This window comes from Triturus cristatus, chromosome 1_1, assembly GCF_964204655.1.
Source record: "Triturus cristatus chromosome 1_1, aTriCri1.1, whole genome shotgun sequence".
NCBI classification, from domain to species: Eukaryota; Metazoa; Chordata; class Amphibia; order Caudata; family Salamandridae; genus Triturus; species Triturus cristatus.
The window spans coordinates 200,406,479-200,550,657 of record NC_140579.1 but is presented as its reverse complement, the minus strand read 5'-3'; positions in this window follow the sequence as shown (position 1 = coordinate 200,550,657).

Below are 144,179 nucleotides of genomic sequence, written 5' to 3'. Positions count from 1 at the left end.
CTTACTCTCACTGACTGACTCACTCTCACTGACTGACTCACTCACTCTCACTGACTGACTCACTCACTCTCACTGACTGACTCACTCACTCTCACTGACTTAGACTCACTATCACTGACTGACACTCACTCTCACTGACTGACACTCACTCTCACTGACTGACTCACTCACTCTCACTGACTGACTCACTCTCACTGACTGACTCACTCACTCTCATTGACTCACTCACTCTCACTGACTGACTCACTCACTCTCACTGACTGAGACTCACTCTCACTGACTGACACTCACTCTCACTGACTGACACTCACTCTCACTGACTGACTCACGCACTCTCACTGACTGACTCAGTCTCCCTGACTGACTCGCTCACTCTCACTGACTGACTCACTCTCACTGACTCACTCTCTCTCTCACTGACTCACTCACTCTCACTTACTGACTCACTCTCACTGACTGACTCACTCTCACTGATTGACTCACTCTCACTGACTGACTCACTCACTCTCACTGACTGACTCACTCACTCTCACTGACTGACTCACTCTCACTGACTGACTCTCTCTCTCTCACTGACTGACTCACTCACACTCACTGACTGACTCACTAACTCTCACTGACTGACTCACTCACTCTCACTGACTCACTCACTCTCACTGACTCACTCACTCTCAATGATTTACTCACTCTCACTGACTCACTCACTCACTCTCACTGACTCACTCACTCACTCTCACTGACTCACTCACTCTCACTGACTCACTCACTCTAACTGACTCACTGACTCTCACTGACTCAGTGACTCTCACTCACTGACTGACTCACTCTCACTGACTGACTCACTCTCACTGACTGGCTCACTCTCACTGACTGAGTCACTGCATGACTCACTGGCTGACTCACTGGCTGACTCACTCACTCTCACTGACTGACTCACTCACTCTCACTGACTGACTCACTTACTCTCACTGACTGACTCACTCTCACTGACTGACTCACTCACTCTCACTGACTGACTCACTCACTCTCACTGACTGACTCACTCACTCTCACTGACTGAGACTCACTCTCACTGACTGAAACTCACTCTCACTGACTGAGTCACTCTCACTGACTCACTCTCTCTCTCACTGACTCACTCACTCTCACTGACTGACTCACTCTCACTGACTCACTCACTCTAACTGACTGACTCACTCTCACTGATTGACTCACTCACTCTCACTGACTGACTCACTCACTCTCACTGACTGACTCACTCTCACTGACTGACTCTCTCTCTCTCTCTCACTGACTGACTCACTCACACTCACTGACTCACTCACTCTCACTGACTCACTCACTCTCAATGACTCATTCACTCTCACTGACTAACTCACTCACTCTCACTGACTCACTCACTCTCACTGACTCACTCACTCTCACTGACTCACTCACTCTCACTGACTGACTCACTCTCACTGACTGACTCACTCTCACTGACTGGTTCACTCTCACTGACTGACTCACTGGCTGACTCACTCACTCTCACTGACTGACTTACTCACTCTCACTGACTGACTCACTCACTCTCACTGACTGACTCACTCACTCTCACTGACTGACTCACTTACTCTCACTGACTGACTCACTCTCACTGACTGACTCACTCACTCTCACTGACTGACTCACTCACTCTCACTGACTGACTCACTCACTCTCACTGACTGAGACTCACTCTCACTGACTGACACTCACTCTCACTGACTGACACTCACTCTCACTGACTGACACTCACTCTCACTGACTGACTCACTCACTCTCACTGACTGACTCACTCTCACTGACTGACTCACTCACTCTCATTGACTCACTCACTCTCACTGACTGACTCACTCACTCTCACTGACTGAGACTCACTCTCACTGACTGACACTCACTCTCACTGACTGACACTCACTCTCACTGACTGACACTCACTCTCACTGACTGACTCACGCACTCTCACTGACTGACTCAGTCTCCCTGACTGACTCACTCACTCTCACTGACTCACTCACTCTCACTGACTGACTCATTCACTCTCACTGACTGACTTGCTCACTCTCACTGACTGACTCACTCTCACTGACTCACTCTCTCTCTCACTGACTGACTCACTCTCACTGACTGACTCACTCTCACTGACTGACTCACTCTCACTGACTGACTCACTCACTCTCACTGACTGACTCACTCACTCTCACTGACTGATTCACTCACTCTCACTGACTGACTCACTCACTCTCACTGACTGAGACTCACTCTCACTGACTGACACTCACTCTCACTGACTGACACTCACTCTCACTGACTGACTCACTCACTCTCACTAACTGACTCACTCTCACTGACTGACTCACTCACTCTCACTGACTCACTCACTCTCACTGACTGACTCACTCACTCTCACTGACTGAGACTCACTCTCACTGACTGACACTCACTCTCACTGACTGACACACTCACTCTCACTGACTCACTCACTCTCACTGACTCACTCACTCTCAATGATTTACTCACTCTCACTGACTCACTGACTCTCACTCACTGACTGACTCACTCTCACTGACTGACTCACTCTCACTGACTGGCTCACTCTCACTGACTGAGTCACTGCATGACTCACTGGCTGACTCACTGGCTGACTCACTCACTCTCACTGACTCACTCACTCTCACTGACTGACTCACTCACTCTCACTGACTGACTCGCTCACTCTCACTGACTGACTCACTCTCACTGACTCACTCTCTCTCACTGACTCACTCACTCTCACTGACTGACTCACTCTCACTGACTGACTCACTCTCACTGATTGACTCACTCTCACTGACTGACTCACTCACTCTCACTGACTGACTCACTCACTCTCACTGACTGACTCACTCTCACTGACTGACTCTCTCTCTCTCTCACTGACTGACTCACTCACACTCACTGACTGACTCACTCACTCTCACTGACTGACTCACTCACTCTCACTGACTCACTCACTCCCACTGACTCACTCACTCTCAATGATTTACTCACTCTCACTGACTCACTCACTCACTCTCACTGACTCACTCACTCTCACTGACTCACTCACTCTCACTGACTCACTCACTCTAACTGACTCACTGACTCTCACTGACTCACTGACTCTCACTCACTGACTGACTCACTCTCACTGACTGACTCACTCTCACTGACTGGCTCACTCTCACTGACTGAGTCACTGCATGACTCACTGGCTGACTCACTGGCTGACTCACTCACTCTCACTGACTGACTCACTCACTCTCACTGACTGACTCACTTACTCTCACTGACTGACTCACTCACTCTCACTGACTGAGACTCACTCTCACTGACTGACACTCACTCTCACTGACTGACACTCACTCTCACTGACTCACTCACTCTCACTGACTCACTCACTCTAACTGACTCACTGACTCTCACTGACTCACTGACTCTCACTCACTGACTGACTCACTCTCACTGACTGACTCACTCTCACTGACTGGCTCACTCTCACTGACTGAGTCACTGCATGACTCACTGGCTGACTCACTGGCTGACTCACTCACTCTCACTGACTGACTCACTCACTCTCACTGACTGACTCACTTACTCTCACTGACTGACTCACTCACTCTCACTGACTGAGACTCACTCTCACTGACTGACACTCACTCTCACTGACTGACACTCACTCTCACTGACTGACTCACTCACTCTCACTAACTGACTCACTCTCACTGACTGACTCACTCACTCTCACTGACTCACTCCCTCTCACTGACTGACTCACTCACTCTCACTGACTGAGACTCACTCTCACTGACTGACACTCACTCTCACTGACTGACACACTCACTCTCACTGACTCACTCACTCTCACTGACTCACTCACTCTCAATGATTTACTCACTCTCACTGACTCACTGACTCTCACTCACTGACTGACTCACTCTCACTGACTGACTCACTCTCACTGACTGGCTCACTCTCACTGACTGAGTCACTGCATGACTCACTGGCTGACTCACTGGCTGACTCACTCACTCTCACTGACTCACTCACTCTCACTGACTGACTCACTCACTCTCACTGACTGACTCGCTCACTCTCACTGACTGACTCACTCTCACTGACTCACTCTCTCTCACTGACTCACTCACTCTCACTGACTGACTCACTCTCACTGACTGACTCACTCTCACTGATTGACTCACTCTCACTGACTGACTCACTCACTCTCACTGACTGACTCACTCACTCTCACTGACTGACTCACTCTCACTGACTGACTCTCTCTCTCTCTCACTGACTGACTCACTCACACTCACTGACTGACTCACTCACTCTCACTGACTGACTCACTCACTCTCACTGACTCACTCACTCCCACTGACTCACTCACTCTCAATGATTTACTCACTCTCACTGACTCACTCACTCACTCTCACTGACTCACTCACTCTCACTGACTCACTCACTCTCACTGACTCACTCACTCTAACTGACTCACTGACTCTCACTGACTCACTGACTCTCACTCACTGACTGACTCACTCTCACTGACTGACTCACTCTCACTGACTGGCTCACTCTCACTGACTGAGTCACTGCATGACTCACTGGCTGACTCACTGGCTGACTCACTCACTCTCACTGACTGACTCACTCACTCTCACTGACTGACTCACTTACTCTCACTGACTGACTCACTCACTCTCACTGACTGAGACTCACTCTCACTGACTGACACTCACTCTCACTGACTGACACTCACTCTCACTGACTGACACTCACTCTCACTGACTGACTCACGCACTCTCACTGACTGACTCAGTCTCCCTGACTGACTCACTCACTCTCACTGACTCACTCACTCTCACTGACTGACTCACTCACTCTCACTGACTGACTCGCTCACTCTCACTGACTGACTCACTCTCACTGACTCACTCTCTCTCACTGACTCACTCACTCTCACTGACTGACTCACTCTCACTGACTGACTCACTCTCACTGATTGACTCACTCTCACTGACTGACTCACTCACTCTCACTGACCGACTCACTCACTCTCACTGACTGACTCACTCTCACTGACTGACTCTCTCTCTCTCTCACTGACTGACTCACTCACACTCACTGACTGACTCACTAACTCTCACTGACTGACTCACTCACTCTCACTGACTCACTCACTCTCACTGACTCACTCACTCTCAATGATTTACTCACTCTCACTGACTCACTCACTCACTCTCACTGACTCACTCACTCACTCTCACTGACTCACTCACTCTCACTGACTCACTCACTCTAACTGACTCACTGACTCTCACTGACTCAGTGACTCTCACTCACTGACTGACTCACTCTCACTGACTGACTCACTCTCACTGACTGGCTCACTCTCACTGACTGAGTCACTGCATGACTCACTGGCTGACTCACTGGCTGACTCACTCACTCTCACTGACTGACTCACTCACTCTCACTGACTGACTCACTCACTCTCACTGACTGACTCACTTACTCTCACTGACTGACTCACTCTCACTGACTGACTCACTCACTCTCACTGACTGACTCACTCACTCTCACTGACTGACTCACTCACTCTCACTGACTGAGACTCACTCTCACTGACTGAAACTCACTCTCACTGACTGAGTCACTCTCACTGACTCACTCTCTCTCTCACTGACTCACTCACTCTCACTGACTGACTCACTCTCACTGACTCACTCACTCTAACTGACTGACTCACTCTCACTGATTGACTCACTCACTCTCACTGACTGACTCACTCACTCTCACTGACTGACTCACTCTCACTGACTGACTCTCTCTCTCTCTCTCTCTCTCACTGACTGACTCACTCACACTCACTGACTGACTCACTCTCACTGACTGACTCACTCACTCTCACTGACTCACTCACTCTCACTGACTCACTCACTCTCAATGACTCATTCACTCTCACTGACTCACTCACTCACTCTCACTGACTCACTCACTCACTCTCACTGACTCACTCACTCTCACTGACTCACTTACTCTCACTGACTCACTGACTCTCACTGACTCACTGAATCTCACTGACTGACTCACTCTCACTGACTGACTCACTCTCACTGACTGGTTCACTCTCACTGACTGAGTCACTGGCTGACTCACTGGCTGACTCACTGGCTGACTCACTCACTCTCACTGACTGACTTACTCACTCTCACTGACTGACTCACTCACTCTCACTGACTGACTCACTCACTCTCACTGACTGACTCACTTACTCTCACTGACTGACTCACTCTCACTGACTGACTCACTCACTCTCACTGACTGACTCACTCACTCTCACTGACTGACTCACTCACTCTCACTGACTTAGACTCACTATCACTGACTGACACTCACTCTCACTGACTGACACTCACTCTCACTGACTGACTCACTCACTCTCACTGACTGACTCACTCTCACTGACTGACTCACTCACTCTCATTGACTCACTCACTCTCACTGACTGACTCACTCACTCTCACTGACTGAGACTCACTCTCACTGACTGACACTCACTCTCACTGACTGACACTCACTCTCACTGACTGACTCACGCACTCTCACTGACTGACTCAGTCTCCCTGACTGACTCGCTCACTCTCACTGACTGACTCACTCTCACTGACTCACTCTCTCTCTCACTGACTCACTCACTCTCACTTACTGACTCACTCTCACTGACTGACTCACTCTCACTGATTGACTCACTCTCACTGACTGACTCACTCACTCTCACTGACTGACTCACTCTCACTGACTGACTCTCTCTCTCTCACTGACTGACTCACTCACACTCACTGACTGACTCACTAACTCTCACTGACTGACTCACTCACTCTCACTGACTCACTCACTCTCACTGACTCACTCACTCTCAATGATTTACTCACTCTCACTGACTCACTCACTCACTCTCACTGACTCACTCACTCACTCTCACTGACTCACTCACTCTCACTGACTCACTCACTCTAACTGACTCACTGACTCTCACTGACTCAGTGACTCTCACTCACTGACTGACTCACTCTCACTGACTGACTCACTCTCACTGACTGACTCACTCTCACTGACTCACTCTCTCTCTCACTGACTCACTCACTCTCACTTACTGACTCACTCTCACTGACTGACTCACTCTCACTGATTGACTCACTCTCACTGACTGACTCACTCACTCTCACTGACTGACTCACTCTCACTGACTGACTCTCTCTCTCTCACTGACTGACTCACTCACACTCACTGACTGACTCACTAACTCTCACTGACTGACTCACTCACTCTCACTGACTCACTCACTCTCACTGACTCACTCACTCTCAATGATTTACTCACTCTCACTGACTCACTCACTCACTCTCACTGACTCACTCACTCACTCTCACTGACTCACTCACTCTCACTGACTCACTCACTCTAACTGACTCACTGACTCTCACTGACTCAGTGACTCTCACTCACTGACTGACTCACTCTCACTGACTGACTCACTCTCACTGACTGGCTCACTCTCACTGACTGAGTCACTGCATGACTCACTGGCTGACTCACTGGCTGACTCACTCACTCTCACTGACTGACTCACTCACTCTCACTGACTGACTCACTTACTCTCACTGACTGACTCACTCTCACTGACTGACTCACTCACTCTCACTGACTGACTCACTCACTCTCACTGACTGACTCACTCACTCTCACTGACTGAGACTCACTCTCACTGACTGAAACTCACTCTCACTGACTGAGTCACTCTCACTGACTCACTCTCTCTCTCACTGACTCACTCACTCTCACTGACTGACTCACTCTCACTGACTCACTCACTCTAACTGACTGACTCACTCTCACTGATTGACTCACTCACTCTCACTGACTGACTCACTCACTCTCACTGACTGACTCACTCTCACTGACTGACTCTCTCTCTCTCTCTCACTGACTGACTCACTCACACTCACTGACTCACTCACTCTCACTGACTCACTCACTCTCAATGACTCATTCACTCTCACTGACTAACTCACTCACTCTCACTGACTCACTCACTCTCACTGACTCACTCACTCTCACTGACTCACTCACTCTCACTGACTCACTCACTCTCACTGACTCACTCACTCTCACTGACTGACTCACTCTCACTGACTGGTTCACTCTCACTGACTGACTCACTGGCTGACTCACTCACTCTCACTGACTGACTTACTCACTCTCACTGACTGACTCACTCACTCTCACTGACTGACTCACTCACTCTCACTGACTGACTCACTTACTCTCACTGACTGACTCACTCTCACTGACTGACTCACTCACTCTCACTGACTGACTCACTCACTCTCACTGACTGACTCACTCACTCTCACTGACTGAGACTCACTCTCACTGACTGACACTCACTCTCACTGACTGACACTCACTCTCACTGACTGACACTCACTCTCACTGACTGACTCACTCACTCTCACTGACTGACTCACTCTCACTGACTGACTCACTCACTCTCATTGACTCACTCACTCTCACTGACTGACTCACTCACTCTCACTGACTGAGACTCACTCTCACTGACTGACACTCACTCTCACTGACTGACTCTCACTCTCACTGACTAACACTCACTCTCACTGACTGACTCACGCACTCTCACTGACTGACTCAGTCTCCCTGACTGACTCACTCACTCTCACTGACTCACTCACTCTCACTGACTGACTCATTCACTCTCACTGACTGACTTGCTCACTCTCACTGACTGACTCACTCTCACTGACTCACTCTCTCTCTCACTGACTGACTCACTCTCACTGACTGACTCACTCTCACTGACTGACTCACTCTCACTGACTGACTCACTCACTCTCACTGACTGACTCACTCACTCTCACTGACTGATTCACTCACTCTCACTGACTGACTCACTCACTCTCACTGACTGAGACTCACTCTCACTGACTGACACTCACTCTCACTGACTGACACTCACTCTCACTGACTGACTCACTCACTCTCACTAATTGACTCACTCTCACTGACTGACTCACTCACTCTCACTGACTGAGACGCACTCTCACTGACTGACACTCACTCTCACTGACTGACACACTCACTCTCACTGACTCACTCACTCTCACTGACTCACTCACTCTCAATGATTTACTCACTCTCACTGACTCACTGACTCTCACTCACTGACTGACTCACTCTCACTGACTGAGTCACTCTCACTGACTGGCTCACTCTCACTGACTGAGTCACTGCATGACTCACTGGCTGACTCACTGGCTGACTCACTCACTCTCACTGACTCACTCACTCTCACTGACTGACTCACTCACTCTCACTGACTGACTCGCTCACTCTCACTGACTGACTCACTCTCACTGACTCACTCTCTCTCACTGACTCACTCACTCTCACTGACTGACTCACTCTCACTGACTGACTCACTCTCACTGATTGACTCACTCTCACTGACTGACTCACTCACTCTCACTGACTGACTCACTCACTCTCACTGACTGACTCACTCTCACTGACTGACTCTCTCTCTCTCTCACTGACTGACTCACTCACACTCACTGACTGACTCACTCACTCTCACTGACTGACTCACTCACTCTCACTGACTCACTCACTCCCACTGACTCACTCACTCTCAATGATTTACTCACTCTCACTGACTCACTCACTCACTCTCACTGACTCACTCACTCTCACTGACTCACTCACTCTCACTGACTCACTCACTCTAACTGACTCACTGACTCTCACTGACTCACTGACTCTCACTCACTGACTGACTCACTCTCACTGACTGACTCACTCTCACTGACTGGCTCACTCTCACTGACTGAGTCACTGCATGACTCACTGGCTGACTCACTGGCTGACTCACTCACTCTCACTGACTGACTCACTCACTCTCACTGACTGACTCACTTACTCTCACTGACTGACTCACTCACTCTCACTGACTGAGACTCACTCTCACTGACTGACACTCACTCTCACTGACTGACACTCACTCTCACTGACTGACACTCACTCTCACTGACTGACTCACGCACTCTCACTGACTGACTCAGTCTCCCTGACTGACTCACTCACTCTCACTGACTCACTCACTCTCACTGACTGACTCACTCACTCTCACTGACTGACTCGCTCACTCTCACTGACTGACTCACTCTCACTGACTCACTCTCTCTCACTGACTCACTCACTCTCACTGACTGACTCACTCTCACTGACTGACTCACTCTCACTGATTGACTCACTCTCACTGACTGACTCACTCACTCTCACTGACCGACTCACTCACTCTCACTGACTGACTCACTCTCACTGACTGACTCTCTCTCTCTCTCACTGACTGACTCACTCACACTCACTGACTGACTCACTAACTCTCACTGACTGACTCACTCACTCTCACTGACTCACTCACTCTCACTGACTCACTCACTCTCAATGATTTACTCACTCTCACTGACTCACTCACTCACTCTCACTGACTCACTCACTCACTCTCACTGACTCACTCACTCTCACTGACTCACTCACTCTAACTGACTCACTGACTCTCACTGACTCAGTGACTCTCACTCACTGACTGACTCACTCTCACTGACTGACTCACTCTCACTGACTGGCTCACTCTCACTGACTGAGTCACTGCATGACTCACTGGCTGACTCACTGGCTGACTCACTCACTCTCACTGACTGACTCACTCACTCTCACTGACTGACTCACTCACTCTCACTGACTGACTCACTTACTCTCACTGACTGACTCACTCTCACTGACTGACTCACTCACTCTCACTGACTGACTCACTCACTCTCACTGACTGACTCACTCACTCTCACTGACTGAGACTCACTCTCACTGACTGAAACTCACTCTCACTGACTGAGTCACTCTCACTGACTCACTCTCTCTCTCACTGACTCACTCACTCTCACTGACTGACTCACTCTCACTGACTCACTCACTCTAACTGACTGACTCACTCTCACTGATTGACTCACTCACTCTCACTGACTGACTCACTCACTCTCACTGACTGACTCACTCTCACTGACTGACTCTCTCTCTCTCTCTCTCTCTCACTGACTGACTCACTCACACTCACTGACTGACTCACTCTCACTGACTGACTCACTCACTCTCACTGACTCACTCACTCTCACTGACTCACTCACTCTCAATGACTCATTCACTCTCACTGACTCACTCACTCACTCTCACTGACTCACTCACTCACTCTCACTGACTCACTCACTCTCACTGACTCACTCACTCTCACTGACTCACTGACTCTCACTGACTCACTGAATCTCACTGACTGACTCACTCTCACTGACTGACTCACTCTCACTGACTGGTTCACTCTCACTGACTGAGTCACTGGCTGACTCACTGGCTGACTCACTGGCTGACTCACTCACTCTCACTGACTGACTTACTCACTCTCACTGACTGACTCACTCACTCTCACTGACTGACTCACTCACTCTCACTGACTGACTCACTTACTCTCACTGACTGACTCACTCTCACTGACTGACTCACTCACTCTCACTGACTGACTCACTCACTCTCACTGACTGACTCACTCACTCTCACTGACTTAGACTCACTATCACTGACTGACACTCACTCTCACTGACTGACACTCACTCTCACTGACTGACTCACTCACTCTCACTGACTGACTCACTCTCACTGACTGACTCACTCACTCTCATTGACTCACTCACTCTCACTGACTGACTCACTCACTCTCACTGACTGAGACTCACTCTCACTGACTGACACTCACTCTCACTGACTGACACTCACTCTCACTGACTGACTCACGCACTCTCACTGACTGACTCAGTCTCCCTGACTGACTCGCTCACTCTCACTGACTGACTCACTCTCACTGACTCACTCTCTCTCTCACTGACTCACTCACTCTCACTTACTGACTCACTCTCACTGACTGACTCACTCTCACTGATTGACTCACTCTCACTGACTGACTCACTCACTCTCACTGACTGACTCACTCTCACTGACTGACTCTCTCTCTCTCACTGACTGACTCACTCACACTCACTGACTGACTCACTAACTCTCACTGACTGACTCACTCACTCTCACTGACTCACTCACTCTCACTGACTCACTCACTCTCAATGATTTACTCACTCTCACTGACTCACTCACTCACTCTCACTGACTCACTCACTCACTCTCACTGACTCACTCACTCTCACTGACTCACTCACTCTAACTGACTCACTGACTCTCACTGACTCAGTGACTCTCACTCACTGACTGACTCACTCTCACTGACTGACTCACTCTCACTGACTGACTCACTCTCACTGACTCACTCTCTCTCTCACTGACTCACTCACTCTCACTTACTGACTCACTCTCACTGACTGACTCACTCTCACTGATTGACTCACTCTCACTGACTGACTCACTCACTCTCACTGACTGACTCACTCTCACTGACTGACTCTCTCTCTCTCACTGACTGACTCACTCACACTCACTGACTGACTCACTAACTCTCACTGACTGACTCACTCACTCTCACTGACTCACTCACTCTCACTGACTCACTCACTCTCAATGATTTACTCACTCTCACTGACTCACTCACTCACTCTCACTGACTCACTCACTCACTCTCACTGACTCACTCACTCTCACTGACTCACTCACTCTAACTGACTCACTGACTCTCACTGACTCAGTGACTCTCACTCACTGACTGACTCACTCTCACTGACTGACTCACTCTCACTGACTGGCTCACTCTCACTGACTGAGTCACTGCATGACTCACTGGCTGACTCACTGGCTGACTCACTCACTCTCACTGACTGACTCACTCACTCTCACTGACTGACTCACTTACTCTCACTGACTGACTCACTCTCACTGACTGACTCACTCACTCTCACTGACTGACTCACTCACTCTCACTGACTGACTCACTCACTCTCACTGACTGAGACTCACTCTCACTGACTGAAACTCACTCTCACTGACTGAGTCACTCTCACTGACTCACTCTCTCTCTCACTGACTCACTCACTCTCACTGACTGACTCACTCTCACTGACTCACTCACTCTAACTGACTGACTCACTCTCACTGATTGACTCACTCACTCTCACTGACTGACTCACTCACTCTCACTGACTGACTCACTCTCACTGACTGACTCTCTCTCTCTCTCTCACTGACTGACTCACTCACACTCACTGACTCACTCACTCTCACTGACTCACTCACTCTCAATGACTCATTCACTCTCACTGACTAACTCACTCACTCTCACTGACTCACTCACTCTCACTGACTCACTCACTCTCACTGACTCACTCACTCTCACTGACTCACTCACTCTCACTGACTGACTCACTCTCACTGACTGACTCACTCTCACTGACTGGTTCACTCTCACTGACTGACTCACTGGCTGACTCACTCACTCTCACTGACTGACTTACTCACTCTCACTGACTGACTCACTCACTCTCACTGACTGACTCACTCACTCTCACTGACTGACTCACTTACTCTCACTGACTGACTCACTCTCACTGACTGACTCACTCACTCTCACTGACTGAGACTCACTCTCACTGACTGACACTCACTCTCACTGACTGACACTCACTCTCACTGACTGACACTCACTCTCACTGACTGACTCACTCACTCTCACTGACTGACTCACTCTCACTGACTGACTCACTCACTCTCATTGACTCACTCACTCTCACTGACTGACTCACTCACTCTCACTGACTGAGACTCACTCTCACTGACTGACACTCACTCTCACTGACTGACACTCACTCTCACTGACTAACACTCACTCTCACTGACTGACTCACGCACTCTCACTGACTGACTCAGTCTCCCTGACTGACTCACTCACTCTCACTGACTCACTCACTCTCACTGACTGACTCATTCACTCTCACTGACTGACTTGCTCACTCTCACTGACTGACTCACTCTCACTGACTCACTCTCTCTCTCACTGACTGACTCACTCTCACTGACTGACTCACTCTCACTGACTGACTCACTCTCACTGACTGACTCACTCACTCTCACTGACTGACTCACTCACTCTCACTGACTGATTCACTCACTCTCACTGACTGACTCACTCACTCTCACTGACTGAGACTCACTCTCACTGACTGACACTCACTCTCACTGACTGACACTCACTCTCACTGACTGACTCACTCACTCTCACTAATTGACTCACTCTCACTGACTGACTCACTCACTCTCACTGACTGAGACTCACTCTCACTGACTGACACTCACTCTCACTGACTGACACACTCACTCTCACTGACTCACTCACTCTCACTGACTCACTCACTCTCAATGATTTACTCACTCTCACTGACTCACTGACTCTCACTCACTGACTGACTCACTCTCACTGACTGAGTCACTCTCACTGACTGGCTCACTCTCACTGACTGAGTCACTGCATGACTCACTGGCTGACTCACTGGCTGACTCACTCACTCTCACTGACTCACTCACTCTCACTGACTGACTCACTCACTCTCACTGACTGACTCGCTCACTCTCACTGACTGACTCACTCTCACTGACTCACTCTCTCTCACTGACTCACTCACTCTCACTGACTGACTCACTCTCACTGACTGACTCACTCTCACTGATTGACTCACTCTCACTGACTGACTCACTCACTCTCACTGACTGACTCACTCACTCTCACTGACTGACTCACTCTCACTGACTGACTCTCTCTCTCTCTCACTGACTGACTCACTCACACTCACTGACTGACTCACTCACTCTCACTGACTGACTCACTCACTCTCACTGACTCACTCACTCCCACTGACTCACTCACTCTCAATGATTTACTCACTCTCACTGACTCACTCACTCACTCTCACTGACTCACTCACTCTCACTGACTCACTCACTCTCACTGACTCACTCACTCTAACTGACTCACTGACTCTCACTGACTCACTGACTCTCACTCACTGACTGACTCACTCTCACTGACTGACTCACTCTCACTGACTGGCTCACTCTCACTGACTGAGTCACTGCATGACTCACTGGCTGACTCACTGGCTGACTCACTCACTCTCACTGACTGACTCACTCACTCTCACTGACTGACTCACTTACTCTCACTGACTGACTCACTCACTCTCACTGACTGAGACTCACTCTCACTGACTGACACTCACTCTCACTGACTGACACTCACTCTCACTGACTGACACTCACTCTCACTGACTGACTCACGCACTCTCACTGACTGACTCAGTCTCCCTGACTGACTCACTCACTCTCACTGACTCACTCACTCTCACTGACTGACTCACTCACTCTCACTGACTGACTCGCTCACTCTCACTGACTGACTCACTCTCACTGACTCACTCTCTCTCACTGACTCACTCACTCTCACTGACTGACTCACTCTCACTGACTGACTCACTCTCACTGATTGACTCACTCTCACTGACTGACTCACTCACTCTCACTGACCGACTCACTCACTCTCACTGACTGACTCACTCTCACTGACTGACTCTCTCTCTCTCTCACTGACTGACTCACTCACACTCACTGACTGACTCACTAACTCTCACTGACTGACTCACTCACTCTCACTGACTCACTCACTCTCACTGACTCACTCACTCTCAATGATTTACTCACTCTCACTGACTCACTCACTCACTCTCACTGACTCACTCACTCACTCTCACTGACTCACTCACTCTCACTGACTCACTCACTCTAACTGACTCACTGACTCTCACTGACTCAGTGACTCTCACTCACTGACTGACTCACTCTCACTGACTGACTCACTCTCACTGACTGGCTCACTCTCACTGACTGAGTCACTGCATGACTCACTGGCTGACTCACTGGCTGACTCACTCACTCTCACTGACTGACTCACTCACTCTCACTGACTGACTCACTCACTCTCACTGACTGACTCACTTACTCTCACTGACTGACTCACTCTCACTGACTGACTCACTCACTCTCACTGACTGACTCACTCACTCTCACTGACTGACTCACTCACTCTCACTGACTGAGACTCACTCTCACTGACTGAAACTCACTCTCACTGACTGAGTCACTCTCACTGACTCACTCTCTCTCTCACTGACTCACTCACTCTCACTGACTGACTCACTCTCACTGACTCACTCACTCTAACTGACTGACTCACTCTCACTGATTGACTCACTCACTCTCACTGACTGACTCACTCACTCTCACTGACTGACTCACTCTCACTGACTGACTCTCTCTCTCTCTCTCTCTCTCTCTCACTGACTGACTCACTCACACTCACTGACTGACTCACTCTCACTGACTGACTCACTCACTCTCACTGACTCACTCACTCTCACTGACTCACTCACTCTCAATGACTCATTCACTCTCACTGACTCACTCACTCACTCTCACTGACTCACTCACTCACTCTCACTGACTCACTCACTCTCACTGACTCACTCACTCTCACTGACTCACTCACTCTCACTGACTCACTGACTCTCACTGACTGACTCACTCTCACTGACTGACTCACTCTCACTGACTGGTTCACTCTCACTGACTGAGTCACTGGCTGACTCACTGGCTGACTCACTGGCTGACTCACTCACTCTCACTGACTGACTTACTCACTCTCACTGACTGACTCACTCACTCTCACTGACTGACTCACTCACTCTCACTGACTGACTCACTTACTCTCACTGACTGAGTCACTCTCACTGACTGACTCACTCACTCTCACTGACTGACTCACTCACTCTCACTGACTGACTCACTCACTCTCACTGACTTAGACTCACTATCACTGACTGACACTCACTCTCACTGACTGACACTCACTCTCACTGACTGACTCACTCACTCTCACTGACTGACTCACTCTCACTGACTGACTCACTCACTCTCATTGACTCACTCACTCTCACTGACTGACTCACTCACTCTCACTGACTGAGACTCACTCTCACTGACTGACACTCACTCTCACTGACTGACACTCACTCTCACTGACTGACTCACGCACTCTCACTGACTGACTCAGTCTCCCTGACTGACTCGCTCACTCTCACTGACTGACTCACTCTCACTGACTCACTCTCTCTCTCACTGACTCACTCACTCTCACTTACTGACTCACTCTCACTGACTGACTCACTCTCACTGATTGACTCACTCTCACTGACTGACTCACTCACTCTCACTGACTGACTCACTCACTCTCACTGACTGACTCACTCTCACTGACTGACTCTCTCTCTCTCACTGACTGACTCACTCACACTCACTGACTGACTCACTAACTCTCACTGACTGACTCACTCACTCTCACTGACTCACTCACTCTCACTGACTCACTCACTCTCAATGATTTACTCACTCTCACTGACTCACTCACTCACTCTCACTGACTCACTCACTCACTCTCACTGACTCACTCTCACTGACTCACTCACTCACTCTCACTGACTCACTCACTCACTCTCACTGACTGACTCACTCTCACTGACTGGCTCACTCTCACTGACTGAGTCACTGCATGACTCACTGGCTGACTCACTGGCTGACTCACTCACTCTCACTGACTGACTCACTCACTCTCACTGACTGACTCACTTACTCTCACTGACTGACTCACTCTCACTGACTGACTCACTCACTCTCACTGACTGACTCACTCACTCTCACTGACTGACTCACTCACTCTCACTGACTGAGACTCACTCTCACTGACTGAAACTCACTCTCACTGACTGAGTCACTCTCACTGACTCACTCTCTCTCTCACTGACTCACTCACTCTCACTGACTGACTCACTCTCACTGACTCACTCACTCTAACTGACTGACTCACTCTCACTGATTGACTCACTCACTCTCACTGACTGACTCACTCACTCTCACTGACTGACTCACTCTCACTGACTGACTCTCTCTCTCTCTCTCACTGACTGACTGACTCACACTCACTGACTCACTCACTCTCACTGACTCACTCACTCTCAATGACTCATTCACTCTGACTGACTAACTCACTCACTCTCACTGACTCACTCACTCTCACTGACTCACTCACTCTCACTGACTCACTCACTCTCACTGACTCACTCACTCTCACTGACTGACTCACTCTCACTGACTGACTCACTCTCACTGACTGGTTCACTCTCACTGACTGACTCACTGGCTGACTCACTCACTCTCACTGACTGACTTACTCACTCTCACTGACTGACTCACTCACTCTCACTGACTGACTCACTCACTCTCACTGACTGACTCACTTACTCTCACTGACTGACTCACTCTCACTGACTGACTCACTCACTCTCACTGACTGACTCACTCACTCTCACTGACTGACTCACTCACTCTCACTGACTGAGACTCACTCTCACTGACTGACACTCACTCTCACTGACTGACACTCACTCTCACTGACTGACACTCACTCTCACTGACTGACTCACTCACTCTCACTGACTGACTCACTCTCACTGACTGACTCACTCACTCTCATTGACTCACTCACTCACTCTCACTGACTGACTCACTCACTCTCACTGACTGAGACTCACTCTCACTGACTGACACTCACTCTCACTGACTGACACTCACTCTCACTGACTGACACTCACTCTCACTGACTGACTCACGCACTCTCACTGACTGACTCAGTCTCCCTGACTGACTCACTCACTCTCACTGACTCACTCACTCTCACTGACTGACTCATTCACTCTCACTGACTGACTTGCTCACTCTCACTGACTGACTCACTCTCACTGACTCACTCTCTCTCTCACTGACTGACTCACTCTCACTGACTGACTCACTCTCACTGACTGACTCACTCTCACTGACTGACTCACTCACTCTCACTGACTGACTCACTCACTCTCACTGACTGATTCACTCACTCTCACTGACTGACTCACTCACTCTCACTGACTGAGACTCACTCTCACTGACTGACACTCACTCTCACTGACTGACACTCACTCTCACTGACTGACTCACTCACTCTCACTAACTGACTCACTCTCACTGACTGACTCACTCACTCTCACTGACTCACTCACTCTCACTGACTGACTCACTCACTCTCACTGACTGAGACTCACTCTCACTGACTGACACTCACTCTCACTGACTGACACACTCACTCTCACTGACTCACTCACTCTCACTGACTCACTCACTCTCAATGATTTACTCACTCTCACTGACTCACTGACTCTCACTCACTGACTGACTCACTCTCACTGACTGACTCACTCTCACTGACTGGCTCACTCTCACTGACTGAGTCACTGCATGACTCACTGGCTGACTCACTGGCTGACTCACTCACTCTCACTGACTCACTCACTCTCACTGACTGACTCACTCACTCTCACTGACTGACTCGCTCACTCTCACTGACTGACTCACTCTCACTGACTCACTCTCTCTCACTGACTCACTCACTCTCACTGACTGACTCACTCTCACTGACTGACTCACTCTCACTGATTGACTCACTCTCACTGACTGACTCACTCACTCTCACTGACTGACTCACTCACTCTCACTGACTGACTCACTCTCACTGACTGACTCTCTCTCTCTCTCACTGACTGACTCACTCACACTCACTGACTGACTCACTCACTCTCACTGACTGACTCACTCACTCTCACTGACTCACTCACTCCCACTGACTCACTCACTCTCAATGATTTACTCACTCTCACTGACTCACTCACTCACTCTCACTGACTCACTCACTCTCACTGACTCACTCACTCTCACTGACTCACTCACTCTAACTGACTCACTGACTCTCACTGACTCACTGACTCTCACTCACTGACTGACTCACTCTCACTGACTGACTCACTCTCACTGACTGGCTCACTCTCACTGACTGAGTCACTGCATGACTCACTGGCTGACTCACTGGCTGACTCACTCACTCTCACTGACTGACTCACTCACTCTCACTGACTGACTCACTTACTCTCACTGACTGACTCACTCACTCTCACTGACTGAGACTCACTCTCACTGACTGACACTCACTCTCACTGACTGACACTCACTCTCACTGACTGACACTCACTCTCACTGACTGACTCACGCACTCTCACTGACTGACTCAGTCTCCCTGACTGACTCACTCACTCTCACTGACTCACTCACTCTCACTGACTGACTCACTCACTCTCACTGACTGACTCGCTCACTCTCACTGACTGACTCACTCTCACTGACTCACTCTCTCTCACTGACTCACTCACTCTCACTGACTGACTCACTCTCACTGACTGACTCACTCTCACTGATTGACTCACTCTCACTGACTGACTCACTCACTCTCACTGACCGACTCACTCACTCTCACTGACTGACTCACTCTCACTGACTGACTCTCTCTCTCTCTCACTGACTGACTCACTCACACTCACTGACTGACTCACTAACTCTCACTGACTGACTCACTCACTCTCACTGACTCACTCACTCTCACTGACTCACTCACTCTCAATGATTTACTCACTCTCACTGACTCACTCACTCACTCTCACTGACTCACTCACTCACTCTCACTGACTCACTCACTCTCACTGACTCACTCACTCTAACTGACTCACTGACTCTCACTGACTCAGTGACTCTCACTCACTGACTGACTCACTCTCACTGACTGACTCACTCTCACTGACTGGCTCACTCTCACTGACTGAGTCACTGCATGACTCACTGGCTGACTCACTGGCTGACTCACTCACTCTCACTGACTGACTCACTCACTCTCACTGACTGACTCACTCACTCTCACTGACTGACTCACTTACTCTCACTGACTGACTCACTCTCACTGACTGACTCACTCACTCTCACTGACTGACTCACTCACTCTCACTGACTGACTCACTCACTCTCACTGACTGAGACTCACTCTCACTGACTGAAACTCACTCTCACTGACTGAGTCACTCTCACTGACTCACTCTCTCTCTCACTGACTCACTCACTCTCACTGACTGACTCACTCTCACTGACTCACTCACTCTAACTGACTGACTCACTCTCACTGATTGACTCACTCACTCTCACTGACTGACTCACTCACTCTCACTGACTGACTCACTCTCACTGACTGACTCTCTCTCTCTCTCTCTCTCTCACTGACTGACTCACTCACACTCACTGACTGACTCACTCTCACTGACTGACTCACTCACTCTCACTGACTCACTCACTCTCACTGACTCACTCACTCTCAATGACTCATTCACTCTCACTGACTCACTCACTCACTCTCACTGACTCACTCACTCACTCTCACTGACTCACTCACTCTCACTGACTCACTCACTCTCACTGACTCACTGACTCTCACTGACTCACTGAATCTCACTGACTGACTCACTCTCACTGACTGACTCACTCTCACTGACTGGTTCACTCTCACTGACTGAGTCACTGGCTGACTCACTGGCTGACTCACTGGCTGACTCACTCACTCTCACTGACTGACTTACTCACTCTCACTGACTGACTCACTCACTCTCACTGACTGACTCACTCACTCTCACTGACTGACTCACTTACTCTCACTGACTGACTCACTCTCACTGACTGACTCACTCACTCTCACTGACTGACTCACTCACTCTCACTGACTGACTCACTCACTCTCACTGACTTAGACTCACTATCACTGACTGACACTCACTCTCACTGACTGACACTCACTCTCACTGACTGACTCACTCACTCTCACTGACTGACTCACTCTCACTGACTGACTCACTCACTCTCATTGACTCACTCACTCTCACTGACTGACTCACTCACTCTCACTGACTGAGACTCACTCTCACTGACTGACACTCACTCTCACTGACTGACACTCACTCTCACTGACTGACTCACGCACTCTCACTGACTGACTCAGTCTCCCTGACTGACTCGCTCACTCTCACTGACTGACTCACTCTCACTGACTCACTCTCTCTCTCACTGACTCACTCACTCTCACTTACTGACTCACTCTCACTGACTGACTCACTCTCACTGATTGACTCACTCTCACTGACTGACTCACTCACTCTCACTGACTGACTCACTCACTCTCACTGACTGACTCACTCTCACTGACTGACTCTCTCTCTCTCACTGACTGACTCACTCACACTCACTGACTGACTCACTAACTCTCACTGACTGACTCACTCACTCTCACTGACTCACTCACTCTCACTGACTCACTCACTCTCAATGATTTACTCACTCTCACTGACTCACTCACTCACTCTCACTGACTCACTCACTCACTCTCACTGACTCACTCACTCTCACTGACTCACTCACTCTAACTGACTCACTGACTCTCACTGACTCAGTGACTCTCACTCACTGACTGACTCACTCTCACTGACTGACTCACTCTCACTGACTGGCTCACTCTCACTGACTGAGTCACTGCATGACTCACTGGCTGACTCACTGGCTGACTCACTCACTCTCACTGACTGACTCACTCACTCTCACTGACTGACTCACTTACTCTCACTGACTGACTCACTCTCACTGACTGACTCACTCACTCTCACTGACTGACTCACTCACTCTCACTGACTGACTCACTCACTCTCACTGACTGAGACTCACTCTCACTGACTGAAACTCACTCTCACTGACTGAGTCACTCTCACTGACTCACTCTCTCTCTCACTGACTCACTCACTCTCACTGACTGACTCACTCTCACTGACTCACTCACTCTAACTGACTGACTCACTCTCACTGATTGACTCACTCACTCTCACTGACTGACTCACTCACTCTCACTGACTGACTCACTCTCACTGACTGACTCTCTCTCTCTCTCTCACTGACTGACTCACTCACACTCACTGACTCACTCACTCTCACTGACTCACTCACTCTCAATGACTCATTCACTCTCACTGACTAACTCACTCACTCTCACTGACTCACTCACTCTCACTGACTCACTCACTCTCACTGACTCACTCACTCTCACTGACTCACTCACTCTCACTGACTGACTCACTCTCACTGACTGACTCACTCTCACTGACTGGTTCACTCTCACTGACTGACTCACTGGCTGACTCACTCACTCTCACTGACTGACTTACTCACTCTCACTGACTGACTCACTCACTCTCACTGACTGACTCACTCACTCTCACTGACTGACTCACTCTCACTGACTGACTCACTCTCACTGACTGACTCACTCACTCTCACTGACTGACTCACTCACTCTCACTGACTGACTCACTCACTCTCACTGACTGAGACTCACTCTCACTGACTGACACTCACTCTCACTGACTGACACTCACTCTCACTGACTGACACTCACTCTCACTGACTGACTCACTCACTCTCACTGACTGACTCACTCTCACTGACTGACTCACTCACTCTCATTGACTCACTCACTCTCACTGACTGACTCACTCACTCTCACTGACTGACACTCACTCTCACTGACTGACACTCACTCTCACTGACTAACACTCACTCTCACTGACTGACTCACGCACTCTCACTGACTGACTCAGTCTCCCTGACTGACTCACTCACTCTCACTGACTCACTCACTCTCACTGACTGACTCATTCACTCTCACTGACTGACTTGCTCACTCTCACTGACTGACTCACTCTCACTGACTCACTCTCTCTCTCACTGACTGACTCACTCTCACTGACTGACTCACTCTCACTGACTGACTCACTCTCACTGACTGACTCACTCACTCTCACTGACTGACTCACTCACTCTCACTGACTGATTCACTCACTCTCACTGACTGACTCACTCACTCTCACTGACTGAGACTCACTCTCACTGACTGACACTCACTCTCACTGACTGACACTCACTCTCACTGACTGACTCACTCACTCTCACTAATTGACTCACTCTCACTGACTGACTCACTCACTCTCACTGACTGAGACTCACTCTCACTGACTGACACTCACTCTCACTGACTGACACACTCACTCTCACTGACTCACTCACTCTCACTGACTCACTCACTCTCAATGATTTACTCACTCTCACTGACTCACTGACTCTCACTCACTGACTGACTCACTCTCACTGACTGAGTCACTCTCACTGACTGGCTCACTCTCACTGACTGAGTCACTGCATGACTCACTGGCTGACTCACTGGCTGACTCACTCACTCTCACTGACTCACTCACTCTCACTGACTGACTCACTCACTCTCACTGACTGACTCGCTCACTCTCACTGACTGACTCACTCTCACTGACTCACTCTCTCTCACTGACTCACTCACTCTCACTGACTGACTCACTCTCACTGACTGACTCACTCTCACTGATTGACTCACTCTCACTGACTGACTCACTCACTCTCACTGACTGACTCACTCACTCTCACTGACTGACTCACTCTCACTGACTGACTCTCTCTCTCTCTCACTGACTGACTCACTCACACTCACTGACTGACTCACTCACTCTCACTGACTGACTCACTCACTCTCACTGACTCACTCACTCCCACTGACTCACTCACTCTCAATGATTTACTCACTCTCACTGACTCACTCACTCACTCTCACTGACTCACTCACTCTCACTGACTCACTCACTCTCACTGACTCACTCACTCTAACTGACTCACTGACTCTCACTGACTCACTGACTCTCACTCACTGACTGACTCACTCTCACTGACTGACTCACTCTCACTGACTGGCTCACTCTCACTGACTGAGTCACTGCATGACTCACTGGCTGACTCACTGGCTGACTCACTCACTCTCACTGACTGGCTCACTCACTCTCACTGACTGACTCACTTACTCTCACTGACTGACTCACTCACTCTCACTGACTGAGACTCACTCTCACTGACTGACACTCACTCTCACTGACTGACACTCACTCTCACTGACTGACACTCACTCTCACTGACTGACTCACGCACTCTCACTGACTGACTCAGTCTCCCTGACTGACTCACTCACTCTCACTGACTCACTCACTCTCACTGACTGACTCACTCACTCTCACTGACTGACTCGCTCACTCTCACTGACTGACTCACTCTCACTGACTCACTCTCTCTCACTGACTCACTCACTCTCACTGACTGACTCACTCTCACTGACTGACTCACTCTCACTGATTGACTCACTCTCACTGACTGACTCACTCACTCTCACTGACCGACTCACTCACTCTCACTGACTGACTCACTCTCACTGACTGACTCTCTCTCTCTCTCACTGACTGACTCACTCACACTCACTGACTGACTCACTAACTCTCACTGACTGACTCACTCACTCTCACTGACTCACTCACTCTCACTGACTCACTCACTCTCAATGATTTACTCACTCTCACTGACTCACTCACTCACTCTCACTGACTCACTCACTCACTCTCACTGACTCACTCACTCTCACTGACTCACTCACTCTAACTGACTCACTGACTCTCACTGACTCAGTGACTCTCACTCACTGACTGACTCACTCTCACTGACTGACTCACTCTCACTGACTGGCTCACTCTCACTGACTGAGTCACTGCATGACTCACTGGCTGACTCACTGGCTGACTCACTCACTCTCACTGACTGACTCACTCACTCTCACTGACTGACTCACTCACTCTCACTGACTGACTCACTTACTCTCACTGACTGACTCACTCTCACTGACTGACTCACTCACTCTCACTGACTGACTCACTCACTCTCACTGACTGACTCACTCACTCTCACTGACTGAGACTCACTCTCACTGACTGAAACTCACTCTCACTGACTGAGTCACTCTCACTGACTCACTCTCTCTCTCACTGACTCACTCACTCTCACTGACTGACTCACTCTCACTGACTCACTCACTCTAACTGACTGACTCACTCTCACTGATTGACTCACTCACTCTCACTGACTGACTCACTCACTCTCACTGACTGACTCACTCTCACTGACTGACTCTCTCTCTCTCACTGACTGACTCACTCACACTCACTGACTGACTCACTCTCACTGACTGACTCACTCACTCTCACTGACTCACTCACTCTCACTGACTCACTCACTCTCAATGACTCATTCACTCTCACTGACTCACTCACTCACTCTCACTGACTCACTCACTCACTCTCACTGACTCACTCACTCTCACTGACTCACTCACTCTCACTGACTCACTGACTCTCACTGACTCACTGACTCTCACTGACTGACTCACTCTCACTGACTGACTCACTCTCACTGACTGGTTCACTCTCACTGACTGAGTCACTGGCTGACTCACTGGCTGACTCACTGGCTGACTCACTCACTCTCACTGACTGACTTACTCACTCTCACTGACTGACTCACTCACTCTCACTGACTGACTCACTCACTCTCACTGACTGACTCACTTACTCTCACTGACTGACTCACTCTCACTGACTGACTCACTCACTCTCACTGACTGACTCACTCACTCTCACTGACTGACTCACTCACTCTCACTGACTTAGACTCACTATCACTGACTGACACTCACTCTCACTGACTGACACTCACTCTCACTGACTGACTCACTCACTCTCACTGACTGACTCACTCTCACTGACTGACTCACTCACTCTCATTGACTCACTCACTCTCACTGACTGACTCACTCACTCTCACTGACTGAGACTCACTCTCACTGACTGACACTCACTCTCACTGACTGACACTCACTCTCACTGACTGACTCACGCACTCTCACTGACTGACTCAGTCTCCCTGACTGACTCGCTCACTCTCACTGACTGACTCACTCTCACTGACTCACTCTCTCTCTCACTGACTCACTCACTCTCACTTACTGACTCACTCTCACTGACTGACTCACTCTCACTGATTGACTCACTCTCACTGACTGACTCACTCACTCTCACTGACTGACTCACTCACTCTCACTGACTGACTCACTCTCACTGACTGACTCTCTCTCTCTCACTGACTGACTCACTCACACTCACTGACTGACTCACTAACTCTCACTGACTGACTCACTCACTCTCACTGACTCACTCACTCTCACTGACTCACTCACTCTCAATGATTTACTCACTCTCACTGACTCACTCACTCACTCTCACTGACTCACTCACTCACTCTCACTGACTCACTCACTCTCACTGACTCACTCACTCACTCTCACTGACTCACTCACTCACTCTCACTGACTGACTCACTCTCACTGACTGGCTCACTCTCACTGACTGAGTCACTGCATGACTCACTGGCTGACTCACTGGCTGACTCACTCACTCTCACTGACTGACTCACTCACTCTCACTGACTGACTCACTTACTCTCACTGACTGACTCACTCTCACTGACTGACTCACTCACTCTCACTGACTGACTCACTCACTCTCACTGACTGACTCACTCACTCTCACTGACTGAGACTCACTCTCACTGACTGAAACTCACTCTCACTGACTGAGTCACTCTCACTGACTCACTCTCTCTCTCACTGACTCACTCACTCTCACTGACTGACTCACTCTCACTGACTCACTCACTCTAACTGACTGACTCACTCTCACTGATTGACTCACTCACTCTCACTGACTGACTCACTCACTCTCACTGACTGACTCACTCTCACTGACTGACTCTCTCTCTCTCTCTCACTGACTGACTGACTCACACTCACTGACTCACTCACTCTCACTGACTCACTCACTCTCAATGACTCATTCACTCTGACTGACTAACTCACTCACTCTCACTGACTCACTCACTCTCACTGACTCACTCACTCTCACTGACTCACTCACTCTCACTGACTCACTCACTCTCACTGACTGACTCACTCTCACTGACTGACTCACTCTCACTGACTGGTTCACTCTCACTGACTGACTCACTGGCTGACTCACTCACTCTCACTGACTGACTTACTCACTCTCACTGACTGACTCACTCACTCTCACTGACTGACTCACTCACTCTCACTGACTGACTCACTTACTCTCACTGACTGACTCACTCTCACTGACTGACTCACTCACTCTCACTGACTGACTCACTCACTCTCACTGACTGACTCACTCACTCTCACTGACTGAGACTCACTCTCACTGACTGAGACTCACTCTCACTGACTGACACTCACTCTCACTGACTGACACTCACTCTCACTGACTGACACTCACTCTCACTGACTGACTCACTCACTCTCACTGACTGACTCACTCTCACTGACTGACTCACTCACTCTCATTGACTCACTCACTCTCACTGACTGACTCACTCACTCTCACTGACTGAGACTCACTCTCACTGACTGACACTCACTCTCACTGACTGACACTCACTCTCACTGACTGACACTCACTCTCACTGACTGACTCACGCACTCTCACTGACTGACTCAGTCTCCCTGACTGACTCACTCACTCTCACTGACTCACTCACTCTCACTGACTGACTCATTCACTCTCACTGACTGACTTGCTCACTCTCACTGACTGACTCACTCTCACTGACTCACTCTCTCTCTCACTGACTGACTCACTCTCACTGACTGACTCACTCTCACTGACTGACTCACTCTCACTGACTGACTCACTCAATCTCACTGACTGACTCACTCACTCTCACTGACTGATTCACTCACTCTCACTGACTGACTCACTCACTCTCACTGACTGAGACTCACTCTCACTGACTGACACTCACTCTCACTGACTGACACTCACTCTCACTGACTGACTCACTCACTCTCACTAACTGACTCACTCTCACTGACTGACTCACTCTCACTGACTCACTCACTCTCACTGACTGACTCACTCACTCTCACTGACTGAGACTCACTCTCACTGACTGACACTCACTCTCACTGACTGACACACTCACTCTCACTGACTCACTCACTCTCACTGACTCACTCACTCTCAATGATTTACTCACTCTCACTGACTCACTGACTCTCACTCACTGACTGACTCACTCTCACTGACTGACTCACTCTCACTGACTGGCTCACTCTCACTGACTGAGTCACTGCATGACTCACTGGCTGACTCACTGGCTGACTCACTCACTCTCACTGACTAACTCACTCACTCTCACTGACTGACTCACTTACTCTCACTGACTGACTCACTCACTCTCACTGACTGAGACTCACTCTCACTGACTGACACTCACTCTCACTGACTGACACTCACTCTCACTGACTGACACTCACTCTCACTGACTGACTCACGCACTCTCACTGACTGACTCAGTCTCCCTGACTGACTCACTCACTCTCACTGACTCACTCACTCTCACTGACTGACTCACTCACTCTCACTGACTGACTCGCTCACTCTCACTGACTGACTCACTCTCACTGACTCACTCTCTCTCACTGACTCACTCACTCTCACTGACTGACTCACTCTCACTGACTCACTCACTCTCACTGATTGACTCACTCTCACTGACTGACTCACTCACTCTCACTGACTGACTCACTCACTCTCACTGACTGACTCACTCTCACTGACTGACTCTCTCTCTCTCTCACTGACTGACTCACTCACACTCACTGACTGACTCACTCACTCTCACTGACTCACTCACTCACTCTCACTGACTCACTCACTCTCACTGACTCACTCACTCTCAATGATTTACTCACTCTCACTGACTCACTCACTCACTCTCACTGACTCACTCACTCTCACTGACTCACTCACTCTCACTGACTGACTCACGCACTCTCACTGACTGACTCAGTCTCCCTGACTGACTCGCTCACTCTCACTGACTGACTCACTCTCACTGACTCACTCTCTCTCTCACTGACTCACTCACTCTCACTTACTGACTCACTCTCACTGACTGACTCACTCTCACTGATTGACTCACTCTCACTGACTGACTCACTCACTCTCACTGACTGACTCACTCACTCTCACTGACTGACTCACTCTCACTGACTGACTCTCTCTCTCTCTCACTGACTGACTCACTCACACTCACTGACTGACTCACTAACTCTCACTGACTGACTCACTCACTCTCACTGACTCACTCACTCTCACTGACTCACTCACTCTCAATGATTTACTCACTCTCACTGACTCACTCACTCACTCTCACTGACTCACTCACTCACTCTCACTGACTCACTCACTCTCACTGACTCACTCACTCTAACTGACTCACTGACTCTCACTGACTCAGTGACTCTCACTCACTGACTGACTCACTCTCACTGACTGACTCACTCTCACTGACTGGCTCACTCTCACTGACTGAGTCACTGCATGACTCACTGGCTGACTCACTGGCTGACTCACTCACTCTCACTTACTGACTCACTCACTCTCACTGACTGACTCACTTACTCTCACTGACTGACTCACTCTCACTGACTGACTCACTCACTCTCACTGACTGACTCACTCACTCTCACTGACTGACTCACTCACTCTCACTGACTGAGACTCACTTTCACTGACTGAAACTCACTCTCACTGACTGAGTCACTCTCACTGACTCACTCTCTCTCTCACTGACTCACTCACTCTCACTGACTGACTCACTCTCACTGACTCACTCACTCTAACTGACTGACTCACTCTCACTGATTGACTCACTCACTCTCACTGACTGACTCACTCACTCTCACTGACTGACTCACTCTCACTGACTGACTCTCTCTCTCTCTCTCACTGACTGACTCACTCACACTCACTGACTGACTCACTCTCACTGACTGACTCACTCACTCTCACTGACTCACTCACTCTCACTGACTCACTCACTCTCAATGACTCATTCACTCTCACTGACTCACTCACTCACTCTCACTGACTCACTCACTCTCACTGACTCACTCACTCTCACTGACTCACTCACTCTCACTGACTCACTCACTCTCACTGACTGACTCACTCTCACTGACTGACTCACTCTCACTGACTGGTTCACTCTCACTGACTGACTCACTGGCTGACTCACTCACTCTCACTGACTGACTTACTCACTCTCACTGACTGACTCACTCACTCTCACTGACTGACTCACTCACTCTCACTGACTGGCTCACTCACTCTCACTGACTGACTCACTCACTCTCACTGACTGAGACTCACTCTCACTGACTGACACTCACTCTCACTGACTGACACTCACTCTCACTGACTGACACTCACTCTCACTGACTGACTCACTCACTCTCACTGACTGACTCACTCTCACTGACTGACTCACTCACTCTCATTGACTCACTCACTCTCACTGACTGACTCACTCACTCTCACTGACTGAGACTCACTCTCACTGACTGACACTCACTCTCACTGACTGACACTCACTCTCACTGACTGACACTCACTCTCACTGACTGACTCACGCACTCTCACTGACTGACTCAGTCTCCCTGACTGACTCACTCACTCTCACTGACTCACTCACTCTCACTGACTGACTCATTCACTCTCACTGACTGACTTGCTCACTCTCACTGACTGACTCACTCTCACTGATTTACTCTCTCTCTCACTGACTGACTCACTCTCACTGACTGACTCACTCTCACTGACTGACTCACTCTCACTGACTGACTCACTCACTCTCACTGACTGACTCACTCACTCTCACTGACTGACTCACTCACTCTCACTGACTGACTCACTCACTCTCACTGTCTGAGACTCACTCTCACTGACTGACACTCACTCTCACTGACTGACACTCACTCTCACTGACTGACTCACTCACTCTCACTAACTGACTCACTCTCACTGACTGACTCACTCACTCTCACTGACTCACTCACTCTCACTGACTGACTCACTCACTCTCACTGACTGAGACTCACTCTCACTGACTGAGACTCACTCTCACTGACTGACACACTCACTCTCACTGACTCACTCACTCTCACTGACTCACTCACTCTCAATGATTTACTCACTCTCACTGACTCACTCACTCACTCTCACTGACTCACTCACTCTCACTGACTCACTCACTCTCACTGACTCACTCACTCTAACTGACTCACTGACTCTCACTGACTCAGTGACTCTCACTCACTGACTGACTCACTCTCACTGACTGACTCACTCTCACTGACTGGCTCACTCTCACTGACTGAGTCATTGCATGACTCACTGGCTGGCTCACTGGCTGACTCACTGACTCTCACTGACTGACTCACTCACTCTCACTGACTGACTCACTCACTCTCACTGACTGACTCACTTACTCTCACTGACTGACTCACTCTCACTGACTGACTCACTCACTCTCACTGACTGACTCACTCTCACTGACTCACTCTCTCTCTCACTGACTCACTCACTCTCACTGACTCACTCACTCTCACTGACTGACTCACTCTCACTGACTGACTCACTCACTCTCACTGACTGACTCACTCCCTCTCACTGACTGACTCACTCTCACTGACTGACTCACTCTCACTGAATGGCTCACTCTCACTGACTGAGTCACTGCATGACTCACTGGCTGACTCACTGGCTGACTCACTCACTCTCACTGACTGACTCACTCACTCTCACTGACTGACTCACTTACTCTCACTGACTGACTCCCTCACTCTCACTCTCACTGACTCACTCTCACTGACTCACTTTAATTGACTCACTCTCACTGACTCACTCACTCTCACTGACTCACTCACTCACTGACTCACTCTCACTGACTCACTCTCACTGACTGACTGACTCACTCTCACTGATTGACTGACTCACTCTCACTGACTCACTCACTCTCAATGACTCACTCACTCTCATTGACTGACTCACTCACTCTCACTGACTCACTCACTCACTCTCACTGACTCACTCACTCTCACTGACTCACTGACTGTCACTGACTCACTGACTGACTCACTCTCACTGACTGACTCACTCTCACTGACTCACTCTCACTGACTGACTCACTCACTCTCACTGACTGACTCACTCTCACTGACTGACTCTCTCTCTCTCACTGACTGACTCACTCACTCTCACTGACTGACTCACTCACTCTCACTGACTGACTCACTCACTCTCACTGACTGAGACTCACTCTCACTGACTGACACTAACTCTCAATGACTGACACTCACTCTCACTGACTGACACTCACTCTCACTGACTGACTCACGCACTCTCACTGACTGACTCAGTCTCCCTGACTGACTCACTCACTCTCACTGACTCACTCACTCTCACTGACTGACTCACTCACTCTCACTGACTGACTCGCTCACTCTCACTGACTGACTCACTCTCACTGACTCACTCTCTCTCACTGACTCACTCACTCTAACTGACTGACTCACTCTCACTGACTGACTCACTCACTCTCACTGACTGACTCACTCACTCTCACTGACTGACTCACTCTCACTGACTGACTCTCTCTCTCTCTCACTGACTGACTCACTCACACTCACTGACTGACTCACTCACTCTCACTGACTGACTCACTCACTCTCACTGACTCACTCACTCTCACTGACTCACTCACTCTCAATGATTTACTCACTCTCACTGACTCACTCACTCACTCTCACTGACTCACTCACTCTCACTGACTCACTCACTCTCACTGACTCACTCACTCTAACTGACTCACTGACTCTCACTGACTCACTGACTCTCACTCACTGACTGACTCACTCTCACTGACTGACTCACTCTCACTGACTGGCTCACTCTCACTGACTGAGTCACTGCATGACTCACTGGCTGACTCACTGGCTGACTCACTCACTCTCACTGACTGACTCACTCACTCTCACTGACTGACTCACTTACTCTCACTGACTGACTCACTCACTCTCACTGACTGAGACTCACTCTCACTGACTGACACTCACTCTCACTGACTGACACTCACTCTCACTGACTGACACTCACTCTCACTGACTGACTCACGCACTCTCACTGACTGACTCAGTCTCCCTGACTGACTCACTCACTCTCACTGACTCACTCACTCTCACTGACTGACTCACTCACTCTCACTGACTGACTCGCTCACTCTCACTGACTGACTCACTCTCACTGACTCACTCTCTCTCACTGACTCACTCACTCTCACTGACTGACTCACTCTCACTGACTGACTCACTCTCACTGATTGACTCACTCTCACTGACTGACTCACTCACTCTCACTGACCGACTCACTCACTCTCACTGACTGACTCACTCTCACTGACTGACTCTCTCTCTCTCTCACTGACTGACTCACTCACACTCACTGACTGACTCACTAACTCTCACTGACTGACTCACTCACTCTCACTGACTCACTCACTCTCACTGACTCACTCACTCTCAATGATTTACTCACTCTCACTGACTCACTCACTCACTCTCACTGACTCACTCACTCACTCTCACTGACTCACTCACTCTCACTGACTCACTCACTCTAACTGACTCACTGACTCTCACTGACTCAGTGACTCTCACTCACTGACTGACTCACTCTCACTGACTGACTCACTCTCACTGACTGGCTCACTCTCACTGACTGAGTCACTGCATGACTCACTGGCTGACTCACTGGCTGACTCACTCACTCTCACTGACTGACTCACTCACTCTCACTGACTGACTCACTCACTCTCACTGACTGACTCACTTACTCTCACTGACTGACTCACTCTCACTGACTGACTCACTCACTCTCACTGACTGACTCACTCACTCTCACTGACTGACTCACTCACTCTCACTGACTGAGACTCACTCTCACTGACTGAAACTCACTCTCACTGACTGAGTCACTCTCACTGACTCACTCTCTCTCTCACTGACTCACTCACTCTCACTGACTGACTCACTCTCACTGACTCACTCACTCTAACTGACTGACTCACTCTCACTGATTGACTCACTCACTCTCACTGACTGACTCACTCACTCTCACTGACTGACTCACTCTCACTGACTGACTCTCTCTCTCTCTCTCTCTCTCTCTCTCACTGACTGACTCACTCACACTCACTGACTGACTCACTCTCACTGACTGACTCACTCACTCTCACTGACTCACTCACTCTCACTGACTCACTCACTCTCAATGACTCATTCACTCTCACTGACTCACTCACTCACTCTCACTGACTCACTCACTCACTCTCACTGACTCACTCACTCTCACTGACTCACTCACTCTCACTGACTCACTGACTCTCACTGACTCACTGACTCTCACTGACTGACTCACTCTCACTGACTCACTCACTCTCACTGACTGGTTCACTCTCACTGACTGAGTCACTGGCTGACTCACTGGCTGACTCACTGGCTGACTCACTCACTCTCACTGACTGACTTACTCACTCTCACTGACTGACTCACTCACTCTCACTGACTGACTCACTCACTCTCACTGACTGACTCACTTACTCTCACTGACTGACTCACTCTCACTGACTGACTCACTCACTCTCACTGACTGACTCACTCACTCTCACTGACTGACTCACTCACTCTCACTGACTTAGACTCACTATCACTGACTGACACTCACTCTCACTGACTGACACTCACTCTCACTGACTGACTCACTCACTCTCACTGACTGACTCACTCTCACTGACTGACTCACTCACTCTCATTGACTCACTCACTCTCACTGACTGACTCACTCACTCTCACTGACTGAGACTCACTCTCACTGACTGACACTCACTCTCACTGACTGACACTCACTCTCACTGACTGACTCACGCACTCTCACTGACTGACTCAGTCTCCCTGACTGACTCGCTCACTCTCACTGACTGACTCACTCTCACTGACTCACTCTCTCTCTCACTGACTCACTCACTCTCACTTACTGACTCACTCTCACTGACTGACTCACTCTCACTGATTGACTCACTCTCACTGACTGACTCACTCACTCTCACTGACTGACTCACTCACTCTCACTGACTGACTCACTCTCACTGACTGACTCTCTCTCTCTCACTGACTGACTCACTCACACTCACTGACTGACTCACTAACTCTCACTGACTGACTCACTCACTCTCACTGACTCACTCACTCTCACTGACTCACTCACTCTCAATGATTTACTCACTCTCACTGACTCACTCACTCACTCTCACTGACTCACTCACTCACTCTCACTGACTCACTCACTCTCACTGACTCACTCACTCACTCTCACTGACTCACTCACTCACTCTCACTGACTGACTCACTCTCACTGACTGGCTCACTCTCACTGACTGAGTCACTGCATGACTCACTGGCTGACTCACTGGCTGACTCACTCACTCTCACTGACTGACTCACTCACTCTCACTGACTGACTCACTTACTCTCACTGACTGACTCACTCTCACTGACTGACTCACTCACTCTCACTGACTGACTCACTCACTCTCACTGACTGACTCACTCACTCTCACTGACTGAGACTCACTCTCACTGACTGAAACTCACTCTCACTGACTGAGTCACTCTCACTGACTCACTCTCTCTCTCACTGACTCACTCACTCTCACTGACTGACTCACTCTCACTGACTCACTCACTCTAACTGACTGACTCACTCTCACTGATTGACTCACTCACTCTCACTGACTGACTCACTCACTCTCACTGACTGACTCACTCTCACTGACTGACTCTCTCTCTCTCTCTCACTGACTGACTGACTCACACTCACTGACTCACTCACTCTCACTGACTCACTCACTCTCAATGACTCATTCACTCTGACTGACTAACTCACTCACTCTCACTGACTCACTCACTCTCACTGACTCACTCACTCTCACTGACTCACTCACTCTCACTGACTCACTCACTCTCACTGACTGACTCACTCTCACTGACTGACTCACTCTCACTGACTGGTTCACTCTCACTGACTGACTCACTGGCTGACTCACTCACTCTCACTGACTGACTTACTCACTCTCACTGACTGACTCACTCACTCTCACTGACTGACTCACTCACTCTCACTGACTGACTCACTTACTCTCACTGACTGACTCACTCTCACTGACTGACTCACTCACTCTCACTGACTGACTCACTCACTCTCACTGACTGACTCACTCACTCTCACTGACTGAGACTCACTCTCACTGACTGACACTCACTCTCACTGACTGACACTCACTCTCACTGACTGACACTCACTCTCACTGACTGACTCACTCACTCTCACTGACTGACTCACTCTCACTGACTGACTCACTCACTCTCATTGACTCACTCACTCTCACTGACTGACTCACTCACTCTCACTGACTGAGACTCACTCTCACTGACTGACACTCACTCTCACTGACTGACACTCACTCTCACTGACTGACACTCACTCTCACTGACTGACTCACGCACTCTCACTGACTGACTCAGTCTCCCTGACTGACTCACTCACTCTCACTGACTCACTCACTCTCACTGACTGACTCATTCACTCTCACTGACTGACTTGCTCACTCTCACTGACTGACTCACTCTCACTGACTCACTCTCTCTCTCACTGACTGACTCACTCTCACTGACTGACTCACTCTCACTGACTGACTCACTCTCACTGACTGACTCACTCACTCTCACTGACTGACTCACTCACTCTCACTGACTGATTCACTCACTCTCACTGACTGACTCACTCACTCTCACTGACTGAGACTCACTCTCACTGACTGAGACTCACTCTCACTGACTGACACTCACTCTCACTGACTGACTCACTCACTCTCACTAACTGACTCACTCTCACTGACTGACTCACTCACTCTCACTGACTCACTCACTCTCACTGACTGACTCACTCACTCTCACTGACTGAGACTCACTCTCACTGACTGACACTCACTCTCACTGACTGACACACTCACTCTCACTGACTCACTCACTCTCACTGACTCACTCACTCTCAATGATTTACTCACTCTCACTGACTCACTGACTCTCACTCACTGACTGACTCACTCTCACTGACTGACTCACTCTCACTGACTGGCTCACTCTCACTGACTGAGTCACTGCATGACTCACTGGCTGACTCACTGGCTGACTCACTCACTCTCACTGACTAACTCACTCACTCTCACTGACTGACTCACTTACTCTCACTGACTGACTCACTCACTCTCACTGACTGAGACTCACTCTCACTGACTGACACTCACTCTCACTGACTGACACTCACTCTCACTGACTGACACTCACTCTCACTGACTGACTCACGCACTCTCACTGACTGACTCAGTCTCCCTGACTGACTCACTCACTCTCACTGACTCACTCACTCTCACTGACTGACTCACTCACTCTCACTGACTGACTCGCTCACTCTCACTGACTGACTCACTCTCACTGACTCACTCTCTCTCACTGACTCACTCACTCTCACTGACTGACTCACTCTCACTGACTCACTCACTCTCACTGATTGACTCACTCTCACTGACTGACTCACTCACTCTCACTGACTGACTCACTCACTCTCACTGACTGACTCACTCTCACTGACTGACTCTCTCTCTCTCTCACTGACTGACTCACTCACACTCACTGACTGACTCACTCACTCTCACTGACTCACTCACTCACTCTCACTGACTCACTCACTCTCACTGACTCACTCACTCTCAATGATTTACTCACTCTCACTGACTCACTCACTCACTCTCACTGACTCACTCACTCTCACTGACTCACTCACTCTCACTGACTGACTCACGCACTCTCACTGACTGACTCAGTCTCCCTGACTGACTCGCTCACTCTCACTGACTGACTCACTCTCACTGACTCACTCTCTCTCTCACTGACTCACTCACTCTCACTTACTGACTCACTCTCACTGACTGACTCACTCTCACTGATTGACTCACTCTCACTGACTGACTCACTCACTCTCACTGACTGACTCACTCACTCTCACTGACTGACTCACTCTCACTGACTGACTCTCTCTCTCTCTCACTGACTGACTCACTCACACTCACTGACTGACTCACTAACTCTCACTGACTGACTCACTCACTCTCACTGACTCACTCACTCTCACTGACTCACTCACTCTCAATGATTTACTCACTCTCACTGACTCACTCACTCACTCTCACTGACTCACTCACTCACTCTCACTGACTCACTCACTCTCACTGACTCACTCACTCTAACTGACTCACTGACTCTCACTGACTCAGTGACTCTCACTCACTGACTGACTCACTCTCACTGACTGACTCACTCTCACTGACTGGCTCACTCTCACTGACTGAGTCACTGCATGACTCACTGGCTGACTCACTGGCTGACTCACTCACTCTCACTTACTGACTCACTCACTCTCACTGACTGACTCACTTACTCTCACTGACTGACTCACTCTCACTGACTGACTCACTCACTCTCACTGACTGACTCACTCACTCTCACTGACTGACTCACTCACTCTCACTGACTGAGACTCACTTTCACTGACTGAAACTCACTCTCACTGACTGAGTCACTCTCACTGACTCACTCTCTCTCTCACTGACTCACTCACTCTCACTGACTGACTCACTCTCACTGACTCACTCACTCTAACTGACTGACTCACTCTCACTGATTGACTCACTCACTCTCACTGACTGACTCACTCACTCTCACTGACTGACTCACTCTCACTGACTGACTCTCTCTCTCTCTCTCACTGACTGACTCACTCACACTCACTGACTGACTCACTCTCACTGACTGACTCACTCACTCTCACTGACTCACTCACTCTCACTGACTCACTCACTCTCAATGACTCATTCACTCTCACTGACTCACTCACTCACTCTCACTGACTCACTCACTCTCACTGACTCACTCACTCTCACTGACTCACTCACTCTCACTGACTCACTCACTCTCACTGACTGACTCACTCTCACTGACTGACTCACTCTCACTGACTGGTTCACTCTCACTGACTGACTCACTGGCTGACTCACTCACTCTCACTGACTGACTTACTCACTCTCACTGACTGACTCACTCACTCTCACTGACTGACTCACTCACTCTCACTGACTGGCTCACTCACTCTCACTGACTGACTCACTTACTCTCACTGACTGAGACTCACTCTCACTGACTGACACTCACTCTCACTGACTGACACTCACTCTCACTGACTGACACTCACTCTCACTGACTGACTCACTCACTCTCACTGACTGACTCACTCTCACTGACTGACTCACTCACTCTCATTGACTCACTCACTCTCACTGACTGACTCACTCACTCTCACTGACTGAGACTCACTCTCACTGACTGACACTCACTCTCACTGACTGACACTCACTCTCACTGACTGACACTCACTCTCACTGACTGACTCACGCACTCTCACTGACTGACTCAGTCTCCCTGACTGACTCACTCACTCTCACTGACTCACTCACTCTCACTGACTGACTCATTCACTCTCACTGACTGACTTGCTCACTCTCACTGACTGACTCACTCTCACTGATTTACTCTCTCTCTCACTGACTGACTCACTCTCACTGACTGACTCACTCTCACTGACTGACTCACTCTCACTGACTGACTCACTCACTCTCACTGACTGACTCACTCACTCTCACTGACTGACTCACTCACTCTCACTGACTGACTCACTCACTCTCACTGTCTGAGACTCACTCTCACTGACTGACACTCACTCTCACTGACTGACACTCACTCTCACTGACTGACTCACTCACTCTCACTAACTGACTCACTCTCACTGACTGACTCACTCACTCTCACTGACTCACTCACTCTCACTGACTGACTCACTCACTCTCACTGACTGAGACTCACTCTCACTGACTGACACTCACTCTCACTGACTGACACACTCACTCTCACTGACTCACTCACTCTCACTGACTCACTCACTCTCAATGATTTACTCACTCTCACTGACTCACTCACTCACTCTCACTGACTCACTCACTCTCACTGACTCACTCACTCTCACTGACTCACTCACTCTAACTGACTCACTGACTCTCACTGACTCAGTGACTCTCACTCACTGACTGACTCACTCTCACTGACTGACTCACTCTCACTGACTGGCTCACTCTCACTGACTGAGTCATTGCATGACTCACTGGCTGGCTCACTGGCTGACTCACTGACTCTCACTGACTGACTCACTCACTCTCACTGACTGACTCACTCACTCTCACTGACTGACTCACTTACTCTCACTGACTGACTCACTCTCACTGACTGACTCACTCACTCTCACTGACTGACTCACTCTCACTGACTCACTCTCTCTCTCACTGACTCACTCACTCTCACTGACTCACTCACTCTCACTGACTGACTCACTCTCACTGACTGACTCACTCACTCTCACTGACTGACTCACTCCCTCTCACTGACTGACTCACTCTCACTGACTGACTCACTCTCACTGAATGGCTCACTCTCACTGACTGAGTCACTGCATGACTCACTGGCTGACTCACTGGCTGACTCACTCACTCTCACTGACTGACTCACTCACTCTCACTGACTGACTCACTTACTCTCACTGACTGACTCCCTCACTCTCACTCTCACTGACTCACTCTCACTGACTCACTTTATTTGACTCACTCTCACTGACTCACTCACTCTCACTGACTCACTCACTCACTGACTCACTCTCACTGACTCACTCTCACTGACTGACTGACTCACTCTCACTGATTGACTGACTCACTCTCACTGACTCACTCACTCTCAATGACTCACTCACTCTCATTGACTGACTCACTCACTCTCACTGACTCACTCACTCACTCTCACTGACTCACTCACTCTCACTGACTCACTGACTGTCACTGACTCACTGACTGACTCACTCTCACTGACTGACTCACTCTCACTGACTCACTCTCACTGACTGACTCACTCACTCTCACTGACTGACTCACTCTCACTGACTGACTCTCTCTCTCTCACTGACTGACTCACTCACTCTCACTGACTGACTCACTCACTCTCACTGACTGACTCACTCACTCTCACTGACTGAGACTCACTCTCACTGACTGACACTAACTCTCACTGACTGACACTCACTCTCACTGACTGACACTCACTCTCACTGACTGACTCACGCACTCTCACTGACTGACTCAGTCTCCCTGACTGACTCACTCACTCTCACTGACTCACTCACTCTCACTGACTGACTCACTCACTCTCACTGACTGACTCGCTCACTCTCACTGACTGACTCACTCTCACTGACTCACTCTCTCTCACTGACTCACTCACTCTAACTGACTGACTCACTCTCACTGACTGACTCACTCACTCTCACTGACTGACTCACTCACTCTCACTGACTGACTCACTCTCACTGACTGACTCTCTCTCTCTCTCACTGACTGACTCACTCACACTCACTGACTGACTCACTCACTCTCACTGACTGACTCACTCACTCTCACTGACTCACTCACTCTCACTGACTCACTCACTCTCAATGATTTACTCACTCTCACTGACTCACTCACTCACTCTCACTGACTCACTCACTCTCACTGACTCACTCACTCTCACTGACTCACTCACTCTAACTGACTCACTGACTCTCACTGACTCACTGACTCTCACTCACTGACTGACTCACTCTCACTGACTGACTCACTCTCACTGACTGGCTCACTCTCACTGACTGAGTCACTGCATGACTCACTGGCTGACTCACTGGCTGACTCACTCACTCTCACTGACTGACTCACTCACTCTCACTGACTGACTCACTTACTCTCACTGACTGACTCACTCACTCTCACTGACTGAGACTCACTCTCACTGACTGACACTCACTCTCACTGACTGACACTCACTCTCACTGACTGACACTCACTCTCACTGACTGACTCACGCACTCTCACTGACTGACTCAGTCTCCCTGACTGACTCACTCACTCTCACTGACTCACTCACTCTCACTGACTGACTCACTCACTCTCACTGACTGACTCGCTCACTCTCACTGACTGACTCACTCTCACTGACTCACTCTCTCTCACTGACTCACTCACTCTCACTGACTGACTCACTCTCACTGACTGACTCACTCTCACTGATTGACTCACTCTCACTGACTGACTCACTCACTCTCACTGACTGACTCACTCACTCTCACTGACTGACTCACTCTCACTGACTGACTCTCTCTCTCTCTCACTGACTGACTCACTCACACTCACTGACTGACTCACTAACTCTCACTGACTGACTCACTCACTCTCACTGACTCACTCACTCTCACTGACTCACTCACTCTCAATGATTTACTCACTCTCACTGACTCACTCACTCACTCTCACTGACTCACTCACTCACTCTCACTGACTCACTCACTCTCACTGACTCACTCACTCTAACTGACTCACTGACTCTCACTGACTCAGTGACTCTCACTCACTGACTGACTCACTCTCACTGACTGACTCACTCTCACTGACTGGCTCACTCTCACTGACTGAGTCACTGCATGACTCACTGGCTGACTCACTGGCTGACTCACTCACTCTCACTGACTGACTCACTCACTCTCACTGACTGACTCACTCACTCTCACTGACTGACTCACTTACTCTCACTGACTGACTCACTCTCACTGACTGACTCACTCACTCTCACTGACTGACTCACTCACTCTCACTGACTGACTCACTCACTCTCACTGACTGAGACTCACTCTCACTGACTGAAACTCACTCTCACTGACTGAGTCACTCTCACTGACTCACTCTCTCTCTCACTGACTCACTCACTCTCACTGACTGACTCACTCTCACTGACTCACTCACTCTAACTGACTGACTCACTCTCACTGATTGACTCACTCACTCTCACTGACTGACTCACTCACTCTCACTGACTGACTCACTCTCACTGACTGACTCTCTCTCTCTCTCTCTCTCACTGACTGACTCACTCACACTCACTGACTGACTCACTCTCACTGACTCACTCACTCACTCTCACTGACTCACTCACTCTCACTGACTCACTCACTCTCAATGACTCATTCACTCTCACTGACTCACTCACTCACTCTCACTGACTCACTGACTCACTCTCACTGACTCACTGACTCTCACTGACTCACTCACTCTCACTGACTCACTGACTCTCACTGACTCACTGACTCTCACTGACTGACTCACTCTCACTGACTGACTCACTCTCACTGACTGGTTCACTCTCACTGACTGAGTCACTGGCTGACTCACTGGCTGACTCACTGGCTGACTCACTCACTATCACTGACTGACTTACTCACTCTCACTGACTGACTCACTCACTCTCACTGACTGACTCACTCACTCTCACTGACTGACTCACTTACTCTCACTGACTGACTCACTCTCACTGACTGACTCACTCACTCTCACTGACTGACTCACTCACTCTCACTGACTGACTCACTCACTCTCACTGACTGAGACTCACTCTCACTGACTGACACTCACTCTCACTGACTGACACTCACTCTCACTGACTGACTCACTCACTCTCACTGACTGACTCACTCTCACTGACTGACTCACTCTCATTGACTCACTCACTCTCACTGACTGACTCACTCACTCTCACTGACTGAGACTCACTCTCACTGACTGACACTCACTCTCACTGACTGACACTCACTCTCACTGACTGACACTCACTCTCACTGACTGACTCACGCACTCTCACTGACTGACTCAGTCTCCCTGACTGACTCGCTCACTCTCACTGACTGACTCACTCTCACTGACTCACTCTCTCTCTCACTGACTCACTCACTCTCACTTACTGACTCACTCTCACTGACTGACTCACTCTCACTGATTGACTCACTCTCACTGACTGACTCACTCACTCTCACTGACTGACTCACTCACTCTCACTGACTGACTCACTCTCACTGACTGACTCTCTCTCTCTCTCACTGACTGACTCACTCACACTCACTGACTGACTCACTAACTCTCACTGACTGACTCACTCACTCTCACTGACTCACTCACTCTCACTGACTCACTCACTCTCAATGATTTACTCACTCTCACTGACTCACTCACTCACTCTCACTGACTCACTCACTCACTCTCACTGACTCACTCACTCTCACTGACTCACTCACTCTAACTGACTCACTGACTCTCACTGACTCAGTGACTCTCACTCACTGACTGACTCACTCTCACTGACTGACTCACTCTCACTGACTGGCTCACTCTCACTGACTGAGTCACTGCATGACTCACTGGCTGACTCACTGGCTGACTCACTCACTCTCACTGACTGACTCACTCACTCTCACTGACTGACTCACTTACTCTCACTGACTGACTCACTCTCACTGACTGACTCACTCACTCTCACTGACTGAGACTCACTCTCACTGACTGAAACTCACTCTCACTGACTGAGTCACTCTCACTGACTCACTCTCTCTCTCACTGACTCCCTCACTCTCACTGACTGACTCACTCTCACTGACTCACTCACTCTAACTGACTGACTCACTCTCACTGATTGACTCACTCACTCTCACTGACTGACTCACTCACTCTCACTGACTGACTCACTCTCACTGACTGACTCTCTCTCTCTCTCTCACTGACTGACTCACTCACACTCACTGACTGACTCACTCTCACTGACTGACTCACTCACTCTCACTGACTCACTCACTCTCACTGACTCACTCACTCTCAATGACTCATTCACTCTCACTGACTCACTCACTCACTCTCACTGACTCACTCACTCTCACTGACTCACTCACTCTCACTGACTCACTCACTCTCACTGACTCACTCACTCTCACTGACTGACTCACTCTCACTGACTGACTCACTCTCACTGACTGGTTCACTCTCACTGACTGACTCACTGGCTGACTCACTCACTCTCACTGACTGACTTACTCACTCTCACTGACTGACTCACTCACTCTCACTGACTGACTCACTCACTCTCACTGACTGACTCACTTACTCTCACTGACTGACTCACTCTCACTGACTGACTCACTCACTCTCACTGACTGACTCACTCACTCTCACTGACTGACTCACTCACTCTCACTGACTGAGACTCACTCTCACTGACTGACACTCACTCTCACTGACTGACACTCACTCTCACTGACTGACACTCACTCTCACTGACTGACTCACTCACTCTCACTGACTGACTCACTCTCACTGACTGACTCACTCACTCTCATTGACTCACTCACTCTCACTGACTGACTCACTCACTCTCACGGACTGAGACTCACTCTCACTGACTGACACTCACTCTCACTGACTGACACTCACTCTCACTGACTGACACTCACTCTCACTGACTGACTCACACACTCTCACTGACTGACTCAGTCTCCCTGACTGACTCACTCACTCTCACTGACGCACTCACTCTCACTGACTGACTCATTCACTCTCACTGACTGACTTGCTCACTCTCACTGACTGACTCACTCTCACTGACTCATTCTCTCTCTCACTGACTGACTCACTCTCACTGACTGACTCACTCACACTGACTGACTCAATCTCACTGACTGACTCACTCACTCTCACTGACTGACTCACTCACTCTCACTGACTGACTCACTCACTCTCACTGACTGACTCACTCACTCTCACTGATTGAGACTCACTCTCACTGACTGACACTCACTCTCACTGACTGACACTCACTCTCACTGACTGACTCACTCACTCTCACTAACTGACTCACTCTCACTGACTGACTCACTCACTCTCACTGACTCACTCACTCTCACTGACTCACTCACTCTCACTGACTGACTCACTCACTCTCACTGACTGAGACTCACTCTCACTGACTGACACTCACTCTCACTGACTGACACACTCACTCTCACTGACTCACTCACTCTCACTGACTCACTCACTCTCAATGATTTACTCACTCTCACTGACTCACTCACTCACTCTCACTGACTCACTCACTCTCACTGACTCACTCACTCTCACTGACTCACTCACTCTAACTGACTCACTGACTCTCACTGACTCACTGACTCTCACTCACTGACTGACTCACTCTCACTGACTGACTCACTCTCACTGACTGGCTCACTCTCACTGACTGAGTCACTGCATGACTCACTGGCTGACTCACTGGCTGACTCACTCACTCTCACTGACTGACTCACTCACTCTCACTGACTGACTCACTTACTCTCACTGACTGACTCCCTCACTCTCACTCTCACTGACTCACTCTCACTGACTCACTTTAATTGACTCACTCTCACTGACTCACTCACTCTCACTGACTCACTCACTCACTGACTCACTCTCACTGACTCACTCTCACTGACTGACTCACTCACTCTCACTGATTGACTGACTCACTCTCACTGACTCACTCACTCTCAATGACTCACTCACTCTCACTGACTGACTCACTCACTCTCACTGACTCACTCACTCACTCTCACTGACTCACTCACTCTCACTGACTCACTGACTGTCACTGACTCACTGACTCACTCACTCTCACTGACTGACTCACTCTCACTGACTCACTCTCACTGACTGACTCACTCACTCTCACTGACTCACTCACTCTCACTGACTGACTCACTCACTCTCACTCTCACTGACTCACTCTCACTGACTCACTTTAATTGACTCACTCTCACTGACTCACTCTCACTCACTCACTCACTCACTGACTCACTCTCACTGACTGACTGACTCACTCTCACTGACTGACTGACTCACTCTCACTGACTCGCTTGCTCACTCTCACTGACTGACTCTCACTGACTGACTCACTCTCACTGACACTCACCCACTCTCACACACTGACTGACTCACTCTCACTGACTGACTCCCTCTCACTGACTCACTCTCACTGACTCACTCTCACTGACTGACTCACTCTCACTGACTGACTCACTCTCACTGACTGGCTCACTCTCACTGACTGAGTCACTGACTGACCCACTGGCTGACTCACTGGCTGACTCACTCACTCTCACTGACTGACTCACTCACTCTTACTGACTGACTCACTCACTCTCACTGACTGACTCACTTACTCTCAGACTGACTGACTCACTCTCACTGACTGACTCACTCACTCTCACTGACTGACTCACTCACTCTCACTGACTGACTCACTCACTCTCACTGACTGAGACTCACTCTCACTGACTGACACTAACTCTCACTGACTGACACTCACTCTCACTGACTGACACTCACTCTCACTGACTGACTCACGTACTCTCACTGACTGACTCAGTCTCCCTGACTGACTCACTCACTCTCACTGACTCACTCACTCTCACTGACTGACTCACTCACTCTCACTGACTGACTTGCTCATTCTCACTGACTGACTCACTCTCACTGACTCACTCTCTCTCTCACTGACTCACTCACTCTCACTGACTGACTCACTCTCACTGACTGACTCACTCTCACTGATTGACTCACTCTCACTCACTGACTCACTCACTCTCACTCACTGACTCACTCACTCACTGACTCACTCTCACTGACTCACTCTCACTGACTGACTGACTCACTCTCACTGACTCACTCACTCTCAATGACTCACTCACTCTCACTGACTGACTCACTCACTCTCACTGACTCACTCACTCACTCTCACTGACTCACTCACTCTCACTGACTCACTGACTGTCACTGACTCACTGACTGACTCACTCTCACTGACTGACTCACTCTCACTGACTCACTCTCACTGACTGACTGACTCACTCTCACTGACTCACTCACTCTCACTGACTGACTCACTCACTCTCACTCTCACTGACTCACTCTCACTGACTCACTTTAATTGACTCACTCTCACTGACTCAGTCTCACTGACTCACTCACTCACTGACTCACTCTCACTGACTCACTCTCACTGACTGACTGACTCACTCTCACTGACTCGCTTGCTCACTCTCACTGACTTACTCTCACTGACTGACTCACTCTCACTGACACTCACCCACTCTCACACACTGACTGACTCACTCTCACTGACTGACTCCCTCTCACTGACTCACTCTCACTGACTGACTCACTCTCACTGACTGACTCACTCTCACTGACTGGCTCACTCTCACTGACTGAGTCACTGACTGACCCACTGGCTGACTCACTGGCTAACTCACTCACTCTCACTGACTGACTCACTCACTCTTACTGACTGACTCACTCACTCTCACTGACTCACTCACTTACTCTTAGACTGACTGACTCACTCTCACTGACTGACTCACTCACTCTCACTGACTGACTCACTCACTCTCACTGACTGACTCACTCACTCTCACTGACTGAGACTCACTCTCACTGACTGACACTAACTCTCACTGACTGACACTCACTCTCACTGACTGACACTCACTCTCACTGACTGACTCACGTACTCTCACTGACTGACTCAGTCTCCCTGACTGACTCACTCACTCTCACTGACTGAGACTCACTCTCACTGACTGAAACTCACTCTCACTGACTGAGTCACTCTCACTGACTCACTCTCTCTCTCACTGACTCACCCACTCTCACTGACTGACTCACTCTCACTGACTCACTCACTCTAACTGACTGACTCACTCTCACTGATTGACTCACTCACTCTCACTGACTGACTCACTCACTCTCACTGACTGACTCACTCTCACTGACTGACTCTCTCTCTCTCTCTCTCACTGACTGACTCACTCACACTCACTGACTGACTCACTCTCACTGACTGACTCACTCACTCTCACTGACTCACTCACTCTCACTGACTCACTCACTCTCAATGACTCATTCACTCTCACTGACTCACTCACTCACTCTCACTGACTCACTCACTCATTCTCACTGACTCACTCACTCTCACTGACTCACTCTCACTGACTCACTGACTCTCACTGACTCACTGACTCTCACTGACTGACTCACTCTCACTGACTGACTCACTCTCACTGACTGGTTCACTCTCACTGACTGAGTCACTGGCTGACTCACTGGCTGACTCACTGGCTGACTCACTCACTCTCACTGACTGACTTACTCACTCTCACTGACTGACTCACTCACTCTCACTGACTGACTCACTCACTCTCACTGACTCACTCACTCTCACTGACTCACTAACTCTCAATGATTTACTCACACTCACTGACTCACTCACTCACTCTCACTGACTCACTCACTCTCACTGACTCACTGACTCTCACTGACTCACTGACTCTCACTCACTGACTGACTCACTCTCACTGACTGACTCACTCTCACTGACTGGCTCACTCTCACTGACTGAGTCACTGCATGACTCACTGGCTGACTCACTGGCTGACTCACTCACTCTCACTGACTGACTCACTCACTCTCACTGACTGACTCACTTACTCTCACTGACTGACTCACTCACTCTCACTGACTGAGACTCACTCTCACTGACTGACACTCACTCTCACTGACTGACACTCACTCTCACTGACTGACACTCACTCTCACTGACTGACTCACGCACTCTCACTGACTGACTCAGTCTCCCTGACTGACTCACTCACTCTCACTGACTCACTCACTCTCACTGACTGACTCATTCACTCTCACTGACTGACTCGCTCACTCTCACTGACTGACTCACTCTCACTGACTCACTCTCTCTCTCACTGACTCACTCACTCTCACTGACTGACTCACTCTCACTGACTGACTCACTCTCACTGATTGACTCACTCTCACTGACTGACTCACTCACTCTCACTGACTGACTCACTCACTCTCACTGACTGACTCACTCTCACTGACTGACTCTCACTCTCTCACTGACTGACTCACTCACACTCACTGACTGACTCACTCACTCTCACTGACTGACTCACTCTCACTGACTCACTCACTCTCAATGATTTACTCACTCTCACTGACTCACTCACTCACTCTCACTGACTCACTCACTCACTCTCACTGACTCACTCACTCTCACTGACTCACTCACTCTAACTGACTCACTGACTCTCACTGACTCAGTGACTCTCACTCACTGACTGACTCACTCTCACTGACTGACTCACTCTCACTGACTGGCTCACTCTCAGTGACTGAGTCACTGACTGACCCACTGGCTGACTCACTGGCTGACTCCCTCACTCTCACTGATTGACTCACTCACTCTCACTGACTGACTCACTCACTCTCACTGACTGACTCACTCACTCTCACTGACTGAGACTCACTCTCACTGACTGACACTAACTCTCACTGACTGACACTCACTCTCACTGACTGACACTCACTCTCACTGACTGACTCACGTACTCTCACTGACTGACTCAGTCTCCCTGACTGACTCACTCACTCTCACTGACTCACTCACTCTCACTGACTGACTCACTCACTCTCACTGACTGACTCGCTCACTCTCACTGACTGACTCACTCTCACTGACTCACTCTCTCTCTCACTGACTCACTCACTCTCACTGACTCACTCACTCTCACTGACTGACTCACTCTCACTGATTGACTCATTCTAACTGACTGACTCACTCACTCTCACTCACTGACTCACTCACTCACTCTCACTGACTGACTCACTCTCACTGACTGACTCTCTCTCTTACTGACTGACTCACTCACACTCACTGACTGACTCACTCACTCTCACTGACTGACTCACTCACTCTCACTGACTCACTCACTCTCATTGACTCACTCACTCTCAATGATTTACTCACTCTCACTGACTCACTCACTCACTCTCACTGTCTCACTCACTCTCACTGACTCACTCACTCTCACTGACTCACTCACTCTAACTGACTCACTGACTCTCACTGACTCACTGACTCTCACTCACTGACTGACTCACTCTCACTGACTGACTCACTCTCACTGACTGGCTCACTCTCACTGACTGAGTCACTGCATGACTCACTGGCTGACTCACTGGCTGACTCACTCACTCTCACTGACTGACTCACTCACTCACTCTCACTGACTCACTCACTCTCACTGACTCACTCACTCTCACTGACTCACTCACTCTAACTGACTCACTGACTCTCACTGACTCACTGACTCTCACTCACTGACTGACTCACTCTCACTAACTGACTCACTCTCACTGACTGGCTCACTCTCACTGACTGAGTCACTGCATGACTCACTGGCTGACTCACTGGCTGACTCACTCACTCTCACTGACTGACTCACTCACTCTCACTGACTGACTCACTTACTCTCACTGACTGACTCACTCACTCTCACTGACTGAGACTCACTCTCACTGACTGACACTCACTCTCACTGACTGACACTCACTCTCACTGACTGACACTCACTCTCACTGACTGACTCACGCACTCTCACTGACTGACTCAGTCTCCCTGACTGACTCACTCACTCTCACTGACTGACTCGCTCACTCTCACTGACTCACTCACTCTCACTGACTGACTCACTCACTCTCACTGACTGACTCACTCTCACTGACTGACTCACTCACTCTCACTGACTGACTCACTCACTCTCACTGACTGACTCACTCACTCTCACTGACTGAGACTCACTCTCACTGACTGAAACTCACTCTCACTGACTGAGTCACTCTCACTGACTCACTCTCTCTCTCACTGACTCACTCACTCTCACTGACTGACTCACTCTCACTGACTCACTCACTCTCACTGACTGACTCACTCTCACTGATTGACTCACTCACTCTCACTGACTGACTCACTCACTCTCACTGACTGACTCGCTCTCTCTCTCTCACTGACTGACTCACTCACACTCACTGACTGACTCACTCTCACTGACTGACTCACTCACTCTCACTGACTCACTCACTCTCACTGACTCACTCACTCTCAATGACTCACTCTCACTGACTGACACTCACTCTCACTGACTGACACTCACTCTCACTGACTGACTCACTCACTCTCACTGACTGACTCACTCTCACTGACTGACTCACTCACTCTCATTGACTCACTCACTCTCACTGACTGACTCACTCACTCTCACTGACTGAGACTCACTCTCACTGACTGACACTCACTCTCACTGACTGACACTCACTCTCACTGACTGACTCATGCACTCTTACTGACTGACTCAGTCTCCCTGACTGACTCACTCACTCTCACTGACTCACTCACTCTCACTGACTGACTCATTCACTCTCACTGACTGACTTGCTCACTCTCACTGACTGACTCACTCTCACTTACTCACTCTCTCTCTCACTGACTCACTCACTCTCACTGACTGACTCACTCTCACTGACTGACTCACTCACTCTCACTGACTGACTCACTCACTCTCACTGACTGACTCACTCTCACTGACTGACTCACTCACTCTCACTGACTGACTGACTCACTCTCACTCACTGAGACTCACTCTCACTGACTGACACTCACTCTCACTGACTGACTCACTCACTCTTACTGACTGACTCACTCTCACTGACTGACTCACTCACTCTCACTGACTGACACTCACTCTCACTGACTGACACTCACTCTCACTGACTGACACTCACTCTCACTGACTGACTCATGCACTCTCACTGACTGACTCAGTCTCCCTGACTGACTCACTCACTCTCACTGACTCACTCACTCTCACTGACTGACTCATTCACTCTCACTGACTGACTTGCTCACTCTCACTGACTGACACTCACTCTCACTGACTGACACACTCACTCTCACTGACTCACTCACTCTCACTGACTCACTCACTCTCAATGATTTACTCACTCTCACTGACTCACTCACTCACTCTCACTGACTCACTCACTCTCACTGACTCACTCACTCTCACTGACTCACTCACTCTAACTGACTCACTGACTCTCACTGACTCACTGACTCTCACTCACTGACTGACTCACTCTCACTGACTGACTCACTCTCACTGACTGGCTCACTCTCACTGACTGAGTCACTGCATGACTCACTGGCTGACTCACTGGCTGACTCACTCACTCTCACTGACTGACTCACTCACTCTCACTGACTGACTCACTTACTCTCACTGACTGACTCCCTCACTCTCACTCTCACTGACTCACTCTCACTGACTCACTTTAATTGACTCACTCTCACTGACTCACTCACTCTCACTGACTCACTCACTCACTGACTCACTCTCACTGACTCACTCTCACTGACTGACTCACTCACTCTCACTGATTGACTGACTCACTCTCACTGACTCACTCACTCTCAATGACTCACTCACTCTCACTGACTGACTCACTCACTCTCACTGACTCACTCACTCACTCTCACTGACTCACTCACTCTCACTGACTCACTGACTGTCACTGACTCACTGACTCACTCACTCTCACTGACTGACTCACTCTCACTGACTCACTCTCACTGACTGACTCACTCACTCTCACTGACTCACTCACTCTCACTGACTGACTCACTCACTCTCACTCTCACTGACTCACTCTCACTGACTCACTTTAATTGACTCACTCTCACTGACTCACTCTCACTCACTCACTCACTCACTGACTCACTCTCACTGACTGACTGACTCACTCTCACTGACTGACTGACTCACTCTCACTGACTCGCTTGCTCACTCTCACTGACTGACTCTCACTGACTGACTCACTCTCACTGACACTCACCCACTCTCACACACTGACTGACTCACTCTCACTGACTGACTCCCTCTCACTGACTCACTCTCACTGACTCACTCTCACTGACTGACTCACTCTCACTGACTGACTCACTCTCACTGACTGGCTCACTCTCACTGACTGAGTCACTGACTGACCCACTGGCTGACTCACTGGCTGACTCACTCACTCTCACTGACTGACTCACTCACTCTTACTGACTGACTCACTCACTCTCACTGACTGACTCACTTACTCTCAGACTGACTGACTCACTCTCACTGACTGACTCACTCACTCTCACTGACTGACTCACTCACTCTCACTGACTGACTCACTCACTCTCACTGACTGAGACTCACTCTCACTGACTGACACTAACTCTCACTGACTGACACTCACTCTCACTGACTGACACTCACTCTCACTGACTGACTCACGTACTCTCACTGACTGACTCAGTCTCCCTGACTGACTCACTCACTCTCACTGACTCACTCACTCTCACTGACTGACTCACTCACTCTCACTGACTGACTTGCTCATTCTCACTGACTGACTCACTCTCACTGACTCACTCTCTCTCTCACTGACTCACTCACTCTCACTGACTGACTCACTCTCACTGACTGACTCACTCTCACTGATTGACTCACTCTCACTCACTGACTCACTCACTCTCACTCACTGACTCACTCACTCACTGACTCACTCTCACTGACTCACTCTCACTGACTGACTGACTCACTCTCACTGACTCACTCACTCTCAATGACTCACTCACTCTCACTGACTGACTCACTCACTCTCACTGACTCACTCACTCACTCTCACTGACTCACTCACTCTCACTGACTCACTGACTGTCACTGACTCACTGACTGACTCACTCTCACTGACTGACTCACTCTCACTGACTCACTCTCACTGACTGACTGACTCACTCTCACTGACTCACTCACTCTCACTGACTGACTCACTCACTCTCACTCTCACTGACTCACTCTCACTGACTCACTTTAATTGACTCACTCTCACTGACTCAGTCTCACTGACTCACTCACTCACTGACTCACTCTCACTGACTCACTCTCACTGACTGACTGACTCACTCTCACTGACTCGCTTGCTCACTCTCACTGACTTACTCTCACTGACTGACTCACTCTCACTGACACTCACCCACTCTCACACACTGACTGACTCACTCTCACTGACTGACTCCCTCTCACTGACTCACTCTCACTGACTGACTCACTCTCACTGACTGACTCACTCTCACTGACTGGCTCACTCTCACTGACTGAGTCACTGACTGACCCACTGGCTGACTCACTGGCTAACTCACTCACTCTCACTGACTGACTCACTCACTCTTACTGACTGACTCACTCACTCTCACTGACTCACTCACTTACTCTTAGACTGACTGACTCACTCTCACTGACTGACTCACTCACTCTCACTGACTGACTCACTCACTCTCACTGACTGACTCACTCACTCTCACTGACTGAGACTCACTCTCACTGACTGACACTAACTCTCACTGACTGACACTCACTCTCACTGACTGACACTCACTCTCACTGACTGACTCACGTACTCTCACTGACTGACTCAGTCTCCCTGACTGACTCACTCACTCTCACTGACTGAGACTCACTCTCACTGACTGAAACTCACTCTCACTGACTGAGTCACTCTCACTGACTCACTCTCTCTCTCACTGACTCACCCACTCTCACTGACTGACTCACTCTCACTGACTCACTCACTCTAACTGACTGACTCACTCTCACTGATTGACTCACTCACTCTCACTGACTGACTCACTCACTCTCACTGACTGACTCACTCTCACTGACTGACTCTCTCTCTCTCTCTCTCACTGACTGACTCACTCACACTCACTGACTGACTCACTCTCACTGACTGACTCACTCACTCTCACTGACTCACTCACTCTCACTGACTCACTCACTCTCAATGACTCATTCACTCTCACTGACTCACTCACTCACTCTCACTGACTCACTCACTCATTCTCACTGACTCACTCACTCTCACTGACTCACTCTCACTGACTCACTGACTCTCACTGACTCACTGACTCTCACTGACTGACTCACTCTCACTGACTGACTCACTCTCACTGACTGGTTCACTCTCACTGACTGAGTCACTGGCTGACTCACTGGCTGACTCACTGGCTGACTCACTCACTCTCACTGACTGACTTACTCACTCTCACTGACTGACTCACTCACTCTCACTGACTGACTCACTCACTCTCACTGACTCACTCACTCTCACTGACTCACTAACTCTCAATGATTTACTCACACTCACTGACTCACTCACTCACTCTCACTGACTCACTCACTCTCACTGACTCACTGACTCTCACTGACTCACTGACTCTCACTCACTGACTGACTCACTCTCACTGACTGACTCACTCTCACTGACTGGCTCACTCTCACTGACTGAGTCACTGCATGACTCACTGGCTGACTCACTGGCTGACTCACTCACTCTCACTGACTGACTCACTCACTCTCACTGACTGACTCACTTACTCTCACTGACTGACTCACTCACTCTCACTGACTGAGACTCACTCTCACTGACTGACACTCACTCTCACTGACTGACACTCACTCTCACTGACTGACACTCACTCTCACTGACTGACTCACGCACTCTCACTGACTGACTCAGTCTCCCTGACTGACTCACTCACTCTCACTGACTCACTCACTCTCACTGACTGACTCATTCACTCTCACTGACTGACTCGCTCACTCTCACTGACTGACTCACTCTCACTGACTCACTCTCTCTCTCACTGACTCACTCACTCTCACTGACTGACTCACTCTCACTGACTGACTCACTCTCACTGATTGACTCACTCTCACTGACTGACTCACTCACTCTCACTGACTGACTCACTCACTCTCACTGACTGACTCACTCTCACTGACTGACTCTCACTCTCTCACTGACTGACTCACTCACACTCACTGACTGACTCACTCACTCTCACTGACTGACTCACTCTCACTGACTCACTCACTCTCAATGATTTACTCACTCTCACTGACTCACTCACTCACTCTCACTGACTCACTCACTCACTCTCACTGACTCACTCACTCTCACTGACTCACTCACTCTAACTGACTCACTGACTCTCACTGACTCAGTGACTCTCACTCACTGACTGACTCACTCTCACTGACTGACTCACTCTCACTGACTGGCTCACTCTCAGTGACTGAGTCACTGACTGACCCACTGGCTGACTCACTGGCTGACTCCCTCACTCTCACTGATTGACTCACTCACTCTCACTGACTGACTCACTCACTCTCACTGACTGACTCACTCACTCTCACTGACTGAGACTCACTCTCACTGACTGACACTAACTCTCACTGACTGACACTCACTCTCACTGACTGACACTCACTCTCACTGACTGACTCACGTACTCTCACTGACTGACTCAGTCTCCCTGACTGACTCACTCACTCTCACTGACTCACTCACTCTCACTGACTGACTCACTCACTCTCACTGACTGACTCGCTCACTCTCACTGACTGACTCACTCTCACTGACTCACTCTCTCTCTCACTGACTCACTCACTCTCACTGACTCACTCACTCTCACTGACTGACTCACTCTCACTGATTGACTCATTCTAACTGACTGACTCACTCACTCTCACTCACTGACTCACTCACTCACTCTCACTGACTGACTCACTCTCACTGACTGACTCTCTCTCTTACTGACTGACTCACTCACACTCACTGACTGACTCACTCACTCTCACTGACTGACTCACTCACTCTCACTGACTCACTCACTCTCATTGACTCACTCACTCTCAATGATTTACTCACTCTCACTGACTCACTCACTCACTCTCACTGTCTCACTCACTCTCACTGACTCACTCACTCTCACTGACTCACTCACTCTAACTGACTCACTGACTCTCACTGACTCACTGACTCTCACTCACTGACTGACTCACTCTCACTGACTGACTCACTCTCACTGACTGGCTCACTCTCACTGACTGAGTCACTGCATGACTCACTGGCTGACTCACTGGCTGACTCACTCACTCTCACTGACTGACTCACTCACTCACTCTCACTGACTCACTCACTCTCACTGACTCACTCACTCTCACTGACTCACTCACTCTAACTGACTCACTGACTCTCACTGACTCACTGACTCTCACTCACTGACTGACTCACTCTCACTAACTGACTCACTCTCACTGACTGGCTCACTCTCACTGACTGAGTCACTGCATGACTCACTGGCTGACTCACTGGCTGACTCACTCACTCTCACTGACTGACTCACTCACTCTCACTGACTGACTCACTTACTCTCACTGACTGACTCACTCACTCTCACTGACTGAGACTCACTCTCACTGACTGACACTCACTCTCACTGACTGACACTCACTCTCACTGACTGACACTCACTCTCACTGACTGACTCACGCACTCTCACTGACTGACTCAGTCTCCCTGACTGACTCACTCACTCTCACTGACTGACTCGCTCACTCTCACTGACTCACTCACTCTCACTGACTGACTCACTCACTCTCACTGACTGACTCACTCTCACTGACTGACTCACTCACTCTCACTGACTGACTCACTCACTCTCACTGACTGACTCACTCACTCTCACTGACTGAGACTCACTCTCACTGACTGAAACTCACTCTCACTGACTGAGTCACTCTCACTGACTCACTCTCTCTCTCACTGACTCACTCACTCTCACTGACTGACTCACTCTCACTGACTCACTCACTCTCACTGACTGACTCACTCTCACTGATTGACTCACTCACTCTCACTGACTGACTCACTCACTCTCACTGACTGACTCGCTCTCTCTCTCTCACTGACTGACTCACTCACACTCACTGACTGACTCACTCTCACTGACTGACTCACTCACTCTCACTGACTCACTCACTCTCACTGACTCACTCACTCTCAATGACTCACTCTCACTGACTGACACTCACTCTCACTGACTGACACTCACTCTCACTGACTGACTCACTCACTCTCACTGACTGACTCACTCTCACTGACTGACTCACTCACTCTCATTGACTCACTCACTCTCACTGACTGACTCACTCACTCTCACTGACTGAGACTCACTCTCACTGACTGACACTCACTCTCACTGACTGACACTCACTCTCACTGACTGACTCATGCACTCTTACTGACTGACTCAGTCTCCCTGACTGACTCACTCACTCTCACTGACTCACTCACTCTCACTGACTGACTCATTCACTCTCACTGACTGACTTGCTCACTCTCACTGACTGACTCACTCTCACTTACTCACTCTCTCTCTCACTGACTCACTCACTCTCACTGACTGACTCACTCTCACTGACTGACTCACTCACTCTCACTGACTGACTCACTCACTCTCACTGACTGACTCACTCTCACTGACTGACTCACTCACTCTCACTGACTGACTGACTCACTCTCACTCACTGAGACTCACTCTCACTGACTGACACTCACTCTCACTGACTGACTCACTCACTCTTACTGACTGACTCACTCTCACTGACTGACTCACTCACTCTCACTGACTGACACTCACTCTCACTGACTGACACTCACTCTCACTGACTGACACTCACTCTCACTGACTGACTCATGCACTCTCACTGACTGACTCAGTCTCCCTGACTGACTCACTCACTCTCACTGACTCACTCACTCTCACTGACTGACTCATTCACTCTCACTGACTGACTTGCTCACTCTCACTGACTGACTCACTCTCACTTACTCACTCTCTCTCTCACTGACTCACTCACTCTCACTGACTGACTCACTCTCACTGACTGACTCACTCACTCTCACTGACTGACTCACTCTCACTGACTGACTCACTCACTCTCACTGACTGACTCACTCACTCTCACTGACTGAGACTCACTCTCACTGACTGACACTCACTCTCACTGACTGACTCACTCACTCTCACTGACTGACTCACTCTCACTGACTGACTCACTCACTCTCACTGACTCACTCACTCTCACTGACTGACTCACTCACTCTCACTGACTGAGACTCACTCTCACTGACTGACACTCACTCTCACTGACTGACACTCACTCTCACTGACTGACACTCACTCTCACTGACTGACTCATGCACTCTCACTGACTGACTCAGTCTCTCTGACTGACTCACTCACTCTCACTGACTCACTCACTCTCACTGACTGACTCACTCACTCTCACTGACTGACTCGTTCACTCTCACTGACTCTCTCACTCTCACTGACTCACTCTCTCTCTCACTGATTCACTCACTCTCACTGGCTGACTCACTCTCACTGACTGACTCACTCTCACTGACTGACTCACTCACTCTCACTGACTGACTCACTCTCACTGACTGACTCTCTCTCTCTCTCACTGACTGACTCCCTCACTCTCACTGACTGACTCACTCACTCTCACTGACTGACTCACTCACTCTCACTGACTGAGACTCACTCTCACTGACTGACACTAACTCTCACTGACTGACACTCACTCTCACTGACTGACACTCACTCTCACTGACTGACTCACGCACTCTCACTGACTGACTCAGTCTCCCTGACTGACTCACTCACTCTCACTGACTCACTCACTCTCACTGACTGACTCACTCCCACTGACTGACTCGCTCACTCTCACTGACTGACTCACTCTCACTGACTCACTCTCTCTCACTGACTCACTCACTCTCACTGACTGACTCACTCTCACTGACTGACTCACTCTCACTGATTGACTCACTCTCACTGACTGACTCACTCACTCTCACTGACTGACTCACTCACTCTCACTGACTGACTCACTCTCACTGACTGACTCTCTCTCTCTCTCACTGACTGACTCACTCACACTCACTGACTGACTCACTCACTCTCACTGACTCACTGACTCACTCTCACTGACTCACTCACTCTCACTGACTCACTCACTCTCAATGATTTACTCACTCTCACTGACTCACTCACTCACTCTCACTGACTCACTCACTCTCACTGACTCACTCACTCTCACTGACTCACTCACTCTAACTGACTCACTGACTCTCACTGACTCACTGACTCTCACTCACTGACTGACTCACTCTCACTGACTGACTCACTCTCACTGACTGGCTCACTCTCACTGACTGAGTCACTGCATGACTCACTGGCTGACTCACTGGCTGACTCACTCACTCTCACTGACTGACTCACTCACTCTCACTGACTGACTCACTTACTCTCACTGACTGACTCACTCACTCTCACTGACTGAGACTCACTCTCACTGACTGACACTCACTCTCACTGACTGACACTCACTCTCACTGACTGACTCATGCACTCTCACTGACTGACTCAGTCTCCCTGACTGACTCACTCACTCTCACTGACTCACTCACTCTCACTGACTGACTCATTCACTCTCACTGACTGACTCGCTCACTCTCACTGACTGACTCACTCTCACTGACTCACTCTCTCTCTCACTGACTCACTCACTCTCACTGACTGACTCACTCTCACTGACTGACTCACTCTCACTGATTGACTCACTCTCACTGACTGACTCACTCACTCTCACTGACTGACTCACTCACTCTCACTGACTGACTCACTCTCACTGACTGACTCTCTCTCTCTCACTGACTGACTCACTCACACTCACTGACTGACTCACTCACTCTCACTGACTGACTCACTCTCACTGACTCACTCACTCTCAATGATTTACTCACTCTCACTGACTTACTCACTCACTCTCACTGACTCACTCACTCACTCTCACTGACTCACTCACTCTCACTGACTCACTCACTCTAACTGACTCACTGACTCTCACTGACTCAGTGACTCTCACTGACTGACTGACTCACTCTCACTGACTGACTCACTCTCACTGACTGGCTCACTCTCACTGACTGAGTCACTGACTGACCCACTGGCTGACTCACTGGCTGACTCACTCACTCTCACTGACTGACTCACTCACTCTCACTGACTGACTCACTCACTCTCACTGACTGACTCACTCACTCTCACTGACTGAGACTCACTCTCACTGACTGACACTAACTCTCACTGACTGACACTCACTCTCACTGACTGACACTCACTCTCACTGACTGACTCACGTACTCTCACTGACTGACTCAGTCTCCCTGACTGACTCACTCACTCTCACTGACTCACTCACTCTCACTGACTGACTCACTCACTCTCACTGACTGACTCGCTCACTCTCACTGACTGACTCACTCTCACTGACTCACTCTCTCTCTCACTGACTCACTCACTCTCACTGACTGACTCACTCTCACTGACTGACTCACTCTCACTGATTGACTCATTCTAACTGACTGACTCACTCACTCTCACTCACTGACTCACTCACTCTCACTGACTGACTCACTCTCACTGACTGACTCACTCTCACTGATTGACTCACTCTCACTGACTGACTCACTCACTCTCACTGACTGACTCACTCACTCTCACTGACTGACTCACTCTCACTGACTGACTCTCTCTCTCTCTCACTGACTGACTCACTCACTCTCACTGACTGACTCACTCACTCTCACTGACTCACTCACTCTCACTGACTCACTCACTCTCAATGATTTACTCACTCTCACTGACTCACTCACTCTCACTGACTCACTCACTCTCACTGACTGACTCACTCTCACTGACTCACTCACTCTAACTGACTCACTGACTCTCACTGACTCACTGACTCTCACTCACTGACTGACTCACTCTCACTGACTCACTCTCACTGACTGGCTCACTCTCACTGACTGAGTCACTGCATGACTCACTGGCTGACTCACTGGCTGACTCACTCACTCACTCTCACTGACTGACTCACTCACTCTCACTGACTGACTCACTTACTCTCACTGACTGACTCACTCACTCTCACTGACTGAGACTCACTCTCACTGACTGACACTCACTCTCACTGACTGACACTCACTCTCACTGACTGACTCACACACTCTCACTGACTGACTCAGTCTCCCTGACTGACTCACTCACTCTCACTGACTCACTCACTCTCACTGACTCACTCACTCACTCTCACTGACTGACTCGCTCACTCTCACTGACTGACTCACTCTCACTGACTCACTCTCTCTCACTGACTCACTCACTCTCACTGACTGACTCACTCTCACTGACTGACTCACTCTCACTGATTGACTCACTCTCACTGACTGACTCACTCACTCTCACTGACTGACTCACTCACTCTCACTGACTCACTCACTCTCAATGATTTACTCACTCTCACTGACTCACTCACTCTCACTGACTCACTCACTCTCACTGACTGACTCACTCTCACTGACTCACTCACTCTAACTGACTCACTGACTCTCACTGACTCACTGACTCTCACTCACTGACTGACTCACTCTCACTGACTCACTCTCACTGACTGGCTCACTCTCACTGACTGAGTCACTGCATGACTCACTGGCTGACTCACTGGCTGACTCACTCACTCACTCTCACTGACTGACTCACTCACTCTCACTGACTGACTCACTTACTCTCACTGACTGACTCACTCACTCTCACTGACTGAGACTCACTCTCACTGACTGACACTCACTCTCACTGACTGACACTCACTCTCACTGACTGACTCACACACTCTCACTGACTGACTCAGTCTCCCTGACTGACTCACTCACTCTCACTGACTCACTCACTCTCACTGACTCACTCACTCACTCTCACTGACTGACTCGCTCACTCTCACTGACTGACTCACTCTCACTGACTCACTCTCTCTCACTGACTCACTCACTCTCACTGACTGACTCACTCTCACTGACTGACTCACTCTCACTGATTGACTCACTCTCACTGACTGACTCACTCACTCTCACTGACTGACTCACTCACTCTCACTGACTGACTCACTCTCACTGACTGACTCACTCACTCTCACTGACTGACTCACTCACTCTCACTGACTGACTCACTCACTCTCACTGACTGAGACTCACTCTCACTGACTGAAACTCACTCTCACTGACTGAGTCACTCTCACTGACTCACTCTCTCTCTCACTGACTCACTCACTCTCACTGACTGACTCACTCTCACTGACTCACTCACTCTAACTGACTGACTCACTCTCACTGATTGACTCACTCACTCTCACTGACTGACTCACTCACTCTCACTGACTGACTCACTCTCACTGACTGACTCTCTCTCTCTCTCTCTCTCTCACTGACTGACTCACTCACACTCACTGACTGACTCACTCTCACTGACTCACTCACTCACTCTCACTGACTCACTCACTCTCACTGACTCACTCACTCTCAATGACTCATTCACTCTCACTGACTCACTCACTCACTCTCACTGACTCACTCACTCACTCTCACTGACTCACTCACTCTCACTGACTCACTCACTCTCACTGACTCACTGACTCTCACTGACTCACTGACTCTCACTGACTGACTCACTCTCACTGACTGACTCACTCTCACTGACTGGTTCACTCTCACTGACTGAGTCACTGGCTGACTCACTGGCTGACTCACTGGCTGACTCACTCACTCTCACTGACTGACTTACTCACTCTCACTGACTGACTCACTCACTCTCACTGACTGACTCACTCACTCTCACTGACTGACTCACTTACTCTCACTGACTGACTCACTCTCACTGACTGACTCACTCACTCTCACTGACTGACTCACTCACTCTCACTGACAGACTCACTCTCACTGACTGACACTCACTCTCACTGACTGACACTCACTCTCACTGACTGACTCACTCACTCTCACTGACTGACTCACTCTCACTGACTGACTCACTCACTCTCATTGACTCACTCACTCTCACTGACTGACTCACTCACTCTCACTGACTGAGACTCACTCTCACTGACTGACACTCACTCTCACTGACTGACACTCACTCTCACTGACTGACACTCACTCTCACTGACTGACTCACGCACTCTCACTGACTGACTCAGTCTCCCTGACTGACTCGCTCACTCTCACTGACTGACTCACTCTCACTGACTCACTCTCTCTCTCACTGACTCACTCACTCTCACTTACTGACTCACTCTCACTGACTGACTCACTCTCACTGATTGACTCACTCTCACTGACTGACTCACTCACTCTCACTGACTGACTCACTCACTCTCACTGACTGACTCACTCTCACTGACTGACTCTCTCTCTCTCTCACTGACTGACTCACTCACACTCACTGACTGACTCACTAACTCTCACTGACTGACTCACTCACTCTCACTGACTCACTCACTCTCACTGACTCACTCACTCTCAATGATTTACTCACTCTCACTGACTCACTCACTCACTCTCACTGACTCACTCACTCACTCTCACTGAGTTACTCACTCTCACTGACTCACTCACTCTAACTGACTCACTGACTCTCACTGACTCAGTGACTCTCACTCACTGACTGACTCACTCTCACTGACTGACTCACTCTCACTGACTGGCTCACTCTCACTGACTGAGTCACTGCATGACTCACTGGCTGACTCACTGGCTGACTCACTCACTCTCACTGACTGACTCACTCACTCTCACTGACTGACTCACTTACTCTCACTGACTGACTCACTCTCACTGACTGACTCACTCACTCTCACTGACTCACTCACTCTCACTGACTGACTCACTCACTCTCACTGACTGAGACTCACTCTCACTGACTGAAACTCACTCTCACTGACTGAGTCACTCTCACTGACTCACTCTCTCTCTCACTGACTCACTCACTCTCACTGACTGACTCACTCTCACTGACTCACTCACTCTAACTGACTGACTCACTCTCACTGATTGACTCACTCACTCTCACTGACTGACTCACTCACTCTCACTGACTGACTCACTCTCACTGACTGACTCTCTCTCTCTCTCACTGACTGACTCACTCACACTCACTGACTGACTCACTCTCACTGACTGACTCACTCACTCTCACTGACTCACTCACTCTCACTGACTCACTCACTCTCAATGACTCATTCACTCTCACTGACTCACTCACTCACTCTCACTGACTCACTCACTCTCACTGACTCACTCACTCTCACTGACTCACTCACTCTCACTGACTCACTCACTCTCACTGACTGACTCACTCTCACTGACTGACTCACTCTCACTGACTGGTTCACTCTCACTGACTGACTCACTGGCTGACTCACTCACTCTCACTGACTGACTTACTCACTCTCACTGACTGACTCACTCACTCTCACTGACTGACTCACTCACTCTCACTGACTGACTCACTTACTCTCACTGACTGACTCACTCTCACTGACTGACTCACTCACTCTCACTGACTGACTCACTCACTCTCACTGACTGACTCACTCACTCTCACTGACTGAGACTCACTCTCACTGACTGACACTCACTCTCACTGACTGACACTCACTCTCACTGACTGACACTCACTCTCACTGACTGACTCACTCACTCTCACTGACTGACTCACTCTCACTGACTGACTCACTCACTCTCATTGACTCACTCACTCTCACTGACTGACTCACTCACTCTCACTGACTGAGACTCACTCTCACTGACTGACACTCACTCTCACTGACTGACACTCACTCTCACTGACTGACACTCACTCTCACTGACTGACTCACGCACTCTCACTGACTGACTCAGTCTCCCTGACTGACTCACTCACTCTCACTGACTCACTCACTCTCACTGACTGACTCATTCACTCTCACTGACTGACTTGCTCACTCTCACTGACTGACTCACTCTCACTGACTCACTCTCTCTCTCACTGACTGACTCACTCTCACTGACTGACTCACTCTCACTGACTGACTCACTCTCACTGACTGACTCACTCACTCTCACTGACTGACTCACTCACTCTCACTGACTGACTCACTCACTCTCACTGACTGACTCACTCACTCTCACTGATTGAGACTCACTCTCACTGACTGACACTCACTCTCACTGACTGACACTCACTCTCACTGACTGACTCACTCACTCTCACTAACTGACTCACTCTCACTGACTGACTCACTCACTCTCACTGACTCACTCACTCTCACTGACTGACTCACTCACTCTCACTGACTGAGACTCACTCTCACTGACTGACACTCACTCTCACTGACTGACACACTCACTCTCACTGACTCACTCACTCTCACTGACTCACTCACTCTCAATGATTTACTCACTCTCACTGACTCACTCACTCACTCTCACTGACTCACTCACTCTCACTGACTCACTCACTCTCACTGACTCACTCACTCTAACTGACTCACTGACTCTCACTGACTCACTGACTCTCACTCACTGACTGACTCACTCTCACTGACTGACTCACTCTCACTGACTGGCTCACTCTCACTGACTGAGTCACTGCATGACTCACTGGCTGACTCACTGGCTGACTCACTCACTCTCACTGACTGACTCACTCACTCTCACTGACTGACTCACTTACTCTCACTGACTGACTCCCTCACTCTCACTCTCACTGACTCACTCTCACTGACTCACTTTAATTGACTCACTCTCACTGACTCACTCACTCTCACTGACTCACTCACTCACTGACTCACTCTCATTGACTCACTCTCACTGACTGACTGACTCACTCTCACTGATTGACTGACTCACTCTCACTGACTCACTCACTCTCAATGACTCACTCACTCTCACTGACTGACTCACTCACTCTCACTGACTCACTCACTCACTCTCACTGACTCACTCACTCTCACTGACTCACTGACTGTCACTGACTCACTGACTGACTCACTCTCACTGACTGACTCACTCTCACTGACTCACTCTCACTGACTGACTCACTCACTCTCACTGACTCACTCACTCTCACTGACTGACTCACTCACTCTCACTCTCACTGACTCACTCTCACTGACTCACTTTAATTGACTCACTCTCACTGACTCACTCTCACTCACTCACTCACTCACTCACTCACTCTCACTGACTGACTGACTCACTCTCACTGACTGACTGACTCACTCTCACTGACTCGCTTGCTCACTCTCACTGACTGACTCTCACTGACTGACTCACTCTCACTGACACTCACCCACTCTCACACACTGACTGACTCACTCTCACTGACTGACTCCCTCTCACTGACTCACTCTCACTGACTCACTCTCACTGACTGACTCACTCTCACTGACTGACTCACTCTCACTGACTGGCTCACTCTCACTGACTGAGTCACTGACTGACCCATTGGCTGACTCACTGGCTGACTCACTCACTCTCACTGACTGACTCACTCACTCTTACTGACTGACTCACTCACTCTCACTGACTGACTCACTTACTCTCAGACTGACTGACTCACTCTCACTGACTGACTCACTCACTCTCACTGACTGACTCACTCACTCTCACTGACTGACTCACTCACTCTCACTGACTGAGACTCACTCTCACTGACTGACACTAACTCTCACTGACTGACACTCACTCTCACTGACTGACACTCACTCTCACTGACTGACTCACGTACTCTCACTGACTGACTCAGTCTCCCTGACTGACTCACTCACTCTCACTGACTCACTCACTCTCACTGACTGACTCACTCACTCTCACTGACTGACTTGCTCATTCTCACTGACTGACTCACTCTCACTGACTCACTCTCTCTCTCACTGACTCACTCACTCTCACTGACTGACTCACTCTCACTGACTGACTCACTCTCACTGATTGACTCACTCTCACTCACTGACTCACTCACTCTCACTCACTGACTCACTCACTCACTGACTCACTCTCACTGACTCACTCTCACTGACTGACTGACTCACTCTCACTGACTCACTCACTCTCAATGACTCACTCACTCTCACTGACTGACTCACTCACTCTCACTGACTCACTCACTCACTCTCACTGACTCACTCACTCTCACTGACTCACTGACTGTCACTGACTCACTGACTGACTCACTCTCACTGACTGACTCACTCTCACTGACTCACTCTCACTGACTGACTGACTCACTCTCACTGACTCACTCACTCTCACTGACTGACTCACTCACTCTCACTCTCACTGACTCACTCTCACTGACTCACTTTAATTGACTCACTCTCACTGACTCAGTCTCACTGACTCACTCACTCACTGACTCACTCTCACTGACTCACTCTCACTGACTGACTGACTCACTCTCACTGACTCGCTTGCTCACTCTCACTGACTTACTCTCACTGACTGACTCACTCTCACTGACACTCACCCACTCTCACACACTGACTGACTCACTCTCACTGACTGACTCCCTCTCACTGACTCACTCTCACTGACTGACTCACTCTCACTGACTGACTCACTCTCACTGACTGGCTCACTCTCACTGACTGAGTCACTGACTGACCCACTGGCTGACTCACTGGCTAACTCACTCACTCTCACTGACTGACTCACTCACTCTTACTGACTGACTCACTCACTCTCACTGACTCACTCACTTACTCTTAGACTGACTGACTCACTCTCACTGACTGACTCACTCACTCTCACTGACTGACTCACTCACTCTCACTGACTGACTCACTCACTCTCACTGACTGAGACTCACTCTCACTGACTGACACTAACTCTCACTGACTGACACTCACTCTCACTGACTGACACTCACTCTCACTGACTGACTCACGTACTCTCACTGACTGACTCAGTCTCCCTGACTGACTCACTCACTCTCACTGACTGAGACTCACTCTCACTGACTGAAACTCACTCTCACTGACTGAGTCACTCTCACTGACTCACTCTCTCTCTCACTGACTCACCCACTCTCACTGACTGACTCACTCTCACTGACTCACTCACTCTAACTGACTGACTCACTCTCACTGATTGACTCACTCACTCTCACTGACTGACTCACTCACTCTCACTGACTGACTCACTCTCACTGACTGACTCTCTCTCTCTCTCTCTCACTGACTGACTCACTCACACTCACTGACTGACTCACTCTCACTGACTGACTCACTCACTCTCACTGACTCACTCACTCTCACTGACTCACTCACTCTCAATGACTCATTCACTCTCACTGACTCACTCACTCACTCTCACTGACTCACTCACTCATTCTCACTGACTCACTCACTCTCACTGACTCACTCTCACTGACTCACTGACTCTCACTGACTCACTGACTCTCACTGACTGACTCACTCTCACTGACTGACTCACTCTCACTGACTGGTTCACTCTCACTGACTGAGTCACTGGCTGACTCACTGGCTGACTCACTGGCTGACTCACTCACTCTCACTGACTGACTTACTCACTCTCACTGACTGACTCACTCACTCTCACTGACTGACTCACTCACTCTCACTGACTCACTCACTCTCACTGACTCACTAACTCTCAATGATTTACTCACACTCACTGACTCACTCACTCACTCTCACTGACTCACTCACTCTCACTGACTCACTGACTCTCACTGACTCACTGACTCTCACTCACTGACTGACTCACTCTCACTGACTGACTCACTCTCACTGACTGGCTCACTCTCACTGACTGAGTCACTGCATGACTCACTGGCTGACTCACTGGCTGACTCACTCACTCTCACTGACTGACTCACTCACTCTCACTGACTGACTCACTTACTCTCACTGACTGACTCACTCACTCTCACTGACTGAGACTCACTCTCACTGACTGACACTCACTCTCACTGACTGACACTCACTCTCACTGACTGACACTCACTCTCACTGACTGACTCACGCACTCTCACTGACTGACTCAGTCTCCCTGACTGACTCACTCACTCTCACTGACTCACTCACTCTCACTGACTGACTCATTCACTCTCACTGACTGACTCGCTCACTCTCACTGACTGACTCACTCTCACTGACTCACTCTCTCTCTCACTGACTCACTCACTCTCACTGACTGACTCACTCTCACTGACTGACTCACTCTCACTGATTGACTCACTCTCACTGACTGACTCACTCACTCTCACTGACTGACTCACTCACTCTCACTGACTGACTCACTCTCACTGACTGACTCTCTCTCTCTCACTGACTGACTCACTCACACTCACTGACTGACTCACTCACTCTCACTGACTGACTCACTCTCACTGACTCACTCACTCTCAATGATTTACTCACTCTCACTGACTCACTCACTCTCACTGACTCACTCACTCACTCTCACTGACTCACTCACTCTCACTGACTCACTCACTCTAACTGACTCACTGACTCTCACTGACTCAGTGACTCTCACTCACTGACTGACTCACTCTCACTGACTGACTCACTCTCACTGACTGGCTCACTCTCAGTGACTGAGTCACTGACTGACCCACTGGCTGACTCACTGGCTGACTCCCTCACTCTCACTGATTGACTCACTCACTCTCACTGACTGACTCACTCACTCTCACTGACTGACTCACTCACTCTCACTGACTGAGACTCACTCTCACTGACTGACACTAACTCTCACTGACTGACACTCACTCTCACTGACTGACACTCACTCTCACTGACTGACTCACGTACTCTCACTGACTGACTCAGTCTCCCTGACTGACTCACTCACTCTCACTGACTCACTCACTCTCACTGACTGACTCACTCACTCTCACTGACTGACTCGCTCACTCTCACTGACTGACTCACTCTCACTGACTCACTCTCTCTCTCACTGACTCACTCACTCTCACTGACTCACTCACTCTCACTGACTGACTCACTCTCACTGATTGACTCATTCTAACTGACTGACTCACTCACTCTCACTCACTGACTCACTCACTCACTCTCACTGACTGACTCACTCTCACTGACTGACTCTCTCTCTTACTGACTGACTCACTCACACTCACTGACTGACTCACTCACTCTCACTGACTGACTCACTCACTCTCACTGACTCACTCACTCTCATTGACTCACTCACTCTCAATGATTTACTCACTCTCACTGACTCACTCACTCACTCTCACTGTCTCACTCACTCTCACTGACTCACTCACTCTCACTGACTCACTCACTCTAACTGACTCACTGACTCTCACTGACTCACTGACTCTCACTCACTGACTGACTCACTCTCACTGACTGACTCACTCTCACTGACTGGCTCACTCTCACTGACTGAGTCACTGCATGACTCACTGGCTGACTCACTGGCTGACTCACTCACTCTCACTGACTGACTCACTCACTCACTCTCACTGACTCACTCACTCTCACTGACTCACTCACTCTCACTGACTCACTCACTCTAACTGACTCACTGACTCTCACTGACTCACTGACTCTCACTCACTGACTGACTCACTCTCACTAACTGACTCACTCTCACTGACTGGCTCACTCTCACTGACTGAGTCACTGCATGACTCACTGGCTGACTCACTGGCTGACTCACTCACTCTCACTGACTGACTCACTCACTCTCACTGACTGACTCACTTACTCTCACTGACTGACTCACTCACTCTCACTGACTGAGACTCACTCTCACTGACTGACACTCACTCTCACTGACTGACACTCACTCTCACTGACTGACACTCACTCTCACTGACTGACTCACGCACTCTCACTGACTGACTCAGTCTCCCTGACTGACTCACTCACTCTCACTGACTGACTCGCTCACTCTCACTGACTCACTCACTCTCACTGACTGACTCACTCACTCTCACTGACTGACTCACTCTCACTGACTGACTCACTCACTCTCACTGACTGACTCACTCACTCTCACTGACTGACTCACTCACTCTCACTGACTGAGACTCACTCTCACTGACTGAAACTCACTCTCACTGACTGAGTCACTCTCACTGACTCACTCTCTCTCTCACTGACTCACTCACTCTCACTGACTGACTCACTCTCACTGACTCACTCACTCTCACTGACTGACTCACTCTCACTGATTGACTCACTCACTCTCACTGACTGACTCACTCACTCTCACTGACTGACTCGCTCTCTCTCTCTCACTGACTGACTCACTCACACTCACTGACTGACTCACTCTCACTGACTGACTCACTCACTCTCACTGACTCACTCACTCTCACTGACTCACTCACTCTCAATGACTCACTCTCACTGACTGACACTCACTCTCACTGACTGACACTCACTCTCACTGACTGACTCACTCACTCTCACTGACTGACTCACTCTCACTGACTGACTCACTCACTCTCATTGACTCACTCACTCTCACTGACTGACTCACTCACTCTCACTGACTGAGACTCACTCTCACTGACTGACACTCACTCTCACTGACTGACACTCACTCTCACTGACTGACTCATGCACTCTTACTGACTGACTCAGTCTCCCTGACTGACTCACTCACTCTCACTGACTCACTCACTCTCACTGACTGACTCATTCACTCTCACTGACTGACTTGCTCACTCTCACTGACTGACTCACTCTCACTTACTCACTCTCTCTCTCACTGACTCACTCACTCTCACTGACTGACTCACTCTCACTGACTGACTCACTCACTCTCACTGACTGACTCACTCACTCTCACTGACTGACTCACTCTCACTGACTGACTCACTCACTCTCACTGACTGACTGACTCACTCTCACTCACTGAGACTCACTCTCACTGACTGACACTCACTCTCACTGACTGACTCACTCACTCTTACTGACTGACTCACTCTCACTGACTGACTCACTCACTCTCACTGACTGACACTCACTCTCACTGACTGACACTCACTCTCACTGACTGACACTCACTCTCACTGACTGACTCATGCACTCTCACTGACTGACTCAGTCTCCCTGACTGACTCACTCACTCTCACTGACTCACTCACTCTCACTGACTGACTCATTCACTCTCACTGACTGACTTGCTCACTCTCACTGACTGACTCACTCTCACTTACTCACTCTCTCTCTCACTGACTCACTCACTCTCACTGACTGACTCACTCTCACTGACTGACTCACTCACTCTCACTGACTGACTCACTCTCACTGACTGACTCACTCACTCTCACTGACTGACTCACTCACTCTCACTGACTGAGACTCACTCTCACTGACTGACACTCACTCTCACTGACTGACTCACTCACTCTCACTGACTGACTCACTCTCACTGACTGACTCACTCACTCTCACTGACTCACTCACTCTCACTGACTGACTCACTCACTCTCACTGACTGAGACTCACTCTCACTGACTGACACTCACTCTCACTGACTGACACTCACTCTCACTGACTGACACTCACTCTCACTGACTGACTCATGCACTCTCACTGACTGACTCAGTCTCTCTGACTGACTCACTCACTCTCACTGACTCACTCACTCTCACTGACTGACTCACTCACTCTCACTGACTGACTCGTTCACTCTCACTGACTCTCTCACTCTCACTGACTCACTCTCTCTCTCACTGATTCACTCACTCTCACTGGCTGACTCACTCTCACTGACTGACTCACTCTCACTGACTGACTCACTCACTCTCACTGACTGACTCACTCTCACTGACTGACTCTCTCTCTCTCTCACTGACTGACTCCCTCACTCTCACTGACTGACTCACTCACTCTCACTGACTGACTCACTCACTCTCACTGACTGAGACTCACTCTCACTGACTGACACTAACTCTCACTGACTGACACTCACTCTCACTGACTGACACTCACTCTCACTGACTGACTCACGCACTCTCACTGACTGACTCAGTCTCCCTGACTGACTCACTCACTCTCACTGACTCACTCACTCTCACTGACTGACTCACTCCCACTGACTGACTCGCTCACTCTCACTGACTGACTCACTCTCACTGACTCACTCTCTCTCACTGACTCACTCACTCTCACTGACTGACTCACTCTCACTGACTGACTCACTCTCACTGATTGACTCACTCTCACTGACTGACTCACTCACTCTCACTGACTGACTCACTCACTCTCACTGACTGACTCACTCTCACTGACTGACTCTCTCTCTCTCTCACTGACTGACTCACTCACACTCACTGACTGACTCACTCACTCTCACTGACTCACTGACTCACTCTCACTGACTCACTCACTCTCACTGACTCACTCACTCTCAATGATTTACTCACTCTCACTGACTCACTCACTCACTCTCACTGACTCACTCACTCTCACTGACTCACTCACTCTCACTGACTCACTCACTCTAACTGACTCACTGACTCTCACTGACTCACTGACTCTCACTCACTGACTGACTCACTCTCACTGACTGACTCACTCTCACTGACTGGCTCACTCTCACTGACTGAGTCACTGCATGACTCACTGGCTGACTCACTGGCTGACTCACTCACTCTCACTGACTGACTCACTCACTCTCACTGACTGACTCACTTACTCTCACTGACTGACTCACTCACTCTCACTGACTGAGACTCACTCTCACTGACTGACACTCACTCTCACTGACTGACACTCACTCTCACTGACTGACTCATGCACTCTCACTGACTGACTCAGTCTCCCTGACTGACTCACTCACTCTCACTGACTCACTCACTCTCACTGACTGACTCATTCACTCTCACTGACTGACTCGCTCACTCTCACTGACTGACTCACTCTCACTGACTCACTCTCTCTCTCACTGACTCACTCACTCTCACTGACTGACTCACTCTCACTGACTGACTCACTCTCACTGATTGACTCACTCTCACTGACTGACTCACTCACTCTCACTGACTGACTCACTCACTCTCACTGACTGACTCACTCTCACTGACTGACTCTCTCTCTCTCACTGACTGACTCACTCACACTCACTGACTGACTCACTCACTCTCACTGACTGACTCACTCTCACTGACTCACTCACTCTCAATGATTTACTCACTCTCACTGACTTACTCACTCACTCTCACTGACTCACTCACTCACTCTCACTGACTCACTCACTCTCACTGACTCACTCACTCTAACTGACTCACTGACTCTCACTGACTCAGTGACTCTCACTGACTGACTGACTCACTCTCACTGACTGACTCACTCTCACTGACTGGCTCACTCTCACTGACTGAGTCACTGACTGACCCACTGGCTGACTCACTGGCTGACTCACTCACTCTCACTGACTGACTCACTCACTCTCACTGACTGACTCACTCACTCTCACTGACTGACTCACTCACTCTCACTGACTGAGACTCACTCTCACTGACTGACACTAACTCTCACTGACTGACACTCACTCTCACTGACTGACACTCACTCTCACTGACTGACTCACGTACTCTCACTGACTGACTCAGTCTCCCTGACTGACTCACTCACTCTCACTGACTCACTCACTCTCACTGACTGACTCACTCACTCTCACTGACTGACTCGCTCACTCTCACTGACTGACTCACTCTCACTGACTCACTCTCTCTCTCACTGACTCACTCACTCTCACTGACTGACTCACTCTCACTGACTGACTCACTCTCACTGATTGACTCATTCTAACTGACTGACTCACTCACTCTCACTCACTGACTCACTCACTCTCACTGACTGACTCACTCTCACTGACTGACTCTCTCTCTCTCTTACTGACTGACTCACTCACACTCACTGACTGACTCACTCACTCTCACTGACTGACTCACTCACTCTCACTGACTCACTCACTCTCACTGACTCACTCACTCTCAATGATTTACTCACTCTGACTGACTCACTCACTCACTCTCACTGACTCACTCACTCTCACTGACTCACTCACTCTCACTGACTCACTCACTCTAACTGACTCACTGACTCTCACTGACTCACTGACTCTCACTCACTGACTGACTCACTCTCACTGACTGACTCACTCTCACTGACTGGCTCACTCTCACTGACTGAGTCACTGCATGACTCACTGGCTGACTCACTGGCTGACTCACTCACTCTCACTGACTGACTCACTCACTCTCACTGACTGACCCACTTACTCTCACTGACTGACTCACTCACTCTCACTGACTGAGACTCACTCTCACTGACTGACACTCACTCTCACTGACTGACACTCACTCTCACTGACTGACACTCACTCTCACTGACTGACTCACGCACTCTCACTGACTGACTCAGTCTCCCTGACTGACTGACTCACTCTCACTGACTGACTCGCTCACTCTCACTGACTCACTCACTCTCACTGACTGACTCACTTACTCTCACTGACTGACTCACTCTCACTGACTGACTCACTCACTCTCACTGACTCACTCACTCACTCTCACTGACTCACTCACTCACTCTCACTGACTGAGACTCAGTCTCACTGACTGAAACTCACTCTCACTGACTGAGTCACTCTCACTGACTCACTCTCTCTCTCACTGACTCACTCACTCTCACTGACTGACTCACTCTCACTGACTCACTCACTCTCACTGACTGACTCACTCTCACTGATTGACTCACTCACTCTCACTGACTGACTCACTCACTCTCACTGACTGACTCACTCTCACTGACTGACTCTCTCTCTCTCTCTCACTGACTGACTCACTCACACTCACTGACTGACTCACTCTCACTGACTGACTCACTCACTCACTCTCACTGACTCACTCACTCTCACTGACTCACTCACTCTCAATTACTCATTCACTCTCACTGACTCACTCACTCACTCTCACTGACTCACTCACTCACTCTCACTGACTCACTCACTCTCACTGACTCACTCACTCTCACTGACTCACTGACTCTCACTGACTCACTGACTCTCACTGACTGACTCACTCTCACTGGCTGACGACTCTCACTGACTGACTCACTCTCACTGACTGGTTCACTCTCACTGACTGAGTCACTGACTGACTAACTGGCTGACTCACTGGCTGACTCATTGACTCTCACTGACTGACTTACTCACTCTCATTGACTGACTCACTCACTCTCACTGACTGACTCACTCACTCTCACTGACTGACTCATGTACTCTCACTGACTGACTCAGTCTCCCTGACTGACTCACTCACTCTCACTGACTCACTCACTCTCACTGACTGACTCACTCACTCTCACTGACTGACTCACTCACTCTCACTGACTGACTCACTCTCACTGACTCACTCTCTCTCACTGACTCACTCACTCTCACTGACTGACTCACTCTCACTGACTGACTCACTCTCACTGATTGACTCATTCTAACTGACTGACTCACTCACTCTCACTCACTGACTCACTCACTCTCACTGACTGACTCACTCTCACTGACTGACTCTCTCTCTCTCTTACTGACTGACTCACTCACACTCACTGACTGACTCACTCACTCTCACTGACTGACTCACTCACTCTCACTGACTCACTCACTCTCACTGACTCACTCACTCTCAATGATTTACTCACTCTGACTGACTCACTCACTCTCACTGACTCACTCACTCTCACTGACTCACTCACTCTCACTGACTCACTCACTCTAACTGACTCACTGACTCTCACTGACTCACTGACTCTCACTCACTGACTGACTCACTCTCACTGACTGACTCACTCTCACTGACTGGCTCACTCTCACTGACTGAGTCACTGCATGACTCACTGGCTGACTCACTGGCTGACTCACTCACTCTCACTGACTGACTCACTCACTCTCACTGTCTGACTCACTTACTCTCACTGACTGACTCACTCACTCTCACTGACTGAGACTCACTCTCACTGACTGACACTCACTCTCACTGACTGACACTCACTCTCACTGACTGACACTCACTCTCACTGACTGACTCACGCACTCTCACTGACTGACTCAGTCTCCCTGACTGACTCACTCACTCTCACTGACTGACTCGCTCACTCTCACTGACTCACTCACTCTCACTGACTGACTCACTTACTCTCACTGACTGACTCACTCTCACTGACTGACTCACTCACTCTCACTGACTGACTCACTCTCACTGACTCACTCACTCACTCTCACTGACTGAGACTCACTCTCACTGACTGAAACTCACTCTCACTGACTGAGTCACTCTCACTGACTCACTCTCTCTCTCACTGACTCACTCACTCTCACTGACTGACTCACTCTCACTGACTCACTCACTCTCACTGACTGACTCACTCTCACTGACTGACTCACTCTCACTGATTGACTCACTCACTCTCACTGACTGACTCACTCACTCTCACTGACTGACTCACTCTCACTGACTGACTCTCTCTCTCTCTCACTGACTGACTCACTCACACTCACTGACTGACTCACTCTCACTGACTGACTCACTCACTCTCACTGACTCACTCACTCTCACTGACTCACTCACTCTCAATTACTCATTCACTCTCACTGACTCACTCACCCACTCTCACTGACTCACTCACTCACTCTCACTGACTCACTCACTCTCACTGACTCACTGACTCTCACTGACTCACTGACTCTCACTGACTCACTGACTCTCACTGACTGACTCACTCTCACTGGCTGACGACTCTCACTGACTGACTCACTCTCACTGACTGGTTCACTCTCACTGACTGAGTCACTGACTGACTAACTGGCTGACTCACTGGCTGACTCATTGACTCTCACTGACTGACTTACTCACTCTCATTGACTGACTCACTCACTCTCACTGACTGACTCACTCACTCTCACTGACTGACTCATGTACTCTCACTGACTGACTCAGTCTCCCTGACTGACTCACTCACTCTCACTGACTCACTCACTCTCACTGACTGACTCACTCACTCTCACTGACTGACTCACTCACTCTCACTGACTGACTCACTCTCACTGACTCACTCTCTCTCACTGACTCACTCACTCTCACTGACTGACTCACTCTCACTGACTGACTCACTCTCACTGATTGACTCATTCTAACTGACTGACTCACTCACTCTCACTCACTGACTCACTCACTCTCACTGACTGACTCACTCTCACTGACTGACTCTCTCTCTCTCTTACTGACTGACTCACTCACACTCACTGACTGACTCACTCACTCTCACTGACTGACTCACTCACTCTCACTGACTCACTCACTCTCACTGACTCACTCACTCTCAATGATTTACTCACTCTGACTGACTCACTCACTCTCACTGACTCACTCACTCTCACTGACTCACTCACTCTCACTGACTCACTCACTCTAACTGACTCACTGACTCTCACTGACTCACTGACTCTCACTCACTGACTGACTCACTCTCACTGACTGACTCACTCTCACTGACTGGCTCACTCTCACTGACTGAGTCACTGCATGACTCACTGGCTGACTCACTGGCTGACTCACTCACTCTCACTGACTGACTCACTCACTCTCACTGTCTGACTCACTTACTCTCACTGACTGACTCACTCACTCTCACTGACTGAGACTCACTCTCACTGACTGACACTCACTCTCACTGACTGACACTCACTCTCACTGACTGACACTCACTCTCACTGACTGACTCACGCACTCTCACTGACTGACTCAGTCTCCCTGACTGACTCACTCACTCTCACTGACTGACTCGCTCACTCTCACTGACTCACTCACTCTCACTGACTGACTCACTTACTCTCACTGACTGACTCACTCTCACTGACTGACTCACTCACTCTCACTGACTGACTCACTCTCACTGACTCACTCACTCACTCTCACTGACTGAGACTCACTCTCACTGACTGAAACTCACTCTCACTGACTGAGTCACTCTCACTGACTCACTCTCTCTCTCACTGACTCACTCACTCTCACTGACTGACTCACTCTCACTGACTCACTCACTCTCACTGACTGACTCACTCTCACTGACTGACTCACTCTCACTGATTGACTCACTCACTCTCACTGACTGACTCACTCACTCTCACTGACTGACTCACTCTCACTGACTGACTCTCTCTCTCTCTCACTGACTGACTCACTCACACTCACTGACTGACTCACTCTCACTGACTGACTCACTCACTCTCACTGACTCACTCACTCTCACTGACTCACTCACTCTCAATTACTCATTCACTCTCACTGACTCACTCACCCACTCTCACTGACTCACTCACTCACTCTCACTGACTCACTCACTCTCACTGACTCACTGACTCTCACTGACTCACTGACTCTCACTGACGCACTGACTCTCACTGACTGACTCACTCTCACTGACTGACGACTCTCACTGACTGACTCACTCTCACTGACTGGTTCACTCTCACTGACTGAGTCACTGACTGACTAACTGGCTGACTCACTGGCTGACTCACTCACTCTCACTGACTGACTTACTCACTCTCATTGACTGACTCACTCACTCTCACTGACTGACTCACTCACTCTCACTGACTGACTCACTTACTCTCACTGACTGAGACTCACTCTCACTGACTGACACTCACTCTCACTGACTGACACTCACTCTCACTGACTGACTCACTCACTCTCACTGACTGACTCACTCTCACTGACTGACTCACTCACTCTCATTGACTCACTCACTCTCACTGACTGACTCACTCACTCTCACTGACTGAGACTCACTCTCACTGACTGATACTCACTCTCACTGACTGACGCTCGCTCTCACTGACTGATACTCACTCTCACTGACTGACTCACGCACTCTCACTGACTGACTCAGTCTCCCTGACTGACTCACTCACTCTCACTGACTCACTCACTCTCACTGACTGACTCATTCACTCTCACTGACTGACTTGCTCACTCTCACTGACTGACTCACTCTCACTGACTCACTCTCTCTCTCACTGACTCACTCACTCTCACTGACTGACTCACTCTCACTGACTGACTCACTCACTCTCACTGACTGACTCACTCACTCTCACTGACTGACTCACTCACTCTCACTGACTGAGACTCACTCTCACTGACTGACACTCACTCTCACTGACTGACTCACTCACTCTCACTGACTGACTCACTCTCACTGACTGACTCACTCACTCTCACTGACTCACTCACTCTCACTGACTGACTCACTCACTCTCACTGACTGAGACTCACTCTCACTGACTGACACTCACTCTCACTGACTGACACTCACTCTCACTGACTGACACTCACTCTCACTGACTGACTCATGCACTCTCACTGACTGACTCAGTCTCTCTGACTGACTCACTCACTCTCACTGACTCACTCACTCTCACTGACTGACTCACTCACTCTCACTGACTGACTCGCTCACTCTCACTGACTGACTCACTCTCACTGACTCACTCTCTCTCTCACTGATTCACTCACTCTCACTGGCTGACTCACTCTCACTGACTGACTCACTCTCACTGACTGACTCACTCACTCTCACTGACTGACTCACTCACTCTCACTGACTGACTCACTCTCACTGACTGACTCTCTCTCTCTCTCACTGACTGACTCACTCACTCTCACTGACTGACTCACTCTCACTGACTGACTCACTCACTCTCACTGACTGAGACTCACTCTCACTGACTGACACTAACTCTCACTGACTGACACTCACTCTCACTGACTGACACTCACTCTCACTGACTGACTCACGCACTCTCACTGACTGACTCAGTCTCCCTGACTGACTCACTCACTCTCACTGACTCACTCACTCTCACTGACTGACTCACTCACTCTCACTGACTGACTCGCTCACTCTCACTGACTGACTCACTCTCACTGACTCACTCTCTCTCACTGACTCACTCACTCTCACTGACTGACTCACTCTCACTGACTGACTCACTCTCACTGATTGACTCACTCTCACTCTCACTGACTGACTCACTCACTCTCACTGACTCACTCACTCACTCTCACTGACTGACTCACTCACTCTCACTGACTGACTCACTCTCACTGACTGACTCTCTCTCTCTCTCACTGACTGACTCACTCACACTCACTGACTGACTCACTCACTCTCACTGACTGACTCACTCACTCTCACTGACTCACTCACTCTCACTGACTCACTCACTCTCAATGATTTACTCACTCTCACTGACTCACTCACTCACTCTCACTGACTCACTCACTCTCACTGACTCACTCACTCTCACTGACTCACTCACTCTAACTGACTCACTGACTCTCACTGACTCACTGACTCTCACTCACTGACTGACTCACTCTCACTAACTGACTCACTCTCACTGACTGGCTCACTCTCACTGACTGAGTCACTGCATGACTCACTGGCTGACTCACTGGCTGACTCACTCACTCTCACTGACTGACTCACTCACTCTCACTGACTGACCCACTTACTCTCACTGACTGACTCACTCACTCTCACTGACTGAGACTCACTCTCACTGACTGACACTCACTCTCACTGACTGACACTCACTCTCACTGACTGACACTCACTCTCACTGACTGACTCACGCACTCTCACTGACTGACTCAGTCTCCCTGACTGACTGACTCACTCTCACTGACTGACTCGCTCACTCTCACTGACTCACTCACTCTCACTGACTGACTCACTTACTCTCACTGACTGACTCACTCTCACTGACTGACTCACTCACTCTCACTGACTCACTCACTCACTCTCACTGACTCACTCACTCACTCTCACTGACTGAGACTCAGTCTCACTGACTGAAACTCACTCTCACTGACTGAGTCACTCTCACTGACTCACTCTCTCTCTCACTGACTCACTCACTCTCACTGACTGACTCACTCTCACTGACTCACTCACTCTCACTGACTGACTCACTCTCACTGATTGACTCACTCACTCTCACTGACTGACTCACTCACTCTCACTGACTGACTCACTCTCACTGACTGACTCTCTCTCTCTCTCTCACTGACTGACTCACTCACACTCACTGACTGACTCACTCTCACTGACTGACTCACTCACTCTCACTGACTCACTCACTCTCACTGACTCACTCACTCTCAATTACTCATTCACTCTCACTGACTCACTCACTCACTCTCACTGACTCACTCACTCACTCTCACTGACTCACTCACTCTCACTGACTCACTCACTCTCACTGACTCACTGACTCTCACTGACTCACTGACTCTCACTGACTGACTCACTCTCACTGGCTGACGACTCTCACTGACTGACTCACTCTCACTGACTGGTTCACTCTCACTGACTGAGTCACTGACTGACTAACTGGCTGACTCACTGGCTGACTCATTGACTCTCACTGACTGACTTACTCACTCTCATTGACTGACTCACTCACTCTCACTGACTGACTCACTCACTCTCACTGACTGACTCATGTACTCTCACTGACTGACTCAGTCTCCCTGACTGACTCACTCACTCTCACTGACTCACTCACTCTCACTGACTGACTCACTCACTCTCACTGACTGACTCACTCACTCTCACTGACTGACTCACTCTCACTGACTCACTCTCTCTCACTGACTCACTCACTCTCACTGACTGACTCACTCTCACTGACTGACTCACTCTCACTGATTGACTCATTCTAACTGACTGACTCACTCACTCTCACTCACTGACTCACTCACTCTCACTGACTGACTCACTCTCACTGACTGACTCTCTCTCTCTCTTACTGACTGACTCACTCACACTCACTGACTGACTCACTCACTCTCACTGACTGACTCACTCACTCTCACTGACTCACTCACTCTCACTGACTCACTCACTCTCAATGATTTACTCACTCTGACTGACTCACTCACTCTCACTGACTCACTCACTCTCACTGACTCACTCACTCTCACTGACTCACTCACTCTAACTGACTCACTGACTCTCACTGACTCACTGACTCTCACTCACTGACTGACTCACTCTCACTGACTGACTCACTCTCACTGACTGGCTCACTCTCACTGACTGAGTCACTGCATGACTCACTGGCTGACTCACTGGCTGACTCACTCACTCTCACTGACTGACTCACTCACTCTCACTGTCTGACTCACTTACTCTCACTGACTGACTCACTCACTCTCACTGACTGAGACTCACTCTCACTGACTGACACTCACTCTCACTGACTGACACTCACTCTCACTGACTGACACTCACTCTCACTGACTGACTCACGCACTCTCACTGACTGACTCAGTCTCCCTGACTGACTCACTCACTCTCACTGACTGACTCGCTCACTCTCACTGACTCACTCACTCTCACTGACTGACTCACTTACTCTCACTGACTGACTCACTCTCACTGACTGACTCACTCACTCTCACTGACTGACTCACTCTCACTGACTCACTCACTCACTCTCACTGACTGAGACTCACTCTCACTGACTGAAACTCACTCTCACTGACTGAGTCACTCTCACTGACTCACTCTCTCTCTCACTGACTCACTCACTCTCACTGACTGACTCACTCTCACTGACTCACTCACTCTCACTGACTGACTCACTCTCACTGACTGACTCACTCTCACTGATTGACTCACTCACTCTCACTGACTGACTCACTCACTCTCACTGACTGACTCACTCTCACTGACTGACTCTCTCTCTCTCTCACTGACTGACTCACTCACACTCACTGACTGACTCACTCTCACTGACTGACTCACTCACTCTCACTGACTCACTCACTCTCACTGACTCACTCACTCTCAATTACTCATTCACTCTCACTGACTCACTCACCCACTCTCACTGACTCACTCACTCACTCTCACTGACTCACTCACTCTCACTGACTCACTGACTCTCACTGACTCACTGACTCTCACTGACGCACTGACTCTCACTGACTGACTCACTCTCACTGACTGACGACTCTCACTGACTGACTCACTCTCACTGACTGGTTCACTCTCACTGACTGAGTCACTGACTGACTAACTGGCTGACTCACTGGCTGACTCACTCACTCTCACTGACTGACTTACTCACTCTCATTGACTGACTCACTCACTCTCACTGACTGACTCACTCACTCTCACTGACTGACTCACTTACTCTCACTGACTGAGACTCACTCTCACTGACTGACACTCACTCTCACTGACTGACACTCACTCTCACTGACTGACTCACTCACTCTCACTGACTGACTCACTCTCACTGACTGACTCACTCACTCTCATTGACTCACTCACTCTCACTGACTGACTCACTCACTCTCACTGACTGAGACTCACTCTCACTGACTGATACTCACTCTCACTGACTGACGCTCGCTCTCACTGACTGATACTCACTCTCACTGACTGACTCACGCACTCTCACTGACTGACTCAGTCTCCCTGACTGACTCACTCACTCTCACTGACTCACTCACTCTCACTGACTGACTCATTCACTCTCACTGACTGACTTGCTCACTCTCACTGACTGACTCACTCTCACTGACTCACTCTCTCTCTCACTGACTCACTCACTCTCACTGACTGACTCACTCTCACTGACTGACTCACTCACTCTCACTGACTGACTCACTCACTCTCACTGACTGACTCACTCACTCTCACTGACTGAGACTCACTCTCACTGACTGACACTCACTCTCACTGACTGACTCACTCACTCTCACTGACTGACTCACTCTCACTGACTGACTCACTCACTCTCACTGACTCACTCACTCTCACTGACTGACTCACTCACTCTCACTGACTGAGACTCACTCTCACTGACTGACACTCACTCTCACTGACTGACACTCACTCTCACTGACTGACTCACTCTCACTGACTCACTCTCTCTCTCACTGATTCACTCACTCTCACTGACTGACTCACTCTCACTGACTGACTCACTCTTACTGACTGACTCACTCACTCTCACTGACTGACTCACTCACTCTCACTGACTGACTCACTCTCACTGACTGACTTTCTCTCTCTCTCACTGACTGACTCACTCACTCTCACTGACTGACTCATTCACTCTCACTGACTCACTCGCTCTCACTGACTTACTCACTCTCACTGACGCACTCACTCTCACTGACTCACTCACTCACTCTCACTGACTCACTCACTCACTCTCACTGACTCACTCACTCTCACTGACTGACTCACTCTCACTGACTGACTCTCTCTCTCTCTCTCACTGACTGACTCACTCACACTCACTGACTGACTCACTCTCACTGACTGACTCACTCACTCTCACTGACTCACTCACTCTCACTGACTCACTCACTCTCAATTACTCATTCACTCTCACTGACTCACTCACCCACTCTCACTGACTCACTCACTCACTCTCACTGACTCACTCACTCTCACTGACTCACTGACTCTCACTGACTCACTGACTCTCACTGACGCACTGACTCTCACTGACTGACTCACTCTCACTGACTGACGACTCTCACTGACTGACTCACTCTCACTGACTGGTTCACTCTCACTGACTGAGTCACTGACTGACTAACTGGCTGACTCACTGGCTGACTCACTCACTCTCACTGACTGACTTACTCACTCTCATTGACTGACTCACTCACTCTCACTGACTGACTCACTCACTCTCACTGACTGACTCACTTACTCTCACTGACTGAGACTCACTCTCACTGACTGACACTCACTCTCACTGACTGACACTCACTCTCACTGACTGACTCACTCACTCTCACTGACTGACTCACTCTCACTGACTGACTCACTCACTCTCATTGACTCACTCACTCTCACTGACTGACTCACTCACTCTCACTGACTGAGACTCACTCTCACTGACTGATACTCACTCTCACTGACTGACGCTCGCTCTCACTGACTGATACTCACTCTCACTGACTGACTCACGCACTCTCACTGACTGACTCAGTCTCCCTGACTGACTCACTCACTCTCACTGACTCACTCACTCTCACTGACTGACTCATTCACTCTCACTGACTGACTTGCTCACTCTCACTGACTGACTGGCTCACTCTCACTGACTCACTCTCTCTCTCACTGACTCACTCACTCTCACTGACTGACTCACTCTCACTGACTGACTCACTCACTCTCACTGACTGACTCACTCACTCTCACTGACTGACTCACTCACTCTCACTGACTGAGACTCACTCTCACTGACTGACACTCACTCTCACTGACTGACTCACTCACTCTCACTGACTGACTCACTCTCACTGACTGACTCACTCACTCTCACTGACTCACTCACTCTCACTGACTGACTCACTCACTCTCACTGACTGAGACTCACTCTCACTGACTGACACTCACTCTCACTGACTGACACTCACTCTCACTGACTGACACTCACTCTCACTGACTGACTCATGCACTCTCACTGACTGACTCAGTCTCTCTGACTGACTCACTCACTCTCACTGACTCACTCACTCTCACTGACTGACTCACTCACTCTCACTGACTGACTCGCTCACTCTCACTGACTGACTCACTCTCACTGACTCACTCTCTCTCTCACTGATTCACTCACTCTCACTGGCTGACTCACTCTCACTGACTGACTCACTCTCACTGACTGACTCACTCACTCTCACTGACTGACTCACTCACTCTCACTGACTGACTCACTCTCACTGACTGACTCTCTCTCTCTCTCACTGACTGACTCACTCACTCTCACTGACTGACTCACTCTCACTGACTGACTCACTCACTCTCACTGACTGAGACTCACTCTCACTGACTGACACTAACTCTCACTGACTGACACTCACTCTCACTGACTGACACTCACTCTCACTGACTGACTCACGCACTCTCACTGACTGACTCAGTCTCCCTGACTGACTCACTCACTCTCACTGACTCACTCACTCTCACTGACTGACTCACTCACTCTCACTGACTGACTCGCTCACTCTCACTGACTGACTCACTCTCACTGACTCACTCTCTCTCACTGACTCACTCACTCTCACTGACTGACTCACTCTCACTGACTGACTCACTCTCACTGATTGACTCACTCTCACTCTCACTGACTGACTCACTCACTCTCACTGACTCACTCACTCACTCTCACTGACTGACTCACTCTCACTGACTGACTCTCTCTCTCTCTCACTGACTGACTCACTCACACTCACTGACTGACTCACTCACTCTCACTGACTGACTCACTCACTCTCACTGACTCACTCACTCTCACTGACTCACTCACTCTCAATGATTTACTCACTCTCACTGACTCACTCACTCACTCTCACTGACTCACTCACTCTCACTGACTCACTCACTCTCACTGACTCACTCACTCTAACTGACTCACTGACTCTCACTGACTCACTGACTCTCACTCACTGACTGACTCACTCTCACTGACTGACTCACTCTCACTGACTGGCTCACTCTCACTGACTGAGTCACTGCATGACTCACTGGCTGACTCACTGGCTGACTCACTCACTCTCACTGACTGACTCACTCACTCTCACTGACTGACTCACTTACTCTCACTGACTGACTCACTCACTCTCACTGACCTAGACTCACTCTCACTGACTGACACTCACTCTCACTGACTGACACTCACTCTCACTGACTGACACTCACTCTCACTGACTGACTCACGCACTCTCACTGACTGACTCAGTCTCCCTGACTGACTCACTCACTCTCACTGACTCACTCACTCTCACTGACTGACTCACTCACTCTCACTGACTGACTCGCTCACTTTCACTGACTGACTCACTCTCACTGACTCACTCTCTCTCACTGACTCACTCACTCTCACTGACTGACTCACTCTCACTGACTGACTCACTCTCACTGATTGACTCACTCTCACTGACTGACTCACTCACTCTCACTGACTGACTCACTCACTCTCACTGACTGACTCACTCTCACTGACTGACTCTCTCTCTCTCTCACTGACTGACTCACTCACACTCACTGACTGACTCACTAACTCTCACTGACTGACTCACTCACTCTCACTGACTCACTCACTCTCACTGACTCACTCACTCTCAATGATTTACTCACTCTCACTGACTCACTCACTCTCACTGACTCACTCACTCACTCTCACTGACTCACTCACTCTCACTGACTCACTCACTCTAACTGACTCACTGACTCTCACTGACTCAGTGACTCTCACTCACTGACTGACTCACTCTCACTGACTGACTCACTCTCACTGACTGGCTCACTCTCACTGACTGAGTCACTGCATGACTCACTGGCTGACTCACTGGCTGACTCACTCACTCTCACTGACTGACTCACTCACTCTCACTGACTGACTCACTTACTCTCAGACTGACTGACTCACTCTCACTGACTGACTCACTCACTCTCACTGACTCACTCACTCACTCTCACTGACTCACTCACTCTCACTGACTCACTCACTCTCACTGACTCACTGACTCTCACTGACTCACTGACTCTCACTGACTGACTCACTCTCACTGACTGACTCACTCTCACTGACTGGTTCACTCTCACTGACTGAGTCACTGACTGACTCACTGGCTGACTCACTGGCTGACTCACTCACTCTTACTGACTGACTTACTCACTCTCACTGACTGACTCACTCACTCTCACTGACTGACTCACTCACTCTCACTGACTGACTCACTTACTCTCACTGACTGACTCACTCTCACTGACTGACTCACTCACTCTCACTGACTGACTCACTCACTCTCACTGACTGACTCACTCACTCTCACTGACTGAGACTCACTCTCACTGACTGACACTCACTCTCACTGACTGACACTCACTCTCACTGACTGACTCACTCACTCTCACTGACTGACTCACTCTCACTGACTGACTCACTCACTCTCATTGACTCACTCACTCTCACTGACTGACTCACTCACTCTCACTGACTGAGACTCACTCTCACTGACTGACACTCACTCTCACTGACTGACACTCACTCTCACTGACTGACACTCACTCTCACTGACTGACTCACGCACTCTCACTGACTGACTCAGTCTCCCTGACTGACTCACTCACTCTCACTGACTCACTCACTCTCACTGACTGACTCATTCACTCTCACTGACTGACTTGCTCACTCTCACTGACTGACTCACTCTCACTGACTCACTCTCTCTCTCACTGACTGACTCACTCTCACTGACTGACTCACTCTCACTGACTGACTCACTCTCACTGACTGACTCACTCACTCTCACTGACTGACTCACTCACTCTCACTGACTGACTCACTCACTCTCACTGACTGACTCACTCACTCTCACTGACTGACTCACTCACTCTCACTGACTGAGACTCACTCTCACTGACTGACACTCACTCTCACTGACTGACTCACTCACTCTCACTAACTGACTCACTCTCACTGACTGACTCACTCACTCTCACTGACTCACTCACTCTCACTGACTGACTCACTCACTCTCACTGACTGAGACTCACTCTCACTGACTGACACTCACTCTCACTGACTGACACTCACTCTCACTGACTGACACTCACTCTCACTGACTGACTCACGCACTCTCACTGACTGACTCAGTCTCTCTGACTGACTCACTCACTCTCACTGACTCACTCACTCTCACTGACTGACTCACTCACTCTCACTGACTGACTCGCTCACTCTCACTGACTGACTCACTCTCACTGACTCACTCTCTCTCTCACTGATTCACTCACTCTCACTGACTGACTCACTCTCACTGACTGACTCACTCTTACTGACTGACTCACTCACTCTCACTGACTCACTGACTCTCACTGACTCACTGACTCTCACTGACTGACTCACTCTCACTGACTGATGACTCTCACTGACTGACTCACTCTCACTGACTGGTTCACTCTCACTGACTGAGTCACTGACTGACTAACTGGCTGACTCACTGGCTGACTCATTGACTCTCACTGACTGACTTACTCACTCTCATTGACTGACTCACTCACTCTCACTGACTGACTCACTCACTCTCACTGACTGACTCATGTACTCTCACTGACTGACTCAGTCTCCCTGACTGACTCACTCACTCTCACTGACTCACTCACTCTCACTGACTGACTCACTCACTCTCACTGACTGACTCGCTCACTCTCACTGACTGACTCACTCTGACTGACTCACTCTCTCTCTCACTGACTCACTCACTCTCACTGACTGACTCACTCTCACTGACTGACTCACTCTCACTGATTGACTCATTCTAACTGACTGACTCACTCACTCTCACTCACTGACTCACTCACTCTCACTGACTGACTCACTCTCACTGACTGACTCTCTCTCTCTCTTACTGACTGACTCACTCACACTCACTGACTGACTCACTCACTCTCGCTGACTGACTCACTCACTCTCACTGACTCACTCACTCTCACTGACTCACTCACTCTCAATGATTTACTCACTCTGACTGACTCACTCACTCTCACTGACTCACTCACTCTCACTGACTCACTCACTCTCACTGACTCACTCACTCTAACTGACTCACTGACTCTCACTGACTCACTGACTCTCACTCACTGACTGACTCACTATCACTGACTGACTCACTCTCACTGACTGGCTCACTCTCACTGACTGAGTCACTGCATGACTCACTGGCTGACTCACTGGCTGACTCACTCACTCTCACTGACTGACTCACTCACTCTCACTGTCTGACTCACTTACTCTCACTGACTGACTCACTCACTCTCACTGACTGAGACTCACTCTCACTGACTGACACTCACTCTCACTGACTGACACTCACTCTCACTGACTGACACTCACTCTCACTGACTGACTCACGCACTCTCACTGACTGACTCAGTCTCCCTGACTGACTCACTCACTCTCACTGACTGACTCGCTCACTCTCACTGACTCACTCACTCTCACTGACTGACTCACTTACTCTCACTGACTGACTCACTCTCACTGACTGACTCACTCACTCTCACTGACTGACTCACTCTCACTGACTCACTCACTCACTCTCACTGACTGAGACTCACTCTCACTGACTGAAACTCACTCTCACTGACTGAGTCACTCTCACTGACTCACTCTCTCTCTCACTGACTCACTCACTCTCACTGACTGACTCACTCTCACTGACTCACTCACTCTCACTGACTGACTCACTCTCACTGACTGACTCACTCTCACTGATTGACTCACTCACTCTCACTGACTGACTCACTCACTCTCACTGACTGACTCACTCTCACTGACTGACTCTCTCTCTCTCTCACTGACTGACTCACTCACACTCACTGACTGACTCACTCTCACTGACTGACTCACTCACTCTCACTGACTCACTCACTCTCACTGACTCACTCACTCTCAATTACTCATTCACTCTCACTGACTCACTCACCCACTCTCACTGACTCACTCACTCACTCTCACTGACTCACTCACTCTCACTGACTCACTGACTCTCACTGACTCACTGACTCTCACTGACGCACTGACTCTCACTGACTGACTCACTCTCACTGACTGACGACTCTCACTGACTGACTCACTCTCACTGACTGGTTCACTCTCACTGACTGAGTCACTGACTGACTAACTGGCTGACTCACTGGCTGACTCACTCACTCTCACTGACTGACTTACTCACTCTCATTGACTGACTCACTCACTCTCACTGACTGACTCACTCACTCTCACTGACTGACTCACTTACTCTCACTGACTGAGACTCACTCTCACTGACTGACACTCACTCTCACTGACTGACACTCACTCTCACTGACTGACTCACTCACTCTCACTGACTGACTCACTCTCACTGACTGACTCACTCACTCTCATTGACTCACTCACTCTCACTGACTGACTCACTCACTCTCACTGACTGAGACTCACTCTCACTGACTGATACTCACTCTCACTGACTGACGCTCGCTCTCACTGACTGATACTCACTCTCACTGACTGACTCACGCACTCTCACTGACTGACTCAGTCTCCCTGACTGACTCACTCACTCTCACTGACTCACTCACTCTCACTGACTGACTCATTCACTCTCACTGACTGACTTGCTCACTCTCACTGACTGACTCACTCTCACTGACTCACTCTCTCTCTCACTGACTCACTCACTCTCACTGACTGACTCACTCTCACTGACTGACTCACTCACTCTCACTGACTGACTCACTCACTCTCACTGACTGACTCACTCACTCTCACTGACTGAGACTCACTCTCACTGACTGACACTCACTCTCACTGACTGACTCACTCACTCTCACTGACTGACTCACTCTCACTGACTGACTCACTCACTCTCACTGACTCACTCACTCTCACTGACTGACTCACTCACTCTCACTGACTGAGACTCACTCTCACTGACTGACACTCACTCTCACTGACTGACACTCACTCTCACTGACTGACACTCACTCTCACTGACTGACTCATGCACTCTCACTGACTGACTCAGTCTCTCTGACTGACTCACTCACTCTCACTGACTCACTCACTCTCACTGACTGACTCACTCACTCTCACTGACTGACTCGCTCACTCTCACTGACTGACTCACTCTCACTGACTCACTCTCTCTCTCACTGATTCACTCACTCTCACTGGCTGACTCACTCTCACTGACTGACTCACTCTCACTGACTGACTCACTCACTCTCACTGACTGACTCACTCACTCTCACTGACTGACTCACTCTCACTGACTGACTCTCTCTCTCTCTCACTGACTGACTCACTCACTCTCACTGACTGACTCACTCTCACTGACTGACTCACTCACTCTCACTGACTGAGACTCACTCTCACTGACTGACACTAACTCTCACTGACTGACACTCACTCTCACTGACTGACACTCACTCTCACTGACTGACTCACGCACTCTCACTGACTGACTCAGTCTCCCTGACTGACTCACTCACTCTCACTGACTCACTCACTCTCACTGACTGACTCACTCACTCTCACTGACTGACTCGCTCACTCTCACTGACTGACTCACTCTCACTGACTCACTCTCTCTCACTGACTCACTCACTCTCACTGACTGACTCACTCTCACTGACTGACTCACTCTCACTGATTGACTCACTCTCACTCTCACTGACTGACTCACTCACTCTCACTGACTGACTCACTCACTCTCACTGACTGACTCACTCTCACTGACTGACTCTCTCTCTCTCTCACTGACTGACTCACTCACACTCACTGACTGACTCACTCACTCTCACTGACTGACTCACTCACTCTCACTGACTCACTCACTCTCACTGACTCACTCACTCTCAATGATTTACTCACTCTCACTGACTCACTCACTCACTCTCACTGACTCACTCACTCTCACTGACTCACTCACTCTCACTGACTCACTCACTCTAACTGACTCACTGACTCTCACTGACTCACTGACTCACTCTCACTGACTGACTCACTCACTCTCACTGACTGACTCACTCACTCTCACTGACTGACTCACTCTCACTGACTGACTCTCTCTCTCTCACTGACTGACTCACTCACACTCACTGACTGACTCACTAACTCTCACTGACTGACTCACTCACTCTCACTGACTCACTCACTCTCACTGACTCACTCACTCTCAATGATTTACTCACTCTCACTGACTCACTCACTCACTCTCACTGACTCACTCACTCACTCTCACTGACTTACTCACTCTCACTGACTCACTCACTCTAACTGACTCACTGACTCTCACTGACTCAGTGACTCTCACTCACTGACTGACTCACTCTCACTGACTGACTCACTCTCACTGACTGGCTCACTCTCACTGACTGAGTCACTGCATGACTCACTGGCTGACTCACTGGCTGACTCACTCACTCTCACTGACTGACTCACTCACTCTCACTGACTGACTCACTTACTCTCACTGACTGACTCACTCTCACTGACTCACTCACTCACTCTCACTGACTCACTCACTCTCACTGACTGACTCACTCACTCTCACTGACTGAGACTCACTCTCACTGACTGAAACTCACTCTCACTGACTGAGTCACTCTCACTGACTCACTCTCTCTCTCACTGACTCACTCACTCTCACTGACTGACTCACTCTCACTGACTCACTCACTCTAACTGACTGACTCACTCTCACTGATTGACTCACTCACTCTCACTGACTGACTCACTCACTCTCACTGACTGACTCACTCTCACTGACTGACTCTCTCTCTCTCTCACTGACTGACTCACTCACACTCACTGACTGACTCACTCTCACTGACTGACTCACTCACTCTCACTGACTCACTCACTCTCACTGACTCACTCACTCTCAATGACTCATTCACTCTCACTGACTCACTCACTCACTCTCACTGACTCACTCACTCTCACTGACTCACTCACTCTCACTGACTCACTCACTCTCACTGACTGACTCACTCTCACTGACTGACTCACTCTCACTGACTGGTTCACTCTCACTGACTGACTCACTGGCTGACTCACTCACTCTCACTGACTGACTTACTCACTCTCACTGACTGACTCACTCACTCTCACTGACTGACTCACTCACTCTCACTGACTGACTCACTTACTCTCACTGACTGACTCACTCTCACTGACTGACTCACTCACTCTCACTGACTGACTCACTCACTCTCACTGACTGACTCACTCACTCTCACTGACTGAGACTCACTCTCACTGACTGACACTCACTCTCACTGACTGACACTCACTCTCACTGACTGACACTCACTCTCACTGACTGACTCACTCACTCTCACTGACTGACTCACTCTCACTGACTGACTCACTCACTCTCATTGACTCACTCACTCTCACTGACTGACTCACTCACTCTCACTGACTGAGACTCACTCTCACTGACTGACACTCACTCTCACTGACTGACACTCACTCTCACTGACTGACACTCACTCTCACTGACTGACTCACGCACTCTCACTGACTGACTCAGTCTCCCTGACTGACTCACTCACTCTCACTGACTCACTCACTCTCACTGACTGACTCATTCACTCTCACTGACTGACTTGCTCACTCTCACTGACTGACTCACTCTCACTGACTCACTCTCTCTCTCACTGACTGACTCACTCTCACTGACTGACTCACTCTCACTGACTGACTCACTCTCACTGACTGACTCACTCACTCTCACTGACTGACTCACTCACTCTCACTGACTGACTCACTCACTCTCACTGACTGACTCACTCACTCTCACTGATTGAGACTCACTCTCACTGACTGACACTCACTCTCACTGACTGACACTCACTCTCACTGACTGACTCACTCACTCTCACTAACTGACTCACTCTCACTGACTGACTCACTCACTCTCACTGACTCACTCACTCTCACTGACTGACTCACTCACTCTCACTGACTGAGACTCACTCTCACTGACTGACACTCACTCTCACTGACTGACACACTCACTCTCACTGACTCACTCACTCTCACTGACTCACTCACTCTCAATGATTTACTCACTCTCACTGACTCACTCACTCACTCTCACTGACTCACTCACTCTCACTGACTCACTCACTCTCACTGACTCACTCACTCTAACTGACTCACTGACTCTCACTGACTCACTGACTCTCACTCACTGACTGACTCACTCTCACTGACTGACTCACTCTCACTGACTGGCTCACTCTCACTGACTGAGTCACTGCATGACTCACTGGCTGACTCACTGGCTGACTCACTCACTCTCACTGACTGACTCACTCACTCTCACTGACTGACTCACTTACTCTCACTGACTGACTCCCTCACTCTCACTCTCACTGACTCACTCTCACTGACTCACTTTAATTGACTCACTCTCACTGACTCACTCACTCTCACTGACTCACTCACTCACTGACTCACTCTCACTGACTCACTCTCACTGACTGACTCACTCACTCTCACTGATTGACTGACTCACTCTCACTGACTCACTCACTCTCAATGACTCACTCACTCTCACTGACTGACTCACTCACTCTCACTGACTCACTCACTCACTCTCACTGACTCACTCACTCTCACTGACTCACTGACTGTCACTGACTCACTGACTGACTCACTCTCACTGACTGACTCACTCTCACTGACTCACTCTCACTGACTGACTCACTCACTCTCACTGACTCACTCACTCTCACTGACTGACTCACTCACTCTCACTCTCACTGACTCACTCTCACTGACTCACTTTAATTGACTCACTCTCACTGACTCACTCTCACTCACTCACTCACTCACTGACTCACTCTCACTGACTGACTGACTCACTCTCACTGACTGACTGACTCACTCTCACTGACTCGCTTGCTCACTCTCACTGACTGACTCTCACTGACTGACTCACTCTCACTGACACTCACCCACTCTCACACACTGACTGACTCACTCTCACTGACTGACTCCCTCTCACTGACTCACTCTCACTGACTCACTCTCACTGACTGACTCACTCTCACTGACTGACTCACTCTCACTGACTGGCTCACTCTCACTGACTGAGTCACTGACTGACCCACTGGCTGACTCACTGGCTGACTCACTCACTCTCACTGACTGACTCACTCACTCTTACTGACTGACTCACTCACTCTCACTGACTGACTCACTTACTCTCAGACTGACTGACTCACTCTCACTGACTGACTCACTCACTCTCACTGACTGACTCACTCACTCTCACTGACTGACTCACTCACTCTCACTGACTGAGACTCACTCTCACTGACTGACACTAACTCTCACTGACTGACACTCACTCTCACTGACTGACACTCACTCTCACTGACTGACTCACGTACTCTCACTGACTGACTCAGTCTCCCTGACTGACTCACTCACTCTCACTGACTCACTCACTCTCACTGACTGACTCACTCACTCTCACTGACTGACTTGCTCATTCTCACTGACTGACTCACTCTCACTGACTCACTCTCTCTCTCACTGACTCACTCACTCTCACTGACTGACTCACTCTCACTGACTGACTCACTCTCACTGATTGACTCACTCTCACTCACTGACTCACTCACTCTCACTCACTGACTCACTCACTCACTGACTCACTCTCACTGACTCACTCTCACTGACTGACTGACTCACTCTCACTGACTCACTCACTCTCAATGACTCACTCACTCTCACTGACTGACTCACTCACTCTCACTGACTCACTCACTCTCACTGACTCACTCACTCTCACTGACTCACTGACTGTCACTGACTCACTGACTGACTCACTCTCACTGACTGACTCACTCTCACTGACTCACTCTCACTGACTGACTGACTCACTCTCACTGACTCACTCACTCTCACTGACTGACTCACTCACTCTCACTCTCACTGACTCACTCTCACTGACTCACTTTAATTGACTCACTCTCACTGACTCAGTCTCACTGACTCACTCACTCACTGACTCACTCTCACTGACTCACTCTCACTGACTGACTGACTCACTCTCACTGACTCGCTTGCTCACTCTCACTGACTTACTCTCACTGACTGACTCACTCTCACTGACACTCACCCACTCTCACACACTGACTGACTCACTCTCACTGACTGACTCCCTCTCACTGACTCACTCTCACTGACTGACTCACTCTCACTGACTGGCTCACTCTCACTGACTGAGTCACTGACTGACCCACTGGCTGACTCACTGGCTAACTCACTCACTCTCACTGACTGACTCACTCACTCTTACTGACTGACTCACTCACTCTCACTGACTCACTCACTTACTCTTAGACTGACTGACTCACTCTCACTGACTGACTCACTCACTCTCACTGACTGACTCACTCACTCTCACTGACTGACTCACTCACTCTCACTGACTGAGACTCACTCTCACTGACTGACACTAACTCTCACTGACTGACACTCACTCTCACTGACTGACACTCACTCTCACTGACTGACTCACGTACTCTCACTGACTGACTCAGTCTCCCTGACTGACTCACTCACTCTCACTGACTGAGACTCACTCTCACTGACTGAAACTCACTCTCACTGACTGAGTCACTCTCACTGACTCACTCTCTCTCTCACTGACTCACCCACTCTCACTGACTGACTCACTCTCACTGACTCACTCACTCTAACTGACTGACTCACTCTCACTGATTGACTCACTCACTCTCACTGACTGACTCACTCACTCTCACTGACTGACTCACTCTCACTGACTGACTCTCTCTCTCTCTCTCTCACTGACTGACTCACTCACACTCACTGACTGACTCACTCTCACTGACTGACTCACTCACTCTCACTGACTCACTCACTCTCACTGACTCACTCACTCTCAATGACTCATTCACTCTCACTGACTCACTCACTCACTCTCACTGACTCACTCACTCATTCTCACTGACTCACTCACTCTCACTGACTCACTCTCACTGACTCACTGACTCTCACTGACTCACTGACTCTCACTGACTGACTCACTCTCACTGACTGACTCACTCTCACTGACTGGTTCACTCTCACTGACTGAGTCACTGGCTGACTCACTGGCTGACTCACTGGCTGACTCACTCACTCTCACTGACTGACTTACTCACTCTCACTGACTGACTCACTCACTCTCACTGACTGACTCACTCACTCTCACTGACTCACTCACTCTCACTGACTCACTAACTCTCAATGATTTACTCACACTCACTGACTCACTCACTCACTCTCACTGACTCACTCACTCTCACTGACTCACTGACTCTCACTGACTCACTGACTCTCACTCACTGACTGACTCACTCTCACTGACTGACTCACTCTCACTGACTGGCTCACTCTCACTGACTGAGTCACTGCATGACTCACTGGCTGACTCACTGGCTGACTCACTCACTCTCACTGACTGACTCACTCACTCTCACTGACTGACTCACTTACTCTCACTGACTGACTCACTCACTCTCACTGACTGAGACTCACTCTCACTGACTGACACTCACTCTCACTGACTGACACTCACTCTCACTGACTGACACTCACTCTCACTGACTGACTCACGCACTCTCACTGACTGACTCAGTCTCCCTGACTGACTCACTCACTCTCACTGACTCACTCACTCTCACTGACTGACTCATTCACTCTCACTGACTGACTCGCTCACTCTCACTGACTGACTCACTCTCACTGACTCACTCTCTCTCTCACTGACTCACTCACTCTCACTGACTGACTCACTCTCACTGACTGACTCACTCTCACTGATTGACTCACTCTCACTGACTGACTCACTCACTCTCACTGACTGACTCACTCACTCTCACTGACTGACTCACTCTCACTGACTGACTCTCTCTCTCTCACTGACTGACTCACTCACACTCACTGACTGACTCACTCACTCTCACTGACTGACTCACTCTCACTGACTCACTCACTCTCAATGATTTACTCACTCTCACTGACTCACTCACTCACTCTCACTGACTCACTCACTCACTCTCACTGACTCACTCACTCTCACTGACTCACTCACTCTAACTGACTCACTGACTCTCACTGACTCAGTGACTCTCACTCACTGACTGACTCACTCTCACTGACTGACTCACTCTCACTGACTGGCTCACTCTCAGTGACTGAGTCACTGACTGACCCACTGGCTGACTCACTGGCTGACTCCCTCACTCTCACTGATTGACTCACTCACTCTCACTGACTGACTCACTCACTCTCACTGACTGACTCACTCACTCTCACTGACTGAGACTCACTCTCACTGACTGACACTAACTCTCACTGACTGACACTCACTCTCACTGACTGACACTCACTCTCACTGACTGACTCACGTACTCTCACTGACTGACTCAGTCTCCCTGACTGACTCACTCACTCTCACTGACTCACTCACTCTCACTGACTGACTCACTCACTCTCACTGACTGACTCGCTCACTCTCACTGACTGACTCACTCTCACTGACTCACTCTCTCTCTCACTGACTCACTCACTCTCACTGACTCACTCACTCTCACTGACTGACTCACTCTCACTGATTGACTCATTCTAACTGACTGACTCACTCACTCTCACTCACTGACTCACTCACTCACTCTCACTGACTGACTCACTCTCACTGACTGACTCTCTCTCTTACTGACTGACTCACTCACACTCACTGACTGACTCACTCACTCTCACTGACTGACTCACTCACTCTCACTGACTCACTCACTCTCATTGACTCACTCACTCTCAATGATTTACTCACTCTCACTGACTCACTCACTCACTCTCACTGTCTCACTCACTCTCACTGACTCACTCACTCTCACTGACTCACTCACTCTAACTGACTCACTGACTCTCACTGACTCACTGACTCTCACTCACTGACTGACTCACTCTCACTGACTGACTCACTCTCACTGACTGGCTCACTCTCACTGACTGAGTCACTGCATGACTCACTGGCTGACTCACTGGCTGACTCACTCACTCTCACTGACTGACTCACTCACTCACTCTCACTGACTCACTCACTCTCACTGACTCACTCACTCTCACTGACTCACTCACTCTAACTGACTCACTGACTCTCACTGACTCACTGACTCTCACTCACTGACTGACTCACTCTCACTAACTGACTCACTCTCACTGACTGGCTCACTCTCACTGACTGAGTCACTGCATGACTCACTGGCTGACTCACTGGCTGACTCACTCACTCTCACTGACTGACTCACTCACTCTCACTGACTGACTCACTTACTCTCACTGACTGACTCACTCACTCTCACTGACTGAGACTCACTCTCACTGACTGACACTCACTCTCACTGACTGACACTCACTCTCACTGACTGACACTCACTCTCACTGACTGACTCACGCACTCTCACTGACTGACTCAGTCTCCCTGACTGACTCACTCACTCTCACTGACTGACTCGCTCACTCTCACTGACTCACTCACTCTCACTGACTGACTCACTCACTCTCACTGACTGACTCACTCTCACTGACTGACTCACTCACTCTCACTGACTGACTCACTCACTCTCACTGACTGACTCACTCACTCTCACTGACTGAGACTCACTCTCACTGACTGAAACTCACTCTCACTGACTGAGTCACTCTCACTGACTCACTCTCTCTCTCACTGACTCACTCACTCTCACTGACTGACTCACTCTCACTGACTCACTCACTCTCACTGACTGACTCACTCTCACTGATAGACTCACTCACTCTCACTGACTGACTCACTCACTCTCACTGACTGACTCGCTCTCTCTCTCTCACTGACTGACTCACTCACACTCACTGACTGACTCACTCTCACTGACTGACTCACTCACTCTCACTGACTCACTCACTCTCACTGACTCACTCACTCTCAATGACTCACTCTCACTGACTGACACTCACTCTCACTGACTGACACTCACTCTCACTGACTGACTCACTCACTCTCACTGACTGACTCACTCTCACTGACTGACTCACTCACTCTCATTGACTCACTCACTCTCACTGACTGACTCACTCACTCTCACTGACTGAGACTCACTCTCACTGACTGACACTCACTCTCACTGACTGACACTCACTCTCACTGACTGACTCATGCACTCTTACTGACTGACTCAGTCTCCCTGACTGACTCACTCACTCTCACTGACTCACTCACTCTCACTGACTGACTCATTCACTCTCACTGACTGACTTGCTCACTCTCACTGACTGACTCACTCTCACTTACTCACTCTCTCTCTCACTGACTCACTCACTCTCACTGACTGACTCACTCTCACTGACTGACTCACTCACTCTCACTGACTGACTCACTCACTCTCACTGACTGACTCACTCTCACTGACTGACTCACTCACTCTCACTGACTGACTGACTCACTCTCACTCACTGAGACTCACTCTCACTGACTGACACTCACTCTCACTGACTGACTCACTCACTCTTACTGACTGACTCACTCTCACTGACTGACTCACTCACTCTCACTGACTGACACTCACTCTCACTGACTGACACTCACTCTCACTGACTGACACTCACTCTCACTGACTGACTCATGCACTCTCACTGACTGACTCAGTCTCCCTGACTGACTCACTCACTCTCACTGACTCACTCACTCTCACTGACTGACTCATTCACTCTCACTGACTGACTTGCTCACTCTCACTGACTGACTCACTCTCACTTACTCACTCTCTCTCTCACTGACTCACTCACTCTCACTGACTGACTCACTCTCACTGACTGACTCACTCACTCTCACTGACTGACTCACTCTCACTGACTGACTCACTCACTCTCACTGACTGACTCACTCACTCTCACTGACTGAGACTCACTCTCACTGACTGACACTCACTCTCACTGACTGACTCACTCACTCTCACTGACTGACTCACTCTCACTGACTGACTCACTCACTCTCACTGACTCACTCACTCTCACTGACTGACTCACTCACTCTCACTGACTGAGACTCACTCTCACTGACTGACACTCACTCTCACTGACTGACACTCACTCTCACTGACTGACACTCACTCTCACTGACTGACTCATGCACTCTCACTGACTGACTCAGTCTCTCTGACTGACTCACTCACTCTCACTGACTCACTCACTCTCACTGACTGACTCACTCACTCTCACTGACTGACTCGTTCACTCTCACTGACTCTCTCACTCTCACTGACTCACTCTCTCTCTCACTGATTCACTCACTCTCACTGGCTGACTCACTCTCACTGACTGACTCACTCTCACTGACTGACTCACTCACTCTCACTGACTGACTCACTCTCACTGACTGACTCTCTCTCTCTCTCACTGACTGACTCCCTCACTCTCACTGACTGACTCACTCACTCTCACTGACTGACTCACTCACTCTCACTGACTGAGACTCACTCTCACTGACTGACACTAACTCTCACTGACTGACACTCACTCTCACTGACTGACACTCACTCTCACTGACTGACTCACGCACTCTCACTGACTGACTCAGTCTCCCTGACTGACTCACTCACTCTCACTGACTCACTCACTCTCACTGACTGACTCACTCCCACTGACTGACTCGCTCACTCTCACTGACTGACTCACTCTCACTGACTCACTCTCTCTCACTGACTCACTCACTCTCACTGACTGACTCACTCTCACTGACTGACTCACTCTCACTGATTGACTCACTCTCACTGACTGACTCACTCACTCTCACTGACTGACTCACTCACTCTCACTGACTGACTCACTCTCACTGACTGACTCTCTCTCTCTCTCACTGACTGACTCACTCACACTCACTGACTGACTCACTCACTCTCACTGACTCACTGACTCACTGACTCACTCTCACTGACTCACTCACTCTCACTGACTCACTCACTCTCAATGATTTACTCACTCTCACTGACTCACTCACTCACTCTCACTGACTCACTCACTCTCACTGACTCACTCACTCTCACTGACTCACTCACTCTAACTGACTCACTGACTCTCACTGACTCACTGACTCTCACTCACTGACTGACTCACTCTCACTGACTGACTCACTCTCACTGACTGGCTCACTCTCACTGACTGAGTCACTGCATGACTCACTGGCTGACTCACTGGCTGACTCACTCACTCTCACTGACTGACTCACTCACTCTCACTGACTGACTCACTTACTCTCACTGACTGACTCACTCACTCTCACTGACTGAGACTCACTCTCACTGACTGACACTCACTCTCACTGACTGACACTCACTCTCACTGACTGACTCATGCACTCTCACTGACTGACTCAGTCTCCCTGACTGACTCACTCACTCTCACTGACTCACTCACTCTCACTGACTGACTCATTCACTCTCACTGACTGACTCGCTCACTCTCACTGACTGACTCACTCTCACTGACTCACTCTCTCTCTCACTGACTCACTCACTCTCACTGACTGACTCACTCTCACTGACTGACTCACTCTCACTGATTGACTCACTCTCACTGACTGACTCACTCACTCTCACTGACTGACTCACTCACTCTCACTGACTGACTCACTCTCACTGACTGACTCTCTCTCTCTCACTGACTGACTCACTCACACTCACTGACTGACTCACTCACTCTCACTGACTGACTCACTCTCACTGACTCACTCACTCTCAATGATTTACTCACTCTCACTGACTTACTCACTCACTCTCACTGACTCACTCACTCACTCTCACTGACTCACTCACTCTCACTGACTCACTCACTCTAACTGACTCACTGACTCTCACTGACTCAGTGACTCTCACTGACTGACTGACTCACTCTCACTGACTGACTCACTCTCACTGACTGGCTCACTCTCACTGACTGAGTCACTGACTGACCCACTGGCTGACTCACTGGCTGACTCACTCACTCTCACTGACTGACTCACTCACTCTCACTGACTGACTCACTCACTCTCACTGACTGACTCACTCACTCTCACTGACTGAGACTCACTCTCACTGACTGACACTAACTCTCACTGACTGACACTCACTCTCACTGACTGACACTCACTCTCACTGACTGACTCACGTACTCTCACTGACTGACTCAGTCTCCCTGACTGACTCACTCACTCTCACTGACTCACTCACTCTCACTGACTGACTCACTCACTCTCACTGACTGACTCGCTCACTCTCACTGACTGACTCACTCTCACTGACTCACTCTCTCTCTCACTGACTCACTCACTCTCACTGACTGACTCACTCTCACTGACTGACTCACTCTCACTGATTGACTCATTCTAACTGACTGACTCACTCACTCTCACTCACTGACTCACTCACTCTCACTGACTGACTCACTCTCACTGACTGACTCTCTCTCTCTCTTACTGACTGACTCACTCACACTCACTGACTGACTCACTCACTCTCACTGACTGACTCACTCACTCTCACTGACTCACTCACTCTCACTGACTCACTCACTCTCAATGATTTACTCACTCTGACTGACTCACTCACTCACTCTCACTGACTCACTCACTCTCACTGACTCACTCACTCTCACTGACTCACTCACTCTAACTGACTCACTGACTCTCACTGACTCACTGACTCTCACTCACTGACTGACTCACTCTCACTGACTGACTCACTCTCACTGACTGGCTCACTCTCACTGACTGAGTCACTGCATGACTCACTGGCTGACTCACTGGCTGACTCACTCACTCTCACTGACTGACTCACTCACTCTCACTGACTGACCCACTTACTCTCACTGACTGACTCACTCACTCTCACTGACTGAGACTCACTCTCACTGACTGACACTCACTCTCACTGACTGACACTCACTCTCACTGACTGACACTCACTCTCACTGACTGACTCACGCACTCTCACTGATAGACTCAGTCTCCCTGACTGACTGACTCACTCTCACTGACTGACTCGCTCACTCTCACTGACTCACTCACTCTCACTGACTGACTCACTTACTCTCACTGACTGACTCACTCTCACTGACTGACTCACTCACTCTCACTGACTCACTCACTCACTCTCACTGACTCACTCACTCACTCTCACTGACTGAGACTCAGTCTCACTGACTGAAACTCACTCTCACTGACTGAGTCACTCTCACTGACTCACTCTCTCTCTCACTGACTCACTCACTCTCACTGACTGACTCACTCTCACTGACTCACTCACTCTCACTGACTGACTCACTCTCACTGATTGACTCACTCACTCTCACTGACTGACTCACTCAATCTCACTGACTGACTCACTCTCACTGACTGACTCTCTCTCTCTCTCTCACTGACTGACTCACTCACACTCACTGACTGACTCACTCTCACTGACTGACTCACTCACTCTCACTGACTCACTCACTCTCACTGACTCACTCACTCTCAATTACTCATTCACTCTCACTGACTCACTCACTCACTCTCACTGACTCACTCACTCACTCTCACTGACTCACTCACTCTCACTGACTCACTCACTCTCACTGACTCACTGACTCTCACTGACTCACTGACTCTCACTGACTGACTCACTCTCACTGGCTGACGACTCTCACTGACTGACTCACTCTCACTGACTGGTTCACTCTCACTGACTGAGTCACTGACTGACTAACTGGCTGACTCACTGGCTGACTCATTGACTCTCACTGACTGACTTACTCACTCTCATTGACTGACTCACTCACTCTCACTGACTGACTCACTCACTCTCACTGACTGACTCATGTACTCTCACTGACTGACTCAGTCTCCCTGACTGACTCACTCACTCTCACTGACTCACTCACTCTCACTGACTGACTCACTCACTCTCACTGACTGACTCACTCACTCTCACTGACTGACTCACTCTCACTGACTCACTCTCTCTCTCACTGACTCACTCACTCTCACTGACTGACTCACTCTCACTGACTGACTCACTCTCACTGATTGACTCATTCTAACTGACTGACTCACTCACTCTCACTCACTGACTCACTCACTCTCACTGACTGACTCACTCTCACTGACTGACTCTCTCTCTCTCTTACTGACTGACTCACTCACACTCACTGACTGACTCACTCACTCTCACTGACTGACTCACTCACTCTCACTGACTCACTCACTCTCACTGACTCACTCACTCTCAATGATTTACTCACTCTGACTGACTCACTCACTCTCACTGACTCACTCACTCTCACTGACTCACTCACTCTCACTGACTCACTCACTCTAACTGACTCACTGACTCTCACTGACTCACTGACTCTCACTCACTGACTGACTCACTCTCACTGACTGACTCACTCTCACTGACTGGCTCACTCTCACTGACTGAGTCACTGCATGACTCACTGGCTGACTCACTGGCTGACTCACTCACTCTCACTGACTGACTCACTCACTCTCACTGTCTGACTCACTTACTCTCACTGACTGACTCACTCACTCTCACTGACTGAGACTCACTCTCACTGACTGACACTCACTCTCACTGACTGACACTCACTCTCACTGACTGACACTCACTCTCACTGACTGACTCACGCACTCTCACTGACTGACTCAGTCTCCCTGACTGACTCACTCACTCTCACTGACTGACTCGCTCACTCTCACTGACTCACTCACTCTCACTGACTGACTCACTTACTCTCACTGACTGACTCACTCTCACTGACTGACTCACTCACTCTCACTGACTGACTCACTCTCACTGACTCACTCACTCACTCTCACTGACTGAGACTCACTCTCACTGACTGAAACTCACTCTCACTGACTGAGTCACTCTCACTGACTCACTCTCTCTCTCACTGACTCACTCACTCTCACTGACTGACTCACTCTCACTGACTCACTCACTCTCACTGACTGACTCACTCTCACTGACTGACTCACTCTCACTGATTGACTCACTCACTCTCACTGACTGACTCACTCACTCTCACTGACTGACTCACTCTCACTGACTGACTCTCTCTCTCTCTCACTGACTGACTCACTCACACTCACTGACTGACTCACTCTCACTGACTGACTCACTCACTCTCACTGACTCACTCACTCTCACTGACTCACTCACTCTCAATTACTCATTCACTCTCACTGACTCACTCACCCACTCTCACTGACTCACTCACTCACTCTCACTGACTCACTCACTCTCACTGACTCACTGACTCTCACTGACTCACTGACTCTCACTGACGCACTGACTCTCACTGACTGACTCACTCTCACTGACTGACGACTCTCACTGACTGACTCACTCTCACTGACTGGTTCACTCTCACTGACTGAGTCACTGACTGACTAACTGGCTGACTCACTGGCTGACTCACTCACTCTCACTGACTGACTTACTCACTCTCATTGACTGACTCACTCACTCTCACTGACTGACTCACTCACTCTCACTGACTGACTCACTTACTCTCACTGACTGAGACTCACTCTCACTGACTGACACTCACTCTCACTGACTGACACTCACTCTCACTGACTGACTCACTCACTCTCACTGACTGACTCACTCTCACTGACTGACTCACTCACTCTCATTGACTCACTCACTCTCACTGACTGACTCACTCACTCTCACTGACTGAGACTCACTCTCACTGACTGATACTCACTCTCACTGACTGACGCTCGCTCTCACTGACTGATACTCACTCTCACTGACTGACTCACGCACTCTCACTGACTGACTCAGTCTCCCTGACTGACTCACTCACTCTCACTGACTCACTCACTCTCACTGACTGACTCATTCACTCTCACTGACTGACTTGCTCACTCTCACTGACTGACTCACTCTCACTGACTCACTCTCTCTCTCACTGACTCACTCACTCTCACTGACTGACTCACTCTCACTGACTGACTCACTCACTCTCACTGACTGACTCACTCACTCTCACTGACTGACTCACTCACTCTCACTGACTGAGACTCACTCTCACTGACTGACACTCACTCTCACTGACTGACTCACTCACTCTCACTGACTGACTCACTCTCACTGACTGACTCACTCACTCTCACTGACTCACTCACTCTCACTGACTGACTCACTCACTCTCACTGACTGAGACTCACTCTCACTGACTGACACTCACTCTCACTGACTGACACTCACTCTCACTGACTGACACTCACTCTCACTGACTGACTCATGCACTCTCACTGACTGACTCAGTCTCTCTGACTGACTCACTCACTCTCACTGACTCACTCACTCTCACTGACTGACTCACTCACTCTCACTGACTGACTCGCTCACTCTCACTGACTGACTCACTCTCACTGACTCACTCTCTCTCTCACTGATTCACTCACTCTCACTGGCTGACTCACTCTCACTGACTGACTCACTCTCACTGACTGACTCACTCACTCTCACTGACTGACTCACTCACTCTCACTGACTGACTCACTCTCACTGACTGACTCTCTCTCTCTCTCACTGACTGACTCACTCACTCTCACTGACTGACTCACTCTCACTGACTGACTCACTCACTCTCACTGACTGAGACTCACTCTCACTGACTGACACTAACTCTCACTGACTGACACTCACTCTCACTGACTGACACTCACTCTCACTGACTGACTCACGCACTCTCACTGACTGACTCAGTCTCCCTGACTGACTCACTCACTCTCACTGACTCACTCACTCTCACTGACTGACTCACTCACTCTCACTGACTGACTCGCTCACTCTCACTGACTGACTCACTCTCACTGACTCACTCTCTCTCACTGACTCACTCACTCTCACTGACTGACTCACTCTCACTGACTGACTCACTCTCACTGATTGACTCACTCTCACTCTCACTGACTGACTCACTCACTCTCACTGACTCACTCACTCACTCTCACTGACTGACTCACTCTCACTGACTGACTCTCTTTCTCTCTCACTGACTGACTCACTCACACTCACTGACTGACTCACTCACTCTCACTGACTGACTCACTCACTCTCACTGACTCACTCACTCTCACTGACTCACTCACTCTCAATGATTTACTCACTCTCACTGACTCACTCACTCACTCTCACTGACTCACTCACTCTCACTGACTCACTCACTCTCACTGACTCACTCACTCTAACTGACTCACTGACTCTCACTGACTCACTGACTCTCACTCACTGACTGACTCACTCTCACTGACTGACTCACTCTCACTGACTGGCTCACTCTCACTGACTGAGTCACTGCATGACTCACTGGCTGACTCACTGGCTGACTCACTCACTCTCACTGACTGACTCACTCACTCTCACTGACTGACTCACTTACTCTCACTGACTGACTCACTCACTCTCACTGACCTAGACTCACTCTCACTGACTGACACTCACTCTCACTGACTGACACTCACTCTCACTGACTGACACTCACTCTCACTGACTGACTCACGCACTCTCACTGACTGACTCAGTCTCCCTGACTGACTCACTCACTCTCACTGACTCACTCACTCTCACTGACTGACTCACTCACTCTCACTGACTGACTCGCTCACTTTCACTGACTGACTCACTCTCACTGACTCACTCTCTCTCACTGACTCACTCACTCTCACTGACTGACTCACTCTCACTGACTGACTCACTCTCACTGATTGACTCACTCTCACTGACTGACTCACTCACTCTCACTGACTGACTCACTCACTCTCACTGACTGACTCACTCTCACTGACTGACTCTCTCTCTCTCTCACTGACTGACTCACTCACACTCACTGACTGACTCACTAACTCTCACTGACTGACTCACTCACTCTCACTGACTCACTCACTCTCACTGACTCACTCACTCTCAATGATTTACTCACTCTCACTGACTCACTCACTCTCACTGACTCACTCACTCACTCTCACTGACTCACTCACTCTCACTGACTCACTCACTCTAACTGACTCACTGACTCTCACTGACTCAGTGACTCTCACTCACTGACTGACTCACTCTCACTGACTGACTCACTCTCACTGACTGGCTCACTCTCACTGACTGAGTCACTGCATGACTCACTGGCTGACTCACTGGCTGACTCACTCACTCTCACTGACTGACTCACTCACTCTCACTGACTGACTCACTTACTCTCAGACTGACTGACTCACTCTCACTGACTGACTCACTCACTCTCACTGACTCACTCACTCACTCTCACTGACTCACTCACTCTCACTGACTCACTCACTCTCACTGACTCACTGACTCTCACTGACTCACTGACTCTCACTGACTGACTCACTCTCACTGACTGACTCACTCTCACTGACTGGTTCACTCTCACTGACTGAGTCACTGACTGACTCACTGGCTGACTCACTGGCTGACTCACTCACTCTCACTGACTGACTTACTCACTCTCACTGACTGACTCACTCACTCTCACTGACTGACTCACTCACTCTCACTGACTGACTCACTTACTCTCACTGACTGACTCACTCTCACTGACTGACTCACTCACTCTCACTGACTGACTCACTCACTCTCACTGACTGACTCACTCACTCTCACTGACTGAGACTCACTCTCACTGACTGACACTCACTCTCACTGACTGACACTCACTCTCACTGACTGACTCACTCACTCTCACTGACTGACTCACTCTCACTGACTGACTCACTCACTCTCATTGACTCACTCACTCTCACTGACTGACTCACTCACTCTCACTGACTGAGACTCACTCTCACTGACTGACACTCACTCTCACTGACTGACACTCACTCTCACTGACTGACACTCACTCTCACTGACTGACTCACGCACTCTCACTGACTGACTCAGTCTCCCTGACTGACTCACTCACTCTCACTGACTCACTCACTCTCACTGACTGACTCATTCACTCTCACTGACTGACTTGCTCACTCTCACTGACTGACTCACTCTCACTGACTCACTCTCTCTCTCACTGACTGACTCACTCTCACTGACTGACTCACTCTCACTGACTGACTCACTCTCACTGACTGACTCACTCACTCTCACTGACTGACTCACTCACTCTCACTGACTGACTCACTCACTCTCACTGACTGACTCACTCACTCTCACTGACTGACTCACTCACTCTCACTGACTGAGACTCACTCTCACTGACTGACACTCACTCTCACTGACTGACTCACTCACTCTCACTAACTGACTCACTCTCACTGACTGACTCACTCACTCTCACTGACTCACTCACTCTCACTGACTGACTCACTCACTCTCACTGACTGAGACTCACTCTCACTGACTGACACTCACTCTCACTGACTGACACTCACTCTCACTGACTGACACTCACTCTCACTGACTGACTCACGCACTCTCACTGACTGACTCAGTCTCTCTGACTGACTCACTCACTCTCACTGACTCACTCACTCTCACTGACTGACTCACTCACTCTCACTGACTAACTCGCTCACTCTCACTGACTGACTCACTCTCACTGACTCACTCTCTCTCTCACTGATTCACTCACTCTCACTGATTGACTCACTCTCACTGACTGACTCACTCTTACTGACTGACTCACTCACTCTCACTGACTCACTGACTCTCACTGACTCACTGACTCTCACTGACTGACTCACTCTCACTGACTGATGACTCTCACTGACTGACTCACTCTCACTGACTGGTTCACTCTCACTGACTGAGTCACTGACTGACTAACTGGCTGACTCACTGGCTGACTCATTGACTCTCACTGACTGACTTACTCACTCTCATTGACTGACTCACTCACTCTCACTGACTGACTCACTCACTCTCACTGACTGACTCATGTACTCTCACTGACTGACTCAGTCTCCCTGACTGACTCACTCACTCTCACTGACTCACTCACTCTCACTGACTGACTCACTCACTCTCACTGACTGACTCGCTCACTCTCACTGACTGACTCACTCTCACTGACTCACTCTCTCTCTCACTGACTCACTCACTCTCACTGACTGACTCACTCTCACTGACTGACTCACTCTCACTGATTGACTCATTCTAACTGACTGACTCACTCACTCTCACTCACTGACTCACTCACTCTCACTGACTGACTCACTCTCACTGACTGACTCTCTCTCTCTCTTACTGACTGACTCACTCACACTCACTGACTGACTCACTCACTCTCACTGACTGACTCACTCACTCTCACTGACTCACTCACTCTCACTGACTCACTCACTCTCAATGATTTACTCACTCTGACTGACTCACTCACTCTCACTGACTCACTCACTCTCACTGACTCACTCACTCTCACTGACTCACTCACTCTAACTGACTCACTGACTCTCACTGACTCACTGACTCTCACTCACTGACTGACTCACTCTCACTGACTGACTCACTCTCACTGACTGGCTCACTCTCACTGACTGAGTCACTGCATGACTCACTGGCTGACTCACTCACTCTCACTGACTGACTCACTCACTCTCACTGTCTGACTCACTTACTCTCACTGACTGACTCACTCACTCTCACTGACTGAGACTCACTCTCACTGACTGACACTCACTCTCACTGACTGACACTCACTCTCACTGACTGACACTCACTCTCACTGACTGACTCACGCACTCTCACTGACTGACTCAGTCTCCCTGACTGACTCACTCACTCTCACTGACTGACTCGCTCACTCTCACTGACTCACTCACTCTCACTGACTGACTCACTTACTCTCACTGACTGACTCACTCTCACTGACTGACTCACTCACTCTCACTGACTGACTCACTCTCACTGACTCACTCACTCACTCTCACTGACTGAGACTCACTCTCACTGACTGAAACTCACTCTCACTGACTGAGTCACTCTCACTGACTCACTCTCTCTCTCACTGACTCACTCACTCTCACTGACTGACTCACTCTCACTGACTCACTCACTCTCACTGACTGACTCACTCTCACTGACTGACTCACTCTCACTGATTGACTCACTCACTCTCACTGACTGACTCACTCACTCTCACTGACTGACTCACTCTCACTGACTGACTCTCTCTCTCTCTCACTGACTGACTCACTCACACTCACTGACTGACTCACTCTCACTGACTGACTCACTCACTCTCACTGACTCACTCACTCTCACTGACTCACTCACTCTCAATTACTCATTCACTCTCACTGACTCACTCACCCACTCTCACTGACTCACTCACTCACTCTCACTGACTCACTCACTCTCACTGACTCACTGACTCTCACTGACTTACTGACTCTCACTGACGCACTGACTCTCACTGACTGACTCACTCTCACTGACTGACGACTCTCACTGACTGACTCACTCTCACTGACTGGTTCACTCTCACTGACTGAGTCACTGACTGACTAACTGGCTGACTCACTGGCTGACTCACTCACTCTCACTGACTGACTTACTCACTCTCATTGACTGACTCACTCACTCTCACTGACTGACTCACTCACTCTCACTGACTGACTCACTTACTCTCACTGACTGAGACTCACTCTCACTGACTGACACTCACTCTCACTGACTGACACTCACTCTCACTGACTGACTCACTCACTCTCACTGACTGACTCACTCTCACTGACTGACTCACTCACTCTCATTGACTCACTCACTCTCACTGACTGACTCACTCACTCTCACTGACTGAGACTCACTCTCACTGACTGATACTCACTCTCACTGACTGACGCTCGCTCTCACTGACTGATACTCACTCTCACTGACTGACTCACGCACTCTCACTGACTGACTCAGTCTCCCTGACTGACTCACTCACTCTCACTGACTCACTCACTCTCACTGACTGACTCATTCACTCTCACTGACTGACTTGCTCACTCTCACTGACTGACTCACTCTCACTGACTCACTCTCTCTCTCACTGACTCACTCACTCTCACTGACTGACTCACTCTCACTGACTGACTCACTCACTCTCACTGACTGACTCACTCACTCTCACTGACTGACTCACTCACTCTCACTGACTGAGACTCACTCTCACTGACTGACACTCACTCTCACTGACTGACTCACTCACTCTCACTGACTGACTCACTCTCACTGACTGACTCACTCACTCTCACTGACTCACTCACTCTCACTGACTGACTCACTCACTCTCACTGACTGAGACTCACTCTCACTGACTGACACTCACTCTCACTGACTGACACTCACTCTCACTGACTGACACTCACTCTCACTGACTGACTCATGCACTCTCACTGACTGACTCAGTCTCTCTGACTGACTCACTCACTCTCACTGACTCACTCACTCTCACTGACTGACTCACTCACTCTCACTGACTGACTCGCTCACTCTCACTGACTGACTCACTCTCACTGACTCACTCTCTCTCTCACTGATTCACTCACTCTCACTGGCTGACTCACTCTCACTGACTGACTCACTCTCACTGACTGACTCACTCACTCTCACTGACTGACTCACTCACTCTCACTGACTGACTCACTCTCACTGACTGACTCTCTCTCTCTCTCACTGACTGACTCACTCACTCTCACTGACTGACTCACTCTCACTGACTGACTCACTCACTCTCACTGACTGAGACTCACTCTCACTGACTGACACTAACTCTCACTGACTGACACTCACTCTCACTGACTGACACTCACTCTCACTGACTGACTCACGCACTCTCACTGACTGACTCAGTCTCCCTGACTGACTCACTCACTCTCACTGACTCACTCACTCTCACTGACTGACTCACTCACTCTCACTGACTGACTCGCTCACTCTCACTGACTGACTCACTCTCACTGACTCACTCTCTCTCACTGACTCACTCACTCTCACTGACTGACTCACTCTCACTGACTGACTCACTCTCACTGATTGACTCACTCTCACTCTCACTGACTGACTCACTCACTCTCACTGACTGACTCACTCACTCTCACTGACTGACTCACTCTCACTGACTGACTCTCTCTCTCTCTCACTGACTGACTCACTCACACTCACTGACTGACTCACTCACTCTCACTGACTGACTCACTCACTCTCACTGACTCACTCACTCTCACTGACTCACTCACTCTCAATGATTTACTCACTCTCACTGACTCACTCACTCACTCTCACTGACTCACTCACTCTCACTGACTCACTCACTCTCACTGACTCACTCACTCTAACTGACTCACTGACTCTCACTGACTCACTGACTCTCACTCACTGACTGACTCACTCTCACTGACTGACTCACTCTCACTGACTGGCTCACTCTCACTGACTGAGTCACTGCATGACTCACTGGCTGACTCACTGGCTGACTCACTCACTCTCACTGACTGACTCACTCACTCTCACTGACTGACTCACTTACTCTCACTGACTGACTCACTCACTCTCACTGACCTAGACTCACTCTCACTGACTGACACTCACTCTCACTGACTGACACTCACTCTCACTGACTGACACTCACTCTCACTGACTGACTCACGCACTCTCACTGACTGACTCAGTCTCCCTGACTGACTCACTCACTCTCACTGACTCACTCACTCTCACTGACTGACTCACTCACTCTCACTGACTGACTCGCTCACTCTCACTGACTGACTCACTCTCACTGACTCACTCTCTCTCACTGACTCACTCACTCTCACTGACTGACTCACTCTCACTGACTGACTCACTCTCACTGATTGACTCACTCTCACTGACTGACTCACTCACTCTCACTGACTGACTCACTCACTCTCACTGACTGACTCACTCTCACTGACTGACTCTCTCTCTCTCTCACTGACTGACTCACTCACACTCACTGACTGACTCACTAACTCTCACTGACTGACTCACTCACTCTCACTGACTCACTCACTCTCACTGACTCACTCACTCTCAATGATTTACTCACTCTCACTGACTCACTCACTCTCACTGACTCACTCACTCACTCTCACTGACTCACTCACTCTCACTGACTCACTCACTCTAACTGACTCACTGACTCTCACTGACTCAGTGACTCTCACTCACTGACTGACTCACTCTCACTGACTGACTCACTCTCACTGACTGGCTCACTCTCACTGACTGAGTCACTGCATGACTCACTGGCTGACTCACTGGCTGACTCACTCACTCTCACTGACTGACTCACTCACTCTCACTGACTGACTCACTTACTCTCAGACTGACTCACTCACTCTCACTGACTGACTCACTCACTCTCACTGACTCACTCACTCACTCTCACTGACTCACTCACTCTCACTGACTCACTCACTCTCACTGACTCACTGACTCTCACTGACTCACTGACACTCACTGACTGACTCACTCTCACTGACTGACTCACTCTCACTGACTGGTTCACTCTCACTGACTGAGTCACTGACTGACTCACTGGCTGACTCACTGGCTGACTCACTCACTCTCACTGACTGACTTACTCACTCTCACTGACTGACTCACTCACTCTCACTGACTGACTCACTCACTCTCACTGACTGACTCACTTACTCTCACTGACTGACTCACTCTCACTGACTGACTCACTCACTCTCACTGACTGACTCACTCACTCTCACTGACTGACTCACTCACTCTCACTGACTGAGACTCACTCTCACTGACTGACACTCACTCTCACTGACTGACACTCACTCTCACTGACTGACTCACTCACTCTCACTGACTGACTCACTCTCACTGACTGACTCACTCACTCTCATTGACTCACTCACTCTCACTGACTGACTCACTCACTCTCACTGACTGAGACTCACTCTCACTGACTGACACTCACTCTCACTGACTGACACTCACTCTCACTGACTGACACTCACTCTCACTGACTGACTCACGCACTCTCACTGACTGACTCAGTCTCCCTGACTGACTCACTCACTCTCACTGACTCACTCACTCTCACTGACTGACTCATTCACTCTCACTGACTGACTTGCTCACTCTCACTGACTGACTCACTCTCACTGACTCACTCTCTCTCTCACTGACTGACTCACTCTCACTGACTGACTCACTCTCACTGACTGACTCACTCTCACTGACTGACTCACTCACTCTCACTGACTGACTCACTCACTCTCACTGACTGACTCACTCACTCTCACTGACTGACTCACTCACTCTCACTGACTGACTCACTCACTCTCACTGACTGAGACTCACTCTCACTGACTGACACTCACTCTCACTGACTGACTCACTCACTCTCACTAACTGACTCACTCTCACTGACTGACTCACTCACTCTCACTGACTCACTCACTCTCACTGACTGACTCACTCACTCTCACTGACTGAGACTCACTCTCACTGACTGACACTCACTCTCACTGACTGACACTCACTCTCACTGACTGACACTCACTCTCACTGACTGACTCACGCACTCTCACTGACTGACTCAGTCTCTCTGACTGACTCACTCACTCTCACTGACTCACTCACTCTCACTGACTGACTCACTCACTCTCACTGACTGACTCGCTCACTCTCACTGACTGACTCACTCTCACTGACTCACTCTCTCTCTCACTGATTCACTCACTCTCACTGACTGACTCACTCTCACTGACTGACTCACTCTTACTGACTGACTCACTCACTCTCACTGACTGACTCACTCACTCTCACTGACTGACTCACTCTCACTGACTGACTTTCTCTCTCTCTCACTGACTGACTCACTCACTCTCACTGACTGACTCATTCACTCTCACTGACTCACTCGCTCTCACTGACTTACTCACTCTCACTGACGCACTCACTCTCACTGACTCACTCACTCACTCTCACTGACTCACTCACTCACTCTCACTGACTCACTCACTCTCACTGACTGACTCACTCTCACTGACTGACTCTCTCTCTCTCTCACTGACTGACTCACTCACACTCACTGACTGACTCACTCTCACTGACTGACTCACTCACTCTCACTGACTCACTCACTCTCACTGACTCACTCACTCTCAATTACTCATTCACTCTCACTGACTCACTCACCCACTCTCACTGACTCACTCACTCACTCTCACTGACTCACTCACTCTCACTGACTCACTGACTCTCACTGACTCACTGACTCTCACTGACGCACTGACTCTCACTGACTGACTCACTCTCACTGACTGACGACTCTCACTGACTGACTCACTCTCACTGACTGGTTCACTCTCACTGACTGAGTCACTGACTGACTAACTGGCTGACTCACTGGCTGACTCACTCACTCTCACTGACTGACTTACTCACTCTCATTGACTGACTCACTCACTCTCACTGACTGACTCACTCACTCTCACTGACTGACTCACTTACTCTCACTGACTGAGACTCACTCTCACTGACTGACACTCACTCTCACTGACTGACACTCACTCTCACTGACTGACTCACTCACTCTCACTGACTGACTCACTCTCACTGACTGACTCACTCACTCTCATTGACTCACTCACTCTCACTGACTGACTCACTCACTCTCACTGACTGAGACTCACTCTCACTGACTGATACTCACTCTCACTGACTGACGCTCGCTCTCACTGACTGATACTCACTCTCACTGACTGACTCACGCACTCTCACTGACTGACTCAGTCTCCCTGACTGACTCACTCACTCTCACTGACTCACTCACTCTCACTGACTGACTCATTCACTCTCACTGACTGACTTGCTCACTCTCACTGACTGACTCACTCTCACTGACTCACTCTCTCTCTCACTGACTCACTCACTCTCACTGACTGACTCACTCTCACTGACTGACTCACTCACTCTCACTGACTGACTCACTCACTCTCACTGACTGACTCACTCACTCTCACTGACTGAGACTCACTCTCACTGACTGACACTCACTCTCACTGACTGACTCACTCACTCTCACTGACTGACTCACTCTCACTGACTGACTCACTCACTCTCACTGACTCACTCACTCTCACTGACTGACTCACTCACTCTCACTGACTGAGACTCACTCTCACTGACTGACACTCACTCTCACTGACTGACACTCACTCTCACTGACTGACACTCACTCTCACTGACTGACTCATGCACTCTCACTGACTGACTCAGTCTCTCTGACTGACTCACTCACTCTCACTGACTCACTCACTCTCACTGACTGACTCACTCACTCTCACTGACTGACTCGCTCACTCTCACTGACTGACTCACTCTCACTGACTCACTCTCTCTCTCACTGATTCACTCACTCTCACTGGCTGACTCACTCTCACTGACTGACTCACTCTCACTGACTGACTCACTCACTCTCACTGACTGACTCACTCACTCTCACTGACTGACTCACTCTCACTGACTGACTCTCTCTCTCTCTCACTGACTGACTCACTCACTCTCACTGACTGACTCACTCTCACTGACTGACTCACTCACTCTCACTGACTGAGACTCACTCTCACTGACTGACACTAACTCTCACTGACTGACACTCACTCTCACTGACTGACACTCACTCTCACTGACTGACTCACGCACTCTCACTGACTGACTCAGTCTCCCTGACTGACTCACTCACTCTCACTGACTCACTCACTCTCACTGACTGACTCACTCACTCTCACTGACTGACTCGCTCACTCTCACTGACTGACTCACTCTCACTGACTCACTCTCTCTCACTGACTCACTCACTCTCACTGACTGACTCACTCTCACTGACTGACTCACTCTCACTGATTGACTCACTCTCACTCTCACTGACTGACTCACTCACTCTCACTGACTGACTCACTCACTCTCACTGACTGACTCACTCTCACTGACTGACTCTCTCTCTCTCTCACTGACTGACTCACTCACACTCACTGACTGACTCACTCACTCTCACTGACTGACTCACTCACTCTCACTGACTCACTCACTCTCACTGACTCACTCACTCTCAATGATTTACTCACTCTCACTGACTCACTCACTCACTCTCACTGACTCACTCACTCTCACTGACTCACTCACTCTCACTGACTCACTCACTCTAACTGACTCACTGACTCTCACTGACTCACTGACTCTCACTCACTGACTGACTCACTCTCACTGACTGACTCACTCTCACTGACTGGCTCACTCTCACTGACTGAGTCACTGCATGACTCACTGGCTGACTCACTGGCTGACTCACTCACTCTCACTGACTGACTCACTCACTCTCACTGACTGACTCACTTACTCTCACTGACTGACTCACTCACTCTCACTGACCTAGACTCACTCTCACTGACTGACACTCACTCTCACTGACTGACACTCACTCTCACTGACTGACACTCACTCTCACTGACTGACTCATGCACTCTCACTGACTGACTCAGTCTCCCTGACTGACTCACTCACTCTCACTGACTCACTCACTCTCACTGACTGACTCACTCACTCTCACTGACTGACTCGCTCACTCTCACTGACTGACTCACTCTCACTGACTCACTCTCTCTCACTGACTCACTCACTCTCACTGACTGACTCACTCTCACTGACTGACTCACTCTCACTGATTGACTCACTCTCACTGACTGACTCACTCACTCTCACTGACTGACTCACTCACTCTCACTGACTGACTCACTCTCACTGACTGACTCTCTCTCTCTCTCACTGACTGACTCACTCACACTCACTGACTGACTCACTAACTCTCACTGACTGACTCACTCACTCTCACTGACTCACTCACTCTCACTGACTCACTCACTCTCAATGATTTACTCACTCTCACTGACTCACTCACTCTCACTGACTCACTCACTCACTCTCACTGACTCACTCACTCTCACTGACTCACTCACTCTAACTGACTCACTGACTCTCACTGACTCAGTGACTCTCACTCACTGACTGACTCACTCTCACTGACTGACTCACTCTCACTGACTGGCTCACTCTCACTGACTGAGTCACTGCATGACTCACTGGCTGACTCACTGGCTGACTCACTCACTCTCACTGACTGACTCACTCACTCTCACTGACTGACTCACTTACTCTCAGACTGACTCACTCACTCTCACTGACTGACTCACTCACTCTCACTGACTCACTCACTCACTCTCACTGACTCACTCACTCTCACTGACTCACTCACTCTCACTGACTCACTCACTCTCACTGACTCACTGACTCTCACTGACTGACTCACTCTCACTGACTGACTCACTCTCACTGACTGGTTCACTCTCACTGACTGAGTCACTGACTGACTCACTGGCTGACTCACTGGCTGACTCACTCACTCTCACTGACTGACTTACTCACTCTCACTGACTGACTCACTCACTCTCACTGACTGACTCACTCACTCTCACTGACTGACTCACTTACTCTCACTGACTGACTCACTCTCACTGACTGACTCACTCACTCTCACTGACTGACTCACTCACTCTCACTGACTGACTCACTCACTCTCACTGACTGAGACTCACTCTCACTGACTGACACTCACTCTCACTGACTGACACTCACTCTCACTGACTGACTCACTCACTCTCACTGACTGACTCACTCTCACTGACTGACTCACTCACTCTCATTGACTCACTCACTCTCACTGACTGACTCACTCACTCTCACTGACTGAGACTCACTCTCACTGACTGACACTCACTCTCACTGACTGACACTCACTCTCACTGACTGACACTCACTCTCACTGACTGACTCACGCACTCTCACTGACTGACTCAGTCTCCCTGACTGACTCACTCACTCTCACTGACTCACTCACTCTCACTGACTGACTCATTCACTCTCACTGACTGACTTGCTCACTCTCACTGACTGACTCACTCTCACTGACTCACTCTCTCTCTCACTGACTGACTCACTCTCACTGACTGACTCACTCTCACTGACTGACTCACTCTCACTGACTGACTCACTCACTCTCACTGACTGACTCACTCACTCTCACTGACTGACTCACTCACTCTCACTGACTGACTCACTCACTCTCACTGACTGACTCACTCACTCTCACTGACTGAGACTCACTCTCACTGACTGACACTCACTCTCACTGACTGACTCACTCACTCTCACTAACTGACTCACTCTCACTGACTGACTCACTCACTCTCACTGACTCACTCACTCTCACTGACTGACTCACTCACTCTCACTGACTGAGACTCACTCTCACTGACTGACACTCACTCTCACTGACTGACACTCACTCTCACTGACTGACACTCACTCTCACTGACTGACTCACGCACTCTCACTGACTGACTCAGTCTCTCTGACTGACTCACTCACTCTCACTGACTCACTCACTCTCACTGACTGACTCACTCACTCTCACTGACTGACTCGCTCACTCTCACTGACTGACTCACTCTCACTGACTCACTCTCTCTCTCACTGATTCACTCACTCTCACTGATTGACTCACTCTCACTGACTGACTCACTCTTACTGACTGACTCACTCACTCTCACTGACTCACTGACTCTCACTGACTCACTGACTCTCACTGACTGACTCACTCTCACTGACTGATGACTCTCACTGACTGACTCACTCTCACTGACTGGTTCACTCTCACTGACTGAGTCACTGACTGACTAACTGGCTGACTCACTGGCTGACTCATTGACTCTCACTGACTGACTTACTCACTCTCATTGACTGACTCACTCACTCTCACTGACTGACTCACTCACTCTCACTGACTGACTCATGTACTCTCACTGACTGACTCAGTCTCCCTGACTGACTCACTCACTCTCACTGACTCACTCACTCTCACTGACTGACTCACTCACTCTCACTGACTGACTCGCTCACTCTCACTGACTGACTCACTCTCACTGACTCACTCTCTCTCTCACTGACTCACTCACTCTCACTGACTGACTCACTCTCACTGACTGACTCACTCTCACTGATTGACTCATTCTAACTGACTGACTCACTCACTCTCACTCACTGACTCACTCACTCTCACTGACTGACTCACTCTCACTGACTGACTCTCTCTCTCTCTTACTGACTGACTCACTCACACTCACTGACTGACTCACTCACTCTCACTGACTGACTCACTCACTCTCACTGACTCACTCACTCTCACTGACTCACTCACTCTCAATGATTTACTCACTCTGACTGACTCACTCACTCTCACTGACTCACTCACTCTCACTGACTCACTCACTCTCACTGACTCACTCACTCTAACTGACTCACTGACTCTCACTGACTCACTGACTCTCACTCACTGACTGACTCACTCTCACTGACTGACTCACTCTCACTGACTGGCTCACTCTCACTGACTGAGTCACTGCATGACTCACTGGCTGACTCACTCACTCTCACTGACTGACTCACTCACTCTCACTGTCTGACTCACTTACTCTCACTGACTGACTCACTCACTCTCACTGACTGAGACTCACTCTCACTGACTGACACTCACTCTCACTGACTGACACTCACTCTCACTGACTGACACTCACTCTCACTGACTGACTCACGCACTCTCACTGACTGACTCAGTCTCCCTGACTGACTCACTCACTCTCACTGACTGACTCGCTCACTCTCACTGACTCACTCACTCTCACTGACTGACTCACTTACTCTCACTGACTGACTCACTCTCACTGACTGACTCACTCACTCTCACTGACTGACTCACTCTCACTGACTCACTCACTCACTCTCACTGACTGAGACTCACTCTCACTGACTGAAACTCACTCTCACTGACTGAGTCACTCTCACTGACTCACTCTCTCTCTCACTGACTCACTCACTCTCACTGACTGACTCACTCTCACTGACTCACTCACTCTCACTGACTGACTCACTCTCACTGACTGACTCACTCTCACTGATTGACTCACTCACTCTCACTGACTGACTCACTCACTCTCACTGACTGACTCACTCTCACTGACTGACTCTCTCTCTCTCTCACTGACTGACTCACTCACACTCACTGACTGACTCACTCTCACTGACTGACTCACTCACTCTCACTGACTCACTCACTCTCACTGACTCACTCACTCTCAATTACTCATTCACTCTCACTGACTCACTCACCCACTCTCACTGACTCACTCACTCACTCTCACTGACTCACTCACTCTCACTGACTCACTGACTCTCACTGACTTACTGACTCTCACTGACGCACTGACTCTCACTGACTGACTCACTCTCACTGACTGACGACTCTCACTGACTGACTCACTCTCACTGACTGGTTCACTCTCACTGACTGAGTCACTGACTGACTAACTGGCTGACTCACTGGCTGACTCACTCACTCTCACTGACTGACTTACTCACTCTCATTGACTGACTCACTCACTCTCACTGACTGACTCACTCACTCTCACTGACTGACTCACTTACTCTCACTGACTGAGACTCACTCTCACTGACTGACACTCACTCTCACTGACTGACACTCACTCTCACTGACTGACTCACTCACTCTCACTGACTGACTCACTCTCACTGACTGACTCACTCACTCTCATTGACTCACTCACTCTCACTGACTGACTCACTCACTCTCACTGACTGAGACTCACTCTCACTGACTGATACTCACTCTCACTGACTGACGCTCGCTCTCACTGACTGATACTCACTCTCACTGACTGACTCACGCACTCTCACTGACTGACTCAGTCTCCCTGACTGACTCACTCACTCTCACTGACTCACTCACTCTCACTGACTGACTCATTCACTCTCACTGACTGACTTGCTCACTCTCACTGACTGACTCACTCTCACTGACTCACTCTCTCTCTCACTGACTCACTCACTCTCACTGACTGACTCACTCTCACTGACTGACTCACTCACTCTCACTGACTGACTCACTCACTCTCACTGACTGACTCACTCACTCTCACTGACTGAGACTCACTCTCACTGACTGACACTCACTCTCACTGACTGACTCACTCACTCTCACTGACTGACTCACTCTCACTGACTGACTCACTCACTCTCACTGACTCACTCACTCTCACTGACTGACTCACTCACTCTCACTGACTGAGACTCACTCTCACTGACTGACACTCACTCTCACTGACTGACACTCACTCTCACTGACTGACACTCACTCTCACTGACTGACTCATGCACTCTCACTGACTGACTCAGTCTCTCTGACTGACTCACTCACTCTCACTGACTCACTCACTCTCACTGACTGACTCACTCACTCTCACTGACTGACTCGCTCACTCTCACTGACTGACTCACTCTCACTGACTCACTCTCTCTCTCACTGATTCACTCACTCTCACTGGCTGACTCACTCTCACTGACTGACTCACTCTCACTGACTGACTCACTCACTCTCACTGACTGACTCACTCACTCTCACTGACTGACTCACTCTCACTGACTGACTCTCTCTCTCTCTCACTGACTGACTCACTCACTCTCACTGACTGACTCACTCTCACTGACTGACTCACTCACTCTCACTGACTGAGACTCACTCTCACTGACTGACACTAACTCTCACTGACTGACACTCACTCTCACTGACTGACACTCACTCTCACTGACTGACTCACGCACTCTCACTGACTGACTCAGTCTCCCTGACTGACTCACTCACTCTCACTGACTCACTCACTCTCACTGACTGACTCACTCACTCTCACTGACTGACTCGCTCACTCTCACTGACTGACTCACTCTCACTGACTCACTCTCTCTCACTGACTCACTCACTCTCACTGACTGACTCACTCTCACTGACTGACTCACTCTCACTGATTGACTCACTCTCACTCTCACTGACTGACTCACTCACTCTCACTGACTGACTCACTCACTCTCACTGACTGACTCACTCTCACTGACTGACTCTCTCTCTCTCTCACTGACTGACTCACTCACACTCACTGACTGACTCACTCACTCTCACTGACTGACTCACTCACTCTCACTGACTCACTCACTCTCACTGACTCACTCACTCTCAATGATTTACTCACTCTCACTGACTCACTCACTCACTCTCACTGACTCACTCACTCTCACTGACTCACTCACTCTCACTGACTCACTCACTCTAACTGACTCACTGACTCTCACTGACTCACTGACTCTCACTCACTGACTGACTCACTCTCACTGACTGACTCACTCTCACTGACTGGCTCACTCTCACTGACTGAGTCACTGCATGACTCACTGGCTGACTCACTGGCTGACTCACTCACTCTCACTGACTGACTCACTCACTCTCACTGACTGACTCACTTACTCTCACTGACTGACTCACTCACTCTCACTGACCTAGACTCACTCTCACTGACTGACACTCACTCTCACTGACTGACACTCACTCTCACTGACTGACACTCACTCTCACTGACTGACTCACGCACTCTCACTGACTGACTCAGTCTCCCTGACTGACTCACTCACTCTCACTGACTCACTCACTCTCACTGACTGACTCACTCACTCTCACTGACTGACTCGCTCACTCTCACTGACTGACTCACTCTCACTGACTCACTCTCTCTCACTGACTCACTCACTCTCACTGACTGACTCACTCTCACTGACTGACTCACTCTCACTGATTGACTCACTCTCACTGACTGACTCACTCACTCTCACTGACTGACTCACTCACTCTCACTGACTGACTCACTCTCACTGACTGACTCTCTCTCTCTCTCACTGACTGACTCACTCACACTCACTGACTGACTCACTAACTCTCACTGACTGACTCACTCACTCTCACTGACTCACTCACTCTCACTGACTCACTCACTCTCAATGATTTACTCACTCTCACTGACTCACTCACTCTCACTGACTCACTCACTCACTCTCACTGACTCACTCACTCTCACTGACTCACTCACTCTAACTGACTCACTGACTCTCACTGACTCAGTGACTCTCACTCACTGACTGACTCACTCTCACTGACTGACTCACTCTCACTGACTGGCTCACTCTCACTGACTGAGTCACTGCATGACTCACTGGCTGACTCACTGGCTGACTCACTCACTCTCACTGACTGACTCACTCACTCTCACTGACTGACTCACTTACTCTCAGACTGACTCACTCACTCTCACTGACTGACTCACTCACTCTCACTGACTCACTCACTCACTCTCACTGACTCACTCACTCTCACTGACTCACTCACTCTCACTGACTCACTGACTCTCACTGACTCACTGACACTCACTGACTGACTCACTCTCACTGACTGACTCACTCTCACTGACTGGTTCACTCTCACTGACTGAGTCACTGACTGACTCACTGGCTGACTCACTGGCTGACTCACTCACTCTCACTGACTGACTTACTCACTCTCACTGACTGACTCACTCACTCTCACTGACTGACTCACTCACTCTCACTGACTGACTCACTTACTCTCACTGACTGACTCACTCTCACTGACTGACTCACTCACTCTCACTGACTGACTCACTCACTCTCACTGACTGACTCACTCACTCTCACTGACTGAGACTCACTCTCACTGACTGACACTCACTCTCACTGACTGACACTCACTCTCACTGACTGACTCACTCACTCTCACTGACTGACTCACTCTCACTGACTGACTCACTCACTCTCATTGACTCACTCACTCTCACTGACTGACTCACTCACTCTCACTGACTGAGACTCACTCTCACTGACTGACACTCACTCTCACTGACTGACACTCACTCTCACTGACTGACACTCACTCTCACTGACTGACTCACGCACTCTCACTGACTGACTCAGTCTCCCTGACTGACTCACTCACTCTCACTGACTCACTCACTCTCACTGACTGACTCATTCACTCTCACTGACTGACTTGCTCACTCTCACTGACTGACTCACTCTCACTGACTCACTCTCTCTCTCACTGACTGACTCACTCTCACTGACTGACTCACTCTCACTGACTGACTCACTCTCACTGACTGACTCACTCACTCTCACTGACTGACTCACTCACTCTCACTGACTGACTCACTCACTCTCACTGACTGACTCACTCACTCTCACTGACTGACTCACTCACTCTCACTGACTGAGACTCACTCTCACTGACTGACACTCACTCTCACTGACTGACTCACTCACTCTCACTAACTGACTCACTCTCACTGACTGACTCACTCACTCTCACTGACTCACTCACTCTCACTGACTGACTCACTCACTCTCACTGACTGAGACTCACTCTCACTGACTGACACTCACTCTCACTGACTGACACTCACTCTCACTGACTGACACTCACTCTCACTGACTGACTCACGCACTCTCACTGACTGACTCAGTCTCTCTGACTGACTCACTCACTCTCACTGACTCACTCACTCTCACTGACTGACTCACTCACTCTCACTGACTGACTCGCTCACTCTCACTGACTGACTCACTCTCACTGACTCACTCTCTCTCTCACTGATTCACTCACTCTCACTGACTGACTCACTCTCACTGACTGACTCACTCTTACTGACTGACTCACTCACTCTCACTGACTGACTCACTCACTCTCACTGACTGACTCACTCTCACTGACTGACTTTCTCTCTCTCTCACTGACTGACTCACTCACTCTCACTGACTGACTCATTCACTCTCACTGACTCACTCGCTCTCACTGACTTACTCACTCTCACTGACGCACTCACTCTCACTGACTCACTCACTCACTCTCACTGACTCACTCACTCACTCTCACTGACTCACTCACTCTCACTGACTGACTCACTCTCACTGACTGACTCTCTCTCTCTCTCACTGACTGACTCACTCACACTCACTGACTGACTCACTCTCACTGACTGACTCACTCACTCTCACTGACTCACTCACTCTCACTGACTCACTCACTCTCAATTACTCATTCACTCTCACTGACTCACTCACCCACTCTCACTGACTCACTCACTCACTCTCACTGACTCACTCACTCTCACTGACTCACTGACTCTCACTGACTCACTGACTCTCACTGACGCACTGACTCTCACTGACTGACTCACTCTCACTGACTGACGACTCTCACTGACTGACTCACTCTCACTGACTGGTTCACTCTCACTGACTGAGTCACTGACTGACTAACTGGCTGACTCACTGGCTGACTCACTCACTCTCACTGACTGACTTACTCACTCTCATTGACTGACTCACTCACTCTCACTGACTGACTCACTCACTCTCACTGACTGACTCACTTACTCTCACTGACTGAGACTCACTCTCACTGACTGACACTCACTCTCACTGACTGACACTCACTCTCACTGACTGACTCACTCACTCTCACTGACTGACTCACTCTCACTGACTGACTCACTCACTCTCATTGACTCACTCACTCTCACTGACTGACTCACTCACTCTCACTGACTGAGACTCACTCTCACTGACTGATACTCACTCTCACTGACTGACGCTCGCTCTCACTGACTGATACTCACTCTCACTGACTGACTCACGCACTCTCACTGACTGACTCAGTCTCCCTGACTGACTCACTCACTCTCACTGACTCACTCACTCTCACTGACTGACTCATTCACTCTCACTGACTGACTTGCTCACTCTCACTGACTGACTCACTCTCACTGACTCACTCTCTCTCTCACTGACTCACTCACTCTCACTGACTGACTCACTCTCACTGACTGACTCACTCACTCTCACTGACTGACTCACTCACTCTCACTGACTGACTCACTCACTCTCACTGACTGAGACTCACTCTCACTGACTGACACTCACTCTCACTGACTGACTCACTCACTCTCACTGACTGACTCACTCTCACTGACTGACTCACTCACTCTCACTGACTCACTCACTCTCACTGACTGACTCACTCACTCTCACTGACTGAGACTCACTCTCACTGACTGACACTCACTCTCACTGACTGACACTCACTCTCACTGACTGACACTCACTCTCACTGACTGACTCATGCACTCTCACTGACTGACTCAGTCTCTCTGACTGACTCACTCACTCTCACTGACTCACTCACTCTCACTGACTGACTCACTCACTCTCACTGACTGACTCGCTCACTCTCACTGACTGACTCACTCTCACTGACTCACTCTCTCTCTCACTGATTCACTCACTCTCACTGGCTGACTCACTCTCACTGACTGACTCACTCTCACTGACTGACTCACTCACTCTCACTGACTGACTCACTCACTCTCACTGACTGACTCACTCTCACTGACTGACTCTCTCTCTCTCTCACTGACTGACTCACTCACTCTCACTGACTGACTCACTCTCACTGACTGACTCACTCACTCTCACTGACTGAGACTCACTCTCACTGACTGACACTAACTCTCACTGACTGACACTCACTCTCACTGACTGACACTCACTCTCACTGACTGACTCACGCACTCTCACTGACTGACTCAGTCTCCCTGACTGACTCACTCACTCTCACTGACTCACTCACTCTCACTGACTGACTCACTCACTCTCACTGACTGACTCGCTCACTCTCACTGACTGACTCACTCTCACTGACTCACTCTCTCTCACTGACTCACTCACTCTCACTGACTGACTCACTCTCACTGACTGACTCACTCTCACTGATTGACTCACTCTCACTCTCACTGACTGACTCACTCACTCTCACTGACTGACTCACTCACTCTCACTGACTGACTCACTCTCACTGACTGACTCTCTCTCTCTCTCACTGACTGACTCACTCACACTCACTGACTGACTCACTCACTCTCACTGACTGACTCACTCACTCTCACTGACTCACTCACTCTCACTGACTCACTCACTCTCAATGATTTACTCACTCTCACTGACTCACTCACTCACTCTCACTGACTCACTCACTCTCACTGACTCACTCACTCTCACTGACTCACTCACTCTAACTGACTCACTGACTCTCACTGACTCACTGACTCTCACTCACTGACTGACTCACTCTCACTGACTGACTCACTCTCACTGACTGGCTCACTCTCACTGACTGAGTCACTGCATGACTCACTGGCTGACTCACTGGCTGACTCACTCACTCTCACTGACTGACTCACTCACTCTCACTGACTGACTCACTTACTCTCACTGACTGACTCACTCACTCTCACTGACCTAGACTCACTCTCACTGACTGACACTCACTCTCACTGACTGACACTCACTCTCACTGACTGACACTCACTCTCACTGACTGACTCATGCACTCTCACTGACTGACTCAGTCTCCCTGACTGACTCACTCACTCTCACTGACTCACTCACTCTCACTGACTGACTCACTCACTCTCACTGACTGACTCGCTCACTCTCACTGACTGACTCACTCTCACTGACTCACTCTCTCTCACTGACTCACTCACTCTCACTGACTGACTCACTCTCACTGACTGACTCACTCTCACTGATTGACTCACTCTCACTGACTGACTCACTCACTCTCACTGACTGACTCACTCACTCTCACTGACTGACTCACTCTCACTGACTGACTCTCTCTCTCTCTCACTGACTGACTCACTCACACTCACTGACTGACTCACTAACTCTCACTGACTGACTCACTCACTCTCACTGACTCACTCACTCTCACTGACTCACTCACTCTCAATGATTTACTCACTCTCACTGACTCACTCACTCTCACTGACTCACTCACTCACTCTCACTGACTCACTCACTCTCACTGACTCACTCACTCTAACTGACTCACTGACTCTCACTGACTCAGTGACTCTCACTCACTGACTGACTCACTCTCACTGACTGACTCACTCTCACTGACTGGCTCACTCTCACTGACTGAGTCACTGCATGACTCACTGGCTGACTCACTGGCTGACTCACTCACTCTCACTGACTGACTCACTCACTCTCACTGACTGACTCACTTACTCTCAGACTGACTCACTCACTCTCACTGACTGACTCACTCACTCTCACTGACTCACTCACTCACTCTCACTGACTCACTCACTCTCACTGACTCACTCACTCTCACTGACTCACTCACTCTCACTGACTCACTGACTCTCACTGACTGACTCACTCTCACTGACTGACTCACTTACTCTCACTGACTGACTCACTCACTCTCACTGACCTAGACTCACTCTCACTGACTGACACTCACTCTCACTGACTGACACTCACTCTCACTGACTGACACTCACTCTCACTGACTGACTCACGCACTCTCACTGACTGACTCAGTCTCCCTGACTGACTCACTCACTCTCACTGACTCACTCACTCTCACTGACTGACTCACTCACTCTCACTGACTGACTCGCTCACTCTCACTGACTGACTCACTCTCACTGACTCACTCTCTCTCACTGACTCACTCACTCTCACTGACTGACTCACTCTCACTGACTGACTCACTCTCACTGATTGACTCACTCTCACTGACTGACTCACTCACTCTCACTGACTGACTCACTCACTCTCACTGACTGACTCACTCTCACTGACTGACTCTCTCTCTCTCTCACTGACTGACTCACTCACACTCACTGACTGACTCACTAACTCTCACTGACTGACTCACTCACTCTCACTGACTCACTCACTCTCACTGACTCACTCACTCTCAATGATTTACTCACTCTCACTGACTCACTCACTCTCACTGACTCACTCACTCACTCTCACTGACTCACTCACTCACTCTCACTGACTCACTCACTCTAACTGACTCACTGACTCTCACTGACTCAGTGACTCTCACTCACTGACTGACTCACTCTCACTGACTGACTCACTCTCACTGACTGGCTCACTCTCACTGACTGAGTCACTGCATGACTCACTGGCTGACTCACTGGCTGACTCACTCACTCTCACTGACTGACTCACTCACTCTCACTGACTGACTCACTTACTCTCAGACTGACTCACTCACTCTCACTGACTGACTCACTCACTCTCACTGACTCACTCACTCACTCTCACTGACTCACTCACTCTCACTGACTCACTCACTCTCACTGACTCACTGACTCTCACTGACTCACTGACTCTCACTGACTGACTCACTCTCACTGACTGACTCACTCTCACTGACTGGTTCACTCTCACTGACTGAGTCACTGACTGACTCACTGGCTGACTCACTGGCTGACTCACTCACTCTCACTGACTGACTTACTCACTCTCACTGACTGACTCACTCACTCTCACTGACTGACTCACTCACTCTCACTGACTGACTCACTTACTCTCACTGACTGACTCACTCTCACTGACTGACTCACTCACTCTCACTGACTGACTCACTCACTCTCACTGACTGACTCACTCACTCTCACTGACTGAGACTCACTCTCACTGACTGACACTCACTCTCACTGACTGACACTCACTCTCACTGACTGACTCACTCACTCTCACTGACTGACTCACTCTCACTGACTGACTCACTCACTCTCATTGACTCACTCACTCTCACTGACTGACTCACTCACTCTCACTGACTGAGACTCACTCTCACTGACTGACACTCACTCTCACTGACTGACACTCACTCTCACTGACTGACACTCACTCTCACTGACTGACTCACGCACTCTCACTGACTGACTCAGTCTCCCTGACTGACTCACTCACTCTCACTGACTCACTCACTCTCACTGACTGACTCATTCACTCTCACTGACTGACTTGCTCACTCTCACTGACTGACTCACTCTCACTGACTCACTCTCTCTCTCACTGACTGACTCACTCTCACTGACTGACTCACTCTCACTGACTGACTCACTCACTCTCACTGACTGACTCACTCACTCTCACTGACTGACTCACTCACTCTCACTGACTGACTCACTCACTCTCACTGACTGACTCACTCACTCTCACTGACTGAGACTCACTCTCACTGACTGACACTCACTCTCACTGACTGACTCACTCACTCTCACTAACTGACTCACTCTCACTGACTGACTCACTCACTCTCACTGACTCACTCACTCTCACTGACTGACTCACTCACTCTCACTGACTGAGACTCACTCTCACTGACTGACACTCACTCTCACTGACTGACACTCACTCTCACTGACTGACACTCACTCTCACTGACTGACTCACGCACTCTCACTGACTGACTCAGTCTCTCTGACTGACTCACTCACTCTCACTGACTCACTCACTCTCACTGACTGACTCACTCACTCTCACTGACTGACTCGCTCACTCTCACTGACTGACTCACTCTCACTGACTCACTCTCTCTCTCACTGATTCACTCACTCTCACTGACTGACTCACTCTCACTGACTGACTCACTCTTACTGACTGACTCACTCACTCTCACTGACTGACTCACTCACTCTCACTGACTGACTCACTCTCACTGACTGACTTTCTCTCTCTCTCACTGACTGACTCACTCACTCTCACTGACTGACTCATTCACTCTCACTGACTCACTCGCTCTCACTGACTTACTCACTCTCACTGACGCACTCACTCTCACTGACTCACTCACTCACTCTCACTGACTCACTCACTCACTCTCACTGACTCACTCACTCTCACTGACTGACTCACTCTCACTGACTGACTCTCTCTCTCTCTCACTGACTGACTCACTCACACTCACTGACTGACTCACTCTCACTGACTGACTCACTCACTCTCACTGACTCACTCACTCTCACTGACTCACTCACTCTCAATTACTCATTCACTCTCACTGACTCACTCACCCACTCTCACTGACTCACTCACTCACTCTCACTGACTCACTCACTCTCACTGACTCACTGACTCTCACTGACTCACTGACTCTCACTGACGCACTGACTCTCACTGACTGACTCACTCTCACTGACTGACGACTCTCACTGACTGACTCACTCTCACTGACTGGTTCACTCTCACTGACTGAGTCACTGACTGACTAACTGGCTGACTCACTGGCTGACTCACTCACTCTCACTGACTGACTTACTCACTCTCATTGACTGACTCACTCACTCTCACTGACTGACTCACTCACTCTCACTGACTGACTCACTTACTCTCACTGACTGAGACTCACTCTCACTGACTGACACTCACTCTCACTGACTGACACTCACTCTCACTGACTGACTCACTCACTCTCACTGACTGACTCACTCTCACTGACTGACTCACTCACTCTCATTGACTCACTCACTCTCACTGACTGACTCACTCACTCTCACTGACTGAGACTCACTCTCACTGACTGATACTCTCACTGACTGACGCTCGCTCTCACTGACTGATACTCACTCTCACTGACTGACTCACGCACTCTCACTGACTGACTCAGTCTCCCTGACTGACTCACTCACTCTCACTGACTCACTCACTCTCACTGACTGACTCATTCACTCTCACTGACTGACTTGCTCACTCTCACTGACTGACTCACTCTCACTGACTCACTCTCTCTCTCACTGACTCACTCACTCTCACTGACTGACTCACTCTCACTGACTGACTCACTCACTCAGATCACTGACTGACTCACTCACTCTCACTGACTGACTCACTCACTCTCACTGACTGAGACTCACTCTCACTGACTGACACTCACTCTCACTGACTGACTCACTCACTCTCACTGACTGACTCACTCTCACTGACTGACTCACTCACTCTCACTGACTCACTCACTCTCACTGACTGACTCACTCACTCTCACTGACTGAGACTCACTCTCACTGACTGACACTCACTCTCACTGACTGACACTCACTCTCACTGACTGACACTCACTCTCACTGACTGACTCATGCACTCTCACTGACTGACTCAGTCTCTCTGACTGACTCACTCACTCTCACTGACTCACTCACTCTCACTGACTGACTCACTCACTCTCACTGACTGACTCGCTCACTCTCACTGACTGACTCACTCTCACTGACTCACTCTCTCTCTCACTGATTCACTCACTCTCACTGGCTGACTCACTCTCACTGACTGACTCACTCTCACTGACTGACTCACTCACTCTCACTGACTGACTCACTCACTCTCACTGACTGACTCACTCTCACTGACTGACTCTCTCTCTCTCTCACTGACTGACTCACTCACTCTCACTGACTGACTCACTCTCACTGACTGACTCACTCACTCTCACTGACTGAGACTCACTCTCACTGACTGACACTAACTCTCACTGACTGACACTCACTCTCACTGACTGACACTCACTCTCACTGACTGACTCACGCACTCTCACTGACTGACTCAGTCTCCCTGACTGACTCACTCACTCTCACTGACTCACTCACTCTCACTGACTGACTCACTCACTCTCACTGACTGACTCGCTCACTCTCACTGACTGACTCACTCTCACTGACTCACTCTCTCTCACTGACTCACTCACTCTCACTGACTGACTCACTCTCACTGACTGACTCACTCTCACTGATTGACTCACTCTCACTCTCACTGACTGACTCACTCACTCTCACTGACTGACTCACTCACTCTCACTGACTGACTCACTCTCACTGACTGACTCTCTCTCTCTCTCACTGACTGACTCACTCACACTCACTGACTGACTCACTCACTCTCACTGACTGACTCACTCACTCTCACTGACTCACTCACTCTCACTGACTCACTCACTCTCAATGATTTACTCACTCTCACTGACTCACTCACTCACTCTCACTGACTCACTCACTCTCACTGACTCACTCACTCTCACTGACTCACTCTCTCTCACTGACTCACTCACTCTCACTGACTGACTCACTCTCACTGACTGACTCACTCTCACTGATTGACTCACTCTCACTCTCACTGACTGACTCACTCACTCTCACTGACTGACTCACTCACTCTCACTGACTGACTCACTCTCACTGACTGACTCTCTCTCTCTCTCACTGACTGACTCACTCACACTCACTGACTGACTCACTCACTCTCACTGACTCACTCACTCTCACTGACTCACTCACTCTCAATGATTTACTCACTCTCACTGACTCACTCACTCACTCTCACTGACTCACTCACTCTCACTGACTCACTCACTCTCACTGACTCACTCACTCTAACTGACTCACTGACTCTCACTGACTCACTGACTCTCACTCACTGACTGACTCACTCTCACTGACTGACTCACTCTCACTGACTGGCTCACTCTCACTGACTGAGTCACTGCATGACTCACTGGCTGACTCACTGGCTGACTCACTCACTCTCACTGACTGACTCACTCACTCTCACTGACTGACTCACTTACTCTCACTGACTGACTCACTCACTCTCACTGACCTAGACTCACTCTCACTGACTGACACTCACTCTCACTGACTGACACTCACTCTCACTGACTGACACTCACTCTCACTGACTGACTCATGCACTCTCACTGACTGACTCAGTCTCCCTGACTGACTCACTCACTCTCACTGACTCACTCACTCTCACTGACTGACTCACTCACTCTCACTGACTGACTCGCTCACTCTCACTGACTGACTCACTCTCACTGACTCACTCTCTCTCACTGACTCACTCACTCTCACTGACTGACTCACTCTCACTGACTGACTCACTCTCACTGATTGACTCACTCTCACTGACTGACTCACTCACTCTCACTGACTGACTCACTCACTCTCACTGACTGACTCACTCTCACTGACTGACTCTCTCTCTCTCTCACTGACTGACTCACTCACACTCACTGACTGACTCACTAACTCTCACTGACTGACTCACTCACTCTCACTGACTCACTCACTCTCACTGACTCACTCACTCTCAATGATTTACTCACTCTCACTGACTCACTCACTCTCACTGACTCACTCACTCACTCTCACTGACTCACTCACTCTCACTGACTCACTCACTCTAACTGACTCACTGACTCTCACTGACTCAGTGACTCTCACTCACTGACTGACTCACTCTCACTGACTGACTCACTCTCACTGACTGGCTCACTCTCACTGACTGAGTCACTGCATGACTCACTGGCTGACTCACTGGCTGACTCACTCACTCTCACTGACTGACTCACTCACTCTCACTGACTGACTCACTTACTCTCAGACTGACTCACTCACTCTCACTGACTGACTCACTCACTCTCACTGACTCACTCACTCACTCTCACTGACTCACTCACTCTCACTGACTCACTCACTCTCACTGACTCACTGACTCTCACTGACTCACTGACTCTCACTGACTGACTCACTCTCACTGACTGACTCACTTACTCTCACTGACTGACTCACTCACTCTCACTGACCTAGACTCACTCTCACTGACTGACACTCACTCTCACTGACTGACACTCACTCTCACTGACTGACACTCACTCTCACTGACTGACTCACGCACTCTCACTGACTGACTCAGTCTCCCTGACTGACTCACTCACTCTCACTGACTCACTCACTCTCACTGACTGACTCACTCACTCTCACTGACTGACTCGCTCACTCTCACTGACTGACTCACTCTCACTGACTCACTCTCTCTCACTGACTCACTCACTCTCACTGACTGACTCACTCTCACTGACTGACTCACTCTCACTGATTGACTCACTCTCACTGACTGACTCACTCACTCTCACTGACTGACTCACTCACTCTCACTGACTGACTCACTCTCACTGACTGACTCTCTCTCTCTCTCACTGACTGACTCACTCACACTCACTGACTGACTCACTAACTCTCACTGACTGACTCACTCACTCTCACTGACTCACTCACTCTCACTGACTCACTCACTCTCAATGATTTACTCACTCTCACTGACTCACTCACTCTCGCTGACTCACTCACTCACTCTCACTGACTCACTCACTCTCACTGACTCACTCACTCTAACTGACTCACTGACTCTCACTGACTCAGTGACTCTCACTCACTGACTGACTCACTCTCACTGACTGACTCACTCTCACTGACTGGCTCACTCTCACTGACTGAGTCACTGCATGACTCACTGGCTGACTCACTGGCTGACTCACTCACTCTCACTGACTGACTCACTCACTCTCACTGACTGACTCACTTACTCTCAGACTGACTCACTCACTCTCACTGACTGACTCACTCACTCTCACTGACTCACTCACTCACTCTCACTGACTCACTCACTCTCACTGACTCACTCACTCTCACTGACTCACTGACTCTCACTGACTCACTGACTCTCACTGACTGACTCACTCTCACTGACTGACTCACTCTCACTGACTGGTTCACTCTCACTGACTGAGTCACTGACTGACTCACTGGCTGACTCACTGGCTGACTCACTCACTCTCACTGACTGACTTACTCACTCTCACTGACTGACTCACTCACTCTCACTGACTGACTCACTCACTCTCACTGACTGACTCACTTACTCTCACTGACTGACTCACTCTCACTGACTGACTCACTCACTCTCACTGACTGACTCACTCACTCTCACTGACTGACTCACTCACTCTCACTGACTGAGACTCACTCTCACTGACTGACACTCACTCTCACTGACTGACACTCACTCTCACTGACTGACTCACTCACTCTCACTGACTGACTCACTCTCACTGACTGACTCACTCACTCTCATTGACTCACTCACTCTCACTGACTGACTCACTCACTCTCACTGACTGAGACTCACTCTCACTGACTGACACTCACTCTCACTGACTGACACTCACTCTCACTGACTGACACTCACTCTCACTGACTGACTCACGCACTCTCACTGACTGACTCAGTCTCCCTGACTGACTCACTCACTCTCACTGACTCACTCACTCTCACTGACTGACTCATTCACTCTCACTGACTGACTTGCTCACTCTCACTGACTGACTCACTCTCACTGACTCACTCTCTCTCTCACTGACTGACTCACTCTCACTGACTGACTCACTCTCACTGACTGACTCACTCTCACTGACTGACTCACTCACTCTCACTGACTGACTCACTCACTCTCACTGACTGACTCACTCACTCTCACTGACTGACTCACTCACTCTCACTGACTGACTCACTCACTCTCACTGACTGAGACTCACTCTCACTGACTGACACTCACTCTCACTGACTGACACTCACTCACTCTCACTAACTGACTCACTCTCACTGACTGACTCACTCACTCTCACTGACTCACTCACTCTCACTGACTGACTCACTCACTCTCACTGACTGAGACTCACTCTCACTGACTGACACTCACTCTCACTGACTGACACTCACTCTCACTGACTGACACTCACTCTCACTGACTGACTCACGCACTCTCACTGACTGACTCAGTCTC